This window comes from Python bivittatus, unplaced genomic scaffold (genome assembly GCF_059951505.1).
Source record: "Python bivittatus isolate LINGU-HERP-01145 unplaced genomic scaffold, Pbiv_v1 ctg000270_np1212, whole genome shotgun sequence".
NCBI classification, from domain to species: Eukaryota; Metazoa; Chordata; class Lepidosauria; order Squamata; family Pythonidae; genus Python; species Python bivittatus.
In genome coordinates this window covers 751,362-866,782 of record NW_028277050.1, presented here as the reverse complement: position 1 = coordinate 866,782, position 115,421 = coordinate 751,362, and the positions used below count along the sequence as shown (strand labels likewise).

At 40.2% G+C, this 115,421-nt stretch overlaps 3 protein-coding genes and 1 pseudogene across 5 annotated transcripts; 2 read left to right on the top strand and 2 right to left on the bottom strand.

Moving 5' to 3' along the window:
* Window positions 1-600: 600 nt before the first annotated feature.
* On the top strand, window positions 601-22,329 carry ZYX (zyxin). 2 transcript variants are annotated; one of them, XM_007425905.3, is made up of 10 exons: window positions 601-787; window positions 8,017-8,294; window positions 16,083-16,270; window positions 16,987-17,085; window positions 17,689-18,192; window positions 19,446-19,596; window positions 19,851-20,020; window positions 20,953-21,131; window positions 21,266-21,386; window positions 21,474-22,329. In XM_007425905.3, the coding sequence occupies exons 2-10, from the start codon at window positions 8,039-8,041 to the stop codon at window positions 21,582-21,584; spliced, it is 1,779 nt and encodes a 592-aa protein (XP_007425967.1). In that variant the 5' UTR covers window positions 601-787; window positions 8,017-8,038; the 3' UTR covers window positions 21,585-22,329. The 2 variants fall into 2 exon arrangements, with proteins under 2 accessions (XP_007425967.1, XP_087994688.1); XM_088138562.1 differs by lacking the exon at window positions 601-787 and adding an exon at window positions 7,242-7,399.
* A 4,697-nt stretch (window positions 22,330-27,026) lies between these two features.
* Window positions 27,027-97,015, bottom strand: EPHA1 (EPH receptor A1). 2 transcript variants are annotated; one of them, XM_015887689.3, is made up of 18 exons: window positions 96,648-97,015; window positions 88,125-88,192; window positions 60,715-60,990; window positions 54,203-54,593; window positions 44,456-44,611; window positions 43,646-43,981; window positions 39,543-39,667; window positions 39,264-39,423; window positions 34,436-34,532; window positions 34,255-34,304; window positions 33,462-33,596; window positions 33,185-33,370; window positions 32,683-32,744; window positions 31,513-31,722; window positions 31,023-31,172; window positions 30,031-30,224; window positions 29,457-29,612; window positions 27,027-27,860 (listed from the first exon to the last, which is right to left on the bottom strand). In XM_015887689.3, the coding sequence occupies exons 1-18, from the start codon at window positions 96,742-96,744 to the stop codon at window positions 27,782-27,784; spliced, it is 2,928 nt and encodes a 975-aa protein (XP_015743175.1). In that variant the 5' UTR covers window positions 96,745-97,015; the 3' UTR covers window positions 27,027-27,781. The 2 variants fall into 2 exon arrangements, with proteins under 2 accessions (XP_015743175.1, XP_007425968.1); XM_007425906.4 differs by having other exon boundaries at window positions 33,462-33,584; window positions 96,648-97,014.
* On the top strand, window positions 81,639-81,694 carry LOC148216220 (U6 spliceosomal RNA; annotated as a pseudogene).
* A 13,817-nt stretch (window positions 97,016-110,832) lies between the features above and the next one.
* Window positions 110,833-111,816, bottom strand: LOC103053127 (olfactory receptor 10AC1). The gene has a single exon (XM_007425907.3). It carries the CDS (start codon window positions 111,814-111,816, stop codon window positions 110,833-110,835), a length of 984 nt encoding a protein of 327 aa, XP_007425969.3.
* Window positions 111,817-115,421: the final 3,605 nt, after the last annotated feature.

The following is a 115,421-nucleotide window of genomic DNA, read 5'->3' as shown; positions in this document are numbered from 1 at the left end:
GGGGCCGCCTCAACGGGCGGAAAGTCGCGCATCACGACTGGGCCGAAAGCAAGAGCGAAACAAAAGCGGCAGCATTGGTAACCTATAAATGGCTTTCTCTTTTTCCTAGGACTACGGCCCTTTCTCCAGAATAAAAAGCTATAAAACTCGCCCGGTGGGCAAACGTTACTGGGATCGGGCGCTGCGCTAACGTTAAGTGAAGCTCGAGGGGACTTGTTTCTGCGCCAGCATTTGCCCAGTGAAACTCAGCCCCGCTGACTTCCCAGGAATCCCGAGACTCGCGCTGCGCGGGACTCCTGTACTTCGGAAGAAGGAAGCCCACTGCAGTAGGGCTGGCTGTCGAGCAAACGGGCAGACCCGTCGGGAGGGAGCAACGAGCGGCGAGACGGACTTCTGGAGCAGCGGAAGCTTCGGTCCCGCTCAGCGCGCATCCCCCGCCCCCATTCCGTCGCCGGCCTCCCCTATTGCCACATTCCCCGAAGAGTGAGCTCAGCTGTTAGCTCAGCGCAGCCTCTCTCCTTTTATGGTCAAACGCTTGGGCAGGGGGAGGCTCTTTTCGGCAGCACTGGGGCTACGGCGGCTCGGCTTCCCCCGCCCCATCCCCGCTTGCTCAACTCCCCTCTTGGCAAGCTAGCCCGCTTAGAAAGTTGCGCTCGGGCCAGGCAGGCAGAGACGCCTGGCCACGGGCAGCGCCGCCAGAGGCTGTGATTCACAGCGCCTCGCCTTCCGGAAAGACGCAGCGCCTTCTAGTCCCACGGAACCCCGGAGCAGTCTGCAGCCTGTGAAGGTAAGGTTGCCTCTCCCTGCGGAGGAGAGCCGCCGCTCGCTGCCACCGGCTCCCTCGCCATCGCTCTGCCTTGCGGCTCTTCCGAATGTCTGCCGCCTTGGGCTGGAGGGCGCGAGCGGCTCCCCGCCTCTCCCGGGGCCCTGATTGGCCACTCGGGGGTGAACTCGGCCACTTAGCCCTGGACGGCGTGCGTGAGTGTCTCCCCGCCGCGTGCAGCAAGGGGGACAACCTAGGCAAAATTCTGCGAGAGGAGCTGTCGCAGCCGGCAGAAACTGCGAGTACTTCTCCTTGAGAGTCCCGGGGGAGGGGGTGGAAGGGAGGGAGGCCGCCCTGCTCTGAAAGGAAGACTGGCAAAGCTTGGGCCGAAAGGGGAGAGAAGGATTTCTAGGAGAGGCGAGACTCTCTCGGGAAACGCTGACAAATTGCGGGGCGCCGTCTCCGGACTTTCCTGCGACCCCCTCCCCTGCCTAGGGGCAGTATCCCCCGCAGCCGACTCCCCTTCTTTGTCTTGGAAAGTTCCGCCAGTTGGTGAAAGCTGAGCCGCGCGCTGGGAATTGTTGCCTGCTTTGAGCTAAAACAAGCCGGAGGGGGTTGGTGCAACCTCGCGCCCCCGAGCGCTTTTCCAGATGTGTTTAGATTGCAGAAAGAATCTGCAAGTTTTTGTCGGGGCGGCAGCTTTTGCGTGACTTGTGTGTCCTTCCTAGAAAGACTGTTGGGGTTGCTGCTTGTTGAAGTTTTCCCCGGTGTGTTTCCCCTCTCTCTTTTGGGTAGGGCTTGACAAGCCTTCACAATGAAAAAAGAAAGAATAAAAAATAGGGCTAAGTGATTGTATCTACATACATACATACATTTATAAACACTGACAGCCTGTGCGGTCTTAATAAAACTTGCTTTTTTGCCCAGAACTTTTCTGCAGTCTCTTTTACTAACCAAAAAGGCACAAGATTAGCAATGAGGACCAGTGGAGAGGAAGGAAGGGAGCAGATGCAGAATTCATGCAATCTGTTCACAATGCTGTTCCAGTAATGTTCCAGTGTTGGAAAGGGGAAGAATGCTACTGCTGCCCTATTTCCACTGAGGACCATATGTGACTCTTGGGTTGCTCACATAATTACACTTTTTATATATCAGTGTTGAGAATTCAGAGGTAGAACTTAGTACAATTCCACCTCCACATTATTATGTAGGAAAAGCTTTCTCTTTCATGTATGCTAACTAGATCTACTGATCCTAGATCTTCTGGCCCCTGCTATTCCCAAGGTGATTCAGCAACAGAGCTGAATTCTTTGATCTCCTTAGGCATACCATGAACCATCAAACCAAGCCCAGCCCACCATCTACATATGGCAGAATGACTTAGAACATTGGTAAACATCCTGCTTTCACCATCTGTCTGTGTCTACAAGAACCAGAGAATTGTCATACATGCAACCAAAGACCTAATCCATGACACATGTGCTGTATTGGGGTTGGTGGATCACAGTCTTACAAAGTCTTGTCTGGGAAGCAGGCACCAACCTGGGCATGTCTGGGTCCTGAAGACAACCTAGGTTCTAGTAATGGAATTGGCTCACATTTCCAGAATTAAACATATTAGTTAGGCAGTTGTAGTAGAAATAGGGCTGTTACCAGAAAGGAACTGAAACTAGGAAATTGAGCAAAAACATTTCAGTTTTAAAAAAGAGCCCTCGCCTTCTTCCTCAGCCTTTAGTTACTGCATATTGCACATTTCCCATTCTAAAGGAAAGCCGTGCTATTACTGTTTTTTTAATACCATTCTACCTCCCAAAGGAGCCCAGAGCAGTGCACAAATTAAAAGTATTCCTCATAAAACATCCCCCCAGTGTTAAAAGTCCATAACGCTGCAAAAATCAAAATGAAGTGCGTTTATAAAAGCAGTCTAAAAGACTATGTCATTCTGGAGCGGTTGTGCAATGAAAAGGACAAGATGATCATCACAGGCAATAGGCTATGAATCTTCAAGTGGTGTTGTGGTCAAAAATAGAATGCTTTCATGTAGCAGACCCACTAGAAATCTTACAGTCACTTCATAATCTGGACTCTGGTAGAGATATTGGACTCATTCTTTACATTGTACTGAGAATGTTCATTATGAGTACGTTCAGTGGTTGACCACTAGATACTTGAAACTGCACTGAAGCAGGATGGATGGTACAGCCTCTCCTAGGATGATGTCCTTTGCAATTTTTTGACTATAACTCTCTAGTTCCTTACTACTGGTCGTGCGGACTGGGGCTAAAATGAAGTCCAATGTGTTTGGATGGGAAAGGCTGGCATCGCCGGAGCATTAAAATCTTGCTGTGTCAAACCAATATCATTTTGGAATTGATGAGGCCCAGTATTTCTAACATTGCTCATAAGCTGGGCATAAAGGCATTTAATATTCAAAGGTAGAACCTCCCTATCGAGAGATGGCATAGTTTTTGCTGTTGTGCTTTCTATACCTCCAAAAAGGAGAGAAATTATTCATATGTAAATTAGAAACTGTAGTTAAAAATTGTATGCAATTAAAAATTACACAGACTGGCTGCAGGACTCTGTCTGCCCTTCCCAGTTTTCTTTGCCTGAATCTTTCTTGCAGTCTCACTCTCTTTGCCAATGAAACAAAAAGCAAACAATTAGCAGTGAACAATTAGCAATGAACACTTGGTGGGAGTGGTGAGGAAAGAAGGAAGAGAAGGTTGAAAATGATTGAAAAGAAGAATTCATGTAATATGCTCACAAAGCCAATTATTTTTGGTTGGGGAAGGGAAATTTGATGCTACTCTCATATTTCCACTGAGGGCCACTAAGGTTTCACCCCTCCCCCACAAATTATTTATATATATCAGTATTGAAAATGTTATTTCTGGTTTAAGGAAGCAGCATTCTGTCTTTCCAGCCTACCTAAGGGAGCAATATAATTGCAGATACAGTTCACCCCTGATTTACTGGACCTTCATTTAGTGGGCTTTGGACATAACAGATATGATCATTTTATGCATGTGTAATACCATTTTTCACATGCATAACATCCCATTTGCTATTTAATGGACATTCAGATCTAATGGACATCTCTTCCCCCATCAGACCACTAAATCAAGACTAATATAATAGCAATGAAAATTAAATAGCTTGTAGCTTTTGTATAACTTTTATATTGGCCCAGCTCTTGTGGAGGGGAGTTTTTGTGTGTCTTCGAAGCATTTTTATAGAATCAGTTTAGTGTAGTTCTCCATGGAAGGAATTCCTCAGGGAGGTGGAATGACAAAGAAGGCCTTGAGGTTTTTATTTTTCATTTACTTTGAAAAAGGCAGAATTTGTGGGAAGGAGAGCTTCATTTTTAATCTTTGGGGCGATAGAGAAAGTATTTTTGTAGAAGTCCTTAAGCAATTTAAAATGAGTTGCACATGCAGTTTTCACTGGTTTTGAAGGCAGTTGGTACTCAACTTCCTCTCACTCTTAAGCCCAAAGCTTTAATCTGATTGACCAAAAGCCATTAGGTACTCATTGAAAATTTTGTGGCTGCTGTCCCAAATAGCTGTCCTAGAGCTTAGAGATACCATGACTGGCTGAGACCTGCTCACATGAAAAATGTTCTCCCTTGCCTGTTACTTGCCCATGTGAACATTAGAATTCACCCCATGCTGGCTCTTGTCTGGTTTCTTAAGCACAATTTGACTCCTTTTATCAGTTGACCTTGGAAGTAAAGTGTCTCTTGAGAGACTGATTGCAAAAAGTGGTGTTTGACTTGGTGCTGGTGAAAGCAAGAAAGGGGATAAGATGGGCAGGGCAGCTGCCGTTGGAAAGAGGCTTGTTGTGGGGGGAGAGTGAAGGAGTTGGGAACAGCTGCTCATACTGTGCAAGTGTCTTTCTGGGACAGCTGACTCCACACCATATTCTTGTATCTTCTTGCGCTTTTCCATTTTTATGTAATCCCGTTCTGCCATCTCTTGGAAAATTGGTCAAATATAACCTGAAAAGTTGGTAAAACAGAACCTTATGTTTAAAGTAACTTAGGAAAAAAATAACTTGGACTTTAATAATGAGTTCACTTGCATGAAGCAGGATGAAGAAAGAAATGTTTCAATGTCAGGAAAAAGCCATAGGACTTGAAGAGGAACTGCTTCTAATGCATTTCTTGGTGTTAGACAGGAACTGATGTGAGCTACTCAGATACAAAGGCAGAATCCAGAACAAGCAGGTTCCCATTTGTCAAATCCTGGGGTGGACAGTGGAATGGTAGCTATTCGGAGTTTTGAAATTATCTTCCTGTGTCCAGGGCCTTCCAGTGACATGTCTAACATAATGCTCCAAACTTGGGAGCATATAAGGTAAGGCCTGCCAGGACCTGAGGACACTCTAAAGACATAAACTCGTGAGACCCAGTTTGGTGTAGTGGTTAAGGTTCCCATGAGACTCACAGGGTTGTTGTTGTGGGGAAAATAGGCCACAGGAGTATTAAGTATGTTCACCGCCTTGAGTTGACCTCTTACTCTCTCTGTAAGTAAAAATAAAAATCTAATAATCATAATCATATGCTTCAGCATTTACATTGTTTTTGGATCAACCTTGAACCCAACTGGAACCTGATGAATAAGGAAAGTAATCTGAAAACTGGTTGAATTTGGGATGGAATATAACAGCATGATTAGTATTTCCCCCCCATTCTGCTTATCTAGAGCAGAGTGTTAAAGATATCTTCTTGCATCTTGAGAGGGTGCATTTCTGACAGTGTGGTGGACTGCGCTTTTATCCTTTCATCTGGCCAAGTGTAGTGTGGAGTGCCAGTGGAATGAGAAATTTGCTGTTCTTGATGAATAAAAGTTGTCACAAATGTGAGTTAATAAAGGCTGTGGTAGTAAGATTATTTTTTTCTTCCTAGTGTTTTCTCGCAGGTGCAGGGTCCACTTTTTTTCGGATGAACTGAATGTTGAACTGTTGGTTGCGACAGGAATTGACCAGCTGACTTGTCGCCTGAGCCTGGCGTCATGAGCTGAGAGAGAGTGATTGGCCCAAAGTCACCCAGCTGGCTTTCATGCCCAAGGCAGGACTAGAACTCAGAGTCCTCTGGTTTCTAGCCTAGTGCCTTAAGGACTACAGGTAGTTCTTACGACCATTTGTTTAACGACCATTCAAAGTTACAGTGGTGCTGAAAAAGTGACTTACGACTGGTCCTCACATTTATGACTGTCGCAGCGTCCCCACAATCACGTGATCAAAATTCAGGTGCTTGGCAACCGGCATGTATTACGATGGTTGCAACATCCCAGGGTCATGTGATCACCATTTGTGACATTACCAGGGGGCTTCTGACAAGCAAAGTCAATGGGGGAAGCCCTATTTGTTTAATGACTGTGTGATTCGCTTAGTGGCCGTGGCAAAAAAGGTCATAAGATAAGACACGTCGATTCTACTGGATGTAGTGGGATGGACAGAAACCATTGTGGATAGGTAGTCCTGCAAATAACCTGGCCCCATGCTATATAAGGCTTTAAGCAGCTTGAATTGCACCCAAAAGCCTACTGCGAGCCAGTGCAGCTCATGTAGCAGTGATGAGCCTACTGTTGCACATGCTGTAGTATTCTGGACCAGCTGAAACTTCTGAATGCTCTCCAAGGGCAGCCCCATGTAGACTGCATTGCAGTAGTTGAACTGGGAGGTGATTAGGGCATGAGTGACCCTGAGCAGTGCCTCCCAATCTAGGAATGGGTAGAATTGGCACGCAAGACTGCAAGGGCTCTCCTGGCCATAGCTGTCCCTTCTCTTTGAGCAGGACCCCCAGATTGTGTGCCAACTCTGTCTTGGGGAGTGTTATCCCACCCAGAGTTAACAATGAAATATCACTAGGTGAAGAAGGAGGACCCTAAACCCCACAGCCACTCAGTCTTGTCAGGGATCAGGCGAAGCCTGTTCTTCCCTCTCAAGATCTGAACAGCCTCCAGACGCTGGGAAAGCACCTTGATGGCATCACCTGCACAGTGATATATATACACACATACTAATGTGTTGATAATCTTTACCTTTTTTAAGTGCAGGCCTTTAAATAAACACCCTTCCCAACACAGTTGCTGTGCTTTAAACTGTAGGGGCCAGCATTTAATGTTTAAAAACCCAAACTCTTTTAGGAATAGCCTTTTATTCATTTAAATTGGTCTTGTAAGACTGCGCTTTAACTGCCTGGGAACAGTTGTCTGACATACTGCAAGGCAACATTTTTTTTTTTTAATGAAAAAAAGTACCCCTGTCAGGGTCATAGCAGATAATTGGCTGCTTGGGCAGCCGAAAAGCGCCAACAGCAGGGCGTGCGTGCGTGCGTGTGTGCTCTTGGGCAATTTCTGTGCTGCTCAGGCTGGGGAGGGAAGAGTTGTGACTCCAGGAACGTGTCAGCGCGACTGGCCGGGTCTAGGAGCTGCTTCCTGTGTGGGTGGGCGGGGGGAGTGGCAGCACCGGTAGCTGAGCGGCAAAGATGCTGCCCGAGAACGCTTGTGACAGGAAGGATCAGGCGGGACGGACCAGCCGCAGGCCAGAGGAAGAGGCAACGGGGCTGCCCGTGGATGCCGGGGGTTGCAGGGGCTGCCTCGCAGATGACACCGCCATGGAAACAGACAGGTTTCCTTTTGTTCTTCTCTTGTTGCTGCCGAACTGCCTTTGTGCTGACCAGTCAGAGCCAGTGCCTTGAGGTGAAGTGAAACGGAGGGGACGGCAAGCCGAGAGAGGCGTGTGAGAGGGCGTGAAGGCAGGCAGGCAGGCTGGGCAGAACTGTGTTGTCTGCATTAAAATGGGTAGAAATGCAGAGCTCCCCTCTTCACCCTGTGCCATGATACATAGTTCCCTATTCTCTCATGCATGCATGGATGCAGCGACATTGACTCCCAGGCATGTCTCTAAGAGTGGAACCTACCCTGTGAGGCATGTGGTTTCTCCTGTGGCATTTGTCCATCTTTCCCCATGTGATAGAGCTTTGGTTGTTCCCAAAATACACGCAGAGAAGAAGTTCAGGCCTGGCTGTTCTTTCACCATGATAGGAGGTTCAGGCTTATCTACTCTGTGGACCTTGTTTATTTGTCCTTTGCATCCTGCTTGTCTCTACCCTTCATTTTTTAACCCCCCCTTTCCCTTGCTCTCTTAAATACCCTCATTCACCCCTTTGGGCACCAGATCCCACACTGCTTCTGCCTTGTTCGTGACTGATGGGAGGGTTTTTCTTTCTCTCCCTCCTTGTCTAGGTCCTGTGCCACCCACAGCAAGATGGCCTCATCTGGTGCCCCAGGAACCCGCATGACCTCTACTGTCAGCATCAACATCTCCACTCCAAGTTTCTACAGCCCCCAGAAAAAATTTGCACCAGTTGTTGCTCCCAAGCCCAAAGTGAATCCCTTCAAGGCTGCTGGATCAATTCCGGAAAACGCTTCTGAGCAGAGGCTGCCCCCTGCTGCTGGAGCATGTGCCCAGATAGGAAAAGTGGGGGAGATCCCCATAGCTGTGGCTCTTCCCCCAGCTGAAGGTAAGCCATCCTTGTTGCCTTCTATTTGGGAAAAGCAAAGGATGCTCAGTCAAAGGACAAGATGGAAAGATGGTGGGGGTGGGGAAATGTCTCACAATCACATCAGAGTTGTAGCTGCCAGGTTGGAAGAGGGTGTGGACTTCTATAAAAAATGTGGAATAGACTCTGTGAGGGTGTGGCTGCTAGAAGTTTGCTGAGTGAAGAATGAGAAAGCAATCTCAGATGGGAGAGTTGGGGGCTGACTCTCCATGGTTTGCCTCTGAATCATCTGGAATATTATATCCTTCAATAGAACAATGCTAGACTTGAGGGAGGAGCATCAGATAACTACCCTGCTGGGGATGAAGACTACTGTCTTCACCAAAAACGTAATAAGTGGCCTTGGGCTAACCATGGTTTCTTAATTTGAGTGCCTCTCCTCCTTACTCACAGTAGTAATAAGTGAATATAGTCAGGAGCAATTTAATGATGAAGCATCTACCGCTGGTAAGGGTTCTACCATAGGTTTCCAAAAATAGTTGAGAATTCTGGTTCTGGAACGCTGGCAAGAGATGTTTGAATTATTATGTCTAGGGGAGAGATGCAAGTGCCCCAGGGTGTATGTGAAAGACCTGCCATCTGCCCTCCTGCTTTTAGATTGCAATTGTTGGGTACAGAGGTTATAAGCTGTTTGTACATGTACAGTGAGATTAATTATTGCATGGCTGGGCAATCTGCACTGTCCTCAGAATCATCAGGATCAAGTTGCTAAAATGTGGTAGCAAAATGGTACTGTGAGCCCTCCCCCTTCAGGGGAAAAAAAGGTCTTAACACAGATGTGTTAAGGCTCTGGGAGGTTAAATACATCTGTTTTGTGAGTGTGCTTCCCTGGACTTCCTACAATCTTCAGATGTGGGGGGCAGTGGGGAGGGGGCATTAATTTGTTTTGTACTTGAAACCAAGTTCATATTTGGAGAACAAAAGTCCAGAGCAAGTTATATCTGAATAAGACGTTTTAATGTACTTGTGCTTTTTTGTCTGTGTGTCTATCCTCTGCTTGTCATGATTGTTTTATCCCCCTTCCCTTGATCTACTTAATCAGCTGTTGTTGACTAAGTCATTTTCTTTGTTTTCTTTCCTTCTTTCTTCAACTCCACGTTAAGGATGTTCTTGTCTAACAGAGGGACTTCTGATCTATCCTTCCTTCCTTCCTTCCTTCCTTCCTTCCTTCCTTCCTTCCTTCCTTCCTTCCTTCCTTCCTTCCTTCCTTCCTTCCTTCCTTCCTTCCTTCCTTCCTTCCCTCCCTCCCTCCCTCCCTCCCTCCCTCCCTCTTTCTTTCTTTCTTTCTTTCTTTCTTTCTTTCTTTCTTTCTTTCTTTCTTTCTTTCACATTTAAGTAGGATATTGCCTTCATTATTTGGTTTCAGATATCCTAGGAATTCAAGTCGCCTATTTTTGCCCTAGTAAAGCTGGCAGACTCCCAAAGACATGTCCTTGATTCCATAGCTAAGCTTGGGTAATATTAAAATTCTTTCTCAGGCTATAAAAAATAAGTATACGTACACTTTCATCTCATCTGAGGAAACCCAAGAACATGTGTGCTGAATGAAACCCTTGCTTCTCTCTCAACCCAGCTGTGGAAAGGCATTTTTGAGGTTCTGAATAGTCTTTCAAAATCAGATCACTTTTTTTTAATATTTGCACAACATGGGAATGTTTTTTTTTAAAATTTACAATGGAAATTACTCTGGATGACTTGGTTACTTGATGCACAATTAAGTGTAATCAAAACTCTAGGTTTATCTGAAACTTTAATTGATTTTTTCCTAATCCATTGTTTAATCTTAACAAACATTAAAGTGGCTTCTTCACTATCAAAAATAAATGTTGGAATGCTACTCGCTAGTATAATTGAATATGCCAGAATAGTATTTGATCCTTGAGATGTCACAGCCTTTATGGGTTTACCACAATAGTTAGTATAGCCATTCCATTTGAATCCCTGGTGCTTATGTCCCAAATCTAGCTTTTGTGTAATTTTTGCCTCTTTAGCCTAAGGCAGATATGAGACTATGGATTTTTTAATATTCATACTGTATTATTGCTAATGGGATCTCTCTGGAAGCACATTGTCATTTTAATTATAAAATACCCTTGGGATATCTGCATGTGAAAAAAGTCAACAGGACAAAATAGCCATGCTAGTATCTAATGACTTGGTTATCTTCCTAGTCAGTCCAGTTTATAGAAAACTGGCATTGGTGCCAGTTCAACAGATGGAACCTTATGAAATATCTCCTGCAAAGTTTGGCAAACGTGGGGTGGAGGAATTCATAGACATGAAGTCGAAATCCAAGAGTCAATTTGGCTCTCAGTCCTGCAGTGTTTTCTTTAATGGGGGTTAGGAAGGGCAGAGAGAAATATTGTCAAGTTGGAGTAAGAACAGTAGTGCTTTACGGATACAGAACTCAAGCATTCATCTAGGAAGGCTAGAGAGGCAAAGGAAACTAGATATGGAAGTGGTTAATGTTTCCATAATGGGGATGACCTAGCATTTGCACACAGTGATAAGCCAAATAAAGAATGAACCATGGCTTATGATCCTAGCACTACTAGCAGAGTGCTTATTTGTGATTAAGGCAGAATTCTGGCTTATCATTGCACAAGGCAGTCAGCAAGAAAAAAGGACTTGATAGTTTCCTTCAGGGTTTAACCAAGCTAGTAGTAAATTCACTTTGATTCTCTTTTCCTAATCTAGAAATGCTCCAAAATTCATTAGTTTGAGTTAGCAAAATCTGTTCTGTTCATTTACGTAACTAGAAACATTTTGCCCCTAGAAACATCTGCTTTGATCCCTTGTTGATGGGAAAAAATAAGTAAAATCACAACATAATTGTATGGATGTCACAAAGAATAGCAATCCTAATGCAGAAGAGTTAGATGACATCTCGAGTCACATCTCAGTGATAGTTTGGATAATCCATAGGTTATATGGTAAAATTGTTCGTGGACTGCAGAGGGAACTTTACACTTGCAAGTTACCTGCATTCAGACTATTATGAGAGTGGAGAAAGGACTATTTTATTGATTGAGTTTGCAATTCTAAAATCACTTGGTCCTAAACAAATGCCATGATTTTAGTTCCTGGTCCATTCGTATAGATTCAGGCCGTGCAACAGGTTTGGTTGCCGGTTGGTTTTTGTGTAGCCCATTAGCATTTTATTCAAATGGTGGACATGTAAAAAACCTCAAAAGTACCAGAAAGAGATGCATAGACAATTTTGGAATTAAAATTTGAAATGAAACCACAGTTTTTCCTATTATGTATAATCCTAGAAAAAAATCAGCAAGAAACAACACAATTTAATGAGATACATGCTCACACCGAGAATAAATTTTGCCCAATACTGGAAGAAAAATACAATTCTGACAATATCTGATTGGGACCTTAAACCTGGAGAATATGCAGCAGTGACAAAATTAACAGCATATATTCACAATAGAAGCTTAACCAAATTTGAGCAAGAATGATTCCCATACGTACAATAATACATCATGTAGCATGGCAAATACAAACATTTACAGTTTGGCTTCTAAGGGGGCCCAAACGTTTATAAAAATTGTAAATTAGCAGAAGCACAAAAAAGGGGAAGTCACCAAATACTGGAGTCTTCTTTCTTTTTTTCCTTTTTTCGTTCTTTATCTAATGGCATTTTAATTGTTGTCAAATTTGCTTTGTTTATCTTCATTATATTCAGATGCCACTTTGTTTGGATTTTGGTCATGCAGAATGTTGAATTGGTTTCAGGCAGCATAGCTCTTATTTCATTTAGCATTCAGAGTAGGCAAATTCATCTTCCTTTGTTCTCACACCTTTCATCCCAAGAGAACAGACTGGGATTAATTTCGCCAATTCAGCATCTGTACTTAATTGCAAGAGTTCCTAGAATTCAACATTTTTCTTGGCCAGTTGTTTTATTTGAACAATGGTATTATGGTTCTCAAGAGGACAGGTTTCTCAGCATTTCGGTATCTGAGAATTTATAGAATAGGAGCTGCTAAACTTGACTGGAAAATAGCTTAAACCCTTGATTCCCTCTTAATACTTTGATCAGAAACTGCAAAAAATGTTGTACTGCATTCCCTAATACTGGGAGTAGTTTCTGCTTTTCCCTGAACTTGATAGTATTTTTGCCATAATTTGATTTTGGGGTAAGGGGAGGGATATGAAGGTAATAGATGGCCTGTGAGCCTGTGAATGGCCAACTGTCAACCAACCCTTGCTTTAATCAACTGCACAGTGAAAATTGGCCCTGTCACAATTGTAAACTTTAACATCTCATTTATTATTTGCAATATTTATAATCAGCCCCAATCCCAGCAGATTCTGGGTGGGGTACACAAATCAATAAATACTGCTTGCTTTTCAAAAGTCTTGAAGTATTCTATTAATTTGCACCCCACCCAGAATCTGCTGAGATTGGGGCAGATTATAAATATTGCAAATAATAAATGAGATGTTAAAGGAGTGGGAGCTGAGCCCTGAAGTCACTTGCCCACCAGTAGTGACAAAAACATGCATAACTGAAGCGAGTACATTGTCATTGTGGGCAGATCCAACAGAGTTGAAAGCTTCTGTTTGTTTTGATATGGGGACAATCTTAAGCTTTATATGTGAGCAAAAGTTTAACTTGCCTGAAAAATAAAGAATATATTGTCTTGTTTCTTCCCAAAGAGGAAGAGTTGTTGTTTGGGCATAGTAGTCTTTTTGCTAGCTCAGTTCTGCAGTCTCATTTCCTTCAAAGAGGGAGATAGGCAGCTGGTAATCAACATCTGGCGCTCAGACTCTTTTCCTCTGGAGTCAACAGTCACTAGTCCTCCTCCTACTCTTATGCATTGACTTGACTGTTTTTTGCCCCATGAGAAATGATGCACAAAGATTTCTTTGATTTGCTCTTTCTTGGGCTTAATAGTATTGTTGCACAGAAAATAGGAGGACTCTGCCAAAATCTTTACTATCAAAGGGAGCAAGCATGGGGGTATCTAGAGCTCCGCAAGCTTCTTTGTTTATATGAATGAATATTAATTTTTCTGCCTTTTAATTTTTGCTAGCATTAAACTTTAGCCCTATTTTTTTTAAGCCATCAAACTCTTGTTACTGACCAGGTAGGTCTTTTGTTAGGAAAGACTATGTAAGAAGATGGGAAGGAAAAAAATAGCCAAGATGCGTTCTGTTCCCTTTTTCCTAATGAAGATTGACTTTGCATGGTTGGGAATCTTTGTATTTGTCTGTTTGTATTTATAATTTTTCCACCATTTCTCAAGGGAGCTTGCTTTGGTTTGGGAGATATGTGTGAAGATTGAACCCATCTGAATTTGTGAGTAGTAGAAGCACAGCATCTCAGATCTAACCATAGCCCATTCCTTAGAGAATGGCAGAATTCCATGTTTCTGAGATAGCATGAATTAGCATTGATCAGACAAAGTCATCTGTTCTTCAGAATTTAAAAAGTGGCAGTCATTTCTTGCTACTTTATACAGCCAATTTCATAAAAATGTGAGATTATAAGTATATGTGAGTATATGGTATTCAGTATATCTAGAGATTGGCAGGTTGGAAAGGCTGATCTGTGGTGTATATTGTACTTCTCCTTTCTGCAGTAAGGTGACTAAGTTCTTCACAGATCAATCTGTGTGATCCTTGCAAATCCATGAGCGATGGTGTCAGTCTGCATAGCCAAACAATAGAAGTATGTGGATGAGAGAAAGTGAAACAATCATTCAAGAATGATTGTTTGAGGCATCTTAGTGGGTAAAGATAATTCTGTTTCCCTACCTTTTTTCTTTCTTGCCTTCAGTTATCAAATATGTTCATGGCATTGGGTATGAAAGAAAGGTAAAAGGAGATGATCAGAGAAAGGGAGTAGATAGTAATTTATGGAAAGTGATGCTAGAATAGTTAAAAGTGTATGATTTGATAGGAAGATGTCTGTCCTTTTCTCCCACCTTGGGCACAGTAAGGGACAGAACAAGGCCCTGGTCTATCCCCAAAGTGCCTCTTTGCCGAAAATGTAAGAATGTTTTTAAAGAAATGTAAGAAAGAAGGATATAGTGCTTGGTCTGTAAGTTCTGCCTCTATTTCTCTCACAAATAGTAACCATTCACTTCCATGTGATGAAATAAACCATGTAATCTGAGAGCCTCATTGAGGGTTGACTGACTTGGAGAACTAAAAGTCCTGCAATGTACAGAATTCTGTTCCAGCTTGGTTTCTATTACTGTAAAATCTGCCTGCTGGGAACTGACACAGTGTATGTGTGTACTGTTCTGTTACCCTCTGCTTTCCATTTATAGAAGAAGGTTCCTGTAACAATAATTGGGCAAATATATGGGAAGGTCTTGAGATGTTCTGTGTTGTGGTGGGCGTGTCTCTTTACAAGGGTGAAGGTGCCATTCTGAGCAGGTCATTTTGTCTTTTTTCTCTGGTAGCTGTGGCTATAATTTAGCACAATCCTTTGTAAGAAAATAGGGTGAGTATTTCTCCCCAAAGGCAAGGGTGATTCATCTCTCAGGATGACATTTGAATGTAGAAGGTCTTGTCTTGCTGGCATTATAGTATGTTGTGTCAATTTCTTGGGCTTCCTGGGGTGCCTGAACATTCTCTTTCAGATTGTGTTGAATATCAGAGATCCTTGCAAAGATACAAGACACTACTAAATATCCCCCCTCCCCACATATACATTCTTGTGATCTTCCTATCCTTCCCCCATAGTTGCTCCCATAACAGTACTGAAATGTTGCTCAGAGTTTCCAGAAATTGAGAGGTATATATATATGTGCTCAAAGGATGGAAAGCACCACTAGAATAGCCTTTTACAGTGTACTGTAAAGCTAACTCTCAACATTTTACTTTATCACTTTGCAGGTGATTTTTATGGTAATTGAAATGATTCAGAACTATAAACAATAATTTTGTTAAGACACTTAAAAGAATTGGATTTCAAGCATATGGGAATATAGCATAGTTGCTTAGACTAAGTAAAACTGTTACAGAATCTAATAATAATAATAATAAAAAAAACCACAAAATCTTGCTACAAATTAGCATTCCTTAAAAAAATTATTTTGGAAGAATAAACACAGTTTTGATGAGCATTCAATTTTTTGAATTCTGTAGTATTCCCTGTTCAGCATCTGGTTTTTCAAAGGAATATCAGTGTACAGTATATCTCTGTCCTTTGTGTGTAATAGGTATCAGATCTGGGCTGCAGAAATCAACATGACATAGATAGCAGCAAAGTATTAAAAAACAAAAGAAAAACCCTCTTTGTCCCCATCTAGAGGTAATCTGGATTTTTGCTGCTTAAATTATTAGGTAGCCCTAATCGTGATTTTAAAAAAAAAATCAGGTGAATTGCTTTCCCATTACATGTATTCTGTAATTCTGAATTACATTTATAACATTATATTGGTCGAATGTTTCTCAAATAGTATTGCCACACATGAAGGCATGGTTCAGTATTGAATTGTTGAAAGTGAATCAGCCTTCCCCAGCTATGTTCTTTCCAAATCTGCTGGATCAAAACTTCCAGTGTTCCTGGATAAACATGATCATTGGCTTCACCATTTCATAGTTATGAGAGTTGGAGTCTGAGTAGAACTGCTTCCTCTTTTTGTTGTATCACTTTAGTGCGTGCTGCTTCTTCAGCCAAGAGGGAATGCAGCCTTTTTTATAGTCATTGAGGAGGTATGTGATTAAAGATGATGGGATGAGCAGATGCTAACACTCCATGCTCCTTGTTCTCTGCAGAACTTCCTTTGCCACCACCACCGCCTCCAGGAGAAGAAATAGTGGTGGTCTCAAACAGTGCATTCCCTCCCCCACCTCCCCCATTTGAGGAACCATTTCCCCCTGCTCCGGAAGAGGTCTTTCCTTCCCCTCCTCCTCCTATGCTGGAGGAAGAACCCGGGTCTCTGAGTGGCATAACTGTTTCCCAGGTGAGTCTTCATACAAGGTAATGGAAAGCAGGGAAGGACTTATTGGGGAAACCTCTATTTTTCCATAGTGATCTTGTTCCCAGTATGCTGGGGATGTTTGGGCTCTGGTGTGTGCTGGGGCAGGATCTAAATAAGTGAGCAGACAGTCTCAAGAATGCCTGAATGAACATGTCTGTGTAAAATGAAGCAAGAAGGGAGGGTGGGTATATCTGTGAGCAAAGCATTTGCTCCCCCCAATATTGCTTATGCTCTGCAGTAATTAGAATGAATTTTAATTGCAATTCTGCATGATTTTTTAAAATGTCTTTGGGTACATCTGTACATTATGCAGATCAACTTTGCATAGTGTATTTGCAGTAGTGATGTGGGGTTTTCTTCAACCATGCACATATTTCTGGGACTTGTGGGGAGAAAGAGGAGCTTGTATGAAAGATTGTCTGCCAAGCAGTAGCAGTTGTAGTCATCCTTCAAGCATCTGAGAGTTCACCTGGTATGGGCCCCATGCTGCAAGCACTTCTTGAAAGCTCTGGAGTTGGAGGCTATTTTTTCTGAAATGGAGCTGAGACTCAGTGGAAACAACACAAATTAAGAATGAATTACTCACTGTTAGGGCTCTCCTTTGCCATCTTTCCCTTTTGTTCTCTTTCTAAACATAGTTGTGTTGACTAGTATTGACTCTCTCAACATGTACCTTCCTTTCTTTTCCATTGGGGAAGGAGAAGACCCGTGGAAAGGTGAGCAGCATTGATCTGGAGATTGATTCTTTGTCCTCAATGCTGGATGACATGGAGAAGAATGACCCTTTCAAAACCCGGGTGAGCTGCAATACAGGATGGCCTTTCCAAACCTAGTTTGAACTGAGGTAGTCAGCAAACAGAGGCTCAGAGTGGCTAAAGAGTTTTCAAAAGCATTCTTTAAAAAAGAAAAGAAAAGTATTTTAAGGAGAAGATGAGCTAGGATGCTTTTCCTTGATTGGTTAGCTTTCTGTGTGAGGATAACTTTTTTATATAACAGAACATTTTTGCAAGATCCATCTGTAATCAGAAATGGTCTAGCCATGCCATAATTTGACTACCTTAGTAAAAATTAAGTCCAGGTCTTTGGGTTTTGTGGAAAGTAAGCAATGGATCAGGTTTTTTCAGAAACGCAGACTTTGAGATGAAAAGTCTGCGTTGGTGAGAAAATAAGACATTCAAACTAAGTCTCTGAGCTCTTGCAGTCTGGAGTAGCTGTACCTTTCCTTACGCTTGAAAAGTGTAAAAGAAGACTTGGGTGAGAATGTGTGGGCCAGTGGCTGGCTGTCACCACCTTTCTCCATTCTCCAACTCCATTGCTGAAGTTAGATTAGACTAGGATACTCTGAGTGGGGTGGAACTGGAGGTTGTTACATTGGCCTTTTCTCATCTTTACCTTTGCAGCTATCTTCGGGGCCCATAGCTCCAGCAAATGTAGGTTCTGCTTCTAAAAGTTCTCTAGAAACTGTAACTCCAGCTAAAGACACTCCAGCCCCTGTTCCCCAGGCTGTATCCAGTTCCAGTGGAAACTACGTGGCCAAACAGCCAGAGGAAACAACTCCTGCTCCTCCACCATGGGCAGCCTTGAAGCAGCGTAAAGACTTGCCATCCGTGCAGCTTTCAGTATCACCTCCTGCTCCTCCTCCAGCTCCATCAGCCCCTAAATTCACTGCATCTCTTCCTGCCACGGGTCCCAGATTTGTACCTAAACCAGCTCCTGGGGCTCCTTCAACTTTGCCAAAACAGGCTGCCTCATTTCCTGCACAGTCTCATTTCCCAGCCCCTTCGAGCACAGGCTCAGCTCCGAAGTCTCAGCCTCCCACCTTCACTTATGCACAACAGCGAGAAAAACCGCAGGTCCAGGAGAAGCCATATCCTACTGGACAGCCACCTGCCCCACGAGAAACGGTGAGGATGCAGATCTGTACATGAGTGAAGAATTAAAGAGAGGCATGCAAAAAAAGAAAGAAAGAAAGAAAGAAAGAAAGAAAGAAAGAAAGAAAGAAAGAAAGAAAGAAAGAAAGAAAGAAAGAAAGAAAGAAAGAGGATAGCCCGTTAATTGATTTCTCTGTATCAAAGACACATGGTTTTTGGTTACTGTGGTCTGTATTTTTTTGAGGGCAAAAAGCCCTCTAAACCCATAGGGAGTATGGGGCTGATGTCACTTGAATGGCATTTTGGAGGTTGGTGATTAAGCAAAATAGGTGTATTAGGTTTATTGGAGGTGTAACACATCTATTTTGCTTCATATTGTAAGAAAAAAAGCCCCTAAATCTTGATGTTTTGCTGCCAAATAGTCTTAGCATGATTTGGGGTAGGTGGGTTCTGAAAAAAAAAATGAACAGGGATTGGGGTCTGCATGCAACCCTTGACCTGTGGATTTCATACATAGATCTCAAATCAGACCTGCCTAAATACTTTAGCTTTTAAAACTGGAAAAGAAGCCTTAGTAGGATTTCAGAATTGGCATCAGTGCCTTTTTAAAAACCTAAACCTTAAATGGCTTCTTTATCCTTGCCTCAGCAGCAGGTACATCCTTATATTTTGATCAGCTGGAGAACCTGGTTATTGAACTAACTGCATGCCACAACTGAGATGATCAGTTGCAAAGAAAATAAGGCTCGTATAGATGTTTTTAATAGTAGTACGAAAGAGTCTTTGGATAGAAGTCTTTTTTAAAAAAAAATTCCAGCAAATAACTTTGCATATGGTGCACTTATTTCTATATTTTAGTTTTATATATTTATAATTTGTCTTTTCCTTAAAGTACATATTCTCACATTTTGGATTACCCTCAAAATAGTTTGGTTGGAGGGAGGTGCTTTGGCTGAAAGAGAGTGATTGTTTCCCTAGTCACCATGAACCTATGAATTTTGGTATGAGTGGAAATACAATCCTAGTAATTTTCACCTGAAAATTTACTAATTAAATGCCACTGATAGAATCAAAATAATCTCTCCCCCTCTTTTTTTTTTTAAACACCTGGTCATCAAGAAAGGAAGTGTAGACTGGATAGAATGGGTGAATGGCACAGGAATTTTTTCATTGCTCAGCAGTGTTAAAGGGAGCATGAAGTGATCTTGAACATATCCTCCAGAATGTGGGATGCTTAGAAGTTGGAGATTTGTACTTATCTCAGGTTATCTGCTTTATTTGTCCAGCGCAACCCCATATCTCTTCCAAACACTGGATCAGATCCACCCCGGAACAACTCTGCTCTGACCATGAAGGAGGTGGAGGAGCTGGAGATGTTAACCCAGAAGCTCATGAAGGACATGGAACATCCACCCCATGCCGAAGCCTCCACTTCTGGTCTGTGGGGGTGTGTGAATTTTAGGGGGGTTAGGAGGGAGTGGGACTTCAATCTAGTTTTGCTCCTTTCCTTACTGTTAGCAGCAGTCTAATACACCGGTGGGAAATTTTCTAACGCTTAGTTCTCCAGGAAACCTTTCAGGAAAAGTTCCACCTTTGCAATCATGCAGGGTCAGATAAGGCTTAGAGGGATTAATACTTTCGTATGTATCTACTCAGACTGAAAGCTCTTTTCCCCTTTCTTCCCATTCAAGAACTTTGTGGTTTGTGCAGTAAGGCCCTGTCGCGGACCCAGCCTGCAGTCCGTGCCTTGGACAAGCTCTTCCATGTTGAATGTTTCACCTGTTTCAAATGTGAGAGGCAACTGCAGGGGCAACAGTTCTACAATGTGGACGAAAAGCCTTTCTGTGAAGAATGCTATGCGGTGAGCAAAATGATGGAGAAGGGGAGAGGGGAGAAGGAGCATGATGCCTGCCGTCTTAGCAGTACATGCCCGGTTGTCATGGACTTATTTTGGGGAATTGTACAATCAGCAGATGAGAGCCACATGTGTAATTATGTGGTGACCTTTTATGCTAGTTTGCCATGCAAGTTGTTTATTATTATGAGAGGAAGCAGTTTCCAGTTAAATAAAAATAGAGTTTGGCTGTGTTGGCTGGGAGTTGCAGTCAACATATCTGAAGGACATCAGATGGTGAACAGCAGGTCTGCATGAACCACGTTTCACCAAGCTCCTTTGGTATGGCCAGTCAAGATTCTGGAATGTTTGGACCCAAAAAGTATCTTCCGTACGAGCTCACTTGAGTACTAACCTGAGAAGTAGCCACATTTTTCCCACTGTGCTCCCACATAGCTCTTGGTTTTAGATGTCATTGGGTGGGCCACGTGTGAAGCCAAGCCACAGGGAATGGCCAAGTTTGTGTAAAGGCTGCATTTGAACTGTATCTAAGTATTATTTTTATGGAAGTACTCAAGCACATACAAAGATGTATGAGTGTTCAAGTTAATTGTGAATAGCCATTCACTTTTACTTCGTAGAAAATTACTTTCACAAGAGGAGCTATAGGAGAACATTTCAAGGGTTAAAAGCATTATTTCTGGAGTTCTTAAACCAGATGAATGAGACAAGCCAGTGCGTTGTCCTGGCATATGGCAGATTAAAGTTACTAAAATAATCTTTCATAGCTAAGGTTACAATTAAATTGGGTTAATTTTCTTCACAATTTCTCCTCTTGACTGCTAACCTGATTGAATTTAGTTGACTAATGTTGATGGCCATGTTCTACCAGAGAAAGAAGTAATGCTCTCAACTGGAAGCAGATTTGTTTCCTTTCTGATCCTCTTTTTGTTCTTCAGGGCACCCTAGAGAAATGCTGTGTTTGCAAGCAAACCATCACAGACAGGATGTTGCGGGCCACTGGTAATTCCTACCATCCTCAATGTTTCACATGTGTGGTGTGCCACAAACCCCTGGAGGGGGCATCCTTCATTGTGGATAAAGCCAACCAGCCTCATTGTGTGGATGATTATCACAGGTATGTCCCCTTCCTTATGAGTTTCATCTTCTCCCCTCTGGCGATGATGGCCCTCCGTGCCCTCAGGCTTGGATTTGACCAGAGGCTGAAACTGAGTTTCTGAATTTCCTGTACTTTCTCTTCTATGCCTGCAGAAAATATGCTCCCCGCTGCTCAGTTTGTGCTGAGCCCATCATGCCAGAGCCTGGGAAGGATGAGACTGTTCGTGTGGTGGCCCTGGAGAAGAATTTCCACATGAAATGTTACAAGTGTGAGGTGAGCAGCTTCCACACTTTTCTTCCCTGCTTCTTGACATTGGCATCTAGTCTGTCTTACTCATTTCTTTCTCTGTTCACCTTTCAGGATTGTGGGAAGCCCCTGTCCATTGAAGCAGATGACAATGGTTGCTTCCCCCTGGATGGCCATGTGCTGTGTAGGAAATGTCACACCACACGTGTCAAAGCTGCGGTCTGAGGATCTTGAATCAGGAGATGCCCTCAGTTATACTCCCCCCCATCCAAAGCAGCAGACCTGATCTTCTCTATGCTTTTTCCTATGACTCTCCTTCTTAAGATCATGAGCGCATTTTGCCTGTCTGGCAGTATCCCTCTTTTCAGTAAGGGCTCCTCCACTTTTTTTTTTTTTTTTGAATATGTATCCCTTACAATACAAGGTCTTAACTCCTCACTTTCTCTCACTGCAGTATATTATACTGTGGACATTGGCTTGGAATCTTAACCTTGCTATAAGCCTTGCAGTCTTACTGAGTAATAAAGTAGTCCTGGAACAAAAGGCTGGATTCTTCCAACCTGCTATTTCTCTGTGGAGCTTTGCCCTGTCCTCTGTTCAAATGTGGAATGTAAATTACTATTTTATACCTTATTTTAGAGACAGAATATACATTTCACAGCTGGCTTGTTTTCTGTACTGGACTCACTTGCCAGGATGCTTCTCTGTGTCAGCAAGAGAGCTTTTTACTCCTGAGTTAATGGACCAGTTTTCTCCGTGCGTACCCTAATCAAGGTGGTTCCTCTTTTTGTGTGTGGTGAATGTGTGATTCTTTGGCCTAGTCACTTCTGCACTGCACACTATTCAAAGGGCTACTTATTTGTTTACAACAGGCTTTTAGGAGTTTATTGTGAAGCTGGCATGGTGGTGTGATCAGGAGTTGTCCTTCCTTAACTGTTGTTTTGCATCAATAAAGTTGTGCAGTTTTTTCTCTGTTGTCATTCCAACCTTTTTTGGGGTGGGGAATAGAGTTCTTGTGTTACAATAGCTAAACTACCAGCAGTCATCTGTTCTCTCATCTTCTGTCTTAAAGGTCATGTAGAAGAAAGAGAGTGGGCTTCCTCTTTTAGTTTGACTTTGCAGACAGGAGGGCTCGGGATTTGCCTACACATTCACCCTCTAGCTTCACATCTTTATTCAATTGGAACAGGGGTGGGAAATCTGGCTTTTCCCTTAAAGTTGTGTGGCTGGCCAGGAGGGGGAAGAAATGGGCTGGAAAGGGGGGGGCACCATAGAGTAAAGGATGTGGTGCCTCTTAATGCTTAGCCTTACTCTCAGTAGTGTTTTCTCCCTTAAACACTGATTTAGTTGCTCCTCCTTTCCCTTTCAACAGAAGTACTGTATGGTTACTACTTTCAGGGTTTTCGGTGTGTACATAGTTTGTGGTTTTCCAGCTGCTGTGGCTGATGGTTCCCAGCCCTTGATATATATTGTGTGATAGAATGGCTATTCCTTTTTGGCTAGCATGTCCTCCCTCAACCAGACGTCTGCAGACATGTTTCAGTTCAGTTCCCAAACCAACATATGAGTTGCCGTCCTCCATGTCTTGTGCTGGAGGAAGAAATTCCAGCCTCTCGAAAGTGGTGAAAGACCAGTTAAGTCCATATTGATTGAGCAATCATAAACTTCAGCAAACAAAAATATCAGCAAAAAAGAATTTACTATTGTCTTAAACATTCCATAATTTTTAAAAATAATTGTCTAATAAGAGTGCTTTACATACAGTTGGTTATCTATTCCTACCTGCTCTTTTTAGAAATATCTTCCCATTCTAATGAATAGTTGTTTGTATAATAGAAAAGTATCATGGATAGGATATAATACCCTGGATTAGGGTTCCCCAAATTGTGATAAATTAAACTACCCTGCAGCAGAAGCTGTATTTCTTCAGTATTCTGTTTTGGCTGCCTACCCAAAGATTTCAGAAGTGTGGAGCTGTCAAGTACCAGGCAGGCCATGTCCTTTGGCTGCTTGGTTTGATAGATTGTAAATTCTGGGTCACACAATCCAAAGATGCTGTCGGAAGATACATACATAATAAGCAATGTCTCTGATTCTACTGAATTTCAGAATTGAGAGAATAAATCTTCATTGTATTTGAAAAATTCCATTGAATTGGGGATTTCCATTGAGTGTACTATTTGGCCCAAAATAAAGTTTCCTGAAAATCTGGTTCATTTTCTTAAAACCACCAAGTGGTTGCCTTTGATATTGGTTAGACTAAGCAGGGTTCCTTAACCTCAGCAACTTTAAGATGAGTGGACTTCAGCTCCCAGAATTCCCCAGCCAGCATGGGTCTGGGGAATTCTGGGAGTCAAAGTCCACCCATTTTAAAGTTGCTGAGGTTGAGGAACCCTGGACTAATGGACAGATAATGCTTGAGGAAATCTTAAGCACTGGGTACAAGAAACTGAGAATTGGAGCTCAGTTCCAAAGCTACATTTTATCAATAGCCAAGTCCAAAGTTAAGGCTGATCAATGTTTAATTTTTAATCTCTGATACCTGGTTTTGTTCAATATTACTTTTTCTCTTTGTCTGTACTGTATGCTTTCTGGAATGGTATAGCATATGGAGACAAGTTTGCAAGTGCAGATATTCTTGGATCGTTCCAACTTTGCTGTGAGAGGAACCTTCTGTAATGCTCTAGTCATTTTTCTTGGGATAGCATGTTCTGCTTAATCTGCAGACTGGATATCCACAAAGTTTCTACAAGAAGTCAAAAAGCTATCACCAACAAATTTGGCTTTACTCCTTTTACAACCTCATGTACTACTGTATGGGAAGATAGCGAAGTGGTGGAGACCATCCAGAAAGTGGAGTTAGTGATGTTGTAGCATTTAGCTTTGTGCACAATTCTGGAAACGTTCTTCAGATCACAGTTCTAATCACAAGACATCCTCAATAGTTTGTGGTGGGAAAATATGGGAGGGATTCAAATAGGCAAGAACTGTTGGACTTCCATATTTATGGATGAGAAGCCTCTTGGTACTACACCTGCCTGCAGACTTTTCTCTGGAGCCTTGGGCTTGGAATAGCTATGCAGAAAGAAAGCATGTGAAAATATGCCAGCAGTGTGAATGGAGTCAATTAAAAAAAAAAATACCCCGTGTATGTCATCATTTCTGATAGCAGAAGCCTCTGTGCTTTTCCTTTCACCCGAGGCCTTTATATTAATATGGCTGTACTAGTGGCCATATACTAATGTGGCCATCTAGATGTTTCTCAATTATAGCTCTCAGCTTCGCTGACTATAGGCCATGCTAGTGGAGATGAATGAGAGTTACAGTCCAACGTCTGAAGAACATTGGGTTAGAAAACCTTATGAGACATACTGTTGCACTGGGGTATTCCTAGCAAATCCTTTGTCGTGAAATAGTAAAAAGATGAACCATATCAGGCTGAAAGACAGTATGGGCCAGATTGTCTCCATTTCTTTGCAAGCCAGTTTATATATAAGCATGGGTATTAAAAGGCTGATTGCCATGTTACAATTACCGTGAAGTTTGCTTATTATTTTTTTTTATGGCCCAAATTTCCAAAATTTAAAATGTTTCCTGCAGATGCCATTTGAGGAGGAGGTTTATGTGTACCATAGGACTGACAGGTATCATGGTGCTGATCTGTGCCTTGGGTTATAGTCCTCAAAACCTTTTTGTAGTTGTACAGTAGCCTGTGTGAAGGAAATAATTAGAAGCCACTGTCTTAGCCTATGGAACATTGCTCTGTGGCTGTATTCACACAACCAACTTTTGCTGGAAAGTTAAAATTATTGGTGAGTGGACCCTAATAGTTTTTCAGCAAAGGGGGACACAGGCAGTTGTGTAGTGTCTTGCTTGCAACCAAATGAGAAGCCACTAAAGTATCAATAAGCATAATTGCTGCATCTTAAGTTAAAGCTGGACTTTGTACAAATTTAATTATGTCCTTGCCTACATTTAATCCTCTCATAATTTTCCTTACCCTCTGTCAAAAGAGTTGAGGTCTTCTTTTTCTTACGAAGTAAAATAAAAGAGTGCCTATACAGTACGTACAGAATTTGATCTTCTGAGATGAAAATTATACCAATGAACCCACTATAGTATTTTCATAACCATTTACTTCTGTATAGTTTCTCCCTGGCCCCCAGTCTCCACTGTTCTTAGAACTCATTCCTTGCATTTTGATCTGGCACAGATTTTAACTGGCACAACTCATTTAGATTTACAATCCTTAAAAAAAAAAAGCTTGAGAGAAAGTCCTTCTCAAAGCAGGAAATGGCAACTGTAAAGCACTTGCTGTTATTAAAACACCTTGTAGAGTTACTGGTGCCCTGTGTATAAATGGAATCTGTACCTATGAGGGTGTTTCTTCCAACAACTCTTCCTTCACTGGGAGTTTTGTGTAGAACCTGACCTAGAACTATTAATGGTTTCAGTGCTGCACGCTTGGAATTTCTTTGACAGAATAGGTAGAAAAGGCCTTCCTGTGCCTTTGGTATAGAAGTGAACACCAGAATCCTCACTGTGGCACTCATAAGTGTAAGTGTGCCTGTGGATACCATCTTTAGTTTATGCTAGGCCCCCTGTTGCACTCTAGTTTTTAATTTCTTTTTTAACATGATTTTAAATTTACACAATAAAAAGCCTGGCATAGTGCAAAGGAAATCACCAGCCTCCAAGATCATCTTGGATTCCACAGAAGCTTTCTTGGAAATTTAAAATGTCAAGTACCTACACTACAGAGCTTGCTTGGTAAAATTTACATCTGTCCAGAAAAAAAATGGTAAACTGGGGTGGAAAATGACTACTTTGGAGGGCTGTAAAGGGTGACATGAGCAACCTCATTAGTTTCCCTTCTTATAAAGGCAAAGTGTTGAGATTAGCTACTCCTACTAGATGAATTGTTTCACAAATGAACAAACCTCTATATCAGCCCTTTTCACTGAACATTGACAATATACGCAAAAAATGTGCCATTTGACCCCAGAGTGGCTTTTCAACAAGATGGGTGGTGAGACATTTGATAAATAAATAAATAAATAAATGGTTGGGGACCGTTGAGCTAAGAGGTCAGACTGGAGGTATTGTAAAAAGTCCATATTTTGGGCTCATGCTGAATTTAATTTTACACTAAAGAGTAACTGATTACTATGAAAACTGGAGAAAGTGATGGAGGGACCACTTCCCTGAATATCAAGGCCATTAAAGAAGACTGCTCACTTAATGCAAGAAGCAAGATCTAATCATCGTTCTTTTGCTTCCTATCTTCGTTGATTATCATTTCCTGCCCAAAGATATGTATCTTTCTTCAGATGTTCTCCTTCCCCTGCCAGCTGGGCTGTTTTTTAGGGTATTGACATGCACCTAGGCTAAATAATGAGAACCTTTGACTAACATCTCTCCCTGTCTTGTATTTATGGTTCCAAACAATCCCTTTCTGCGACTCTAATACTCAGTAAGTATTCCTATTTTCAGATCTGTCTGTAATACTGCTATACATTGCACAAAATATTTACAAAATATGTCTTAAGCTTTTAAGCATTTCCTTCTTTCTACAATGTGCAGCAGAAAACTTACCTTTCCCTTCTGTGATGTTTTTAATAGCCAACTTTTAAAAATGGAAATGATTCATGGGACAAAAACTCAGTATCTGATCTGCATTAGGAGTTTATTTACAAAATCATATATACAACATATGATCATTCCAGGCCTGGGTTTTCTCCGTTATGCCATCCCTTCCTGATATTTTAAATATATAAGCAGGTCCTCAACTTGAGGAAAAAAACCTCCCAAGAGCAGGTGCTGGTCTGCTGTAAACAAGCCTTTTCTGCTCGAAGGAGTAGGTTGCAGAGAGAAAAAAAACCATCCGTACAAAGGAACATGAACTGGGAACAGACTGATGAGAACTAACCTACTAGATGACAAAGACAGGTCAGAAGACAGAGGATTTGGCCCTTGTGCTCTGTGCAAACAATAATGGTCTCCCACCCCATGCCGGCCCCGGACGTCTTGAGGCCCAGAGTTTGCATCAGAAAAGGTCCTTTCCAGTTAGGGATGGTTTTACTGGCAGAGGGACATCAGCGTCTCCTTACAGTGTCGTGTCATGTCCTCAGTAGCTATAAAGTATGTCAAGCAAGAAGCCTCTGCAAAAGTGGAAAGTAAGAAAATAAAAGAGCAACATCTGCTTTTGAAGCATGTGCCACTTTCTGGCTTCCTGTGCAGGAAATCGTTTCCTGTTCCAGGCTACTCAGCCCCAACCTGTGGGCTATATTTCAATTTTGCACAAGGTGCAGCTGTCGCCCCTGGCCTCTGATTCACAGGAGGACAGCCACAGGGTCACCTTTTTTGTCTTCTGCAATGGGATACAGCCGCAACTCCTGCTCGGCACCGTAGGGCGAGACCTGTCACTCTTTGAATCCCTGGATGCTGCACAGAATCCGCTTCTGGTGGCCAGGAAGACCCACGCCCATTTGCTTCAAGTCCCTTAAAACATATGGATAAGGAAAAAGATTAGCCGCTGCGTTTGCTAGAGAAGAGGGGCAAGCTACAGAAATGGACCATTTCTTAGAGCCATGGCATCCCATGAAATTAGCCCCCTTCTCCAGTTCTATATTTCTAGAAGGAAAACAAACAGAAAATGATTTCTCAAGGTTCATTCTTCAGAAACTTAACTTAGGTGAAAAAATGGACTTGGTTTAATCCCAACTGCTGCGTCTAGCAAGAGGAGCTGGCAAATGCTAAGCAGGTGAAGACAGAGGACACTTTTTGCAGCAGCTGAAGGTGTTATGATGAACCCCCGAATGCTTCTTAATTTTACTGACAAGGGGGATGGGGGTGCAAAGCTTTCAACAGCTAGCTTTGTTTCTTGTCTTATGAAGAACAGACCAGTATGTGTCATTCTATTACAGCATGGTTATAATTTATAATCTGTATAGGCAATACTTTATAAGACCTGTACATAAATCTCACACATCTGTAAGGTCTGTATCATACATATTACATATATGCAAAAATAATCCTTGTGCAACAATTCCTTGAAAGTGGTATCTGCCAAAAAATTTCTTTTGGGCTCATGTGAATTTTGCTGTGCTGATAATGTTGATTACTTGCATATGTCCGATGTATTTAGGAAGCTCTGAAGATGCATACTGTGTTATAATAAAGGGATATGTTTATTGTTTTCATAGATCTTTTTTGCCAACTCCTGTCACTTCTTCATATTCATATTCATAGTATCCTCTTTTGGGGGATGGGGGCTTTCTTTTAGAGTTATACAAGCTGTCATTCCACATTCTGTACCCTATTTCTATCATCAGTTAAAGAATTCTTGCAAATTTTTGAAGTACTATAAAAGCCTAAGAAGCTATTTTGACCAGAAACATCACGGTGCTGGTGGGAACTGGCACATGGCTCATGGATTCCTATGTCCCTTCCGTGCCACTTCTCACTCTTTGAAACCAAAAAGAAACACTTCTCTTTAGCCTCGCTAACTGCCCACTTGCAAAATGGGGCCAGAATAGAGGTGGCTGTAGCTTCTTACCCACTTCCAATTCTTCAAAGGAACAGCATTGCTGTGGTTATGTGTTTGTTGCTATATGGATCCGAGCAACTACTTGGATTTTAGCTGTTTTATTGATTCTCTTCTTGACAGATACCTCAAAAGTTAGCAAGTGGAATTTTTCTCTTCATTTGTATCAGGAAAAGTACTGTGCATGCTCGACAGTTGGGTAGAGGAACAAAGATAGCAAGCCTAGCTACAAAATGGCAATCTTAATAACATCTACAATGGTACCACCTTAGGGTCCCTGCCAAAAAAGGAATCAAATATTAAGGAGCTGAGCTTTAGCTGATTTATATTTTGCCAAGTTTTTCAAAAAGATGGAAGAGGATGCAAGGGTGTGGGACCATGAGAATGTTACTTATGAACTCAGTGAACTACAAGTGAACTGCAAAAGTTATGAAACTTTTTGTACTCTAGTGGAAAATTAAATAGATACCCTGGCATTTAGTTGCAATTCATGCTTACCAGCCTTCTCCTCCCCTACAGGAAAACCCACAGTCCAGATACCCCAAGCTTACTCAGCAGACAGATCCAGGACAGATTCCATGGTGTTCAGGCCAGCAGTATGGAAGTTGTGGAGGTAGCGTTTCATACGGATGGATTCCAACCACTCGGAGATAGACCGATAAGGAATCCCATCAGACCCACTGCAGCTTGGAAGTCGAAGTGTCACCCTATAAATTGATAGGTATTTTCAGACCAGATATGAGATTTAAACTATAACATTGGAGAAGAACTGGACCCTATTTTGATGAAGCTGGAAACTATTCTAATGGCTGAGAAGCTCCTAGCCTGGCATGGAGAATTTCATTTTTCATTCTTTGCATTGCATGGAAACTAGACTTGCTTAGGCAAAGGTTTTTTCCATAATAGGGAAAAGGAAGATGATTTCACACATCATCTAGAAAGGGCACCCTAAACAAATATATGTAGGATACAAGTCTGCAGGTGCTCCAAATAGAGTTTGTGTACAGAATTTATCTTATCATAAAGTCTAATTAACGCTGGTGGTAAAATTCAGCTTTTCTTGGTGGAGAATTATTTTTAGCCAGAAACCTCCAATCTGATCTGAAGGAGCTGCTTATCTCTTACCGAGGGTCAAAGTCAGCCACAGTTCGAAGCAAATGTGGGCTGGAAAGGAAGTGCTCTAGCTGAGCATGGATCTCCCGGAAACGTGGCCTCCGTGTCCGATCATATGACCAACACACTTTCATCAGATCATAAAGGATGGAGGGGCAGTCCACCGGTGGGGGGAGTCGGTATCCATCCTCTATGCTTTTCATCACCTACCCAGGAAAAGAGATACCCGATCAGGTTGCCTATGCAAAATTCCTTGGACAAGGCAGCAGAAACATAAAACATTCTGGCTATTTCCTACAGAGTGTCAGATCTAAGCACTGGAATTGTTTGGAATTAGAACTGCAAATTTTCAGAGATTTACTTAGATCCTTTTTTTAACCATGGATGCCAAATTAAATAATCTCATGGTAGATTAAAGTATTTTAAAAGTATTAAAATATTTTTTAAAAGTGCAATTGATAAGCACTATCAGGGAGAGGCCCCTCTGAAGATTATGTGATTATGATGTGAAAGAATCATTTCAAACCAAAAGCAGTGTACTTTTCGTTTTTCAAAGTATTGGGCTGAATTCAGCAAAAGCCACAGAATTTCTTCCAATGATTTTTCCACTTGCAATACAGGAAATGGCTGATTTCTTGTCTACTAAATAAAATCCCCCCAAGCCCCAAATCTGTATGGGGTGAGGAACATTGGAAGCAATTGATGGTGAAGGCACAAAAGTATTTTCTCTCCTTATGGTTTCTGCCAATGGGAATGTTCTATGTGAAATTCAGGTTAGGGGTTCTCCTATTGGCAGGATAAACATTTCTGACCCAGAAGTATATGTTACCATAAATTTCATGATTCATTAACAATGATTTTTTTCAGTAGAACAGCCTATTTCTGACTGAAATAGAAGAAAATGGAGACCTAACTAAACCATTTTTTTTTTCTTTTTAAGGGTCTTTGCTCTTGTTCAAAAGATGGTTTGTTTGGACAATCCCAACTTCTCCTTTCCGTCTTACCTCTTGATTGGACATGTCCCCATATGGTTTGTCTCCATATGAAAACACCTCCCACATGACAATGCCAAAACTCCAGACATCACTGGCAGAGGTGAAGATTCGATTGGCAATGGCCTCCGGAGCTGTCCATCGAATAGGGATCTTTCCACCCTGTTCAAAGAGATTGTAGGGGAAACTGATACTTGGCCTTTGCAAGCGCTGAGGACTGATACTCTCTGTGAAGTTCAGCATTTGGGTATCTTATGCTTACTAGTAAAATAGTAAAGGACAATTGCGGATTCGGGCAGAGATGCATTCGTATTCTGGAATGTAGCACAGCAACACAGTACAGCTTTGACAGCTCTTCGGTGTAGTAAAGCTTGAATGGGAATATATTCCTTGTACAAATCTTTAACATTCAGAGCTTTTTCATATAGTGGGGCATCAATTCATGCCAGTATTTTCCCCCCTCAGTGAGGAGAGCCCCCCAGCAGCTTCTGTTCTACAGTACCTTTGTTTCATATGTTCCTTCCACATCATTTTCCAGGATCCGAGAAAGACCAAAATCTGACACTTTGCACTGAAGGGTGTTAGATACCAAGATGTTGCGGGCAGCTAGATCACGATGTACATAGTTGCGGTCTGACAGATAGGTCATCCCTGAGGCAATACCCTGCAGCATTGTCACTAACTGCACCGAGTTGAACTTGTCCATGTTCTCCTGCATTACATACAAGGGACACAGATGAATCCTTGCATTCTGTTCATCTGTTTGCTTCATAGCAAGGAAAGGGGGTTGGATTTGTCCTAGGTAAGAGGAATTAAGTCTCCATTCGCAGCTGAAAACTTTCACTTTGGGGATATATTCAGATGGACCACCAGAGCATCTCAGGATGCTTCTACAACATGGGATTCACCCAAACGAAACAAGCTATGGATTTTCGCCAGGCAATATTTACTTATACTCCTAAAAAGCAAGCAGAACCTGGAGGTTTCCAGAACCACTGAGAACCACTCTATGCATCTGAGGGATATATTCAGCCTGGGAGAGTGATCATAACTTAGGTAGACAGAGTTCCAAAGCTTTAGATGGATGGAAAAGATTTAACAATGTTGGCATCAGCTAAATCAGTATTTCTCAACCTCAGCAACTGAAAGATGTGTGGACTTCAACTTCCAGAACTGCCCAGCCAGCATACTGGCTGGGGAATTCTGGGAATTGAAGTCCACACATCTTACAGTTGCTGAGGTTGAGAAATGCTGAGCTAAATGATCACTGGATAGTGTGTTCAACAACTGTGGTACTATCACACTGAAAGACTAAAGTGTCCAAGAATGAGCATACTGAGGTAAATGCTGGTTGTCTTTCTGGTTCCTGCTCCCAAGCTGTAAAAGATGTCGTAGTATGCTGGGTAGACTAAGCCTAGTCTGAGGGACCCTATTTCCCTCTATTTTCTAAATGAATTCTTGCTGAGGTGGTAAATCCATAAGAGAGCTGAACCACTTCTAAGTGGGACTGATACGACTGATTACAAACACACACAAAAAAACTTGCCTGGATACCATTTTATCAGTTCAATGTTACTATCAGTGTAAAATGTTACAGCCCAGACACAGATGCATCAGTTCAAATCCAAATAGTTGCCAAACTCTTTGATTAAACCATTCTCCAGTTTCTTACCCTTAAAAAGGTGTCTAGGGCCCCATTTTCCATGTATTCTGTGATAATCATCATTGGCTTTCCTGTGGGGAAAAAGAAGAAAAAATACTAACATTATTTTCTTACTATCTCCATGTCTTCAGTTTCCTTCCCATTTCTTTGAGCAAGAACACAGATTTTATTCCAGTCTAAATGGTCTGATAGGTGAGATTGGAAGAGATAAAGCTGCTATCCACAGAGTCAGTCCCTTTCTCTGTCTAGCCCACTATTGCCTACTGAAACTAGCAACAGCTGTCCCAGATCACAACATAGCTATTCAAGAGCATTTTACCCACTAAAGATCTTTTGTGCACAAAACCTGTGCTCTTCCAGGGAACCACAGCAACTTCACATCCAATCAGCTCACCCCTCCTGGAGAATCCTAGTTATACAGGTCTACCTTATCTCACAACCACCACTGTGTGTGTGTTTGTGTTTGTGTGTGTGTGTGTGTCCCACTGCCACTAGTACCCTGAATTCTTACGTTTTGTGACAACTCCCTCTAACCGGACAATGTTGTGATGATTGAATTGGCCCATGATAGTTGCCTCACGGAGGAAATTCCACCAGGTTGAGTCTGAGTAAGTTGACTTCAAGGTCTTGATGGCCACAACAATTCGTTCCTTCCCTGGGAAGTGCAGGGCACCACAGTAGACCTCCCCAAATTCTCCTATGGAACATCCAAAGGGAAGGCAAAGGATAAAGGAAATGGAGAAATGACATCAGCTGAGGCACAGACAGCCAGACCTAATGAAACTTACCTTCACCAATAACGGTCTCAATGGAGACAATAGATGGGTCCAGTTCCTTTGTGAATTCTAAGACACACCTGCTGGGATCCTCATATGGCTGGAGATCTACATAAGGTTCCAACCAAATCTGATCTGTAACAAAAGCTGACAATAAAAACTGGTTTCTCCAAAAAGATTCAGACAGCAAGGGAAAAATCAACTTCATTGACCTGATAAGAGCTCCTCCCACATCACAGTCCTAAACATTGGATAGGAAGTAAATCACACTGGGCTACTTGAAACCTACTTTCATGGATGAACACCAGTTCATCCATGAAAGCTTCCTCATACAGAAAAATCTCCCAACAATATGATCCATCATGGCACTTCTTTGAGAAGAGTAAGCAGTGATTCTCTGGGAGCTGAGTATGAATGAAGAAATGGCAGGAGAAGGTGACTTTTACAATTCCCATAAACCATTTCTCCATATCAAATCTCCCCTATTGTTATTTTTTCCCCCCTTTCCTCAAAAAATATGCTTAGGGAGGGTGCATTTGGGAAAAAAATGGTCAGAAAAAGTTGGCCAACACATCTACTAAAACTTATTTATTCCTGATCATCTCTATTTGGTTACTCAAATGCCCCCTGACTACTTCGCATATAATAGTCTTTTGCTAATTGGCCTTCCACAAATATGTTTTCCACACTGTCAATCACCCCTCTGCCTATGCCATGAACACTTCTGAAGGCTCAGGCTGGAGAAGTGCTTGACTTCTAGAATGCAGATCTTTGTGATCTGCCTTTTTTTGATTTGAAGCCTCACCTCGGTTGTAGCCATTGTGACATGGTCGTGCTCGGTGATGATGAGCTCGCCTGAAGGAGAAGAACGAACATAAATATGGAGGCTGTAACCAAGCAGAGAATAAAACAGGGCAAACTCCTGTCTCAGATGACCCCCCCCACACACACACATTACCTCCCCCTTTGGGAATTGCTGCCTTTACCTTCGACGGAAGATTATGAGCCCTGTGATCAGCCCAATGAACAACAGGATTCCACAGATGATTGATACAATCACACCTCCAGAAAGCATACCAGTGTCTGCAAGGTCAAAGGACAAATTATGAACATCACTAAAGCAAGAAAGCCTATTCATAGGCATACACTGAAACACTTTTATTCAAATAATGGCTAGGACCATGTACTGAATGTCAACAAGGAAGTGGTCGTAATGGATCATCAGAACTGCCAAATGCTCCATAAGGTTCAATAATGCCCGTACCTCCTGTTTTATAGAGCACAGACCCTGGATTATTGGGGCTACGTGCATGTGTATTTTTAAAATTGTATATCCCACGTTTCTATTTTGCTTGACACTACTTACATTTTTACATAATATGCTTTGTGCTTTAATATACTTACAAGATAGTTTTAATGCACAATACAACAAGCTGGTTGCACTGTTTAGCAATCAATTCTGGTTTATTTATAAATTCTTGATGCATAAGGTCATTAGAAGGATTGATGGAAATAGACAGTAATGAAGTCTGTGTCCAATGCCGAACTGCTAAATTTATCCCAATCTTCTATATTCAAGATAGATATAGAAGCTTTTGTGAGTGGGTAGTTTGACCAGATCTCAAATAATGCTCTTAGCGATGACTGCCTTATGGGTAATTCTTCCAGTATGTTGTCCTCTGAATTCCATTTACAGGAACAATAGTTGGTGGTTTCCTCCATGCCTGTTCCCCAGTGTTCTTGCTGACCTTGCTTAAATTGCCGCAAAGGGAACCATATGGGTGTTAGAGAAATTTCACACCGCAACTGTGTTCAACATAGGCACCTACAGTGATGGCTCCCAGGGAAATGCTTGCCATGTGAAAAACAAAGCAACAATCCTAAGCATGCAATAAACAGGCATCAGAAAGCCATGCAATCAGGGCTCATAGGTTTTTATTTGCTCTTCATATTTTATGCAGAAACTGGCATGATTCCCTGCAGATGACAAACATAGCTGCTGTGCAAATTATGCGGCAGATCTCAGTTGCCAAAAGAAAAGTATTTTCATTAAGAGATTCTTTAGCTGCTACTATTTTCCTTTCTCCAACCTCTCAAAAGGGCTCTGAAAACAATCTGTGATTGGCCTAACTTCTGCTGACTCAGAAACTGATAAAAATCACTCTCCTAACCTGGGTGCCATGGAGCCTGCCGGAACAGAAGTCCCTTCATCTCCAGGCTGTCTGGCAATTTGCATGCTGTCTGGCAGCTGGCACGAGAAGAGGAAACAGTCAGAATCTCTTAGCCCTGCTCCCCGGGCCTGGGCTACGGAGGGGAGCTGCAAAGCCAGCATTCCACTTAGACAGCCTGTTAGGGCAGGTATAGCTCAGGGGCCAAGAGGAGGGGAGAAGCAAGAATTCCCTCCAGTGGCAAAATGGCTTGTCCCTCAGTTCTGCAGAGCTCCAAGTTTCCAGCTGCAACCAGCTTCAGAGCATTTCTTCTGCACGGCAGTTGAGTTACAAATTGGCTCAGCTGCCCAAAAAGAGATGATAGTGGGGGGGGGGGGGGTCACAAAGGTGTGGAGCTGATCCGAAAGCATCTAGCATGGGAATCCTTTCAGTCTTGCTTTGCATTGTATTTATGAACTCATAATTACTTTTTGCTGTGTGCTACTTATTTGTTTAATGGCCTTTTAAAGAACATCCTCTAGGACAAAGTCAAATTATATTTGGAAACTCCATATTTTGATCACGTCCTTAAAAAGGCAGCTGTCATGAGGTTAATGTATCTTTGCTCATGATGACAACATTACAGGCAGCTTCTTCAAATAACACTTCAGTAATAATAGCATGCTGTTCCATCTGGCTATAGGAGAGTGCAATAGAGAGAGACTGAAAAACGAGATGCAACCACATTTCCCCCTTTCTTTTACTGCCCATGTAAGACATACTTATCATCCTTTGGCTGGTCCTTTGCTTTTAAAACCGGTATTAAATGCACAATATGAAACACAGTTTAATTCATTCGTTGCCTTATTAAAAATAAATCCTGGGACTCTAAGCACAAATATACCTTATTCAGAACCACCGTTTCTTCTTTTTGGAAACTCCTATAGAAGAAAGGGTGGAAAGTATGGGCACGTGCACATCTTCTTTGTAAGATGGAAGTGTAACATGGAAAGGTTGTGGACCGGATCCTTGAAACATTGCCAGGCTTGTTAGGTGGACAATCAATAGCTCCCACTCTTAGAGGATTTCAGGACCAGGGGAGTTCCTCAGCTGTTACACAGGGCAGAGATATGGGCATGGAATGCAAAATGCTATATTAGAAGCAATCCAGGATAACTTTCTGAAGGAAATTCTGAGTCTTTCTTGGGACATTCCTGCTGACCATATAAAATGGAAACAGGGCTGCCCTCAGTCTCCACTAGGGTTCACTTAAAAGTGCTTTAATGTTTCAAGAAATTTGATAGCCTCCTGAATGACCATTCGGTTAAATCTTGCCTTTGGCATAACCCTGAGAGGGCCCAATGGTAATGCCAACAGCAAGAATACACTTTCCTGCATTTTGCAGCTGCATTCTCTGCCTTTATTGGAGAACCTTAAGCTCTGGACAGGGAAAAGATCTGTAACTGACTCTTTCAACAGGATGCCTTGTAAGATGATGATGATGATGATGATGATGATGATGATGATGATGATGATGATGATGATGGAGGAACTCAATCTTTCAAGTTTGCCTTATGATATCCTTCTTAAAAGAAAAATAGGGCCTTTTCTTGATATTTATCTGAGTGTACCAGATAAGGTACTGAGGAGGGTGTTTACCAGTCCATGCTTCCAGACCCTGCCTTCGGCACTCCTTGAGGGAAACATTCTCTAAATCTCCAGTGAAACAAGGCCTTTGACCCTTTAGTCAGGGCCAAGTGAAGAATATTAAACACCATGTTCTATACTGACATTTTATGGAGCCATGAGAACAAAAAAAGGCTGGGCCGATTAGTAATCTCTGTAAGAGAGAATATTTCTTATACTAGTAAGAAGTAGCTGTTTTTACCTTGCAGTCTGTTAAATCTAGAAAGAAATTTGTTAATTTTACCAGATGCTGAGTCAACTTGTAGCTCTAGGTTTAATTTGTTCTTTGTTTTTAGAGCCATTGTTTTAGCAAGTTTTAGATTTTTTTTAAAAAATGTTTCTAATAGTTATTATATTTTAACTTATTCATGTCCTAACATATGGTTATATCCATCCATCCATCCATCCATCCATCCATCCATCCATCCATCCATCCATCGATTCAACAGCAACCTAACTATATACTTGCAAATAGGATCTGTTCAGAATGCAAATACAAAATGGATGCAAATCAGAAGGTGTGTGGGGGGGGTGAGAAGGCAGCTAATTACTTCGTCATGACCTGGTATTAAAGAGTTCTGCTCTTTCAGATTTAATATCTCTCTTTTCTACAAAGTTGGCACATCGCTGCCAAAGCTATTATGTGCCAAAGAGATAATTAGAATAAATATTATTCTAATTGTTGATTATTGATTATCATCAAATAGAAATGAGTTTATGTCATCATTTTATCCTGCTGTAGAAAGATAATACAGGACTGAACTAATATGCTGTTTAGAAAGAAATACAGAATATGTCTGAGTGTCTGTACTGGTTTCTCTCCGCAGCCCTCTGTAGCACTGCATGGCTCACAAGTAGTCACTACTTGGGTTATTTGATTTGTTTCAAGGTGTTTCTGTCGTTTGGCAGTGACATATGCTTGTGCTATGAGAGAAACAAACCTAAAAATACCCATGGCTTGTGTTGGGATTGTTTTTCTTTTTGAAGGCAAACAGAAATTGCTGTCCAATGCCATGGAACTGGTAAAATAAACTTGAAAGAAGCCAGTAATGGCTATTGGTAAGTTATGACAAGGAGCATGCATGCACAACTGGATGCATCTGCAGTGAATCCAGAGTACTCAATGTGTACAATGAGCTCACTTATGAATTGGTTTTTCCCAGCTCACTTTGCAGAGAGCCAGTTTGATCTAGTGGTTCAGGCATCAGGCTAGAAACCGGGAGACCGTGAGTTCTAGTTCCACCTTAGCTACAAAGCCAGCTGAGTGGCCTTGGGCCAGTCCCTCTCTTTCAGCCCTGGGAACTTTCAGCCCATGGCAAGCCACTTCTGAAAATCTTGCCAGGAAAACTGCAGGGACTTGTCCAGGCCGTTGCCAGGAGTCAAGACTGACACACACACACAATTCACTTCAGTGGCAAGGGTAGCCTCACACATTTAATTCTTGGTAGGTACATGTTGCTTTCTTCAGTACAATGAATGGGAAACTTTAGGGATACGTATTTGATTGCACAAGGCCACAAAGAACCTGATCAACTTCAGTAGGTCCACAAGTGTTACTGTTAATACTGAAGCTTTTAAAATGGTTATTAATTGATTAATAACTAGGTTAACCATTTAGTTGGTGTTAGCTCTTAGCAACCACATAGACAGATTTTCTCCAGGAATGCTATTAATACTGAAACAGTTTTTACTGTGGTGGAAACGGGCATAAGGACTTGGGAAATACATGAGAAGGAGGGAAAATTATTCCCTCCCCCCATGAAAACTGCTTCCATCAACAATTGCTTATGAGTATTACTTCATTTGTTACAAATATTAATTTTGGGAAATGAATAGTTTATAATCAAAAAACAGCATGAAGAGAGAATGCCCCCCCCCCCAATGCAATTCCAATCTGGATTGCCTCTTGCATCAAAATTGACTTCTAAGTCACATAGCGACTAATATCCTTTAACACAGAAGTGGGATATGGAAAGACAACCTTGCCGCAGAGTGCGAAATTCCTGCTCCTGGGAATACGGTCCAGCTCCTAATGGTGTGATGGAGCGCACACGCAGCAGGTAGGCTGTGTCAGGCTGCAGGTTGGCCAGGGTCACTTGAGGTTTCTGAAGATGATGAACAGTGTAGTGTTTTTCTTCTCCCTGTGGGAATTAAACAATCGGAATGGCTTTCTAAGAGTGAAAATAAGAAGCAGAGATACATACATCAAGGGGATTGTCTTAGAGATTTTGTAGGAGGACAGTAGAAGAGCACAATTCACCTTCTCAAAGTACAAGACTTCATAGCTCACAGAGCTCTGGCTGCGATGACGGGAAGGGAGCCAAGTCACTGAGAGGCTGCTGTCATTCCGCTTATCCAAAACAACATTGGTCACCTCAACTGGGGCTGAATGGAAGGAGAAACAAGATGGTCAAGCCTAACATCCTTTACAACTGAAGGCAATGCCTATCCATTCAAAGTTTATATTTCTGAGCATTGGTTTACTTTGCTCTATGGAAGTAACAACAGCTGGGCTAAATTCTGCAGATAAGGGGCCTGCTATGAAGGTCACCAAGCAAGAAAAGCCAATCTCACCTCTGAAATCCAATTTGCCAGCATCTTTTGCATATCCTTTTCAATCTCTTTGACTTTTGGAGCTAGTTCCTCTACAAGTAGTCAGATTTGCATTTGATTCCACAGTGCATTTTGGCTAGCGATTCTAGCTCCCGGAATATATCCTACATGTATGATGGTCCAAGACATTTCTGTGCTGGAGCCAGAAGATGCCAAGGATTCTCCTGTTCCCACATACATCCACATATTAACAGTGGGACACAAGCTTTTACTATAGATACCATTGCCCATTTAAGCCTCATTAAAAGAAACAGGAGTAGTGGAGGAGTCACAGAAGAATTTCCCTTTCAACAATGTTAATTTTGTTTGTGCCTGTGCATGCTATTTGGATTTTCTGCCCAAGATTCAAGATACCTGGGCTGATCTTGGTTCTAAAATTTACTTTCTTGGAGATTGTTTTATAGACCTTTTGACTTCCCTCTCACCCAAAGTTTTCTGCTCAATGCTGGAAATGTTCAATTGAAAATTCCCTAATGCTAACACATGGCCTCTGTATGAAGACCTGCAGAGCCTCCCATCCTATCCAGACACTTGGTTCCACATCAAATTCTTATCTTGTAATTTAATCCATTAGAAATATTTCTGTCTTCTGGAGCATTAGTGAACAAGTGTTTCTCTCGTCTATGTGAAAGGCATTCAGGTATATGAAGAGGGCTGTATGTTTCCCTTAATCTTCTCTTCCTAGGCTAATCATAAATAACCACTGATACCAGTTTGGTAGGAAGACAATCTTTGTTTCAGCCTTCCAGGCTACTTAGAGATAGGCGTGGCAAATAGTCCATCCTCACCAAAAATGAGTATGTCTGCTTGAATTACTTGGACAAAAGAAGGATCAGAGCAATCCTGTTTGCTCAGCTGTTGTTTTCAGAATGAGAGTATAATTTGGCCAAAATTGGACTAAATTAAGAGGAAGAGATTGTGGGTTTAAAAGTTCAAATGGGGAAGAGAAGGCAGGGAAATGGGGCAATGAGGATGTTGCTAGAATATTAGTATGAAGTAGCTGGACCAAAGAGACCTGACTTCAGATCTCAGTTATTAATTAAAAATAACTTCTGTAGATCTAAATTTGGAAAGTCCTTTTTTTCTCCTTAGCTGTACAAAAGTTCAGGCACAATGTGGAAGGCCTTATTTTCACTGTTACTTTTGCAAAGATTTTATATGCAAAGTATTGAATAGCCTATACAGTGGTACCTCGGGTCACGAACTTAATTCGTTCCACGACTCTGGTCGCAACCCGAATTGGTCGCGACCCGAATCAAATTTTCCCATAAGGTTCAATGTAAATACGGTTAATCCGTTCTGACCCCTACGAATTTGGTCGCCAACCAATTTTGGTCACGACCCAAATCAAATTTTCCCATAAGGTTCAATGTAAAAACAGTTAATCCGTTCTGAACCATATGTATTTTTTTTTTTAAACCACAAAAATATGACACAAAGTACAGTACAATACACTATGAAGAGAGAGAACATTAACCTTGCTTGAGGCGTGGAGGACAGGAAGGCGGGTGGGGAGGCAGTTATTGCTTGGAGGGAGAGTCCCCCTCCCTACAGGAACCCACGACCACGTGTCACGGCAGGGAAAATGGCCGCAGATCCTGTTCGTCACCTGATGCGGAGTTCGCGAACGGAAGCAAAATTTTGCGAACGGTGCTGTTCGTGACCCGAATTGGTCATGAACAGAAGCGTTCGTGACCCGAGGTACCACTGTACAAGTATTTAGGGACAGAAAAAAAATTATTTGAGTAATTATTTGGGTATATGGAAGACTGCAGTTGCAATCCACTTATTTAGGAATCCTGTTGAACTTGGTGGAAGGTCCTACAATTAAATATGCTTTGGATAAACATGAACGTGATTGAATCTCTAGTTTAGTTTGCCCTGCTGCTGGCTTTATTGTTTTTTCAAAAGCTGTTCTTTATCAATGCTTTATTGGTGCTTATTTTACTATTCTGCCATCCATCCTCAGATATTGTCAATAAAAGCAGGATACCAATCAAATAAATAAAAATAAAATGATTACATCCAAATTAAATTAAAAAGGAAGACCTAAAAAAAGATGCTGACTATTAAATATTGGAATATTATGAATCAAAGCAATGTTTTACACTTATTTAAATTATTATTTGTTCATAGTGTATTTTTCAACTGACTGCTCTTTATTAAAACTGTTTATTTTAAAATAATCTTCTTTTATTGTGAATTGCAGTTATTAACCTAATCCCATAAATACATCAACCTCACCTACCACTCAGAACTGTTATAATGTAGGATAGACTCTTATACATCAGCCTAAGATCTAGGGAAAAAAATGTGATAAAGACTGGAAAATCTTGTTTCCAGAAGCAACTGGCAGGCAAGGTAACTCATTCTCATAACGAGGAAAGCAGAGAGCCGGAACTGAAATCCAAATAATTAAAAAGGTGACGAGAGACCAAGCTGTGTTTGGAAGTGGCTTTAACTGACATGGCCTGCACCTTGTGTACCAAGGTGACAGAGGAGAAACAGGTGGGATGTCAAATGAGAGCCTTTTGGCCTTTAAAAGACTCCAAAGTTCCTAATTCATGTGTGTTTCTAATGCGGTCATAATGGATGTTTCTGCTCAGGAAATGACTTGCGTAAGTCCTTGTGTCATTGCCTACTTAGATATGTCCTGGCTTGTCTGTTTCTCGGTGAATGATCAAACCTCTTAATAAGTCATTTTTGTAGCATAATAAAACAAATTCTCAAAGTTAGGCAGGGAACCATTCAAGTGTTTATCGTGGTAGTATGATACTCAAAGTTTTATCAGCAGCGGCAACTCCTAGATTAAAGAAGTACAATTTTCTTCTGACACCACTGCATCAGAAATGAGGACTTTGAAAATCAGATGTATTTGGGTTAGTGGCCTCTGGTGGAGCTCTGAATACATAGCAGCAATTTACAAGTTGATTTTTGGAGGGTTAATATGAACTAAAATAAACTTTAGGTCTTGAATCTAAAATAATCAGAAGGGCAGAGCTGCTACCCAGGACGATCAGGTATAAGTGAAGTTAAAGGGCAGCTGTATCATCATCACCTTTAATTTATCAAATCAATCTGATCGGGTTGATAGTGGTCTCTGTTAGCAAAAATTCTGCTATGGTGGCCAAATTTTCAGTGGAAAATTGCTTTTTTCCCTCTTACAGTTGAGATTTAAGCTCCAAGGAAAGATTACATTTGTATAAAGGAAATTGCTCCCTTCAAGAAAGATATCATTTGGCTTATCATTTATATAACGTCTTCGGTGTTTTTGATCCTTTTATAAAGTTCTCCATAATATTTCCACCAACCCTGTATGGTAGCTTGGGACAATGAACTCCATAGTCCACTAGAGCTCAGGAGCTTAGTCTGACAATGAATGGCTTCCTCTAGGCAGATCTGTGGGGAAGCTGGGGCCTTCTCCATATCACTGGTCTAGAGTTCTAAGTATTCGTGACAATTTCCATGCTGTCTGGGACTGATGGGAGCTGGCATTTAGAACCAGGCTCTCCACTCCTAACTGGATATAATTTATGGCTGACACTAGTACTGAGTCGCTTTTAACCATTACAGGATGCCCTCATCTTATTTACTGTGCGCACACACACACACACACACACACACACAGCTGGCTGCACTTAGCTAGTGAAAGGAACATAACGAGAACTATAGTTCAACTCTACTACAGCTTTGGTTGCTCACTTCTTGAGGATGGAACATCTTTTCTCCTTACTCACTGCAGTAACTTACCTGCATGGAGCACAGAAACCAAGATGGGGGAACTGGTGCTGTTATGTGAGGCAGGGCTGAGCCTTGATACTCCATTATGAGCCTGTACAGTGAAGCTATAATTGGTGTTAGCTTCCAAACCATCCACGATCACACTTGGCCTGGGGAGGCCTAAACCACTGGGGGAAAAAGTCACACTACTTTCACAAGGTTCGCACACCAGAAAATGGCAACGTTGGCAGAAAACATTGTAAGTGAGATCCTGGCGCCCACCCTTATCAAGGGGGGGCTGCCACCAAAGGGATATCTGTGTCCCCACAAGGGAGAAGTTGAGATTGCAGGGAGCAGAAGGAGGCCCTGGAAAGACAAAGAGAAGCAAGTGTGTTAATCACCTATCCTGCAAAATCCCATTTCTTAGTTTATAAACTTTTCTTAGTTTATATATTCAATACATAGTGAGATTCTGCAGTGGTGCCCATTCATCTTTATACTAAGAGCTCTTTCCATTGGGTTTACCTGCAAGCACTGGACAGAATATGTTCAATGAATTTCAACATAAATAGGGATGATGTGATCGTTAGCCTGAAATACCACAGGGAAGGGAGCTTATTGCATCACTATGCCTTGGATACACATCTTCATCTTATAACACATCCCAAAAGCACTGAGACCTCTACAGGGTGAGAAATGGGAGTAGGTAGAATAGACAGATATCAATAATGAGCTCCACCACATTTTCATCTGCGTTTTACAAGAGATGTGAGGCCTTCACTTTCCCAAGGACCATCCTTCCCTGCCTGGAGGCATGTTCTCCCTCCTTGGAGGACTTACTTGTGCAGGCCACAGTTTGATCCTCGGTGGATGTCCGAAAGAAGCCTTGGATGCAGGGGCAGCCCGTGGCTGTAGGAGAGCTGGAGAAGCTGTTGGGAGGACATTTGAGGCACTGCTTCATTTCTAGTGAATGGCGATAGAAGCCGGGCTGGCAGGCTGTGGAAAAGCAAGCACTTCATGAACTTCAAGGTAATGGCCTCATGAACATCAAGGAAATAGCTATACCCAAATTAACTTTCAAATTTAGTAGTCACATACACAACAGAAATAACCTCTTGTTCAAACTTGCAGAATCTTATCTTAGAACTGATAAATTGGGTTGTTAGTGAGCTATTTTTATATTTTAAATCACTGTGAGTTCCACTCAGAGAATTCTTGTTATTGAACAGATTAAGTATGATTAACAATAATTTATATTCTACAAGATCCATAGAAAGGCCTCTGTTGGCTCAAGGACAATGTTAGGATTTGAACAGCATATCAAGCATTATGTTTGAAAAATCAGTGGGCCCAGGACCCAAAGTGAATGGTGAGACTACATTTTAATATTTACTTTATTTTCATTTTTTGTATTTTGTTAATTTTAATTTTAGTTGTATTGTTTGTTCTGTGTTTTTTGTGATAGCAAAATTCCAACACAAAAGAAAAAAAAGCTGCAGATTTTTTCTTCATCAAAGGATATTATGACACTGAGAACTAAATTAATTTTAATATAATTCAAATTAATATTTGTACCATCATAAATTAATTTCCCTGCCATCCCCATTCCTTGGATGCTCAGATTACCATTCTAATACAGTATTACCACACTTCCAGTTTTAGTGTAGCATTTTTAAGGATAAAGGTAACAGCATAAAAGTGCCTCTGATCAGGAATATTCCTAACAGATTTTATGTTATGATGATATTTATCTTCTGGATGACCAGGACACAACACCATACTTCAAGCTGCTAAGCTTTATTGTTTCTATCTGGAAGTCTAGGCACCAACTTAAATCTAAGTAGAACATGGTTGCACTTATACAAATATTAAAGTTTCTTGCTCCTAGTGTAACTGTAAATTGTTATAAATTATGGGTGACATTGGATTGCTCCTTTGTATTTTGGTATGTAACCATAATAAAGTTTTATCTATTCATTCTAATAGTAGATATACACTGAATGAGAATCATGGGGACCAATTTGGATGGAAAACAAATTCACATCTAAGTTTCTGCCAAGACTCTGTTGGAATGCAGAAGAAGCTTAGATTATTGGGTTCAGCTGAGGACTAAATTAGATAAGTTTGTCACAAGATTAGTCCTGGCATGCTGTCTGGATCAGAACTGGCGCATGAGGGGAGGGAAGGTTTAATCATTTGCTCCTGCTGCAATCTAGGTCAGAAACTGGTCCCCATGGAACAGCCATTCAGCATGGAAGCAATGCATGAGCTCTCCCTCTTTTTCTTTCTCCCTCTCTTCATCTCTGCAAAAAAAACAAACAAACTTCAAACTCTGGAGGCAACAACCCTGCTACAGCCTCAGAAAACCTGAGAGTTATTTGTAGTGGTGTGGAGGAATTCAATTTGAAGCCCCATGCAGAGACAATCCAGACTGGGACTGATCAAGGTGATGATCAAACCAGATATTACATTAATCTGGGCCACTTCTAGACTAGGATCCCTTCCACTTCCCATTGACTGAAAAGCAAATTGCAAGTGGCCTGCAATGACCTGAACTTTTGCCAACTCAGAGACTCTGAGAACAAGCTGTGAAAATCATTGCTCTTCATCCCGCAGCAACAAAAATACCTTTATCTCTCCACTCTCCCCAAAAAGTGAGGGAGGAGGGGAATGAAATAAAAAACCCTAAGCAGCCTGGGCCCTTTTAATAGTTTGGCCCCTACCCAAGAGAATGGGAAACTGACAGACTTTTGCCAATTTCCACACTTGCTATCTTTGCTTGAGCTATGGAACGAAGTTGCCGAACTGTCAAACCAGAACTCCCTTTATCTGGCCTGTTGAGGCAGCTGAAGCACAGGAGCTGAGAGGAAGGGTAAGGCAAGAGTTCCTTCCAAGATGGAATCAACCAACTTCCCACACTCTGAACAGCTCCGGTGATTCCCACTGAAGACCAGCTTCAGAGTGTTTAAATTAGAAATCAGCTCAGCTACCAAAGAGTCCCAACAGTTTGGGATCACCTTATGCAAAAGTGCCACTAATTCTTGAATCTTGTTTCAGTATTCTTCTCCTTCCTCCCTTGAACTGTTTCATATATCAATGCCCCACCTTATTTCTTCAAAAAATATATTTATATATATCAGCGGGTACTAATAGCTCCATGGAGAAAGAAAGAAGCAGAAGAATGGAAGTTGCTGCCAATTCTTTTGTCCCCACCCAAAACGTTTTCAGTGGTTTTCCCAGACCCACCCGTGTCAAAAGGGCTGCTCCCCATGGCATCTTCTTCTGAGAAACGGGTTGTCTGAGCCTTTCCCTTAAGCCCTTCCTAAGTGCCCTGATGTGCTTTCTCACTTATTATGTAAGGGTGGCCCTGACAGACTTGGCTATATTATTTCTGCAGACACAAAACAGTGGAGAATTGTTACATAGGTGGTATTAAAGGGAGTGCTGGAGACCCGAGGAAGGAGGCACCAAAGGCGAATAAGGAACACCAGCAACAGGTTCCAGCTGGATTAGGTCACCAGAGGGAGGGAAAGGAATGAGGCTGGGGAAGGTTACGCCACTCATACACATGCACAATAGATAAATTAAAAACAGCAGGTGGCAGCACCTGCTATAGGAAGGGGGATGTTCCTTTACATAGACAGCCCAATGTAAATATATTGGATTTTTTTCACGCTAAGCCCATTAATTTGTTTAAAAGTTTTGATAGAGGCAATTGAAACTATTTTCCACCATTATATTGAATGGCATCTAGAACGGCCACACAGTGGGGTCCAAATAGAACTGTGTATTATGAGGCCAAGTCCTCTCACTGAAAGGGCCAAAAGTCAGAAGGAACTTGATAGCAAATTTTCAGCCTAAGAAATCTTATTAAAAGGCACAAGGTTTGTGAGCTACAGTTCACTTCATCAGAAACGTGGAGTGGTACCAGATTCTTTCTCATTCTGGGCTACCGTAGACTAACTTGGCTCTCTTCCTACTATCACCGAAGGGGGAAAACTGTGCCTTTAAAATGCAAAGGTGGGCCCAAGAGTTGAATTATGTTTTCTCCAAGAAAGGCAGCAGAAAGATTGGTTCATTTTAAATGGAATTAATTTTTCTTTCTTAGATTTAAAGTCTCCCTCCAGCTCCCGGTGACAAGTGTCCAGCGCAAAGGTCACTGGGTTAAAAATGGGGCACATGAGCTGACAATCCAAGCCCTGTCCCCTTTTAATGGGTGTTGGAGGCACTGCACGCACATGAAAAAGGGGCAGGGCTTTGTTTGGTTGATCACATCTGCCATCTTGAAGCCAATGACTATTGTTGTGGATGGCCCTGTCTGATGATCACGTAGACGTGTTCATAATGTCCAGACAGTAAGCTTGACGCTAATACCAAAGGAGTGTGCCACTGTCTTTTTCCAAGATGTTTTCACAATTTCTAGCCCTGTGGTGACACAGATGACAGCAAGGACCATTCTTGTTTTGTCATCTTTCTGCACAGAAAGCCTTCCCCACCCCTAGATTATCAAGCAGGAAAACTTGAGTGAACTTCTCACTTCAGTGAGAAGTTAATCATTTCTAATGTGCAGTGGGTTCAGGAGATTACGACACACTTGGGGCCTGTTGCAGAAGCTCAAATGAATCAGATGCAAGAAACCACTTGTCTTGCAGCCCCTCCTCCAATTGTCCTGCATCTTCTCACATCTGAGCTCTTGTCAACTAGGACTAATTATTTCTAATATGAACAGGCAAGGATTAATTCAGAGCAGACAGGCTGATTTCCTTGGAGGAAGGCATAAATTGATGGGTGTTGTACTGGTGCTGAACCACTTTGCCCTAAGACGAGTAATGCCTTTCTATAAATACTCCTCATTGGTTTGGTTGCACATAATATAGTAGCAACCATGGGTTTCCTACAGTACACGTTCAGTGAGCGACAGCCAATGAAGAATCCTGCCTGATGCCATGTTTTGCAAATGTGTTTGTTACAGTCACACTTTCCTATTTTCAAAAGTACGACAAATAAATCCATAAATGAATGTTTGAAGAGAGTTTTTTTCAGTGGAAAACTGGACCTCTAACTGCCAGAACTTCCTCATGGTACAGCATGAGTTACCTCAGTACTGTTCTGGATTCACACTTTGACAGTCACTACAATTCCTTCTGACTTTGGAGTGGCGGATAAACACCCGGGCCTTATCCCGTGAGATGCAGGAAGGCCTGTCTCCTCAGTTCTGAGACAGGTAGCAGGAAGAAAGGCAGACAGAGGGGAATTTGTTTGCAACTTGGGGAGGGAAAATAACAGGCCGTGAGACACCCCTCCCCTGTGTGGGGGAGGCAGACCGTGGCACCAGCTCAACTACTACCACCACCCAACAATTATCTTTAATGCGCTTGTATGGGCTCATTAAACTGAAGGGAGAGGAAGGCGCTGCCACCCAAGTTCAGCCAGAGCAGAAAAAGGTTCTCCGTTAGTGAGAGAAGCCAACCAGCCAGCCAGCCAGAACTGTCCCTGTGAAATCATCACGTGGTCTCTGTCCCCTCACAGCAGGCTATGCCCATTACAGCTCAGGGGTGTTTGGGGAAGAAAAGAAAATGCGTGCAGCATGGCAGAAACTGGTCCCTCACCTATGCAGTGACTTGAAAGCTGTTATATCCCTACAACAAAGCTGTCTCAACTTGGTCTACGTCCCAAATGGGAGACTCGCCAGTTTGAAGCTCTCTGAGCTTTCCTACAGATGGTCAGGAAGAAATGGTCAGAAATGTACAACATTCCTCCCTTTCTTCAGTTCAAGGACTGTTCTAAGCAACTTCACAGCAAGTGACCTGCTCCCTTGATCTTCTAGAACTCCTAGAAGAACTTCTCATTCATTCAGTGTCATGCGAGGGAAGGCACAAAACTTGAGCCAACCTTCTTTCTTTCAGTTGAAATACCACAAATGACTCTGACTCAAGCCCTTGCTATCTACACCACAGGAAAGGTCACAGCCGAGGTTGTAAATATTCTGTGCCAAAGTTCCACAACATGGTAGCAGATAGGTCAGATCAAGAAGTTTGTTTGTCTTTAAGCAAAAGGGATTGGTTTGCCCTTCCTGGGCTCATAGGTCAAGATCCTTTAGTATAAACAAGTCTTTGGATAGTGTGATGCAGGTCTTGGCTCAAAAAAAGTACAAAAATGTGAATTTTAGTATCCCATGTTTACAAAAGTGCCTATCTGACAGAAAATGTGTACAAAAAGGTGTTCTGTAAAAAAAAGAAAAGTTTAAAGTATTGAATTTTTCTGTGATTAGAAAGCAAACAAATGCAGAAAGTGGATGGAGCAGACGGATGCATGAGCCATCTGGCAAATTCCAGAAACTAAGTGATCTCTCCATCCCTAATAGCTGGGCTGAATAAAGCTCTCTGAGAATCCCAGCTTTCATTTCTACGTAGCAGAAGAGTTTGTGAAAAGAAACAGGAGAGTATTGGCAGGTGATATGAACTCTCCAAAGGTAGAAGAAATGTCAGTAGCATTAGGAAGCATAGTTCCATAGCTTTGACAGTGAAAGAGATGAAGGATAAAAACCAGGGAAATGGAGGACACCAAAAATCACCCTGAAACAAAAGTAAGTCCAACAAATAAATAGTTTAAAAATAATGCTAAACATTTGTGGTATTCTCCATGGGGTTTCCAGAAGCTGGAAACAAATGTACTTCATCAAATAATGTTTATCTTTCCCTCTTAATACCTCTGGAAGTATAATCAAGATTTTTAAAAAATAAAAGCTGAATATTCATTATGTCATAAAGTCAAATTGAAAGGATGGATGGGCATCTTGTCCAATTCATCACTCCACCCTGTAACTCAGGACTTTTGCTAGCATTTTTTAAAGACTGAAGAGACCCCCAAATATTCCTTATAATGTAACAGATATTTTATAGGTCACCTTTGTGGCTACACTGCAGGAGAAGAGTTGTGACAATCTATGATGGTTGCAGCTCATGGAAGTTTTTATTATCCGTTTTAATAAAATTAGTTAGTCAGAAAAGATGCTACCAGACTCCTTCCAATTCTTTGTGGATACAGTCATTCTCAGCACCATCAGCCATCTTTCTAATAGTCAGACTACTTCACAGATTTTCTGCATATTTCAGTCTCTGCCTTGTCCTTTGACCACAGACATCAATGAACTATTGGCAGTGGGTGGGTGGGTGGGTCCATTAAAGTTTGGATTTGGTAGGGCAGAATATGGATAATGCAGGCTATAAAAGTGTGCTCAAAATTTGGCTGCAGATATTAAAAATGATTATTTATTTAACTCACAATACACACATCTACAATCACAACTTGTCCATCTGACTAACCTTTACCACTTCCTGCTCCTATCAAGGTGAAGAATAAGCAGTCCTCCCTCAACTGCAATGCATGTTAAAGTTCAAGCATACATCTTCCCTTCCCATTTCCATCTTTCATGCACATCGGACAAAGATCAGAGCTGTACAAATTTCCCCTTTAGCCTTTTCTTTATCCTATTTGAAAATGACCCCACCCTGATCCTTGAACAAAGGCCAAAAGATATATCCCTGGCATGCCTCCAACCTTGGGTGGGTCCATTAAAGTTTGGATTAAGCCCTGATCTTGAGAGGAATTTAGTTAAAATGTATTTTATTTCCATCCATGGTTAGCATCAGATAACATTTAATACTATGGGACTACAAATACTTCCAAAGATATATAGATATTATCTATCTATCTATCTATCTATCTATCTATCTATCTATCTATCTATCTATCTCTCCCTCCCTCTCTCCCTCCCTCCCTCCCTCCCTCCCTCCTCTATCTATCCAACTATCTACTATATGAGTGGACCAACTCCCAGAATTTTGGGAGTTGAAATCCACACATCTTAAAGTTGCCAAGGTCGAGAAACACTGGATACCCTTCCTTCCTTCCTTCCTTCCTTCCTTCCTTCCTTCCTTCCTTACTTCCTTCCTTCCTTCCTTCCTTCCTTCCTTCCTTCCTTCCTTCCTTCCTTCCTTCCTTCCTTCCTTCTCCTTATAAGTGGGAAAGCTTCAAGGTTAAAACCAAGGATGCTTTCTGAAGAAGAAAGAGGCATTTCCTGTCATGTTGTGGTGAATAGGGTGGACATCAAAACATGGACAGCTTCTTGAAAATTCCAGTGCAGCACTCAAACAACATGGCTGTGATTCTGATGGAAGGCTGCTTGAGTGTAGGTGTGTGTGTAGGTGTCCTGCTGTCAGTAGACCACAAAAATAATATGGCAATGTACACTGAGACAGTTTGCACCCTGCCACTAAAACCAAACCACCCAGAAGACATAACTCTGCTTTGCACCCATGGTGATCAGCAAAAATAAAGGGGAACAATGTGTGGAGCTTAAATCTCTCTCTGTCCCCCTCACCCTGCTATCTGGGGCACAAACACTGTGAGAGTGTTATCTCTTCTCTCATAAAACATAGACAACCAATTCACTTGATAAATTCCAGTTTTATGTTTGTACAGTAGATGTAAAGTAAATGTTTCTCATCAGTGCATTGGCTTTATCTTGAGCTAGCACTGCTATTATTCCAGACATGACTTTTTCTCTTGAAACTTTTTTCACTTTCCCACCCTAGACTCTCTTCCTCATCACTTTGAAAGACAGCATTAATTCCTTTGACTCTGTGGTTGGAAGACACCTCTTTCATTATTTATACTTAACCTGGGTAAGGAGCACCAGCACGCCAGTTACAACTCAGGTGAGTGCAGTCAGAGAGGACCTGCCTGGGCAGGATGGATTCTCAATCCCATTCCAGGGGACTGTTCACAACCCAGGAGGGCGGAGAGAAAGCAGTTGTAGTAGCAGCTAAGTGGAAAAACTGGCTGAGCTGTGGAAGAGGAACAGGGAGGGGAAAATCCTAGGCTGGAAAAAATTCTCAGCTCTTCTTCTGGTCCCAAGGGCAGGGAGGCAAACTAGATCAGGGAACATGGAGCCTTAGTAGTTGCCCAGGAACTTCCAAGAGTTGTAAGCTACCCTCTAGAGGGGGGCAATGCTATAAAAAAAATCCAAAAAGAAGCACCTTGGGAAGTTGCCATTATGTTAGGATCTATACATCTCTTCAGTGCATGAGAATATAATCATTAGAGCAAGTACTGTACAGCAGATCAGGCCCAAGGCTTTTCTAGTCCTGCATTTTGACCGTGCAGTGATCCAGCAGATGCCTTTGAGAAGCCCACAAACAGAACAGGAAGGGAAGAGCCTCTTTCCACTCATATTTCCCAGGGTTCAGAGGCACACTTCCTCTGATTTTAGAGAGAATGGACAGCTATCCTGGCTAGTAGTTATTAGCAGTCTTATTCTCCAGAAATTTGTTTAATCTTCTTTTATGGTCATTGCTACATCTTGTGAAATTCCATAAGTTCCTGTGCGCTCTAGATGTACTTTCTTTCATCTGCCTTGAATGCTACACAATTCACCTTTACATGATGATCCTGGTTCTAGTGCTGTAAGAAAGACACATCCCTTTTCATCAGACCATCCATAATATTCTACACTTCTGTCAGGTCCTCCTTACTTGCCTTTTTAAATATATATTCCAAAGCCCCTTAGTAACCTTTTTCACAGGTTGCTCTTTTCTCCACCTTTCCCACTTATAGATCTGAAATGATATTTTTGGGGAGTTTGAATAAGAATGTTTTTCCATCACAAGAGAGGAACTGCCTGAGATGAAATCAGGCAACTTGTCTCTCCAGTCCAGTGGCTGTCCAGAGTGTCCAAGTCTTTCAGTGCCACTTGCTTTGTAAGAGTGAAGGAGGGAGGGGCAGAGACTACTTTAAATTACTTTTCAGAACTGTTGTCCTGCATTTTAATATTTCCTAGCAAAGCAGTACTGAAAGAAAATTGCCCTTCCTTCGAGAGCTTGAAACTTTGAAGTCAAGTTTGTATGAAGTTTTTAAAGAAATTAAAATATTTTTTAAAAATATATTGTCTCTCAGAAGGATTGTTTTAAGAAAGAGGTTTTTTGGGGTGGGATCAGTTATTTATTCATAATGCAATGCATTTTTGGACTGATGAAATTCAACTAACATGATCCTAACGCAGAGACACTGTAATTCCCAGAATTTCCAGCCAGAATAGTTCCTAGTTGCTGAGAATTCTGGGATTTACAGTCCCAAATCCATCTGAAGCAGGTGAGACCAAACAGGATGGCTAAGCTTCTAGCTAAGATGTCTGCTCCTATGTATTGAAGTTCACTGTTTCTTATTCCTAAAATGTCTTCTAACTGATTAACATTTAATTAAGGACATAATCCTTGTGCAGTGCACTTGTTGGACAAGTAGCTATGTACTCTGCTGCCCAAGAAACTGGTTCCAAACATTGCAGGAAACTAAGAGGGAGTGGAACAGCAAGAATGTCAAATTAGTTTACTTTACTGTCAGGAGCAGAATGAAATAAAAAGGATAAGGGAATCTGATGCATTAAGAGCCAGGGGAGTCGGATAACGTGCCCTGGTCATGTCATGAGTAACTTCCCATATCTTCCATCTGCAAATTGCCATATTTTCCAATCCAGAAACTGGAAAATCCTCCAAGCCCACCTCAGGGTTTGCTCCTTCGGGTACTTACCCACACATCTTCCTCTGACCTCTTCAAAACCAATGACACATAAGCATCTGCCCACTGGCACCAACCACTCCCCACTGGGACTGCAGTGCATCTTGGGTGGGACACCCATCTCCTCAGCCGCGTCCTTCAGACAGACACCAGGCACTTCCTTTAGTCCCTCAGCACTGGCAAGCGTCTCTGGAAAATGGGCCAGTCCACTAAGGGTGTCCGAACAGGTCTTGTAATACACTCTCACGGAAACCAACGCCACGCAGGCTCCTGAGTTCTGGAAAGCCAGATAAAACCCCCGCTGCTGTAGCTTCGTGATGGAGCATACCTCCATGTTCAACTGCAAGGCCCCCATCTCAACATCTCGAGCTGTGAAAATGCGGTCACCTGCCACAGTGTTGACCTGGAAGATAAAAGAACTCAAGTCAGTTGAGCCATCTGGTAGAACAAAACGTGGTCCCTTTCTGAAATGCAGCAGTTCATTAAGTAAATGAAGTATATTTGAATCCTCACCAATATTCAGAATTCCCTGCATGTGGAAAATAAGCATTTGGGGAGAGGAGTTTAATCTAGCTTTGTCCCCAAAATGCAGATTGTTTTTTTTTAACATAGATATTTTCTTTTCTTCTTTTTATCCTAATTCATTTATGCAATCTATCCCTACCCACCTCATTTTAAATCAGTTCAGCATATAATCTGAATTTGCCAATTAATTTAGCAGAAATCAGACATAAATTGGCTGTTGGAGCAAAATACTCAGCAGTGAAAGAGACATTCAAAAACAGCTGTATCAACATTTCCCTAGCTATTTGGAAAACAAAGGATTTGGCATAACTTATATTCCATCATGACATTCTAGGCTCAGCTAGGGTACTCAAACCAAGTATACTGTGTTCAATAATAAGGCTCTGACTAATAGAAAAATGTAAAATTAATCCCTTAAGACTACAGTATGTTAAAATGTTGCACAACAGCATTGAAATAGAATTAGACATTTGACACAGAAAGGAGACACAATAAGAGAAAGCTCAGAACCAATTCAGGTTACATCTAATTCAAGCAGTTTGCATTAGTTACAGGAACTCTTTCTTGCAATACCAAAAGATATTAGGAATAAAGAACAATTCATTCAGTCATTCTCTTCCTGTTTTGATTATATTATGGAGTTCTATAATAATCAGAAATATATACCAAAGAAAATCAATCTGAAAAATACATCAGAGAATAAAATGGTTTGAACTGAACAAAGAGACCAATGCAGAACATCACTAACAAGTAGAGAACAGATATAGGCTATATGATCCTGTATCATGTGAAGAAATCATGAAAGGACATAAAAGAAAATTGCTCGTCAGCCCTGTGGCCAGCAGGTTCTGACACGTACTTTTACTTAAATGGTGGAAAGATTTAGAAGAAAACATCTGTGGGATACCTCCAGAGGAATGACTTGCCCATACTTGTTATATCTTGGGCTTTATTGGTTGAAATCCAGAGACCATGTTGCCCAGCGTTTACCTGTCAACAAGGGCCAGAATCCAGATGTACAGCATGTCAAGACCCAGCATTCAGGAAAACACTGGTTATAAACATAGAGGCTCCCTTTAGAGAAGCTGACTAATAGCCCTTGAGAATGTGTAACATTTAATCCTGTGAAAACAAACAAACAAACATATGGCTACTGTTTTGACAGGGGGCTCATCTGGGTAAGAGCATAATGCACCAACAATATACTAACACCCATAAGCTGGTCAAAGGGTGTGAGCAAACTCACCTATGAAAAGGTGCCAAAGAATAGGAAAGTGAAAGACTGTTGCGGGAACTCTTGTACTCAGAACTCGTTTTCCTTTTTTAGTTGGTTGGTTTGGAAAATCCCAGGGGAACTCTCCCAAAGGCAAAAGCACAGGGAGCTTCTAGCAGATACGGAAAAGAGCAGCCTCATCTGAAAGGGACTCACTATTGAACTCCGTATCTGGTGATGCTGTTGAGAGGTTATTGTTCTTTTATGCGTGGGAATTAAATACAGTAATAACAATAGTAATAGCAATAGCCACTTGAAAGCAGCTTCTATGGTTATCACTGAGCCACACTTTCAAAAGTGGTGGGTCAAGACAAAAATACAAAAATTTTGAAATACTGATTTCACTTCCTTGAATTAAAATTAAATGTTCACATGATTATTCTCCATTCATGTAGAACGCCTGCCCCATTAAAACATACAATTGAAGAGCTGGGTTTTAGAGGCCTTGGGGTGGGGTCTCAGGTCGTGTATCTTTAATTAATTATATTAATTAAAACATTAATATAATGAAGCTAAAATTCTCTGGCACCCACTCCAGTGATGCAGAAGATTGCGCAACATCTTCAGTGGGGCTTGTGGGGGAGAACTTCTGAGTAGGTTTGTACTCTGAGTTAGCTCATTATTCTGAAACATTAAATTAAAATGCTAAACAATTCCATGAAAGGCTCCTGCCAAATTTGGACTCCTGCGTGCTCTGTTGAATTCAGTATGAGAATTCAGCACATGCTGACGCTCTCCCAGTCATGTATGCAGTAGGATGGCACCCTGTTTATTTACAGCTAATCATATTATGCAAAAATACAAACGCGCATGAACTATATTTAAAAGACTGAACGTAATGGCAAGTGTTGCTCAAAAAGAAACTAAATGCAAACACACAGAAGCCAATACAATAAAACAGTTTTAAAATGGGGTATGATTATGGCAGAGTTAAGGCAGAAGGGATAAGCCAGGGCCTCTGCTGCTTGTAATGCAGAGAGAAACGATCATGTGAATATTTTTAAATAATAGTCAGCAAATGACTATTTTAATCTTGCTTTAGATGGTGTTTGGATGGGTCCGTGGAGGTGGAATAAGATTCCTGGCCACCACATTCAAAGTCTGAAAGACTCTCACAAATTGCCCTCATGGAGCTCCCTCAATGCAAACAATACTGAAGAATCAGAGATCAAAATTCCATAGAGAGAATCCCTTGCATATATTTCTATGTCTGAAAGATCTTGCTCTTGATGAATGGATGGAAACTGGACACATATCCTCTCAGTACATACTCAAGTGAATATCACTGTTGTGGATGATCCACCAGTCCAAACTTTGATTCACTGGACATAAAGCAACATCAAGATCCTACCCACTAGAGAGCAGGGAACTGAGTTATGCTTCCTTTCTTACTCCATGTAACCTAGTTTTCTCAACCATTTTTTCATTATGGACCCTCTAAGGAGCCTTTTTTGACTTTTTTTTCCTAATCACCCCCATGAAATTTTAATATCTGTACTCTCTCTATATAAAACTTACTTTTTATTCAATGCAGGGTTAAGAATAACTATATAATTTTTTAAGTTAAAAGTTAAATTAAAAATTAAAAAGCTATTAACCTTTAACTTAACTTTATAACTGTATTTGTTGAGTATCTTCGTAATATATTTACTTATATAAATTGTAATGTATCACATTACAGATGTCAATTAGCAATTTATATAACTACAAAATAATAATAGCAATGCAATCATTTTTTAAAAAAAATCATTCAAAACTGTTACTTTTCCAGCAAAAATAAAACAATTGAAAAAAATAAATTAAATTTTTAAAAATTATGTTTTAGTGAACTTAACTTTTAACTTAACTAGTTTACAAAGGAAAGTTACATACCCAAGAATTATTCAATAGGATTCCTGAGCCTGATGTTTTTTTCACTAAAAGTTCAATGTTTGGTGTGATGTTAGTAAGTTTAATTCTAATTTTCCACTTGAACTTATATTGATTCTGTTTATTTCCTTGGTTAATATATTGTTTACTGAACTAAAGCACTTTCAGTCATATAAGATGTTGAAAAACAAAGAAGTTGCCATTGTAGACTACCATACACATCATCCATAGGGCAATCAGTGGTAGCCGATGGGCACACACAGGCCACCTCTCGCAATATGATTTTGAGACTGAGCAATTGATCGACAGGAAGTCCTCCAATCCCAGCCATCTATTGGCCATAGTACTGATCTTGCATTCATTTTGTGTATCTTCCACGAACTCAGTGTCAATGCTCTTTGTGGGATTCCCAAGAAAACCCAACAAGAGAAATTAAACACTAATACTAATAAGATTTGGAAGGGTAGGGTTGAGCCTAAATCATCTATATTCTATTTTCACCAAACAAAATACATTTTATTTTGACATACTTTTATTTGGAGTACAGCAGTCATCACATCACTCCAAAGGAGCTCCTGAACTGGGAAAATTGCACATGCCTGTTTGAAAGCATGGCCTCTGCAATAATTTAGCAGCTAGTCCATAATCCTGTTCTCTATGGGAGCAGAGTTATACATAAAATTGAAGTTATCCATGAGTCTCTCCTCCTGTCTTAGCTTTTCAAGTTACATATATTAGCAGTATGCGAGGACTACCTGTAGTGAGTGCACCTTCTAGAGCAGAATAACTTCAGTTTTTATGTAGGGTAAAACTCCCTTTAGTACAAATATAGATTGATTGGAATTACCCCATAATGCTATCCTATAAAAGACACTCTTGGCTTTGCAGAATCTCTGAAAATTCTTGACCATGACAAAATTACGGGCCGTCATCCAAATACAGAGCATCTCAGCTTCTAAACCAAGTAATTGTTTCACATCAGATATAGTCTTCCTGACTGAAAATTATCTGCATCTAACTCACTATGTCTGAGGAACAAACTAGTGCATGTAGCTTTGTGACTACAAACAGGTTATCACAAGTTTCTGATCATTCTGCCACCTTTTTACTTCTGAATACTTCTGTATTTCGAATGCATGTAAGGAATCTGGCTAATCTCCAAGTCAATCTTGAAATTGAGGGTTTTCATCAGTGATGAGGAATTGAAGAACTTGGCTAAGGATCATGTACATTTTACTTTTTTTAAAAAAAATTGCACAGCCTCATACATACATATATATGCTGTATGTATGTATGTGCTCCTTGTGGGGGAGTTGGGCGTATATATATATGAATGAATGAATGAATGAATGAATGCAGTGCTGAGTTAACAAAAATGGATTTCTTTTCATCATCATGGCCTTGATGTATCACAACAGAAAGCTTACCATTTCTGTCAGAGTTTACCGCTGGCTCCAAAGAAGCCTCATCCTTGTTAGAATTTCACTGAATACATCAACCCAACAAGATCTGGGATGTGTAATCTCTTTCCACGTATGGAACAAGGGCCTTACTCTGCCTGTTTTCTAGTACATTCCTATATTTTTGTGCTTATTCCCTGGGACATCCCTATCCACAGTCTATATTCTTATGATTCCAAAATACTGCTATCACACTCAGCCATGCAAAGAGCCAAAGAACTGTAAGAGTTTGGAGTTGAAAAGGACCACAGGGATAATCTAATCCCACTCTCTGCCATACACAGGACAACCATCCCTAACAGCACCTGCTAGCCTCTTCTTAAGGACCTTCAGAGATGGAAAAACCACAACCTCTTAGGCTGTTTCACTACTGAACAGATCTTACTGGCAGGTACAAAACGTAAATAGCTGCAACTTATACTCATTATTTCTGGGCTTAGTTTCTGGGGCAATGTAAAACAGTTCCTGACCATCTTCCCTATAATACCTTTTTATGTACCTGAACACCGATGTCATGCTTCCCCTCAGTCTTCTTTTCTCCAGACTGAATATCCCAAGTTCCTTCAGCCTGTCCTCATAGGACAAGTCCCTGTATCATCTTTGTCATCCTCCTCTGACCCTTGTCTATCTTGTCAATATTCCTCTGGAAATATGGTGCTTAGAACTGTACACCGTATCTAGGTGTAGTCTCACCAATGCAGAATAGAGGGAAGTAATGCAGCCCAAAACTACATTATCCCTTCTACCAGCTGCCTCTTGTTCAGCTTGTTGTTCAATGACCGCACCCAAGTCCTTCTCAACTGTAGTGCTTCCAAGCTATGAATCCCCTGTCTTGTCTGTGTGTCTTATATTTTTTCTCCCTAAACATAATACCTCAAATTTGTTTCTGATGAGGAACATCTCGTTCCTCTTGGCCTGGTCTTCCAAACAGTTCAGAGATTGCAGTCTCTTGTTTTCTTCAGTGATTGTTTAGTCTGTCCATTAGAAGTTCAAAGTTCCTTCCAACCTTTTCATTCTTATGCTGGCTGTCACCAAGCTGAAAATGTAGACATTTACTGCGTTCACCTTGCTTTTGCTGTCCTTATTTCTTCTTTCCCCATTGTTGACATTCTGGACCTTTCTTCTGCTTATGAACTCTGTACACAGAAGATACTATATAAAGGAACAGCTACCATTTTGTAAATCTTTCTGCAATACTTGCCCTTCAACCCTGAGGCTCTTCCTGGGCTCACTGTTTTTTTCTGTGCAATTTTTCACTTTGTAAACTGCCACAGTCCCTGGGAGGCAGAGGTGTAAAAATTAAATAAATAAACGGAGAAAGAAAGAAAGAAAGAAAGAAAGAAAGAAAGAAAGAAAGAAAGAAAGAAAGAAAGAAAGAAAGAATAAACCCAGCTCACTTTATTGAAGAGAGGACGGCGGAACTGGATGCCAACATCTTGGTCTGATTCCATGTAGTAGAGGTTGAATGTCTCCTTGCAGCTCACCATCTCTCCTTTGAAACTCTTGCAATCTCGAATGGTGAATTTCAGTTCCACAAAGATGCGAGAAGAGGCCTCCCCTCGGAAGATCCAGTTTGTGCGGAGCCAGTGGTCGGTGTCTCCTTCAGAGAGGACGCTGCAGTCCTGGTACATATATATAGGAGTCCCATTTATCATCTGTTGCACCTCACTCCACTGCACATGAGAAGGAGAGAAGATTGAAGACAAGTGAACTGAAGTTCTTGACAGGTTATTAAAGAAGCATTGCAGTGTTGTTGTTGGCATGGTAATGGAATCATCATCCTCATCCTCCTCATCATCATCTAAACATCTGACTGACTACGTGACCCATCATCATCATCATCATCATCATCATCATCATCATCAATCATCAGAATAATGGTATCTATTCTTTGTCTACAGGGCAGATGGATGGATGGATAGATGTAGATGTTTTTAAAGAAAAGACATATATGCATATACTGGCACTCATGAAAAAACTCTTCCAATGTTTGCCCTCACCTCCATGTTATCTTGATCTGCCAAGCTTCTCTTGCTTTCTTTTTCTCTCTTTCTCTGTCTCATCGAAACTTAGGCTGTAAATCTGGTTGTCACATGCCTCTTTGCTCATGCTCATCGGTTGTTGCTTTTTTTAATTTATTTAAATGACACATTATGCAGCAGATCAGATTTCTTTTTTGTTTGCTTTTACTTTAAAGCAGCTGCACTGAAGGGCACCTATCAGTTTGATCAGCAAATGACTCTGGGGTGGGTCTGTTCAACTTTGTTGTGCCATTTGTTGACCTAAGATGCCCTGATGAAGCGACTGCAATAGGGGGATGATTATTTCAATGTGCTTTTGCTCCTGCTGCTACCTCATGCAGCACCAGTCCTATTTCTAATCTTTGCAGAGGCACCACTAAACAAAATATCCAGTTTTTAATACCATTATTTATTCGATTTATATCCCATTTTCACTGGGGAGCTCAAGGCGGCATATAGAGTGCTCTGTCCTCCCTCTTTCTCCCACAAGAACTCTGCGAAGTAGGTTGGGCTGAGAGAAAGTGACTGGCTGAAGTCGCCTAGTGAGTTTCTGCTGCTGAGGGTGGAGTAGATCCCAGGTCCCCTGCTTGTCATCCAAGCCCTTAACCACTACATCACTCTGTCTCTCAAAGGGTCACCTGACAATTTGATAGGGCTAAAAATAACCGGAATCGCTTCCCAAAAGTCAATTGCAAAACACAGAAGAGCATCCATTCATTGCACACGCTTCACCACTGCGTGCCTACTCAAAAGTTAGTAAGGCTGGAGGTGAAAAAGCAGCTTCTCTGCATGCCTGTTTCAAAGGGAGGCTCACCAGTTTCAGGGCAATTTCTTCCCAGGTCTAAGACTGCAGTCACCTTACAGAGAATTACAGCATGAAGTTGCCACATAAATAACTCAGCAGCAGGTTCTCCCAGCCTCTGACTTTTTTAATTTTGGCCAATGCAAAATCATTTATGGTACAGTTTTCCCCCTGCAGAAGTGTGAATAAATTGTTATCTGCACAGTGCAATTATATACAAGCCTATTTAGGAGGCAGTCCAAATGAGTTTTTAGTGAGGCTTATTGCCAGGTATCCCAGAGAATAATCACACTGCAGCCTTCTTCTGTATAATTAAACAATGCATAAGCAGAACTCAGCAGCACAGATTGTTTTCTGCAAGTTTGCAGCAGTTTCTGAACAAAATTCCTTCACTTCCCCCTCCCCACCTTCTGAATAATGGCTTATAATATGTGGAAGAATATACTCAGGAAAAACCACACACACACACACAAACACAGACAATTTTTTTCCTACAAAGTTAAAAGATAAACATGAAAAAATACAGGAAAAAAGTAGAAAAGGAATAGAGATAAAGAAAAAATGTTGAAAACAATAGAAAGCAAAGTAAAAGAAAAAGGAAAAAACCCAAAAGTGACTTTCGATTTTTTTTACATACTTGATGGCATTTCCCCCCTTCAGAATTCCATAATGTAGTTCTCCCCATATACAGCCCTTGTTAATAGGTAAATCCAGAGATCACCAGTTCATTTTTATCCATTTTCAACAAAAAGTCCATAAAGCGTTTCCCTGCATTGAGGCTATGATACTTGGGACAAATACTCTGTAGTCTTTATATAAATGGAACAAATGTAAACATTTAAAAAATTGTATGTTGGGGAAAAATAGGCTTAAACCTTTATTTCTGACATATTCAGTTTTTATGGAGATAATACTGTTATTATTTTATATCTGTGAGCCCCCTTGCAGATACAGGTCTGAATTAGGTCTTAGTGGACTCCAAAACATGACTGAAAGTTATGATAATAAAAGGAAAAATATTATGTGGATCATCTGTCAGAACCGGAATTCTAATGAATTATTCTATGGTGGATGGCATAAAACAGAATTATTTCACCTGAAGGGCCTCTGTACAACATGGAGATATGACCCTGGGACCATCTACAGGAGCAAAATCTTTTTTCCTACACCTCACAGGCCAGTTTGGGCACACTTCAAAAATGATTTGTAAACAGTGGTTTGGACCTGGTATGAATGCGGTACTTCGCTGCTGTTGATTAAAGCAGCTCATCTTTTTACAGGCATCTCCATGAGCCCGAGTAAGAAACGCTGTTGCTTTCAGGTGAAGCCAAAAGTCTTTCTTCCAAATCAGTTTCAAAGGGGGAGTAGCCATACGCCATACGATCTGTGGCGATTAGAGCTGAGCTCTTGTCAACAGCATCCAGTATGATACATATTCCTCTTCTAATACACAAGATTGTTAGTCTTCCAGTCTGCCCTGCAGGAATCAGCAAGCAATTAAGGGGGCAGTTTTCCCTTACCTATTCAATCACAAGTTCCTGAATGAAGTTCAGAAAACATAAGTTCGTAACCGGATGTGCAAAAAAGTATGTGCTATGAGTGTGTGTCTGTACATGTGTAGATACATGTACATGGATAAGACACAGCAAAAAGAAAACTATCTTTTTGTATGTATTGCTTGGTTTAGAGAGGATTAAATATGAAATATAGTTTCATAGTGGCTTTTGCCCCAACTGAGACCAATGGCATTGTTAAATAAACCAACCCATGCACAAACAACTATCTTTGTCTTATTACTTGTCGTATATCTGGATATCAAAGGCATATAATATTAATGGATTAAATAATAATATTTAAAATATTATTAAATCCATGGATTTAGTAGAAAAGATTAATTTACCAATTCGTTCTTTGGGGGGGGGGTGGCATCGTCTGGCTATTAATGGCAGCCACCCATGTGGGAGAAAAATGTTCTTTAAATGCCACTGTAGGTGGAAAAGGCACTGTAATAATATCACAACAGATTTGTTTCCTGTGTAGCAACTTATGAAAATCTACTTCCATTAGAGACAGACAATTTTTTTAAAAAAAATCCATATTGGAATTATCAAGCCATTGTCTGTGACAAAACGAGGAAACAAGATTCTGGGGCTTATTGACACTGTAAAATTATATTGGATGTTATAAAACAATCATGGTATCTTCAAGGCCTCTTGGGAATTGTAGTTTAGTGGAGGTAAAGATACTACTGTTAAACACCACTGGATACCCTCAAATAAATAAAGAGAAAGATAAACCCTCTATATATTCTTTGCAATAGTGCTTCAATACATATTAAAACCTTGAATTCTTTGGAAGACTCTCAAATCTTTCCTTCTTTTCTTTTAAATATAAGTAATCAGGCAATTACATTCCCTGGAAAATTACTCAGCTAGAATGTTTTAAAAATAGCTTGTGATTTAGAATTTTGTCTCCCTCAAAATGACCCCCTCCTCCCCCACATGCATATATTGCCTATCAGAAAATTTGTAATTTTGACTTGGCCCTCAAAGGGTTTAAAATGAAGTTTTAGAAAAATGAAATGTTGTTTTTAAAAAATCATGTAGTTTTAAGAGGTCACCTATGTGCAGATAAAGGGGGACACGGTGGCGCAGCGGCTTAATGACGCTGAAAGTTGCCGGCCAGAAATGGCTGATGCTTCCGCGGTTCGAGTCCAGCCTTCGCATTAAACAGGGTGAGCTCCTGTTTCCTCCCCAGTTCCTGTCAACCCAACAGGTCGAAAACTCACGTGAGTAGATAAATGGGGACTCTCACTCCGGTGGGAGGAAAAATGCTGGCGGCGCCTTGCAAAAAGGAGTCAGGAGCAGTTGCTGGTAAGTGCGAAACCGCGCTCGCCCAAAAAGGGCACAAAGCAACGGAAACCCCGCCTCCTGCGCTCGCCAGCTGGGCTCTGCTCTAGGAAGGAGGCCATGGCAAACCACTTCCGAAACACCTTGCCTTGAAAACTGCAAGGACTCGTCCAGGCAGTCACTGCAGAGTCGGTAACGACTGAGCGCAGATTAAAAAAAAATGTGCAGATACAGAAATCACATTATCCTGGAAGGGGAGGGGGGGCTTGTGCTGCTGCTTGCTATGAAAAATAAGGAATTAATTGTGTGGACTGGCCACAGCCAGTTTCAGACATTATAACTTCTAGTTTTTCTTCCTCATTGGCCCTCAATTGTGAGAAAAGATGCTATTTCCTCTGGAGGACAAAACGACAAATTTTATGTGTCACTGTTTTTAACTCTTTTAATTTGATTTTAATGGTTTTTTTGATATTACTTTGGCTATTTACTTGTATATTGTTATTGTTTTGGCTGTTTACTTGTATATGTTTTTGGTTTTTGTTATTTTTTTAATTGTGTGAACCACCCAGTGTCACAGATGTGAGATGAGTGGCTATATAAATAGAAGAAATAAATAGGTAAATAAAGTGATAACCAATATGGCTGGAAAGTACAGGCAGCAGGTCAAGGGAAGTTGGAGAGGTCTTGATTGGCAGCATAACAAGCAGGGCAACTAGACAATTTGTTATTCCTCTGAATCCAAGACTCTTTGCTAAACTCTATGTTAGAGAAAGACCTTTCTCCCTTCCATAGCTTAGGGAAATAACATCAGATTGATTAATGCCAGGATGCCCAACAAGAGAGGGTTGACAATCTTGCAGCATGTAGATGGTGCCAGACTAAATTTCTCGCATTTCCAGATAGAATATTTTAGCAAGGAGGCAAGTAAATATTTTTGCCAGACATCCTGCACTTACAAAGTGCAAGGTTAGGTAAGCAATGTTTGTAGGAAAAAGATGTAAAGTCCAATTTATTTTATTTAAAGTACTCTTTATTATTTAATACCAACCAGCAGATCTTTTCAAAGGTCATGGGACATAAAACAGTTAGGAAAATTAAAATTATGCCAAAAATACTGGGAAAATAATATGTGTTTTCTTGGAACCAAAATACAAACAGACATCGGATAGATGTTAAACAATATAACTCCACAAAGAAAGCAACACATGTAAAACAGGGGTGGGGATTTGATTGTGCAGCTGCATCTATCAACTTGACTTTTTTGACACCCCCCAGGCCCTTTGTCTAATAGTGACTGTTCTTAAATGATGGAGAAGGAGCACCCACATGAGTGGCTATCAAGATCAAACACAGCATTCTAAATTGGGATTGGAAACAGCCTTAGAGCCACGTTTATTTATTATTTTTATCCTGTCTTTTGCTCATGAACTCAAGGCACCTTAGACAGAGGTCCTTTCTCCCACCTACCTACCCCTCTGGCAACAACTGTGTGGTGTAGGTTATGTTGAGTAGAGAGTGAGTGTGTATCAGGTAGAAGGAATAACTTTGAGGAACCGAAGGAAGAGCTGCAACCAAGACAAATGGTCAGATAAAATAAATTTGAGTCCAGGGCTGAAATGTAGACATGACCCTCCCTAGTTCTCATGAAGATAAAGGGAGGGAGGGGGAAGGGCATTCAGACTTGCAAGGTTCTGTTGCTGTAATCTTGTAATAAAAGTAGTATTAGCTTGGGTGTCTTTGGTTTCCAAGTTTGGTCTACCTTAGAGGGCTCACAGAGTGGCCCAAAGTCACCCAAGGACTTTGGGTGGTTTAGGTTGGTCTTGAACCTGTATCTTACTGGTGCCAATCCAACACTTTATTGCTACCCTACTCTATGATCTATTTAATATACGATCATATTTGTCAGGCCTAGCCCAAGGAACTCCAAGAGACAATGCCAATTCAGTCCAGCTATGTTTATTAGCTACAACCTCTAGCAAGAATCTTCCCAGACTAAAACCCCAGTTCCCAAAGTCCTCCAGCCACAACAGTGTGAATTCCTCAGGGAGGTGCCAGTCTCATTCTCTTGTTCCTCCCACGCGGTTCTGGCAAGCTAAGAAAATGTTTACCTCCCTGAGCTTGGCCTTCATAATTCCATTCCATCACATATTATAAAGTCACATTTGTAATTCTGTACTGTTTCTGAACAAAAGCAGCCCTATATAGCAGGCTAATCTGAAGATTAAGAGGAAATGGGTAACTGAGGTCAGGTTATTTCAGCTGGTGTGTTGGTCCATGCTGCTAAAAAATCCTGTGCCATGAAATCTGTCTGGAGTTCTATGATAAATATGGATTAAGAGCAACCCTAATCCTGGGAAGGCCGTCTGGTCTAGTACAAGATGACCACAACTTCCTTGGGCAGCAACATCTATCTAAAATGTTCAAATGTTCAAGACAAAAGTTGCATCTATTCAATGAAATAGATAAATAGAAATTCACATGGTCTGAATCTGAATTTCATGAAATAGATGACATTATCAGTTGGAATCTCAGTGCTGAAATTAGTACTGTATTTATTAATTGTCTCAGATCTGATTTAGCACTAGCATTGTCCAATGCCTTCCCACAAGTGGCTCACTGTAGCCGAACAACCTAGCTTTGTTGTGATTTCTGATGGCCTCCATCAGCCTAGCTCATTACAGAAATCATTTTTAGCACAGTTCTCACCTTTGTACTACATATACTGTACAGTAGTTAAAATATTGTGTCTGGCAGTTATTATTACTTTAGCAAGGAACACTGTGAACACTTCCACACTGCTGTTTCTACAACAACAATCCTCCCCAAAGCTCTTTAAAGACAGTCTGCAGTCATCTTCTCTTCCACCCTCCTCACAAATTGGCACAATACCTGGAAGCTATGGCTGATCCAGAATGCAGCAGCAAAGGTATTTAGGGGTGCACCTTGGTTCCAACTATGTAACACTGCTACTTTGTAAGCCACTAGTTGCAAGTGGGCTTCCAGATGCTGGTTCTCACCTTTAAAGCCCTTCATGGTACAGGACCTGGTTATTTGTAGGACCACCTGTCTCTGATGATCTCTGCCCCTTAATAAGATCTGACAAGATTGTTATGCTCTGGCTTCCATCTCTTAAACAAGGTCATCTTCTAGAACCCAAGAGACCTGCCTTCTTTGTTGTTCACCTGCCTTCTGGAATAGCATTTCCCCTGAGATCTGGCTGGTCCTGAACCTGCCTGCCTTTCATAAAGTTTTGAAGACCTGGCTTTCCCCTCAAGCATTAGGTCATCAGGATTTGTGAACCCATCCTGTATGATTGTTCTGATTATCGAACTGCCTTTGGCAGAATTGGCTTTATATTCCATTATATTTTAGGTCTGTTTACATTTCATTGTGTTGTTGCTTTAATTGGGTACTGCTCTGAGTTGTTCTTGAGAGGATGCCTGTATAAATGGACCAGAGGAATAAATACACAAGGACCAATGATCCCATAACGAGCTATCACAGGTCCTGGAGAACCAGACCCCTCACCCAGCCATTCCTCACAAAAGGTAAAGATCTCTTTCTTCATGTCCTTATTTCAAGTTGTGTGCACTGGTTCTAGGCAAACCTTCAAGCAGTTCCTGGGTTCAAAGCCATCAAGCTACCTTCCCCCTTGAAAGACCTGCTAGGGCAGCTGAAATCCCAAAGCCAAGAGTTGGGTGGGGCAAATATTCCTTAAAGTGGAGAAGTGCTGGACCTCCCACAAGCTTCATAGAATTGCAAGAGTTCAAAGAAAGTAGGTTTTACTGAGGTTTGAACTCTACCAAGCAGAGCCAGAAAGAAATCCACTCCATGAGGGGACACTGCTGATATTGTGGGATTATGAAATGGTGGCTTTGAATGGAGTCCTCAGGTGGAAAGACGAGAATAGTGTTTCCCTTTCCTTTCCAATTGGTTTCATAACACTTGTGGAGGAGTGGGGTTCCCAAACCAAAATAGCTGGGAGGAAGGTTTAAATCTTGTCAGTCCACATCTGCTGCTCCCAGTCTAAATCAGGACCCCATTGGGAGTTTTGATCCAGACTAGGATACAGGTGACCAGGTCCAAGTCAAAATCCTCCTCTTCTTATGTTTGTTACCTGTCTGATGTCTGGGTCATATTCAGCTATATAGCCGCCCCACCCATGTACAGTACAAATCATGGGTTTCTAATAACAGTGCAAATTAAGCCATAGTTGCTACTGGATGTGTGTTGGACCAAAAAGAACTGGATGTGCTTGGCACTGAAAGGTCCCTGACACCTTTCAAAACTAGGCATTGAGCCCAAGGAAAATGATAGCTGTCCCTAGGATATGAAATAGCCATATTATAAGCATTATAACTATAATTATTTATAATTATATTGTAAGCATATTATACTTGTATATAATTATTAATTATGTATTAAATGTATTCATTAATTATTATAATTAATCAATGATTAATCAATAATGATAATTATAAGCATTATAAACTGTCTGGGTAACTTCGGGCCAGTCATTCTCTCTCAGCCCAACTCACCTCACAGAGTTGTTATTGTGGGGAAAATAAGAGGAGGAAGGGGTATTAGATACATTCGCCACCTTCAGTTGTTTATAAAAATAATAAAGGCATGATAAAAAAATGTTAAAAAAATAAAAAAATAAAATGATATCTAAGGAATAAATAATGTTGACACTGTAAGCATGCAATAAAGGGCTGTGCAAAATGGCAATGCTTTCAGAGCTGCCTCAACTCTGAGCATGCACATAGAAGAGACCGAAAAAAGCCAGGACAGGAAGGAGACAAGGGATCAAGTTTTCCATCAGCATTTTAATACAAGACCAAAATTTGATAATATGGATATAATTGTTCATAAGGAAATTCCTATCAGAATTTTGGTAAGAGAAAAGAATATTCTTTGTTGACCGAAAGACTAAAGCAGAAAAAGATCCCATTTCAATGGGACAAATTAGAAGGTGTGGTTTTTACTTTTAAACAGCAGAGATTTCGACTGAATTCTGTCCAGAAGGCGAGGGAATTGCTAGAAAAATTCAAAGAGGAATTGGAGGAGATTGAAATGGAGGTGGCAGAGAAGACTACACAAAAACTCCAACAGGTGCCTCAGGAAACTGAAAGGAATGATACTGAACTAGGCCCTACAGGTATCGATTTTTCTAAATTTTTGGCTTGATTATGGATTACAAATGCTTAATGTGGAATATAAATGGAGCAAATGTTCCTCAAAAGAGAAAAAAAAATCATTATTTGAAAAAATTAAAACAAGGTATAATTTGCCTACAAGAGACACATATTAGAAAAAAGGACTTTAAGTATTTGATTTATAAAAATTTGGGTGAAGAATTTATTTCAGCAGGAACAAAAAAAGTTACTTTATACAACATAAAAGTAGACTTAAAAAGAAGAGTCAAGAGAAAATACAAGGATGAAATAAAGAGAAAAGAAGAATTAAAGAAATTTCCAGAGAAGATAAGTATTTCTCAACAAATTAAGCTCATTCTCAACAAATTAAGAATTACAGAGACAGATTATGAATGGTCCTATAACAATAAGGGAAGTTTCTGAAGCTATAAAAAAGATTAAACTAGGAAAGGTGCCAGGACCAGATGGATTATCAGGTTCTTATTATAAACTAGACAACCCGTGACCCATTGGGCCATCGTTTCTTTACCTAAACAGAGAAACAGAACAACTTTGCTTGTAGGAAGCTGGCAGGGAGCATCAGATATCTCCTTCCCTCCCTCCCTCCCTCCCTCCCTCCCTCCCTCCCTCCTTTCTTTATAAGACAATATCATTATTGAATAATGACTACAAGTTGTTCACAACATTTCTAGCTGATAGACTAAAAATAATTTTGCAAGAATTTATTCATGAGGATGAATGTGGGTTTTTACCTAAAAGACAGTTAAAGAACAATGTTAGAAATGTCTTGGACATTTTGGAATATTTAGAGCAATGTAATGAAAAACAAGCCACATTGATTTTCTCAGATGCAGAGAAGGCTTTTGACAATTTGAACTGGGCTTTCTTGTTCAGGGTTTTGGAAGATATGAATATTGGAGAGAACCTTATAAACTGGGTAAGATCGATTTATACTTCACAGAAAGCACAAATAATTGTTAATGAAGATAAAAAAAAAACCCTTTGAGTTACCAAAAGGAACATGACAGGGATGCCCACTGTCTCCTCTTTTGTTTATTTTGGTTCTTCAAATACTAAATAGAGATATAAGACAAGAGAATTGTGGGAGTAAAGATTAAAAAAGAAACTTATAAGTTAAGGGCTTTGGCAGGTGACTTGGTGTTGGTTTTGGAAGATCCTTTAAAGGGAATTGAAACATTAATGGGAAACCTGAAAGAATTTGGTGCATTAGCAGGTTTCAGGATTAATAAACAGAAGACAAAGATGTTAATAAAAAATATGAATACAGAAGATCAACCAGAATTGAAGAATAAAATCTGGGTATCACTATGACAAATATGAATTGTATGTTATTTCAAAATAACTATGTTAAGACATGGAAAGAAGTTAAAAAGATGTTTTAAGATGGGAGAAACTGCAACTGTCATTGCTGGGGAGAATTTCTGTGATTAAAATGAATGTCTTGCCTAGAATGATGTTTTTGTTTCAGACAATACCTGTTTGACAACTGCATCATTTAAACAGTGGCAGAAGGATATATCTAAATTTGTGAGGCTGGGGAAAAACCACAAGTTTTTTAAAAACAAGGTGTTAGAAGATGCAAAGGAAAGAGGAGGATTCGTTTACCTGATTTGAAATTGTATTTTGCAGCTTGTTGTTTGGTTTGGATGAAAGAGTGGGTGTTGCTGAGAATAGAAGGCTCTTGGAGTTAGAAGGACAGGACCTGAGATTTGGGTGGCATGGATATCTGTGGTATGATAAACTCAAGGTTAATGTGGATTTTAAAAATCACGTGCCATACTGAGGATATAGAATAGATAAAAACCCAGGTTGTGCCTGAAAACACCTTTGTGGCTCTCAGCACAAGCAGCATTTTATAGATGAGAACTAATAGGCAAACACAAATGGCTAACTTATTGTGAAATACTAGAATTTTGTCAAGAAGAATGTAAAATAAAATCAAGAGAAGAACTGGTGGCAGAGGGATATAATTGCCAGTGGTTTTCATATCTTCAGAAAGAAGTTATTAGAAAGATTTAAAGTAGACAAAAGAGTTTATGGTTTTGAACATTGTAAGACTGAACTTGAAATAGAATTGTGTACAAGTGATGAACATGTAATTGCTAAAATGCATACATTTTTATTGAAATTTGAATCAGAAGAAGAACATGTGAAGGAATGTATGCTAAAGTGGGCTAAAAATTGGTTATAATATACAGATGGAACAATGGAAATATGTGGCTGAAAGGATTGAAATTTACACTATGTTATAATCTTAAAGAGAATGTTTATAAAATGATGTACTGTTGGTATATGTCATCAGAGAAATTATATAGAATGTATAAAGGCACTTCAAATTTATGCTGAAAATGTGAACAACAAGAGGGGAGTTTTTATCATATTTGGTAGATGTGTAAAAAAGCTAGAAAATTCTGGATTCAAATACATACACTGATTCAGAAGATTTTAAAGATCAGTATACAATTGAAACGAGAGGTTTTTCTTTTGGGATTGATGGACAAACAGTTATTTGCAGACCATGGAAACCTGGGTTTACAGCAAACAGAAACGCTCCTATGAGAAATGCCGCTAAAAGATAGTTCTCCTTATCACTCTTCCTCTGTAATGCAGAAAGAGCATTGGAAACATCCTAGAGCAGACATCGACTTTCATGAAGTTAAAAAAGGAGCTTAGTGAGTTGTGGGGGGGGGGGGGGGACACCTCAGTAACATGTGATCCAAATCCTCTGTAATTCATTTAAGTTTCTTGCCAGAACATACAAGTAAATGATGAGAAAACCCAGGTCTGTATTCTCCAGATGCAGAATGTTCCAGAAGATACAAATCTCCAGTGCAAATAAGATTAAGTAGCAAATAATCCAAAGGGTCTCTGGTGATGTAAATAGATAATCTTGGGCAAAGGTATGTTCTGCAACAGCTTCTGCTAGCACACAAAAATGTACACACATCCACAGATAAACACACGTTACATCTATTTAGATTTGTCTTCAGCTCTTTCTCTTTTCAAGGTTGAAGACCAATTTAGGCCAGTTCTGATCCATTTTTCTTTCTCCCTCCCCAAAGGGTGGTAGGCATTCAGCTGTGACCTACCCACTTATATTGGGGTGGGGGTCAGGGTGATCAGCTAATGATTTAAGCAAGAGAAAGTCAAGGGGGACAATTTATTGTGGAATTGGCCATTCACGAATTGAAGAATTTTGAGGGACTTGGATTCAGTCTTCATACTGAATCTCAAATGTCTGAACAACCTCTAACCTAGACAGACTACACAAAATGTACTTTTAACTTCATCTATCAGCCACAATAAAGTTCTGGCATGGAGGGGTGGTTCAGAGTGTGAGCTGTGGGTGGTTTTCTTCTAATTTCTGGTCTAAATCTCCCTCAGCCCTTTATCTGCAATAAAGGAATAATGAAACCGGTTGCTTGTAGAACTCTGGCAAGCGTTTCTGAGATGCAGATCAGGATGTGAAAGACTTTGAACACGCTAAATGCTGTATAAACATAATAATACTTTTACATAATTAAAAACAGAGCTGCTATTTTAGGTGCAGTGATAATTGGGTTACAAGATTTAATCAGTTTAATTGGCAGATTAATCAGCTGAATACTTGGTTAGTGAGTGAGAACTCATTTATCTCGGTGAAGGACACTTTAATTAGTGGCTCTTCACATTTAAGGCATTTATTTTTGAAAGTATTAGGATAGCCCTCCGAATGTTACTTACATTCTCTGGGAGATCTCTGGGATTTGTAGTTTGGAAAGCCCTGGGGACTCAGGATGCAAAAGTCTGGTATGTTAGCATTTCAGAATTAAAATATTAAGGTACCCTTTTCTTTTCATAATGAACTCGTGATAATTCAGTTGTCTTATCTTACTTATATTTATTTCACAATCTCAAAAGATATTGAGATGTTAGTAAAATGCATTTTTAAAAATATTCTTGTCTATTTCCAGTAGAAGTCATCAGCAGGTGGTAGTCCCTGTCAACCTTCTCAGTGTCAGAAGCTAAACTGGGCTGGGCCTGATGAGTAACTGGATGGGAATCACCAGGGAATCCTGGGGCTGTAGGCAGAACTGAAAGTAAAAAAATCCCAAAAGAAGGCAAGAATATTATGGCCAAGAAAATGGCATGGTTGTCACGTAGTCACCAGAAGCTGAGCTTGACTCAAAGTGTTTTCGCCTTTTGCACAGTGCACATAGGAATTATTTAATAGCATATTTTGTGTGTGTGTGTGTGTGTGTGTATGAAAATATATACTTATACTCGAAGTCAGCATAATACCCATCTCCATCAATGGCACTAGGAACTCAGAAACACAACCACACAGAAAGTATAGTCCCACGATGGGAGAGGCAGATTGGTGTAGCAATTAGGGTTTTGGATTAGGACAGAAGGCCCAGATTCAAGCTTACTCTCAGCCACAGAAGCTCACTGAGTGACTTTGTGCCAGTCAGGATCTTGTGGCCCATCCTACTTTGTTCTGGTGGAGAAAAACTGGAGGAGGAAGTGATTTATAGAATACATTGAGATCCTGGAGGAAAGGATATAAATGGAAATATAAGACGGAAATATAACTTGCTGCATTAACTAGTACAGGTCGTCCCCGGTTTAAGAACAAACTCCGTTCCCAAGGTCTGTCCTTAATACTTAATACTTAATACAGACTTATAATATCGTATAAGTAGTATTGTGTAATGAACTCGAACCACTGTGTATTTAACTCAAATCACTGTGTATTTAATTCGAATTTTACTACAGTAGGCTCCATTCTTAACTATGGGTCATCCTTAAACTGGACGTTCTTAACCTGCGGACTACCTGTATTCAAAACTACAGTGCATTAATATACTGGTGTACTAGTTATGGTACAGGATTATTGTTGGGGGAAAAATTGGACAAGTGCTATATTTGCTATCTTGAGCTGGTGAAGGAAATGTGGGGTATTGTATAAATCTAACAAAGGAAGGATGGTGATGGTTGACTGGAATGATCTAAGACTTGCTTATAACCTGTTCACTGCAAGACTCAAACAAATTGTCTGCAGCTGGTGCATCTCCTCTTTATTAAGAGTTTAAAAACTCCATCTTGATGAATGGCACAAGTCCAACCAAAACTACTGCTGGATCACATAAATTATAGTGAATTCGTAAGATGGCATCTCCTAACTTAGCTGGGGAAGTGGATGATGTGGCATGAAACCACCTTAGAGGAGGAATGTTGAACTAGCCACTTCACCAAATGTTAATTAGATCTCTAAGTTTGCTATGCAACTATGGTAAGATGTTAGAGTAAGAAGCCTGCTGAATTGCATTGCAGAACTTGCTGATTTGGTGTCCTAACTTGAATACTGTGGGCGAGGTTTGTTTTGTTTATTTAAACGACCAGCCTTTCCAGCTTTCCAAGAGTACAAAGAACCATAGCAGCCAATCCTGCTGTGCTGTCAAAGCTTAGAGCATCTAAATTGAATAACAATTATATGCTCTGAAAACATACTAGGTTATTAAACTTGTAAGTTAATGTGATGACAAACTAATCAGTCTCACTATTCAGTTCAGACCATAGCTGTTAGCCTATTCCCTGGACACCATCAGGTCTGTAGCCCTGATGTGGTTTCTGCTCATCTGGTGGAGTCAGGTTTTCTGCTTCTGTTGGTTCAAGTCTCCTTTGGTGGGATTTCCCTGCCATATAGAAAGGAACAGCTGCACTTTCTGGAGATGGGCATATATGAATGAATGAATGAACGAATGAATGCCAGGCCCACACCACTTTTTTTTTTTTTTTTTTTTAATCATAAGAATTAGTGAAGCAATTAGCTATAAAGTTTGCTAAATGACCTTGGACCAATCCTTTTCTCTCACCCTTACATAAACCTTGTCCATACTTGCATCTTCCAGACTTGCCCTTAACCATGATACAAACATGCCCTGCAACCTCTCTTTTCTATCCCATGATGTTGCCTTCATGTCATCACCAGCTCATGAATGAGCCAGCCTTCAGTGATCCTTAGCTGTACCAAGGATGTTCAAGCAGTGGCTTCCCCCTTCTTTTGATACCATCCAGGGTCAGCCGTAAGGTGTGTAAAATCTGTCACCCATTATCTTAGTAGGATGTCAGGTGACTGCAGTGACTTGAAACAGAGGGGATCAGGACTGGGGGCTTCAAACTTCATGCCTGTACAGTATTTTGCTGATTTAAACTGGGTGAAGAGCACAGTAGTGAAGAAAGGCCCATAGAGAGCTGTTGAGAGGATGAAATAGACTGGGAAAACCATATAGGATGAATACACATGTAATAAGCAAACAATGGTCTCCAAATCAGTCTCCAGCCAAAAACAGATCTTAGCCAAAAGCACAGGGAAAGATATCTGCCAGACAGCCATCATCAATTACAGAAGACAGGACTCAGTCAGATGTACCAATGATCTGACTCATTCAAGATTGCTTCATAGGATGAAAATGAAACACTCCCATTGATGCTTACAATGGCACATTATGTAAAAATACTGGAAATTAACTTAAGGAACCAAATTACTATATACAGCAATATGGCCTTGTTGCAGGTTATTGGATTAACTAATTAATAAAGAAAAGACTCAAATGTTGACATGGAATTTGGTAGCGGAAGAAAAGCAGTACTTGCATTTGGCAATGAGGTTTAACATTACCGGAAAAGAGGTTAAATGTTTAAGAAAGTACTTGACAAAAATAATGATTTATTTAATAATTATTATTTATTGAGCTGGAAAAGCAGAATAGCAGATATTTCTATATGGCTAGGAAGAACTGCAGCAGTTAAAATGAAGATTCCACCAAGATTTAATTTTCTTTTTCAGACAAGTCTAGTATATACTGAAAATAAAATATTAAGTGATTGGCATAAAGAACTATATATGGTCCAATAAAAGACCAAGGCTTAAATTCAAGAATTTACAAGATTCAGAAGAGGGAGGTGGATTAATTCAAAACTTTAAATTGTGTTACAATGCTTAGTTGCTTAGCACGTATCTTAGAATGAATTGTATTTCCTTTGGCCCATCTGCTTCTATGGAAGGGTCAGGACTTTCAGATGGCCTGCACAAATTATCTTTTGACTGATACAAAATAATGTAATAGTATATAAAAGTTCATGTAATAAGAAGTAATCTACTGGATGCCTGGGACAAATACAGCAATAAGTCTAGATTCCCCTCTCCGAACACCTCATTATTAAATGTCTACTTTATGAAGAGGACAGTATTACAAAATTAGTTCAGTGGAAAGTTAATAATTAGTTTAGATTGCAATATTTAATGATCAATAAAGTTTATTTATTATATTGATTTATATAGCCGCCCATCTCGCAATACTGACTCTGGATGGCATTAACCAATTTAAAGATGAAGATAAAATCTTTTTTGAAACTTTTATTTCACAATGGTCTAGTTTACCTGACTGGTTTCAGTATCATCAAATTAGTAGTATACCACTACAAGAATTACAGAAACAAGGAAGAACATCATGAGACTCGATTAAATTTAAAAACCTTGTAACAGACAGTTTGGAACATTTGTTACGCTTGATTTATAACTTAATGGTGAAGTTTGACTCAGAATCCAAACAAGTCAAGTCAAACAAGATATTTTGGAACTCTTGTTTATTCACTTATGCTTTATTTTTTAAAATTTTTCAATCCGTTCTATTTTTCAATCCGTTCTGTTTATGTATTTTCTCCAAAATGTTTGGGGAGTGGGAAGAACCAAATTACTATCTATTATTGAACTCTGTAACCCATGATGTTCTACTCCTGGGACCCTCCAAGTGGGTTTTAGGGTAACAGGATCAAAAGCTGCTTTTCAACATGTAAAAGCAGAAATTCCCTCTCCCCATCTAAAAAGAACAAAACATCAATGAAACACAATTTTAACAGGAATCAGAGAAACCAAGGCATGTTTCTCCATAATCAATGCAGTATACAAACCAAGTACAGTTTTGCCTTTTAAGATCTGGAGGAAATTTCTTCTAGGAAAAAGCATTGGTGTCCACTTCCAGGTACCAGTTGTGAAAATTTTGGATGATGATGATGATGATGATGTTTTATTTGGCAGAAAGTGGACCAGACTGAAATTGTGACATTCTTCTGCTGAAGGTTTGAGAAGATTAAATTAAACATTGACATGTTCCAACTCTCCCCACATCAATATTGACCCTATATATAGTACAGAACCTTGAAGGTACCCTCTTCCAATTTCACACACATATCTTCTGCCTGGAGTCAGAGATCTCAGAAATCAAAGTACTCCTGCATTTGATGAGAGACAATTAGGTCTGAGGTGAGGCACTACTTTCTTCTCTGTTTCTCAGGCAAAAAAATCTTTGCAGAAAATTTACTAGCAATGTCCTAAGGGGAAACAAGGCTTCCCAACTCCTTGCTTTCCTTATAATGCTAATGGGCTGAGGAAACTGAGAATCAATGGGCAGGAAGCTTTTAATCATCTCATTCTCCTCTACGATTGACCCCTTGCATTTTTTAAAGCTGTTTTTCCCATCTGGGCTCAGAGACTGTAAGCAGAAGGTCAAAAGAAAGAGAAGCTCTGTAGGCAGAAGGGCTAGGGTCTACTCCCATCTACAATGACTTTTCTATTACCCCCCCCCCCAATAATTTTCTCTTAACAAACAAGGATTTGGAAAACCTTTTTTACTGAGTAATTCATAACATTCAAAGAACTTTGAACAAACTATTCAAGGAAAAGGCAAGGAATGGGTTACTAGTGTAGGGAGCTTTATGGATGGCCAGAGAAGATAGAGATGTTGTGGAAAATATGATTTTGTGAAGGGCATCTGAAAGAGAGTCATAGGTGAATGTGTGATACTAGGAATTGCATCTCTCTCTCTGTATATGTGTGTGCACATGTAAGTGCATGTACGTGTGCTGAAAGAAGCTGGTCTGTCTTCTAGGATCCTTCCTCCTTAATTCAAGATGGAAGACCACATGTGCAGTTTCTCACTAATGCATCAAGACACTTGTGGCACATTATTCAAAGTTGCAGTCCTGTCTCCCCGGCTTCTTTTTTTATTGTAACTCCTTGGAGATAGGTACATATCTCTTCTTTCCCTCTCCACCTTACTTACTTTTTTTGAATAGTTCCTTATAACGTCTACAGTAATGTCTACAGCTGCATGGCATGGTATGGTTGGAATAACTAAAAAGTTGTTCTGTGCTAACTGCCAGCTCTTGAAAGCTATGTGTTCCTCATCAACACCTCCCAAAGTTTGTCAAGACAACTGTTCCTTGCAAAAATGAACCAGGGGACCAAATATTTGCATCTAAATGTGACAAACTGAGAAAACGTTTTCTCATGCAGGGATGCATGTGCCCCCCCCCCATGAAACTGCACTATCAGCCAATTACCTCTGCATGATCTGTTCATACCAGGAGGGTCCTAAATTAAAGGCTTGCTGAGATGTTTGGTGGCCTGAGCAATGCAATTGCTCTTAAAGCCATTAATTGTTAACGGCTGAAGAAGTTGAAGGAAAGAGACAAAGAAGGAAGTAGTGATTAAACCTGCATGCAAAACAGGCATGTTATTAGGTGAGTTACTTAAGGAGACTGGATCTTAGTCTACGATCTTTGCTATGTGAAGGTTGCTCTACTGGATCACCTTACATTATCCACTGTACTGTTGCCTCATGATGGTCTATGTCCCCCAGATGCCATTCCTCTTGCACCATGTTGTCACCCTCTGTGGCAGGGCCACATTTTGCAATCATGAGTCTGACATGATGTAGCTACTTACTCATGGCTAAGGAGAGATTAAATTCTTGAACACGCCTACATATTTTTTACAAGAGAGATCTCTATCTGCATTTTACTGTATTGTGGCTTCTGTCACAGTGTATGTTCAAACTATATCCACAAATGGATGTGAGGGATTTCAGCAAAAATACAGGTAGTCTCCAGTTTAAAAACGAGTTCCGTTCCCAAGGTCTGTCCTTAAGTCGAATTTGTATGTAAGCTGGAACAGTATTATTGTATAATACTATATAAGTAGTATTGTGTATTTAACTTGAATCATTGTGTATTTAACTTGAATTTTGCTACAATAAGCTCCGTTCTTAACTATGGGTCATCCATAAACTGGGTGTTCTTAACCCAGGGGCTACCTATATATGCAAACTTTCCTTCACCTGCAATTGCTCGGGATAAGGCTGTCCATTATGCTTTTGTTTTCACTATATAGATCTCTAATCACATTACACTTAATATACAATTAAGACTTGTAGGAAGGCAGGAATGTACCCCATATTCATCTGACTGGCAAATCTATTGTAAAAGTGAGAACCCCCTACCCTGTTCTCCTTCACAGTCTTTGCAAAACAATAATTAGAAATACATGTTGAACCAACAAGGGGACACAAGCAGTGTTGGAAAACTCAATCCAGAGGAATAATCATGTTAGGGGTTTTTTTTGTTTTTTGTTTTTTTGCAGTAAATACAATCTAACAAAGGCTCTGTGTTTTTTTTTTTCTATCTCAAGAAGTTGAAATCTCTTCAGACTTTATTAGAGATGTGAGAATAATTTGTTTAGCTTAATGCAGATTTAGCTGATTTGCACTTCCTGTACAGTATATGAACCAACTTGTAGATATATGCAGCTACCTGCAGTTTTCCAAAGCCTGTGATTGAATTTTCAGTTGTTGTTGTTATTATTATTATTATTATTATTTATCCCTTTTTTTTTTTTAATATTTGGTCAACTCAAGGTGGTGAACATACCTAATACTCCTGCCTCCTATTTTCCCTACAACCATCACCCTGTGAACTGGGTTGGGCTGGGTCAAAAGCATGCACATACATATTACAGTAACAAGTTTCCCCCAATTTGTATATAGTACGGAAAAATGCAAACACAGTATACCAGGAGAAATCACTTGCAAAGTTCTGTGTGTTCAAAATAAACACGAAAATGAATATGAATTTTTACACAAGCAAAACAACAAAGTAACAGGGAGACAGAACGAATCGATTGGAGAAAGAAACCAGAAAAATGAGTAAAATTGAGTTTAACGGATTTGCCGATTTCAAATCAAATGCTTCCCCCCCCCCATAATGTGCATTTTAGTTTTCATATTCACCCTCAAGAAAAGTAAAAAAGCTGAGTTTATCAATAATTGTTTCCGGTTATATGTATTAGCAGGGCTTCGATCATACAGTTGTGGCTGTCACACACACACACGCATACATACATATGGACTGTTTGCCCCAATATGCATAATTATACATTTTCTTGCACTGAAGCCCATTTACTGTTTTAATACCCATCCAAGCAATTTTTCTTGCACTCTTCATGGTGCCTGAAGCTTTCTGATATGCTCAAAAACTTTGGAAGACTAACAGAATAGGACCTTCCTTGGCAGAAGCCATGCCAATTCTTTTTCAGCAAGATTTACCCTTCTACGTGCTTAACATCTTATCATTAATTATAATAACCTTGTGCTTGCTTCGACAGCACATATACCAAACTTGGAACGATACAGAGAAGATTAGCAACTTATCTTCAACAATGCTTTTCACAATTTACCTAGAACAGATGTTAAAGTAACTGGCTTGTAAAACAGCAATATTAGGTACCAATGTTTAAAAGACAGTAGAGTTACTATTGGAAGGATAGAAGCCAATTTTTTTTCCTGTGGATTGCTAACTGCAGGACAAACAGTGATACATTATAGCACAACCCTGTTTTCACAATTTACATTAAGAGGGGTCACTGCTTAATCACAGAATACATATTCTACTTATACAGCAATGACCTGTTCAGTTTTTGGTCTATAAAGCAGGGATCACTCTGCTTGACACATTCAATGGACTGGAATCTAAAGAGCCAGCTGGACATGTCTACATTTTAAAGAGGATAAAGTCACTAGAACCTTATTCCTCTGGAGCTCCTTCATATAGTACCTTCTCTACCTAATATAGCAATGTGGGCTCCTGCTTAAGCCATAGTAGTTGTAGGAGGAAAGTAATAAATTTGTGAAAAAATGGGCAGCAACAAAAGGGTTAAAAAGAACTGGTGTGAAATTCTTAAAGACAAGATTTCTAGTTGATGGTCTAGTTGATGGTCATCAATCTTCCTTGATGTCTTAGTTAAAGTTAAAGGCTCTGGGTAAGACAAAGCAATTGTTGACTACAAGAGCTAGAACTCAGAAATGCACACCCGGAAAGACACAGTGCAAACATTTTTCCTGGCCAAAAAGCTGATTTCTATAGCCAAAGCTTAACTTCCCCTTTCTGTTTCACATGAAGAACTATCAGAAGCTCATAGAAACATTAAGCTCCATGTACATTCCTCAAAATCTCTGCCAATGAAAAATAAAAGAGAGATCCTCGTTAGCTTCTTCCCTGGCTGTTTCCCACCACCACCTTTGGGGATTGAGAAATAATGAGACTGGGGCCAAGGGAAATGTCTCCCAGCAAATTGGGGACCACCTTCCTGAGCCCAGATCAGTCAATATTACCTGTGGCAATCCACTGCTAGGAACAATGAAATTCGCACATGCTCAGAAAAACCTATATTCCAAGGATGGATTCTGGATTTTCTGTTAGATTCTGGGGCAGAACTAATACCAACAAAGTGTTGAGACACACATGCTCCAATGGAAGATAACCCAGATGAGCTGCATCTTGGCATATACAACTGAACAGACAGACTGGAATGCTTTGAGGATGTAATTCAGCTTGGTCTATGGGGGCAGGCAGTTTTAAAGTGATGTGCAGCCAATATTAGTCTTAATCTCACTCTGAATGTATGTGTTGACCAGTGACCTGCTCTGAGAAGAACTTCCCTGCAGAACCCCAAGACATTATGTGGTAGGCCTTATGGCCACCACTTAGTTGAACCAAACAGGGAGACCCAAATACTTTAATATTAAACCACTAGAGAAGTCAGAATTCACTGGCAAATTTGAGATAGTAGTCTTTGGTTTCAACAACAGTGCCTGGCATTTTTTTTTTTTAACTCAACCGAAAGTTACTCAGAACTTTTATGAGTGTACTGATCTCATTATGCTTCTTTATCAACAGTAGCCAAGGAGTGGAAATGAGTCACAACCACACCAATTCGACCTTGTCCTTTTATTACATTCTATTCTAATTTCTGTTCTGCATAAGGTTGTCATGCACACATCTACTGCTTGGGCTATTTGTTCTCTTGGTCACATCTTTTAGGGAACTTTTTTAAAGGAAGTACATGTATGAAATGATCACTGTAGTATATGTTTATGGATCTATAGGTACCCTCCCATCCGGAGCTGACTATTTATAGTGATAAAGAGAAATCTGACCAACAAAAGGTTATGCTATGCTTGAAGGGTTGGGCTGAACTTGAAATTATATAGCTGTTCTCACAGTAGATCTGTGTGCATGCAAATCAATATCTAGAATGATGGCATTAGCAAAGCCCCTCACTGGAAGAAGAGATATACTAAGGTAGAAATGGGGGAAAATGCAATTAACTGTGAGGCAGCCAAAATATGAGAAGGCCCAATCAGCAATAGGCAGTTACCTGGCGATGAATTAGGGGAACACTACATAGGCTATTCTCAACACCCAATTTACTTAAATGATGAACAAAATGTCTTTTATTGTGACATGGAGAAAAGGCTTTGATACTGCTAGGAATCCTGTGGAATGTTTAAAGAACCTGTACTCTGTACATATGCTTTCTCTTGCTCAGGTGAGTCTACCTGTGTGGAAAAGCAGAGATCTGCACGTTGTGAGGAATACAGCACAGAACGGCCATGCATAAAAAGATGATGGGCTGATTATGAAGAAACTATTCATGAGTTCCCTATGGAAACAAGGGATGGAATTAGGATGAAAAAGCAATCAATACATCTCTTAATCTGCAGAACTTGCCACAAATGTCAGGAACATAAACTTAGGAAACTGTAATATGGTGGGTGAGCTCTACCTCCTAGCAGCTTTGTACCCATAGCAAACTTTTTTGCAAGCTTATATCATCACAAATTTATTTGGTGCTTCCTCCCCTCTTAATCTTTCAAATGTCTTTTTACTGTTGAAAAAATATTCAAAAAAGAGGAACAGATCACGTTATGATTGTATATTGTATACTTCACTTTGCCACTAAAAAATGGAGATGAGCAATTTTACAGGTAGAATAATGAAGCAAGTTAGGAACACCATTATAAATGGGTAGAACTGTATCCAGCGGACTCAGGAGCAATACCAACTGTTATGCCTAAATACTGAATAAAAATGCGTTTTGCTTGCAACTAACAAGTATCCAAGAGGATATGAGCTTGATCTCCCCTCAGAGAGAATTCCAAAACCCGGGAGCAGCTACAGAGGTTTCCTTGGGTTCCAACCAAAACATACCTCCGATGGGAACATCTTCCTAAGCTCACAAGGCTAGGACTGGTTCATAAAGGCAAGTGCCAACTTTTAAAACACCTGTCGAAATGGCTAAAGATAGCCCACTTTTCAGCAATTACTCTCTTTTCAACCCTATGAAACACTTAACATTCATGAACCACACAGTTCTTTTAAATGCCTCCATTTTACGAAGAGGGTGAGAAAGGAATATGGATCAAGCCAGGAAAAAGAGGAAGAAATGGGATTCAGTGGGATGCTTTGAGGCCACCTCTGTTTTCCAGTCTTCTGTTCTAGTCCGCTTACACGCTGGGAGGAAGACTACAGAGACCACCAAACCTGCTTCCTTCAGGGTAGACAGTATGTTGCAATTACTTCTTGGCTCCACTCTGAAAGGGCAGCACTGAATTACAGCTTTTATTCTTTACACTTGCCAAGGCCAGAAGAAATATAAATAAGCATGCAGGCCCAGGAGTATCAAAGGCTGGTGTCAGGGCACAGATGGTAGATCTTTGGCTTCAAGGAAATAATTGACAACATTTGTGATTGAGACATGCCTAGGGCTCAACTAGAGTAACAGGCAAAGAGGAACATTGCACAATATTTGTTGGGGCTGCTGCCTAGCAGCGCTATCCAGCAATTACAAGAATTTCAAGATTCTGACCCCGTTCAGCTGTCAGTCGTACCCTGACACAAAGGAATGTTGTGTTGATTAACCACAGTGCTATAGATATGCTCACCTATTCACAAGAGATTTGCCTTGCCATTATTATAGAAGCCCCCATAAATCCAACAGGCTACTATATTATGTTCTGCATGCGGCTCATTTTAACAACATTTTTGAAGCTCAGTGGATTGAAGTGGTGCATTATTATTAATAACCAGGTGATACTCTGTGGTCAACCTTCTCTGGACTCAGAAGCTAAGCAGGGTCAGGCCTGGTTAGTACTTGGATGGGAGACTCCAGGAAATGCTGTAATGTTAGACTGGAAGGTTGAAAAGCCATGCCAGAAGAGGGCATTGGCAAATCAGTTCTGTGCTGCTCCCAAAAAATTTATGTAGGTATGTCCATGAAGTTGCTGGGAATTAAGCTTCACTTTAAAAGGCTTTAAGGCTTTTTTAAAAAGGCATAAAAAACCCCAACCTGAAAGCATAGTGTAACTTTGACAGCCTAGTTTTTAAAATTTAAAATGCTGTTACTATCTTTTAATCCTCATTTGTCCTGGGACAAGATCACCTCAGCCAATGCCTCTTCCATGACACATTTAAATCAGAAGAAAGACGGACACCTACAAGAAACACAGCCTTTTCTGAGATAGCAACTCATACAGAAATTTCTTCCATTGGTCTTCGTAGCTCCTCTGCGGCCTCCAGAAATTGATGATTTTTTTTTTAAACCAGGGTTTTTTCCCAGTCTTTCAGGGACTGTTATCTGCGGGGTTCTTGGAAGTATGCTATTTCAATTGCACCCTCCTCGTCTGAAAGTTTGCTCCAAGACATTAGAATAGCTCCAACCTTGCTGGTCCATAAAAACATGGACATCTCCTCAAACCATGGGGCCCAGAATGCTATGATTACTCCCCCTGATGAGGAATGGAGTCCCCTGATTGTATGTTCCCACTTTTTTACATTTCTTTTTACTATGGATTTGTTCTATGGATTTGTTTATATTGCTAAGCTTAATTGTTTGTTTTTAAACTGAATTTATGAAAGTGGAAATTGTATGCCATTCAGAGTCAGAGTGTTATGGAGCAAAAGCTTTAATTGTTCCTTGTAGAACCTCTTCTCCAAGAAAGATCAGAGAGGATGGGAGCAAGTAGGATAAGAACCATGAGAAGAACAGAGGCTTAAAGATTTCCTCTTGCACATTAGTGCTGATCATGGCCTATAGCTTAGGTCCAAATTGCTTGCAGAATCATCAATAGAGTCTGTCCCCCTCTTAGAATTCAGCAAGACACCTTTTGTTGGGGAGGGGGTAATATACCATGGATATCTTTAGCATCAATAGTTAGCCCCACTGTTTCCATGGTAGGCTTTCTATTATGAACAATTTCTTGTTGAAAAGACTACAGTTAGAAGGGGATTGAAATATATCTTTTTAGCCTTCTTGTTTAGTGTTTTTAATGATTTTTCATTCTATTGTATTTTAGATATGGTTAACCATATAGAACTACAAAATGGAAATGGACAACATAAAAAAGGTTCAGTCAATGAAAAATTCTGGAATTATGATTTCAGGAAATAGCCTCCATAGACCTTTTATCATTCATTCATTCATTCATTCATTCATTCATTCATTCATTCATTCATTCAATTTATATTGCCATCCATCTCACTACCATGACTCTAGGCTGTTTACAAAGTTAAAAATCCAGAAAACAGTACAAAATCAACCCCAAAATAACCACGAAAATCATTAAAAACAATAGTAGTAGAGCACCATTCATTTTCTTAAAATGAAAAAAAAATCATTCTTTTGTATGGATGGGGGCAGGGAGAACATCTCACACAAACTGGAGGTAGCAAGTGGCAAAAATTCAGAATATTCAAAGCACTGCAGGAAGATCAAAAAGCTGACATGTGTGACAGTTCCCCAGAGGCAACTGAAACATACAGTGCATTCCAAAGAATGTTCAAAGTACAGAAAGGTAGTCTTCCACAAAGCCATAAAGAGAGAGAGAGATTATGAGCTGATCAGGAGTTTCATTTGGGAAAATGTTTTAACAAAACACTGATGACCGACTGCAGAATGAGAAACTTCAGTATTATGATGTTAGAGATTTTGCACTAAACAATAAAGCTTGATCAATTAATACATAGTTCATAAACGGGCTTGTGCCTTTTTACCCTGCTCCTGTTGAAACAGGATAAAGAAATAAACTAGCAAGCAAAGCTAGATAGGCAGGGAACAAGAGGAAAAAAGAAAAGAAAAGAAAAGAAAAGAAAAGAAAAGAAAAGAAAAGAAAAGAAAAGAAAAGAAAAGAAAAGAAAAAGAAATGACTAGATATGAGAAAATCAGCAAAGTCTATCCAAGAAAAAAAACCATGGATTACATCACAGATCAGAACACCACATAGAAACTAATATGTGTTAACAAAACTACACTGAAATCAATAAGGCGAAGTTCAGCAAAGAATGTTTACTTCTAGAAAGGAAGTTTTAAAGAATGGGAGATTCTTGGTGACAGATAGAAGGGATCTTTCTGCCCATTCTCCAACTGTTTTCCTTCCCCTCTTGACCTCTAATTCTTGGCCTTTGCTTTTCTTCTGGAGTATCCCCTTTTAAAATCATATGCCAACCCTACATCACTCCCTTTGACTGTCTTTTCAACCCCTATTTCAACTTTTCCAAGGCCTCTGCTTCTACTGACCCTCATTTGTCAGACTCCTCTAGCTACACTGCCCTTTCTAGGGTCAGAGCAACACAGCAACATAGAGCAAACACAGAGCATCTCAGACAGCTAGGTATCTCTCTTTGACATTAAGCAAATCATCTAATCACTATCAGAGATCTCATAGCTGCCACTGCAAAATTCAGCTCTGTACTGCACTACAGATTGCTTGCATTATAGCTTTTGTGATTTCTACTTACCCCTGAATCTGAAGGGTCTGGCAACCAGCCTAGTTCATTCTGAGCAGTGCTTGTGTCCAGAAGATTAACTGCAAAGAATAATAAGAAAAAAATTGGGACAGGCATCAGAGACTTGATATTCATATCAACCTAACCTAAAACAAGTAATTCAGGGTCACACTAAAGGGCTACATGGTCCAGCGTTCTGTTCTCTCCAGAGATCAAACAGGTGCTTTAAAGGAAGTCCATAAGCATTACATGGAGGCAATATCAACCCTACTGATCAAGTTCCCCATCGATGGTTATTAAGAGGCAATACTAGAAACAAAATGTAGTTGTGGGAGTTTGGTCAGGATGATCCTTAGAATCTTTTAAGAAGTGACCTTTAACACCTATTAGTTCCTGTAACATTCTCAATTGTAGATAGTGCTGACATAATGATTATATTAATAAAAATGTTATTACAGAGTCAAAGACCTGCAAATAGATAAAAATAGCTGTAGCCGCAAAGGCAGCTAACATATGTCATACCCTGAAAGTGACTAATAGTAAGGCAAAGGGGAGAAAACTAAATCTGGCTCTTCAAAAAGCATAGCAGATTTTGGGTCTGATTAGGTTGTTCAAGTAATTATCATGTCCTTTGTTCCAATTATTAAGGACTACAGTGGAAACTAGGACAGGTTTATGAGCCACTGAGTAAGAGTATTGGAAATCAGTACTCCTGATCAAGGATGGGTCCTGCTTGGCAATACTCTGCAATACTTGCAGAGAGAAGAAGCAAAGCTAAAGGTCTAAACATGGCAGTTTTGAGCTTATGCCAGGTGCAATGGTAGCTCTCTTCTCTAAGATAATACAGTAGACCACGCAAGAAATATGCATATCCAGCACGGTGGATTTACATTTGGGAGAAAGAAAACCAACCTCTAACAGGAGGGCAGCAGAAGGATAAATTTAGACATACCAAGAATGGAATGGAAACCGCCCCCCCCAGAGATATCTTGCTCCACGGTTGAATTAAACCCCCAATCCATAGTGAAACAATTGGAGTAAGCCTTTAGCTTTAAATACCTGTGCAGAAACGGAAAGAAACTGTCCAAACTTGATAAGAAAAAAATGAGCCTTGAGACTACTAGGGGCAAATTGAACTGCATAAATTCTATGGGCAGCCCAAGAAAGAGAACATTATCAAATATTTTGAATTGAAATGATTCTCACATCTCCCAATTTTTTGAATGGCTGGGTTTGCCTATGGGTTGTCCTCTAATGAACGATTTATACAAACATACACTTATTTTTTAAAGGAAAGAACATTATTTTAGATTTACTGAAATTATCGGTAAAATAAATGCTAGAACAATAATCCATAAATGCACATACCTTCAGGTATATATTTGTTAGCATCAATTGCCCATAGGAACAATGGAAATCTAAGCGTTAAGAGTTTTGTGTTCTCCAGTTTTGGAGAAAGGAAGTCTGAGGCAAAAATGCCAGCCTAATGAAGCCCTTTTCTGACAAAAATAGGGTGAATCAAAATTGTCTTCTTTTCTACAACTCACTCTAATAGTAGATTCTAGATAAAGAGAGATAACTAAATAGAAAAGTCTTTAATCACCAGAAGTAATGCTAAATTTAGGCCCAAATCCCCTTGTGACAGAATAAAAGAATCTTGGCCAGGAGATGCTATGCATTTTTCTGCCAGAGATCTAACAGTGGTCAATTGCTGATCTGTTTCTCCTAAACCAACTTGCTCTGGGCCCAGCACATTTTTGACTTTCAGCCAAGAAACCAATTCCATGTTTCCATTAACATAACTAACATATAAATGACCAACCACAGATAGATCTATCACTGGAAAGATCTAATCTAATATCTTTTTAACAAATTGGTCTAATAGTTGCTTGTGACCATCATCCTCTTTGTTAATTTCAGAAAAAAAAACCTGTTAAGAAGGGGACCATTCTTCACATTATTTGACATCTGATGACTGCATCTCCCACATTGTAATAACTAATATTTGATGGCATTTGACAGCTGATGAAATCAATATTTGCAGAACATTCCAGGGAGTGATAGAGGGGTAAATACCACTGGCTTTAGAACCACCTGCAAAGGAAGGAAGGAAGGAAGGAAGGAAGGAAGGAAGGAAGGAAGGAAGGAAGGAAGGAAGGAAGGAAGGAAGGAAGGAAGGAAGGAAAGGGGGAAGGGCATTACTACTTTTCTTGCTTGCACTGTTTCCTCTCTCTCTCTCTCTTTTCCAGTGAAGGATGGACTGGTTTGTTGCCACTTGGTTAAAACTCAAACAGCTAAAGAACAACCACCATGAATCTTAGGCAGCTCACCCCTTGCTTGCAGGGACTCTTTCCTTCAGACTGTTAGGTTACGGTCTCAGTTGATGATTTATTAAATTTCATAATCTGACATTTTCCAAAATCAAGGCAGTTTCAGGGATTCATGCATTGTAAATCTTAGTAATTAAAAAAAAAGATCAACAACCAAACATTTAGATTCTGCATTCTAAAAATGAACAGCCTGTTTCTAGTATTTCATTTTAACCTAGCAAAAGCATGAGAAAGGACAAGTGGAAGTTACCCAAAGTGCCAGTTAATTAGTACTGGTTCAGGGAACTAAACTAAAATCAGGAGTGACTGGCTGGCAGGCTATAAAAAAAAGTCTCTGTAAGTCAAAGAAACAGGCATATTGTAGACACTTTTGTCTTAAATCTAGGTAGCAGGTACTACTGAATTATTTGTTCTGCTGTATGTATAAAAGGATTGAATGTCAATCAAACATAAGCCCAAGAAGCCTCCAGGTAACAATCTGGTGTTTAAGAGGGTTTAGGGGTTAGAACAGAGGCTCCTGCTTTCCTTCTGACCTTTAGGGATGAGATCCTCATGCTCAATTTCAGGACTCTGCTTAATTTTATAAATGCTACTTTATTTTCACTCAGCATATCCAATATCAAACCAATCTACCTATAAAAGCAGTGAGTTTGCAAACTTGACTTTGGGCTGAATATAATACACACTTTAAACATTATAATAGGAACCACCATTCTCCAGGATCATCCCATGGCGTAGCTGTATCTGAAAACCATGCAAATAGGTCTTTGCAGCTTCAGTTGTCTTTTCTCATGGCTCATCTTCTTTATTCCCCATGCCTTATTGATTGTGGTGAAAGAGAAGTCCATATTCTTGGGCTTACTGCTTAGTTCTTACTCCATCCTCCCTTTTCCTCTCTAAATCAACTCTCCTCTCCTCTGGATTCCTTCTTCTCCACCGAGTCCTCTCCTCTCCTCTCCTCTCCTCTCCTCTCCTCAGATTTTGCTTAATCCTGGGCTAGCAGATCTTTCTTCCTGGCACCAAAAAGGGGTAGGAGAGACATCTCCCCTCCCCTTTACCCCAGGTGGACAGTATCACCTGTGAGCTGCTGACACAGTCCAACTATTAAGGAAATTAAAAGGAAGGAATGGGACAGATCAGGAGTTAGAATGAGGGCCCGGCAAGGTGAAGGAAAGACTCATTAGCTTCATGGCAAGTAAATTTGGTTTTGGCTAAAAAATAAGATGATCTTCTTCCCCAGAGTATTTCCAAAGGTGGCTTCCCCGCTCTTAGCATACATTAACTCAATAGTTCTTAGAAACAGCCAGAATTATTGTCCTCATATTATAAATAAACTGAATTCTATGAGTCTATGACCTCCTGGATCATATGTTAGCTAGTGCATACTACTCTACCAATATGTACAAGCATTTAAATATGTAATATTGGTTTGACTCTAGATCGTTTATCTTTCCTCAATCCTACCATTTCTACTGATGGATGTGGCTGTATTACCACATTATTTTAAATTTTACAGTACGTTTCTGTACAATTCATATTATCCTAGAAGGCAGTTTAGTTTTGTTAAAAAGATCTGTAGGATGATTGCTATTAAGCTAGTGACATTAAATATTTATATATGTTACAGTATGCAATAATGGTTTATTTTTTTTCTCCCAAGGATAATTATTTTAAAATCAATCTCTTTTTTGTATATAATTTTTATTGAAGAAATTTTAAGAGAAATAAAGACAATACAAATTTTGAAAGAAAAAAGTACAGAAAGTAAAGTAATAAGCAAGTGAAAAAAAATGCAAGGCAAAGCAAAGCAAAAGTTATATAAAAAAGGGGCTTCTGATCTTCTTAACAGCAGTTACAAGTATATTTATATTTTACCCTCTTTCTCTGAGGTTACAACATAATTCCCTTCTTTCCATAGACTACCCTTTCTAATCATCAAATCCATAAATCACAATTTCATTTTTTTTCTTTTTTCAGCAAAAAGTCCATAAGGGGTTTCCAATCACTAATAAATGTGGTTATTGTCCTTTCTCTAATCAGACAAGTCAATTTTGCCATCTCTGCAAATTCTGTCATCTTCACCAACCATTCCTCCATTTGTGGGTATTTCAGAATCTTTCCATCTTTGTGCATATAATAATCTCGCTGCAGTTACCATATGGAAGAACGATGTTCCATATGTCTTTTCTAGTTGTCTTTCCATTAGTCCCAGCAAGAAAAGTTCTGGTTTCAGTTTCAATTAATATTTAAAATTCTTTGTATCACTGTGTGTATTTGGAACCCAAAACTTTCTAGCTTTTTTACAAGCCCACCAAGCATGATAAAATGACTCTTGATGTTTTCCACATTTCCAACATAAACTTGAAGTACCTTTATATAGTCTAGAAAGTTGTAAAATCAACCTCATACTAATTTAGCATAAGCATTAGGACTGTGTAGTACTTTGCACCCAGTTTCTAAAAAGTGCTATGGAGTGCATGAGACTTCATATGTAGTGCTGTCTGAAATTCTTTAAAGCAGCTGCATCTTTTCCTAGGATTATGAGGCAGCAGTGATCTCTTTAAAGCAGTTGTCTCACTGCACCATCCCAGGAAAAAATGCAACTGCTTTAATGGTGCTACCTTTATGCCCTGTGTGGTCTGAAACATTTTAAAATCAATTTCAAAAATTAACAGGATAAAGGTATTATTATTTGCACATGCTACAATCTTTGCTGTTACTTCCTTGCTTCCTCGTTCCTATCCAAGACCCACTTCCCCATCAGGAATTTCAGTCATGAAATATTTCCACAAATGAGTGAAGGCTGTAAAATGATAACATGCTGTGAAGGCATGACAGAAGTATTAATTCCCTCCAGTCTCTCAGCTGCTGTAATGTCTCTGTGAAGACTATCTTATCTTCCTATTGTGAAAACCAAAGGTAATCATAAAATATTTTTAAAGGTTGGAACATCTATACATCAATGACATGTCTAGATAGCAGAGGGACATCCTTAGCACCAGCCAATGTTATCTCATCAGAGATCTCTCACGGAGATCTCTCGGTGTTACATGTCACTACAGCTCCTTCTTTGCGGCTATACAATAGTCCGCCCTATGCTGATTGTTAAAATGACAATATAGCTCCTTCTAATTAAGGATATACTAGAAAAACTTAATTATCTCACAAAACATTATTTTCCTAAGCAGATCAGACTGAACATCAACGGGTGAATGTGAAAAGGCAATCTTTTGATTGCATGGGGCTTCGTATGTTGGGCGGCATATAAATTTAATAAACAAATATACACATGGAGTCACCAGCTGAATTGAAATAATGCTAACAACATTTTCAAAGAGCATTCCCAAAGAGCAAAAATGACTAACCTATTAGAGTCAGAAACTCCAAAACTTGAAACATCTTAAGAAACTAAGTATTGGGGTACAATACTTATACTTAACCTCTTCAATGTAGCAATTCATATGATTACAAGTTTGGAACACAGCCCTTCTATAAGAATTGTTATAACTGGATAGGAGTGCTAGGAATGAACCTACAACTTAAATTATGCAATACTTATGCTAAGAATGTTAAAGCAATTCATCATGGATTCCTCCCAAGAGAACATTCCATGAAAACAGAATATATCATGGCACAAACAGGCACATAATTCAGAGTCTGTTAATGCCCATCTCAAAATATTTCTTGGCTTAAAAATTATAGATAAAAATGTATATCTTGCAGAAAGTTGTTTTCAAAAATGCCTACAAATGTGATCTGTTAGGAAACGTTACATACCAGAACACTTTTTGAGAGCTTTTTTCTTTTTTTTTAATTGTACAATGAGGTAAAACTTTGGCAGAAGAGATGAATGACTGAATACAACTGATTGGATATAGACTGCTCTGGACAGATGGAGGTGGGGGAAGAGGACCATAGCAAATCTGCTTTGAAATGATTAATAGATGCAAGTTATTTTCTTAAAGTAGGATATCGAGTTCCTTCCATTTTTGTGCTATGCAGTTTAAAACCAAAGTACTGTATGGATACTGGGGAGGGGGAAGTGTGCAATTTCACAGGAGGAATTGGGGGTCTGGCCCTATATTCCTTTACTTTACATGTGAGCAAGGGAATTCAATTCTTTGAATTCTGAGCAGGTAGCAGCCTTGCCAATGTGGCTGCAGGTAAGCTAGCACGAAGGTGCCAAGAGAGAATATCAGCTCAAATTATATCTTCTTCTTAATTATGGCCAGACTAAGAGTTTTAAGACAAGTATGCTTTGTCATAAGGCTGGGAGCAATAAAAGGTCATACTGTGAGCCCATTATCTGCCAGCTTCATCACTATTGCTAGGTTCTGCAAGGAGAAAGTGCCACCTAATCGGAAATCAAGGCTACACAGAAAGGCATTATGGTGGAAAATGTTTTCCTGGAATACAAGACCTTATTGAAAGTACTAGGACTTTAAACTCTGCTTGAATCTGTCGATGGCATGTATTCATTAGGTTCAGACATTCATAACTGGCTTTTTATACCCAGAATTATATCCCAGGTCATTGTCAGTGTTTCAATAACTACAGATTAAAGGCCATTCCTATACATCCTGCTGTTTACTAAGGCTACAGTGCCAAGTTGTTCAGCCAATCACATAAACTAGATATGTCAAAGTATTCTGAGTAAAATAATTCTAATCAGCCCTAGTGATTAATGGAATTGTTTATTTTTAGGATCTTGCAGGTTCTTTCGTAGTCATCATGTGCAGAATCTCTGGACCAATACAATATTTAACTTTATTATGGGGACCAGTACAATATGTTTGAGCTGGTTGATGCTAGGAGAATCAAGGAAGTAAATGAATGGAAATGGCTGTCTTACAGAACTTTTCAGTATGCATATTCAAGTCATCAGTGTCCTGTCATTACAGAAATGCAAAAAGCATCACAATCATAACATTCATTTGTGGACCGTTTGCCAGACGTGAACATTTTCCACCCCACTTTGGAGCCATGAGCTATGTTTTCAACATAGCAAATGAAAAGTCAGATGCTAGCTTACTTAGGAGATAAATAGGAAGGGTAGGAAGCTAGGCAGAAAAGGAATTCTTCAGTTGACTCTGCAATAATTTAGAAGCACCTCCAGCCATTAAATAACACTGATCGAGGTTGGGGTTTGGCAACCAGAGATGTTTACATTTGGGGGGGTGTATAAGCATTTCAAAGGAGCAGTTTTAACTTAGAGAATAAAAAATTTCTACTGCAACGAAAGTATTCTTAAAGATCTATTAACAGAATGCATTCGTCATTTTTTACAGGAGCTAATTCAGAGAAGCCTATTATTTCTTCTATTAATTATACATAAGGTGCCCAGTGATATTTTTTTTTATTTATACTATTAAAAAAGATTGCGTGCATGTTGTATTGTATCAGGAGTGTGGGGGTGTGTAAGTGGGACCCAACGCCCAACACAGAAATGACTAGTTACAGCCCAACCCAGCCTGCCACAGGCAAGCGGAAGATGCATGATTCAGGTTTTCACTAAGATTCGAATGTAATGAACTCTATAAAGTTCATTTGACTCATAACTTCATTGCTTGCTTACCAGGAGATTCCAGTTATCCAATAATCTCATTAAAAAAAGATTCTTTGGAAAACCACCCTAAAATCCGGAAGCCAACAAAAGCTCTCCTAAAATCCAGAGCTCAAGGGCTACCAGTTGTCATTTGAAAGGATTTTCAGCGATTGGAAATGCCAGGCCCCCCTTCACCCGGCTTTTCAGCAGGGTAGTTAACATAACAATGGGCAAAGCTGGAGAGTGATTAATCCAACTTTCTTGTCAGGTTCTTCCTTGTCTTCCAAAGCTAGGGCTGTTTCATACATTCAGACAGCAGCAAATCCAGGTTTATCACTGGATGCTACCACTGATCCCAACCTGCTGACAAGTAAACCTGTCGGCAAGAAAAGTTTGGCAGATTCGGGCTTTGTCTTTGCGGAAGATATCTGAGGGCAGCCTTTCGGAACTCCCCAGCCATCCTTCCCACATTTCAGTACTCGTGCGTACCACAACTTTCAAGGTAACGTGTCCTTGCCAAGTATGTTCTCCTTTTGTTTGGCTTTCGGTTTTGGAGTCTAAAACTTCCCTCCTGCAACCTTCCAAGGGGTTGGTGCAGCTCCCCCAAATTTCGAACCCTGGGTGCCTCCCCATCTTTCCCTCATCCCCAGCTGCCCTTACCTTCTTTAGCAGGTATCTCTTGCGGAAGGGAAACACAGAGCAGAAGCAGGAGCTCCAAAGAGAGAGCTGCTTTTCTGCCAAGAAATCTCCGCTCCATTTCCCCCGGAGGCAATCCTGCTCCCAGACCCTGGCTGGCTCGCAGGCTCAGCTCCGTCGCTCTGCAAGTCTCTCAGCTTGGTGGCCACAGGCCTGAGGCATGGAGGCACTCGCGTGGTGGCCTTGGTGCGAGGCTTTCACCAGAACCAAAGGGCTGACGGAGATTCCTGCATTGCAAAAGCTACCTGCCTGGCCCTGACTTATGATGAAAGAGTAAGGCAGAGAAGTGGCAAAACCAGTTCTCTCCCAATCAACTCCTTGCATTACTAGCTTTCAAGGGGCTGGGCCAAGACTTCCCATCTGCAGACAGATAGGCTCACCTTAAAGGTAGTTGCCTGGGAAGTTCCCCCTCTGTCAGGCCTCATGGATGGCTCCATGGTGCCATCTAGTGGACTCGTGCTGACATTTCTCAGACCTGGGCCTAATGGGCTTTCGTTCTCACGAGTGGGGCAGTGCGAAGCATAGCAAGGTCGAATACCTGAAATCTTGGCCTGCATACATGGAAACAAACTTACCTGCATGCATATGTCTAAGCAGATTATTCAGAAGGCCTGCTCACTTTTTAAGAAGTTCAAATATGCCAAACAGTGTAATAAAGAAGGCTGGTTTGGGGTAGTGGTTAAGGCATCCGACTAGAAACCGGGAGACCGTGAGGCACTTAGGCACGAAGCCAGCTGGGTGACCTTGGGCCAGTCACTCTCTCTCAGCCCTAGGAAGGAGGCAGTGGCAAGCCGCTTCTGAAAATGTTGCCAAGAAAACTGCAGGGACTAGTCCTGGCAGTCTCCAGGAGTCAAGAGTGATTCAAAGGCTCAAATCCGGACTGATACATCATACCAGATTTTTAGCATCAATCTCCAAGAGTTTGCCTTTGCTTCTTGTGATGTTTTTTGGGTTTCTCAATGCACCCTACAGTCCTTGGATTGCCTGGTGCTTGCTCACCCAAGTATTAAACTGGCTTGATCCTGCTTAGCATTTTTCAAGAACAGTTGAAGTTAGGGGACGGCGCTTACTAAGTTCCCCAACAGAGATAAGGATATTAAATAATATTGAAACTGGAACAATATTTAAGCTGCCCCTCAAATCCTCCAATCTCTTTTTGAAGGATGACATGGAGAGGAGACAGGGATGTCCATGGAGGCATCAGACAAGTCACGATAGTGAACACGACCACTTGATTGAGGGCCTGCCCCTTTTTAACATTCACTACATGCATCCTGTGTACATAAAACGTGTGGGGCTTCAATTTCATGGTCATACCCACCATCTTCACTTTTTTGATCCTCCCTGTGAATCCCCCGACATGGGCTGCTGAAATTTGCCAGCAATTCAGGGATACCTGCCTCCAGCAAAACTCCCAAAGTTCATCAGAAAAGCTAACACGTCTAAGTGAAGACATTCTCGTAGTAAGGTTTTTCTGAAGAGCAGGATAAGTTACAAAAAATTTTTGGTGAAGTCTGTAGCATGTTATGTAGCACTGATTTGGGAAAGCACCAGTTATTCAAGTCTGTCTCTATCACTGCTTACCATACTTTCACCATCTGCTCCTGTTCTTTCCCTTGGATTTTGGTGCCATCGAAGCAGACGTAGAAAGCCTTTAAATTGTTTTCTATTAACATAATATTATAGTCCCTGGATCTATCGCTTTTGAAATTCTGAATACCAGTTTCATTTAAAACTCACATGTGTTCATGTGTCTGCACAAAACCAAGACTTCACAAATGATCATGTACATGCGCACCAGAAAAATCCCTTTTCCATGAGAATTATTGCACTTAGCTTTCTAACATTTTGCAGGGTTTTTCCCCCCCCAAACCAAACATTTATGTCAGCTGTAGATCAGCATAACATAAAAGCAGTAAGAAACAAACACACCTGTAAGGCATAAGAAGTAAAAAGCATATAAAAGCCAGCATTATTCATACAAAGCTACAACATTGTAATGCTAAGTTCTATATATCTAATTCTGGTTAATATTAATATAACATTACAAAACCTCTGAAGTAAAAATATAATATGGGATATAGAGTAAAATATAACACAGATGATAAGTGATGGAGGAGGAGGAGGAGGAGGAGGAGGAGGAGGAGGAGGAGGATTTTAGCTAAAGCTTTTTCTGGGTTGTGTGTCATTTTCATAACAATTGTTCACAAAAACCAGATATTTTAAAAACATTCAAATTGGAAACTTGCTACTGCACAAAGAATCATAGACCAATTATAAATTTTGGCAGGTTTGATCCTCTCTGAAGGTAGAATTTTGGTCTTCACATTTCAGTCAAGGAATAATTTAAAAGTTATCAGTGATGACTAATATTGATATCAAAATCTTCAACTTTCCAGGCAGTTTCTTGGTGACCTCGGCTTGTCTCAAAAAAGCTAAGCAAGATCTAAGTGGTCACCAGAGGTTGAGCTTAAGGGAGACTTGGTTTTTTATTGTTATTCATAGGACATCTTTTATTATTTTTATTATGGCTAGGGCACTTCATATATGGAAATGGGCTGGGACTCTTCTGGATCTCAAAGTTACTATCCTCTAAATAATCAGCTACTGAGTATTATGTGGATGAGTTGATTCATTTCCAAATCTGATATTCATTTGGAAATGAATCAACTCCTCCATGAGGCATCCAGATGTACTCCGTAGTTTGTCTTTGCTGTTTTAGGAAAAGTAAGAACTTGAGTGTTTCTACAGTGTGGATATACACAATCCACAGAGTAGAACAAATCAATAATTCAGAGTTATGTTTACTATCTAAGGTGATATCTTTGACCCCTTATAGACTTTTTGCATGGACCAGAAAAAAATGCATTTATGATTTGTGATTTTGATGATTAGAAAAAAATTGGATAATAGAAAAACGTGAGCTTTTTTTTTTGTAATCATAGAGTAAGAGATAATTTTGTAATCATACTTATATTTGTTACAAAGGAAATCCGAAGCTGCTTCTTTCTATTTCTTTTTATCTTTTCTTTCTGCACTTTTCTTTTCTTTCCCTTTTTCTTTCTTTGTTTCCTTTATTTCTGTATTAGTTTGTGTTAGTTTTTATGTTCTATTTAAAACTTTTAATCCAGTTAATATAAAAAAATAAGTGGTATCTTTGAACTGTTTTTTTAATACAAAGCAGTAAGAAAATGTTAAGAAATTATTTAAGTAAGAAACTCAGTTTTTTATTTGCATCTTACAGATAATTTGGAGATGTTATAAATTAAATAAAATTTAAAAAGAGATAAGGTGCAACACACAACCATTTTCCTCAATCTGCTGTTCTTCAGAGTTATTGGACTACAGTTCCCATGATTCCTAGTTAGTGGAGTTGTTATCTGGTATGGCTAGAGGGCACTAGGTTGGGTAATATTACAGTAATTCCAAAAAGAAACATGGCTTTTCGCAGGGCCACAAAAATGCAGTGAAAGGAGAAAAGGGATTTGATAGCAGCTCTCAAAAAGACTTGCAATACAATTTGGCTCAAGCATGTCTTGGTGTTTTTGACCTTGAGAATAAAGGATCCAAAGCTGGTGGCCTGATATTTTTAATTGGACTAATTTATGTTTGTCTTCCATATTTGGTAAGAAAAGTTACTGACAAACTGGTATTTCTACTGTTGAGAAGTAGACAGTGCCTGAAATTTGCCGCGGTATTTGGTATTTTTGGCTTGATGTATTCTCTCTCTTCAGTAATACAACTATAATGCAGTGGAGATGCACAATGAGTGATGCATCCATCTCAGTACAGAGAGGTTATAAAGTCTCCATCCGTAGCTTCCCAATTTGTTGGTGATGGCATCGTAGTCAGCCAGTCTACTAACTTGCTTTTTCTGTTCTGGAAGAACAGTTGTTGGATAAATGTTCTACCAAAGCCATTGGAGCCAGAAGAAAAGCACTTCACCATCTGTGTATGTGTGCCTTTGAGTCAGGGATGCCTCCTGGCGACTGCCTGGACCAGTTCCTACAGTTGTCTTGGGAAGATTTTGGAAGTGGTTTTGCCCTTGGCTGCTTCCTAGGGCTGAGAGGGAGGGACTGGCCCAAGGTCACCCAGCTGGCTTTGTGCTTAAGGCGGAACTAGAATTCATGGCCTCCTGGTCTCAAGCCTGGCACCTTAACCACTACACCAGCCTGGCTCCATCACCACCTAGCAGCTTAAAAAGTGGCTTGGCACTAACTCTGATTATGACAACTTCCCGACTTATGTTCTCAGTCATAATAATCAGTCCATTGTCTTCCTCTTTTAATTCTGAATAAAAAGTAAACAGAAAATATTACCCCACATTTCATTTCCAATGTACCAGAAAACAAGCAAAGGGCATTACTAAGCTGTAGCACCTGTTAGCCTTGTCTACTACTGTACTCTACTTGTGTGTCTTATTTTTTCATTTGTTCACATTTCGGTTGAAAGGGTGAGGCTCAAGTTTCTCCCAGGGTTTATTTGCTTCAAGGAATCTGCTTCTGCAAGGATGTAGTAGTCATGTTTGCCTGGAAACACTTCAAGCCCTTGCCATGATAGATTGCAGGAAAACATCTTTGGAAGGAGCCAGACACGTGAAAGACGAGACCTGCAGAGCTGCTCACAGTCCCACCACACATTAGCCCTACTTGTGGGTAGGTGAATTCCTGAATAGGGCTGAAATTAAACAACAGTTTCCCCAAGAGAACTTACAACATTGACTCAGTAAGCCAAATATAAATGATCTGCCAAAGGAAAACAATTTATTATAGAGAGCTGCAATTACAAGGTTACCGAAGAACAGTCCACACAGAGGTGGGCAAAACCCTACAAAGCACAGTGGTGTTTTATTTGCCTGTGTAATAATTTCTCTGCACTGTCAATTTTGCACAGTATCATCTAGTTGGAATCATGAGGAGTTTCTGTGCCAGCAAATCTTGGAACCATCCTTCCCTGCTGCTTTCATCCATCCATCTCTCTGCAAAGCTCTTATTTATTATATAATTCACTTATTTAAACAAAAATCTGAACAAACCCCTGGGTTTGTTAGTATGTCGTTGTGTACAACCTTTGAGGAATTTCAGACCGCTTTCTTACAGGAGAGGTTTCAAGAAGAAACTACAGGGAGGCTGACCAGACTAGTGAAGGAAAGCTTCCTACGCAATAGATCAGAGTGAAAAGACAAGAGTTTTTAATCTCTGTAAAAGCCACACCTCCTTGCTGATCCAAAGAGCCTTGTTCACATGATCAAATAGGATATTGAGTGCCTGTTGGCAAGAGGAAAACTGGAATCAGGGCAGGATCATTTCCCTTAATTTGTACTATTTCCTTGGCTTTTCTACAGATTCTACAGATCTTGATTGTAGACTCCGTATAGAAGAATCAGTGAAAAATGGAGGTCAGCTTAGGGCCTGTTGCCATGATCTGCTCCCCTTCCTATGTATTTAGGGACCCCTGTTCACCTGAAAATGTGGTCTCCTGTATTTGCTGTAGATTGCCTTCCCTTTCCTCCTTCCTACCCCTCTGACTTGATCATTTGCAGGAGTTGAACCTTCTAGACTTCCATAGGCCAATCCTACCATTAAGGAGAATGGGATGGCTGCAATATCGCAGAAGATTTTGGTCACTGTGGAACAGCAGCATTCGTCACAGTGAGAAGGATGGAGGCGTTTTACATGGTCAGCTCCTGGCAAGGGTGGGTCATATGTGTTTCTACCTTAGATAACAAAATACCTTGGCATAACCTTGTTCTTTATCATAATGCCTAATGCCAAAATACATAGGAAAGGAAATCATGTCTCTACCCCCAATTATGTTTGATTCTAAGAGCTTTCCAAGCTGTTCTGTAATGTTTTCCCATTCCTATGTCTTTGCTATGGAAATCTATAGTTTCAAATAGAACTGAGATGAGGAAGTATTTTCAGTTCTGCATCCCCTCATGGGTTTTATGACAGGGGTTGCATGATGAATGGAGGCTAAAGCAAGAGGTGGTTGGAACTACAGTCAGAGGTTGGTAGCAACACCCAATCTCTGGTATCTGCTTTTCTCTTTCTGACACCCCTTTTGTCTGACTGATATTTTCCACAGCTCAATCGCTGCTTATTTGAAGTTTTCTAAAAGGTTACTCCACCTTGGTTTAGAGTAGAGTGATTCTTTTCTGAGGACCCTCACATTTTATAGGTGTGAGAAATGCAGTAATATCCCTGATAGAGTTCTGTATGAGTGATAGGACTGTCTCCAACGTTTCCAGCTTTCCTGTGTTCAGCTGGTTTTTATATGATTTTATGTGGTTTTATATTGCATTCTATTTTTTGTATTTTTTTTTTCATTGTAGTAAGCCACCCAGAGTCATGTATTTGGGATAAGTGGCTATATAAATTGGAAGGAAGGAAGGAAGGAAGACAGCCTAAAGGGCGATCAACTTGCACTGGCTTCAGTTCAAGGATGGTGCCTTGGGTGGGTGTGAAGCCTGAAGAGACAGGGTTCCCAATTGCACGGAGACTTTTTGCACAGCCAAGGTATGGCGAGAATCACTTGCAGACCCTCCCTTTTGGGTTGGTAGTAGGATGTGCAGCCAGCCATGTTTTTTACTCATGTTGGCAGGCCAAATTCAGGCATATAAACTCATAGTTGAGTATTAGTTGCGTTTCTGCATTCAAAAGTAGTTTATATGGAAAGATCCTTAGACCGAACAAGGAGCAAACATGAAACCTAGAATATGCAGAAGCAAGAAAAGGGAGAAAGTCACCTCTTGAAATGCTGGAGGAAAAATGGCCAAATGGAAAAATAAAGATATAATTCACGCCCATGGCTTTTTGATCACCAATGGTCTGGGGGAGGGGATTGCTCTTTCACTCGTAAGTTGCTTCATAATTTCATTGTGTACACTTTTGTTTCGATAGAATACATATTTTTATTTAAAGTTAATCCTTATAATCAACAGAGCATTAGAGCTGCTTAAGGAGTTAAAGATAATTGTATCCTACATATTTGACACTGTTATTTTTCCCCATTAGACCCAGTTTCCCTAAACTAATGGCTTCAGAGGCTGGGCTAATCTCTCTCCAGGGCTAACCAAAGGGCATGCTAACTTAGGGATAATGAAGTTCTTGGTCCAATGTGTCTAGAAAGCACCAGACTGGGGGAAGCTATCTTATAGCCTGTCCCAGAAGTCTCTGAAAGTTTTTTTTTTTTAAAGAAAGCTCGTAACTTAAAATAGTTGTTTGGAAGTAGCCTCCATTGGAGCTTAGAAATGTAATGTTCTGTATCGGTGTTTCTCAACCTTGGCAACTTTAAGTTATGTGGACCTCAACTCCTAGAATTCCCCAGCCAGCCATGCTGGCTGGGCAATTCTGGGAGTTGAAGTCCACATATTTTAAAGTTGCTAAGGTTGAGAAACACTGTTCTATATTCTACATGTAATTCTACTTCATACCCATTTTCATAGAAATGTTACTTCTTGTGCACTACCAAGGTGCTGAAGAAGATCTGCAAGAAAATGAAGTATAATCTTTTTTGGAAATATAAAAATTTCTCATTGAAATATAGTCTGGCTCTAATACTGGAGCCACTCAAGTCCCCAAGAATTTTTCACTGCCTTTATTCTGTCTCCCTTCGGTGTCTGTTCTTTTTGATCTTTCAACACAGATGCAAATGAGTTGGACTAAGGGCAGATCCACACAGCAATATGGATATCAGATAACATTGTGGGTGAATGCCTGTTTATGGTGGGCAGATTATCTCTGTTTGTAGTATGATCAAACACAATGAGAAGATACCAAAGTGGGACAAAGTACAAAATGGCACAATCAATTCAACAGATTCTTGTGGTGATCTGATATGATGTGATGGACACGCCCTAAATAAATTGGTTAATACCGTTCATAGGGTCTCCTTTTCAGCTTGTAAACCACATCTCTCCAAAGGCCAAAGTAGAGCATTTCAATGTGGTTTATTTGCATCACTCAGCATACAACACATGCACTTCTATGTTCTCATAATGTTATCTGATTTATTACTGGCCCAGTTGCAGCATTACCCAGGTTGGACAGGGAAAAAAGAAATTATTATTTTTTTGAAACAAAGATGTTCTGCAGTTTGGGCTGATCTGTTTTCCTACTGGTAGGAATTCTTACTGTTTCCCTGCTCTGAGATTTCAACAGATGTTGCACTGGGTTCTTTGGTCTTTAACGGGAAATGGGCCCAGAAGATTTTGCATAAACCACTCTGATGATCCCACTAAAATGCATCTGGGATCAATGTGGACCGTTTTAAGCCTTTAGATGCAGAAGCAGGGTTAAAAGGTTTGGGAAACCGGATTGAAACCTGGCTGGTATGATACAGTTACTTCCATAAATTTTAATGGGTTTTTCAAAACAGGAGACATAGCTGTCTTGGACTTTTGCACTAAATAGAACAAAGGGCCTTGTGGCAGTTTAAAGACCAGCACATTTATTATTGCCCCAATTTATGGACCGTGGTCCATTTCATCAGATACAGTAGTTTAATTTGTGAGAGTTGTTCTACACCTACTGGAAGTGGGTGGGGTGGGGTGGGAAATGGTAAGAGAAGTGGAAGATAAGCAATATCTGGGTCTGTGTCATACTGAATGCTTTGTTGAAGATCACTATAGATAACTGAATTATCTCAGCCTCTTTCCTATTTCCTGCCTTGCCCAACAATATCTAACACATGCTGGATCTTGGGGAAAAAAAACAAATAAAAGAGATACAATATAAGATCCTTATTTTATCCAACTTAGATTAATAAAGTTAATCATTCTTCAGTTCATATTCAATACATATCCCTTGGTAAGAGCAGCCTGTTAGTCTCCAGCAACATAGTAAAGGAAGCTTTAGTAAATTAGGATTCAAAACAAATTGTTGTTCTCCTTTACTGAACACTCATTTTGAATTTCCTTTAAAAAAAATAATATAGGATATATTATGCTGTCAATCCAACCAACCAGCAAAATAGATCTCTTTTTCTACTTTTATTTTACATATTGGTTTGCTTAGGATTACAGAATTATTTTTTCCATTGCAATATTGGGGTGTGGGTGGGGGGGTTGGTAGTTAAATAGAATTAAACTTTCCAAGGAGGTAAAGCAGCACATTTGATTTTTCAAATTTTCTTCTTATTATCTTAGTTGTTTTTTCTGAAGATTAGCTCCATCAAAACAATTTTATTTATCAATATTATTCAGTTCTTCCTTTTAGGATACAATGCCAAATGAACCTGAAGAAAATTGAACAATGTACAGAGTAAGGCAGTGGAACTCTGTGTTTTTAGAGAGGAAATGGAAAAATGAAACTGAGGGAAAAAAATGAAACAAAGCGTCCATTGGACAAGCAGATCAGTCTCTATGGGAAAGAATAAGTAAATACAAAACTCTTATAAAACTCTTATATAAAAAATGGCAATATTTAAAAAACAGATGAAGAACACATCAGTCTCCCTAGCACTTGGCACTGAGTTTAAAGTAGCTCTCCCTGAACGAAGTTATTCCAGAGAAAGATAAGAGTTCTTTACACTACACACATGAATCAAGTCACCTGTAGAAAAATATGCTTGCTACCCTAACACTGTTTATGAATGACAACTCATAGTCATGAAATTATCATTGTTTTTTTCTTTAGTTTATTTTTGCACTTCATACTCTCTTAGAACAGTATGTAAACCCCACGTCCATTGTCCACAATCATGGCTCACTGCACGGTTGCATGGCTCACAGGCTACAAAAGTGAATGTCCTAATATTTTTTTATTCCTTACGGCAGGGTTCCTCAACCTCAGCAACTTTAAGATGGGTGGACTCCAACTCCCAGAATTCCCCAGTGGCTGGGGAATTCTGGGAGTTGAAGTCCACCCATCTTGAAGTTGCTGAGGTTGAGGAACCCTGCCTTAAGGCATTGCAAAATTCTCTGTTGTTTTTGCCGCAAACCCTCTCTCATACATGAAACAATATAAAATCTTTAAATTAAACTTTATTTATAATTTATAAATAAATTATTTATAATTAAAATTATATCACAAGTACTGCAGACTACAACCTCAGTCCAAAGATTCTTGTGACAGACATCTCCTTGCAAAAATCTGATAACAGCAGATATGAAAGCCCTTGGTGAAGCAAAATGACTCCAGGGGGCCCCCGTGTGTCCATCTGCTGCATTTTTTCTCTCCTGTTCCTAGTGGGGTTTTGTGTAATGGACTGTGAACGGCTTCCCATCTCAGTATGTTGTCTTATCATTTCCATAACACCCAGCGAGCATCACTGACTTTCATAAAACCCCAGGGACTCCACACTATTTTATTGTTATTTTATTGTATTTGATGGTATTCCTATGTTATGTCCTGTGGTTACAATAATAAAAAATAATAAACTACTATTAAGTCTTAGTTCTAGTCCAGCCTGAATTTGAGCTGAGCAAAATTCTTTAGCAGCACTCATGTTTCAGTGGGCAAGGCTCAAAGACGCATCAGATCCAGGCCAGGTGTTACCAGGGAGGTGGATACAGTTTAGAGTCAAGGCATGAAAACACATCAGATTGGGCTGCCATTGATGCTGCTCCCACTGGCCTTCACCTGAAGCCTTCTGTGCCGTAAGCACCCAGTCATTATTTGAGTACAACTGGTACTGCTCTCAGCTTTGATATTGCCACGGTACCATTCTGTGCAACCTCCCCCTTCCCCACTCTCTGCTCTCTGACTTTTGAAGTGATGGCAATGGGGTTCTCCTGGCCTGTGCAGTCGTGACTCCAGATCAGAGCCTTCAGGGGCAGAGTTGAGAGCAATGGGGCATACTTTTGCCATTCCTCTGATTGTAGGCCAGGTCCTCAGATTCAAGTCTGCCTGGTGCCTCAGCCCATTTTCCCTCTGTCCTTTCAATGATTATTCATAAGCCAGGAACATGGCAAGTACACAGTATCATATTCTCTGTAGTCAGCTAGACCATGGGGAGAAAGAGAAGGCAGAGTCTTGTTTTTATAGGGTTCAGATAAATCCATGGTCCAGGACAGAGCTGTCTTGGCAACTTTTTTTCCCTTCAACTTTAACTGTTCCTTAAGGCCCAGTTGGTACCACTTGCACCATTTTCTGTATCACATGAGTAGGCCATTTAAATATCAATGAGACCGATGTGAGAAGGAACCCATATGATAAGAACCTCTTTGGGTGAATGATACAGGTTTGAGGTGCCACTCACAAGGAATGTTTACTCAAGGAAGGTTTGCTCTTTCCCATTTAGATTATATACAGTAGCTCTTTTCTCACCCTCCTATATTTCCATTCATGTTTCAAGACATTCTCAGAGTATAGGTTTTCCCCTTTTAGAAAGTACAAATGGAATTAGCCATTTCCTGTATTTTAATTTTTTTGATTTTAAAAAATTCATTGCAACTGAACTGCCCATTATATTGCACCAGTTTCCAGATAGAAAAACCACTATCTGTTATAGTAAAAGCCAAAAAAGATATGTAGAAGCTTAAGGTTAATACAGTTTTATGACATTTTTCACAGAATAGAAACCCGTTCAGATGCATAAAGTATAGGTAGCCTAATTACTAATGGCCCATCACGTGTGTGGTCAGGGAAATTACAGGACAATGTTCTAGAACCTTCAGGAGACCAATGTGGAGCTACTTCCAGATGTATCTAATTACAATTCCAGTCCTGTTGTCTGTGGGTAAGGAAGATGCCAATAGAAAGAAAGAACCATTTTGGCGAACTCACTCTTTGTCTTCTCCAGCATTCTTAACATCCCAAATAAGGAGAGAGGAGGGGAGAGGATGAGTAGTTGGGACAGGGATGTACATCATTTTCAGATGGGGGCTGCATTCCAAAAAGTAATGCGACCAGGAGAAAGACACAGGTAAGGTCAAAGTAAAACCAAAATTTGATTTGTGTAATTCAATTAAATTTGATTTTGGGCTATTTTAACTAAAATAAAAAGTGGCTAATTAAAGCCAATTAATAGGATTATTTCCCATGTGTGGGAAACTTGCTTTTTTGCCCAGGTAAAGGTTACAACTCAGAGTAAAGCTTGGGCACCACACCCAAGGTTTTCCAAGGTGACATGTGGCTCTTAAGTCGAGTATGTGACTGTGCGTGAAGAAGAGTTTCTTTTTGTCTCTTCGGAGATCTCTCTGATTGGGGCAATGATATGCCTGACTCTAAGAATGTTATACTGCCAAACTCACACTGTGTTCAACTTGTATATTTGCAAATCAATCAATTACACAAACAAATGCTTTATTATCAGTGTAGGTTCCTCCCAAGGAAGACAAAGTTAGGTAAGAATTTTCCTTGCATTGTAGCACTATTCAAGGAAGTGAGGAGCACATACCAATACATTATACTTCTCATTATATACTCATCCTTTGTAAACAATACTTTATTGCTTTTTAATCATTAGCAAAAAAACCCCCCAATAACTAAGTACCACAGTAAATAATACAGAAAGCAAAATGAAATAAACCAGAAAATAACTAAAGTGCAGAGGAAAAGCAAAATAGAGGACATATATATTAAAATAATGTGCAACAGTAGTCAAGTCTTAAAAAACAAATGAAACCTTGACCCCACAGAATCATATTGATCAGATTTCCCACAGTGTCAAAAAAGAGTATTAATGTTTTCCATCAGGATTTTACGCTGGGCATGCTAGAATCCTTTTGCTGGGGTAAAACTATCTTCTAACTGCTGCTCATAAATCCCAGTGTCTTCATATTTATAACTTGCTGTCCATACTGGACCATGTTAAAGCATTTTCACTCACTGATCTTTGTTGTGTGCATTTTACCTTCCTCAAAAGATGAAAAGATTCAATCTCAGCATAGTCAAGATTAAAGGGATTTACTGATTACAATAGGTCTACTTTAAATATGAACAAGTTTTTAAATAAATGCTAGGATTTATATTGTGATATAGGATGCAAATACAATGGGGTTCCTCACCAAGCGAATGGTTGGATAGTCATTTTTGATAGAATGGATCCCAATGTAAAGGCCTATATTAAATGTCAAGCACATCAGCATCAGTGCTCCCCTGTTTAACTGGGTAATGAAGTAGACTGATTTCTCATTTCTTCAATCATCTAAGCAAGCTGGAAAAATATATGCTCCTCTTTGTCCCAAGTTCCAGTATGAAAAAACTGGAGGACGTGTGACACAGGAAGACATATTTTTGGTTTATTTTATTTAAATTGAGCAATTTAGCTGCCACCTGACTCCAAACTGACTCTGGGCAACTCACAATATAAAAATAAGATAACAAATATACCATCACATTAAAAAAATGTTAAATTTAAGAGAAGATAGCAAATCCAGACAACAACAACATAAATCACACACTCAACAAAGGGTTTTGACTGTATAGCCCAACACCTCAGAGAAGAGCCAGGTCTTTAAGGCCCTCTGGAACACCATCAGAGTTGGGGGCCACCCCGACTTCAGGGGGAAGGTCATCCCAGAGGGCAGGAACAGTGACAAAGAAGGCATGCTTCCAGGGTTCCTACACATGGCATTGCAACCTGGAGTGTACCAACCCCATCAGATCAAACTGGCTAGGCATGTACCACAGGAAATAGACAGTTCCTCAAGTAGCCAGGGCCTGTACCACAGAGGGCTTTATAAGTAATAACCAGCATCATGAATGGCACCTAGAAGCAAACTGGCAACCAGTGCAGCTCACAAAACAGAGGTATCGTGTAGGCATACTGAGGCATGCCCATCATTGTCCACACCACTGCATTCTGGACCGGTTGAAGCTTCCAAGTGGTCTTTAAGGGCAGCCCCATGTAGAGTGTGTTGCAGTAATCGATCTGTGGGGTGACTAGGGCACGTCTGTAGACATCTCTCTCCAAAAATGGCTGCCTGGCACGTACAGTGTTAAACTTTAATAGGTGTGGGTGTGCATGACTAAGTGTGTACACTATCATCCACAGGCATATATTACACATCAATTGTGCCTTGCACAATTTGTGACCCACCAGGATGAATACAGCCCACCAAGGATTTAACAGTGAATGGCAAAGAGAGACGATTCGTTGCTGAATCATAGTTGGTGCCTCCTTTTTTCACTTGCTTCCTTCCCATTTAAATATACAAGATATACTGCTTCCATGAATTCTGGGCTGGACTCAACTTACTTGCTCAGAAATGTGCAGGTCTGCTTTTAAAGATGCCCCAGTTTGGCTGAGCCAGTCTTTTTTGCAATAACTTCCTCACAGCTCCTTTGATTTCTTTGTTCCTGAGACTATAAATCAGAGGATAAAGCAAGGGGGTGATGTTGGTATAGACGAGGGCTACCATCTTATCTCGACCTGGTGAGTAGCTAGACTTGGGTCGGACATACATGAAAGTAGCACAACCATAGTGCAAGAGTGTGACCACCAGGTGTGAGGTGCAAGTGGAGAAAGCCTTACTTCGGCCAGAGGAATTATGGATCTGCATCACAGCAAGGAAGATGCAGGTATAAGAGGTCAGAATGAGAAGGAAAGGGAGGAGAAGGAGGACTGTGCACGCTGCAAGGAGGGGAAGCTCACTGGCGTAGCTCTTGGTGCAGGCCAAGTGGAGGAGAGCAGGGACGTCACAAAAGAAGTGATCAATATTATGGGAACTGCAGAAGGGCAGGTGGAAGACAGCCACAGTCAGCCCCAGAGAGACCACAAAGCCCCCAAAGCAACAGATGACCACGAGCTGAAGACAGAAGGCTTGGTTCATCACGGCCATGTAGCGAAGGGGCCGACAGATGGCTACATAGCGGTCGTAAGACATGGCTGCAAGGAGGAAACATTCAGCTCCCCCCAGAGCTACAAAGAAATGCATTTGGGTAGCACAGCCCACAAAAGAAATGGTGCTTTTCCCATTGCTCAACAGGTCAGCCAGCGCTTTGGGAGCAATGATGAGGGTGTAACAGAGTTCAATGGCAGAGAGCTGGCAGAGGAAGAAGAGCATCGGTGGGCGGCTGGGCTCAACTGACACAGCTAGGAGGATCAGCAGGTTTCCTGCAAGCGTAGCCAGGTGCAGCCCAAGGAGGATGAAGAAAAAGAGGGCCCGCAAGTGGAGCAGGTCAGAGAATCCAAGCAGCAGAAATTCCATGCTCGTCCCTGATGATGACTGGTTACTCTTCTCCATGCAATTGTCACATTAGGCCTGCAAGAGAAAAAAAAATGAGATGACAGAATAAAATAAAAAAAATCTAGATGGAAATATGAGAGTAACCCTCTACCCATTCACAGCAGTCTACTTGTGGCCCAAGGACCTGTGGAAGCTAGCAGTAGAAAAGGAATGGCCAACTAAAATCCATCAATGGTCCCCAGCTCTAGTTGTGAGGAAGGATAGTGAGTTGGGAGATATGCATAGCTTCCATGTATTTTGTCTAAATCTTATTGTTATTCCTGCAATGTATTCTAAAAATACAAGCATCTTCTTTCTTCTGCATTTTCAGAAATTTTGCAAGAAGGAAAAGAAACATGTTCCTTAACCTGCAGTTCACTGACTAGATTATACCATCAAAACACATGAGCCGTGTCCTTGGGGAGCCTTACTGCTGTGTTTCCAGAATCTGGAGAACAGTGCAGTGTCCAAAAATATAGAATTTGGTCCGACTGCTGACAAAGCCACATTACCAATTTTAAACTTAACAGGAAACTTTACAGTAAAATTGGAAAGGAACTTGACTGAATATATTCATGAGTAATTGTTGCTGAAAGATCTCGGCATGAATAACAGCATTACCAATAATGTAGCATTATAAGAAGTTTTCTGTGAAACCCCTGTAGCTAATTACAGAAAAGCCATTGCCTCTTGTGATTGGAAATTCAGGAATCTAGTCTCAATACATCTAAGCTGGGAAGGGCTTTAAGTAATTTTCTCAAAGTATCCAGGTTGAATGGGAGGCACAGAATAGCTTAAATCAGCAAATAACAGTGAGGTCAGGCAGAGCATTATAGATTTTGCTCTTCTTGTTCACCTAAAGAATACATCCTCTGCTGGTTCACATTCATGCACATGGAAGCTCACAGTAACCAACAGGAAATATTGAAGATCATATAGGTGTTGAAGCATCAGGACAGCAAAAAAGTATATTGATCAATGTGATGCAATTTTGTTTGTAGATCTAGCCTGGATTCTTGGTCTACAATAGTAGGTTGTTAAAGCAGGAACATCAAGTAGGAAGATTAAAGCAGATTTTAAGATATTTTTTTTAAATTGCTGGTCATTCACCGAATAAATATTATTAATTGATAAGGCAGAAGAAGTCTTGGTTTGAAGAGAGCTAAAAGAATTTCTGCCCAAGGAAATGTGACAAAGGAAAGCAATTGCTTTTTCCTTGCTCAGATTCTGGCATTCTGAGATAAGTTACTTTTCAGTGTGGAGTTTGATTCAGCTGTCGTGGCTTCTTCATGCATCATTTTATATTATTCATTGCCACGAAATACAAAAGAAACAGTTACAACAGTGTGAAGAATTATGGACTAAATCTATAAGATTTACAGCAAGTTATAACCTAAAGTAAAATTGGTACATTTTACAGATATATAACCCCATCAATAATACCTAAGATAGATAAATCATACATGTTGGAAATGCCATGAAACAGAAGGAATGTTTTGTCACATGTGGTAGATGTGTAACCCCCCCCCCCAAATACTGAAAAGACATACACAGTACAGCACAGAAAACTTTGTAATTTAAATTCGAAATGAAACCACGACTTTCCTTACTAGGAATAATCTCAGAAAAAAGCAACAAGAAACATCATAATATACTGTAATGAGATATATGCTTATAGCAGCGGGAATAAATTTTGCTCAGTATTGGAAGAAAAACACAAGATTACCTGACTGGGAACTTGAACTTGGAGAATACTCAGCAATGGCAAAACTAACAGAATATATACCCAATAGAAATTTAACTAAATTTAAGCGAGAATGGTTCCCACACATACAATACATCATGCAGCATGGCAGATATAATCACCTACAGTATGGCTTTTCATGTGGCCAGAATGCTTATAAATATTGTAAATTAGCAGATGTATAAAAAGGGGGAGTCAGAAAGTTAATAGCTTTTTCAATATATATACATATACATACATACATATTCTTTTTTCTTTGCCTTTTTTTTCTTTTTTTACTTTTTAGTATTTTAATTTTATTAAACTCATTTTGTTCATCTATTTTTTCCTTCTATTACCATGTATAAACACACACACAGTATATATATATATGTATGTGTGTATATACACACACACACACACACACACACCAAGTAACAATACAATGGAGATTTAAATACCAAGTAATTTAGCCTACGACCGAAACCTTTATTATATAACAAATGCCTTGATGTATGCTCTTTCTTCATCTCTTCCTTTCCAATATTCTACTTCACTTTGAATGAAAAAGCCAAATAATCATAATGCTTGTAACACTGATATCCTAAACTGTAACTAATGATAGAATATCCACCTTTCCTCCCTCTTTTTTATATCCAATACTCTAAACAATAGAATGTTAAGAATTTAAGTATATTATATACATATCATTGTACTGAAATAATATAATGTATTGAGATTTATTCTAACACCATAGAAAGGAAAAGAAAATACAGAAGGAACCACTTCTGCGGTTCGGGGTGTGTGTGAACAAAGCTATCTGAAACACACGAGAAAGAGTGTTTCCTTTGTGTCCATCGCTGTTATTGCATCAGTCCTCTGCCCCTATTACTTCTCCTTGCACATTTGTATTTGGAATTTATGGGGGAAGGAGATGTCACCTCGATCAGAAAATGGGCCGGTCCAGAAAGGGTGAAATAACCCCCTTTTCCCTTTTCCATTACTTTCCCCCAAAGCTGATTTAAACGCATCCACACCACAGTAGCATAGATCACCCAGCTATCTGCTGAGCTAAGAGGCCCAGCTCTAGTTCCTTCCCCTCCCTTGATCCTCTCAGGGCTTCTGGATCTTCTATGAAAAGCAGTTTGGAGAGACAGACAAACAGGTGTTGCTTTCCTGCTGCAACCCTCCCCAGCCTGGTTCTGGATGTTTGTTTTGCAAACTAACCTTTGTCTTGTCTCATAACGGAAGAAAGAAGGATATCTCCTTAATCGGTTTTTTGTCCAGTTGTAGCAAGAACACTGGACAGAAACCATGGATCTATCCTCTTCCTTTTTTTTTAATTGCCAAAATGATTTCTCTTTCCACAGCACCCAACGGCATCCTTCCTTCCTTCTTTCTCTTATTTTCTTATATCCTGTGTGCTTCCAAGGGACTCATCCTTCTTTTCCACTGCTTCTACTGCCCTCCCTTGAGAGCCCATGCACAGAAAAGTTAAGCAGCTTTGGCCCTTTCAAGGAAAAATACCTGATAGCATTTTCTCTGCTAACAGGACAAGAATAAAAAGTGGTTGATGGCCCTAATGTCTGAGACAAGAGATAGACGGTTCCATTTTCATCTAAACACTCTGAACTTTGCCCGGTTTTACTATATTAGACTGGAAAATAAAGATGGCTGGTTATTATTTTCGAGTGCTTCTTAGAAATGTTTTTTTAAATGAATACCTCTTTTAAAAATGTTATTTTGTAAAGCAGCCCTAAAACAGACAGGAGTTCTGAGGAAGAATAATAAGTGAATAAAACTGCACCAGAAGAGACACATTGGGTCAGGCTGAGGAATAAGGAATGAATGACCATTTGGATTAAGGCTATTAAGTTGTATAACTCCAGAATAAAAGAAG

Coding starts and splice junctions, on each gene's coding strand:
- EPHA1 (XM_015887689.3), bottom strand. CDS start 96,744: ATGGAGCGGAGATTTCTTGGCAGAAAAGCAGCTCTCTCTTTGGAGCTC. Junction 39,424..39,542: donor AAGTCTTGTACTTTGAGAAG/GTGAATTGTGCT, acceptor TAATTCCCACAG/GGAGAAGAAAAACACTACAC. Junction 33,371..33,461: donor TGAGACCGTTATTGGTGAAG/GTAAGTTTCATT, acceptor GATGTTCCATAG/GAGAATTTGGGGAGGTCTAC.
- LOC103053127 (XM_007425907.3), bottom strand. CDS start 111,816: ATGGAGAAGAGTAACCAGTCATCATCAGGGACGAGCATGGAATTTCTG.
- ZYX (XM_088138562.1), top strand. CDS start 7,257: ATGCTGCCCGAGAACGCTTGTGACAGGAAGGATCAGGCGGGACGGACC. Junction 19,597..19,850: donor TGCCGAAGCCTCCACTTCTG/GTCTGTGGGGGT, acceptor TTCCCATTCAAG/AACTTTGTGGTTTGTGCAGT. Junction 21,387..21,473: donor TGAAATGTTACAAGTGTGAG/GTGAGCAGCTTC, acceptor TTCACCTTTCAG/GATTGTGGGAAGCCCCTGTC.